This window comes from Onychostruthus taczanowskii, unplaced genomic scaffold, assembly GCF_017590055.1.
Source record: "Onychostruthus taczanowskii isolate IOZ18803 unplaced genomic scaffold, ASM1759005v1 scaffold21, whole genome shotgun sequence".
Lineage (NCBI taxonomy): Eukaryota > Metazoa > Chordata > Aves > Passeriformes > Passeridae > Onychostruthus > Onychostruthus taczanowskii.
Genome location: NW_024499351.1, coordinates 6819704 through 6941599, shown reverse-complemented (window position 1 = coordinate 6941599; position 121896 = coordinate 6819704). Strand labels below are relative to the sequence as shown.

General features: G+C 40.6%; 2 protein-coding genes across 7 annotated transcripts; one reads left to right on the top strand and one right to left on the bottom strand.

The window, feature by feature from the left end:
• The first annotated feature begins 3089 nt into the window (after window positions 1-3089).
• LOC121335862 (cytochrome P450 1B1) lies at window positions 3090-10441 on the top strand. The gene is made up of 3 exons (XM_041404408.1): window positions 3090-4103; window positions 4864-5880; window positions 7551-10441. Exons 1-3 carry the CDS (start codon window positions 4084-4086, stop codon window positions 8161-8163), a joined length of 1650 nt encoding a protein of 549 aa, XP_041260342.1. The 5' UTR covers window positions 3090-4083; the 3' UTR covers window positions 8164-10441.
• Window positions 10442-31400: 20959 nt separating this feature from the next.
• On the bottom strand, window positions 31401-81816 carry RMDN2 (regulator of microtubule dynamics 2). 6 transcript variants are annotated; one of them, XM_041404433.1, is made up of 13 exons: window positions 81744-81816; window positions 76866-77332; window positions 70371-70566; window positions 69307-69409; window positions 65407-65467; window positions 54148-54223; window positions 52413-52490; window positions 43862-43960; window positions 42075-42128; window positions 41906-41986; window positions 34381-34419; window positions 32611-32758; window positions 31401-32116 (listed from the first exon to the last, which is right to left on the bottom strand). In XM_041404433.1, exons 2-13 carry the CDS (start codon window positions 77318-77320, stop codon window positions 32112-32114), a joined length of 1395 nt encoding a protein of 464 aa, XP_041260367.1. In that variant the 5' UTR covers window positions 77321-77332; window positions 81744-81816; the 3' UTR covers window positions 31401-32111. The 6 variants fall into 6 exon arrangements, with proteins under 6 accessions (XP_041260367.1, XP_041260366.1, XP_041260365.1 ...); XM_041404432.1 differs by lacking the exon at window positions 81744-81816 and adding an exon at window positions 77820-77940; XM_041404431.1 differs by lacking the exon at window positions 81744-81816 and adding an exon at window positions 77824-77909.
• Between the last annotated feature and the right edge of the window lie 40080 nt (window positions 81817-121896).

The following is a 121896-nucleotide window of genomic DNA, read 5'->3' as shown; positions in this document are numbered from 1 at the left end:
TGAGTGGCCTAAATAAATAATCCTGAATTATGGAGCTGCAGCTGGCTCCTATGTATGCCTGGTGCTCTGGGTAGCACTGAGGATGTGGCTCCTTCTATTTTGCTTACATCTCAAGCTTGGCACGACCAGAAATCTGACAAACTGAGCCAAACCAAGAGCCTGCAACAGAAATGATCTCGCTACCATCCACACTTGTGGTGCTGCTGTCTCAGGCTGGCTTGAACACTGAGCACTCAGCACACTGTGGTGCCCACGGAGCCAGCAGCCATGAGGCTGTGGCTGGACTGAACACAGATCTTTTGCTCCAGACCTGAAACTACTCAAATCATAATGGTAACCCTGCATCACAAGGGATCACCACATAAACGTAGTCTGAGTGAGCTGTTGCAAACACAGAGGTGTACAGGTTCTTATTCTGATTGTAGTCTGGCTGTTGCAGTGGTGATTTGAGACTAGAGTTGAACACTAGAGGTATGTAAGTACATCTGTACCATTTTAAGCAGCCTGAAACAATAGGATATTGCACTTAGTTATGTTTCCAAGAGATTTGTGTTTTACAGTTATGCTACTTGTTTATTCATCTTATATTGCACATACTTATATAGTATTGTGCAACACTCAGAATCAGACAATCAGAAACAACATTGCCAAGGACTGTTTAACAAAAAATTGCTTGGATCACCCTACAAATGGTAAACAATTTGTACAAGCTCTATGCTGAAGCAATCCCAGGATAAAACATTGCTCAACTAATCCACCTTGGGATTTTGTAAAATTTAGAGAGAGGAGGAAAAGACCCATAGTCCCAGGCTTGGGAAAGAGAGAAATCTAGTGTGGGAGGGCTCTCCATGGAAAGATGCAAAAGGAAGAGGTAAGAAAAGAAAACAGAGCAAGGTCAAGTCCATGAGAAATTCCAGCTGATGCTTATGAGGATTTATGAGCAGCCTACCAGTATTCATAAGCAAAGACAAGGGCTGCCATGGTTAGAAGTAAAACTAAGAATTGAGTCTTCAATACCTGGTTTAGGTAAGTAATTCTTAACACTTGTAAAAATCTCTTAGGGGTTAAGGAGTTTTCTTGGAAGAGGGAGAATGTGGCAGACATAAAATTTTGCTCTCTGCTCTCAAAGGGCACATGAAGAAGTTGTGCAATTCCTCCTCCTTTATCAAATTTTTACCTCCACAACAAGGATGCTCATCCACATACTTAAACAACATTATTCAGAGTCACAGAGGTACTGATATCCCCCATAAACCCTGCATCTGGCATTCCTATCACATCAATCAAGCTTTTTAAGAGATTAGGTCTGAATTCCTCTCCCTTAATCCCAAACCAACTCACTTCAAGCCCTTGAACTCCTTTTCTTTTCCATATATTATATAAAATAGGATTTCCTAGACCTCGGAAATAATTCCTTTTACTTGGCATGTATTTTCAGTGATTCAGTCTTCACTGCCTAACAAAACTAACAAACTCAGAACCTGGGACTGGTTTCAGTAGGACCTGCATCTGAATTAAGTCCCTAGAATGGGAAAAAAAAGAGCATACATTCTATAAGAGCAATTCTGAACTCCTATGCTTCTACAAACAAAATAGGTGAGAAGAATAAATAAAGAGGTGGGCAGGAGGGCAATTTGTAGAATGTAACAGAGACCAAGGGACTAATCAAAGCCACACAGAATCAGAGCCTAAAAACTTGGGTGAATGTTCAGTGTATACAGTCAAAAAGACTGTAATAAATGCAATAGGGACCCAAAGCTGTAAACAGTACAGGGGGACCATGTGGTAATATCACCACAGAAGAAAATATCTAAAATAGGTTTTCCTTCTTTCCTAATGGTGACAGAACTCCTGAAGACCAAAGAGAAATGAAATAAGAAATAATTAATGTTTCCTTAGAGCATAAAAAAGAGTACCAGGATTTATAACTCCTAGGCTCCTGCCTTAAATTTTGTGTTTGCAAGTCATGATAGTGGAAATGTAGTCTTTTCTCTGTATTTCCTGCAAGCAGCCAGAAGCAATCCAATACGAATAATTTAGTTGCTGATCCAAAGAAAGAGTTTAGGGACTAACTAATGAGACTGGAATGCCTGGAGTTTAGGCAACTTTTTAACACAGTCACCAAGAAAAGGGCAAATTTATCTGCTGGCAATAAAAAACGCCCAGCATTATAATATAAAGCTCAGGTAACTGATCCAAGCTAGTCCTTACCACCCAGATCCAGTGCCTGGAACAGATTATCTGTTCAGTGGCAAAAGATCAGTGCCATCCAGATCTTTTTCTGGAACTTTGCCAGAAGACAATGTCCATGTCTCTTCTTTGACATGAGACAGATGAAGGAGGGAGCAGTGACAACTTTTCCATAGCTGAGTGGTTATAGCATGTGAAATTTGGGTTCAGTCTTCTGATAGTGATGAACTAACCTTGGTCCCACAGGGATGGAGCTATCTTTGCTTTTTTTTGAGGCTGGTGTATGTACGCAGGACCCTTCAAGTTCACCCTAGAAGTGGGGCTGGGAAAGGGAAGCTCACTTTTCCCAGCACTGCTCAGAAAAAGTGGTTTTGACACCTCTGTTACTTGGCAATGACGGGAAGAAGCTCCAAGCCAACAGATGATCCGAGGCTGATGCTAGTCTGAGCAAGAAGGAGCATCACCATCTGGAAGAGCCTGGGACAGTGACAACAGGCAAGATTACAATTTTTACCAAAGACAGAAGCCGTAGCAGCCTGGCCAGGACCGGGCTCACACCCTGAGCTGGGCTGACTCCCAGCATCTTATTTTGTCTAATCCCTCAGTGCTACCAAAACATTGTATTTTCTTCTCATGACGTGACTGTAAAGAATCTGAAATAAATGTTGTGTTTTCATATTTTTCTTGTTACTGCAAAAATGACAAGAACAAAGCAAAGTCGTTCTGTTTTCTTGGGGAAGGATTTCCTCCGTATCTGGGGGTTTTGCCGTCCCAGTTCCCCCGGGGCGCCGGAAAGCCCGGGGGTGCTCGGAGCGCCGTACCCACACGCCTCTCGCCAGCTCTCCCAGTGCGGGTGGAGGCGCCAGATTTAAGAGTAAAAAGGAGCCGTAAACGGGAGAGAAGCGAGCGCAGGGCTGAGGCGAGACCGGAGGGCACCGGAGCCGGCCGGGGTGCGAGCTGCCCGGGGCTTCCCAGCCTCATTCTCCCCGGAGCTGGTGTCAGGTATTGCGAGGAGGGGTAGGGGCCCGGGAAGGAGATGGCTGGAGGCTTTCCAGCCCCGGCTCACGCAATGCTAACTCCGCACGCAACGGGGAGGCGACAGGCGGAGGAGGGGAAGCTCTTCGGCTTCCTCAGCCCCTAAGATGCAGGCGAGACTTCGCCTCCCGACAGCGAGAGCTGCGAGCCCGCCCGCCACCCCTCTCCCCTCCCGGCACCTCCTCCGCTAAAACTTTTGGCCCCGGCCATAAAAGCGTCCGCGGCTCAGCCGCTCCGCTTGGCGAGGGCCCAAGGGCAGCTGGCAAATAACTGCGACCCCTCAAGCCAGAGGACGGGCCAGGCAACGGCGATTTGCCAGCGGGGCCGTCCGCGTCCCGCCCGCACCGCGCCGCGCACCGCGGATGCCGGCGGGTTTAAAGCCGGGAGTGGCAATGCCAGGCGCCCAGAGGTGGCGGCTCCGGTTCCGGCTGAGCCTGCGAGCAGCGGGCCGTCCCCTCCGCGCCCTCTGAGCCGCTCGCCTTCGCTCCCTGCGGCGGGCTGGGCTGGCCCCGTCCCGTCCCCGCAGCCCAGCAGGCGGGTGGGAGGGAGAGAGAGAGGGAGGGGGCGCAGCAGCCCGCTCGCTCCCGGACCGCGGAGCTGCTCGGGGCAGGTGGCTGCTAGGGAGAGCTCCGAAGGGTTAAAGAGCCGGGAAGGTGATAACTGCGCTGGGATCGGGCGCAACTGGCATTTGCCTGCACATGACCTGCCAAGCTCCGGGTGACAGGTACCGGGACTCTTAATGAGTTTCCCAAAGGCTTGGATCTGAACGCCGCCGTCGCCGCTCTCCTCGGAGCCGCGGCTGTCCTTTAGAGCTGCCGCCGGCTGCACAGCTCCTCTCCATCCTCCTCGAGGTCTCGGATGGAAGCAGCGTGCAACAGGTCAGTTCTGCTACAGGAGCCCGCCGCTTTTTCACCCCTTCATCCTCTCGCTGCTTCTGAAAGGGTGGTCCCCGGGCACGGGGATGGGAAGCGGGACCAGCTAGCGCTGCCACGCAGAGTCCTCAGGCATCCTCCGCAGCCCAACCCCGGCGCGGCAGACCGCCAGCCTGCGATGCCGAGACGGGCCCGAAGGTGCGGGGAGGAGGGAAAGGCTCGGGACGGAGAAGGCTCCGCGGCCGCGTGCGGAGGTTTCTCCGGAGCAGCGGGGAATTCCGACAGTGGGGCGGGGAACCCGTTTCTCGAAGGGGCTTTTTCGCCGGGGGGTGCGATGTGCAGCGCCGGAATTAACCTGTCTCCGACGCACGGCAGTTGCCTGCATCTGCGGAGGCTCGACAGGCGAGAGCATCCTCCTGCTTTTCTGTGCGCCTCTCTCAGCCGTGACCTGTTGGATCTCCCGCTGAGAACTTTCCCTACCGGCGGAGAGCAGCGGCTTCCCCGCCAAATACGACTTCGATCTCTTATTAGGAGCTTACCACTTGATTATTGATTATCCCCTGTTTTTCGCATAGGATTCGGGGGGCTTTAGGCACACGAAGAGCGCATAGCAAGGACTTGCGCGGACTCCGAGCGCTGGACGGCTGCCGGGGCTCCCGTCCGCCACACCTGCGGGCCCCGCCCGGGCTTCCTCTTGCCCGCGGGACCTGCAGGTCCCCCCACCCCGCGGGGACGCTGCCCGCTGACCCTTCTCTTTGCCTTGCAGCATGGCCCTCGAGAGGCTCGGGGAAGCGCTGCGCGGCGTCCCCCCGTTGCAAAGCTCCCTCCTACTCCTCCTCTGCCTGCTCGCCGCCATCCACCTGGGCAAGCTTCTCCTGCAGCATCAGCAGCGCCGACGGCAGAGCCAGCGCCGGGAGCCGCCGGGCCCTTTCCCCTGGCCCCTGATCGGCAACGCGGCGCAGCTGGGCAGCGCCCCGCACCTCTCCTTCGCCCGGCTGGCCAGCACCTACGGCGCCGTGTTCCAGCTGCGCCTGGGGCGCTGGCCCGTGGTGGTGCTGAACGGGGAGCGCGCCATCCGCCAGGCCCTCGTCCGCCAGGGGGCCGCCTTCGCGGGCCGCCCGCCCTTCCCGTCCTTCCAGCTGGTGTCGGGCGGGCTCAGCCTGGCCTTCGGCGGATACTCGGAGCTCTGGAAGCTGCACCGGCGGGCGGCGCACGCCACGGTGCGCGCCTTCTCCACGGGCAGCCCCGCCACCCGCCGCCTGCTCGAGCGGCACCTGGTGGGCGAGGCGCGGGCGCTGGTGGCGCTGCTGGTGCGCGGCAGCGCCGGCGGCGCCTTCCTCGACCCCTCGCGCGTCCTGGTGGTGGCCGTGGCCAACGTGATGAGCGCCCTGTGCTTCGGCCGCCGCTACAGCCACGGCGACGGCGAGTTCCTGCGCATCGTGGGGCGCAACGAGCAGTTCGGGCGGGCGGTGGGCGCCGGCAGCCTGGTGGATGCGCTGCCCTGGCTCCAGCGCTTCCCCAGCCCCGTCCGCGCCGCCTACCGCGCCTTCCGCGACCTCAACCGCGACTTCTACGGCTTCGTCCGCGGCAAGTTCTTGCAGCACCAGCGCAGCCTGCGCCCCGGGGCCGCCCCCCGCGACATGATGGACGCCTTCATCCGCCTGCAGCGGGAGCAGCCGTGGCTGCAGCTCGAGCACGTGCCCGCCACCGTCACCGACATCTTCGGCGCCAGCCAGGACACCCTCTCCACCGCCCTGCAGTGGCTCCTCATCTTCCTCATCAGGTATGTGCCGGCGGAGGCCGCAGCGCACCGGAACGCCTCGCCGGCCCGTGGTGGGAGGGATATGCGAGCCCGCCCGGGGTGCGAACGCCTACCAGCCCCGGAGCGGCCCCGTTTAAACTGCGCCGAATGGGCAAAGGCGCTGCTGGGAGGACACCTGAGGCGGGAGCAGCCGGCCCGAGCCAGCGCATGGAGCTCCGGTCCGGGCATAGGCGGGGGCGCGGCGCCGGCAGGGACCCGCCGTCGGGTCGCGGGTCTGCGAGACCGGGCAGCGCCAGCCCGAGCAGCGCCGGGTGCCTCAGCGGCCTCCGATTAACTAACACGGAAGCTCTGGGAAACCTGCCAGAAAGAGATAAGGAAGTATAAAAGAAAATAAATCCCACCCTACTCAGGCGGTCGGGTTATGGTGTATAAGGAGAGGCTGGCAGAAAGGCAGCCGAGTAAAACCTGAAAGTAACAGATTTTAGCAGGTCAAGATCAAGGAGATCATAGGAGCAGGATAACAACCGCTTAAGCACGGTAAAGAGTTCGTGCACCGCTTTACAAACCCGCTATTATGCCGAGCTGCCGTTGTGTGTGCCTTCCTTGCCATTGCGTGACTGGGCAAGGCAGACCCCTTGGGCAGCCGGCGGGAGCGCCGCCCTGGCACCGGCCTGTCCGCCGGGGACACTCAGAGAGGGGAGGTGGTTTAAGAGAAAGTGCCATTACACCGACTCGCTTGCCTATCCTGGCTTTTCCTTTCATCGCCTGCTTAATTTGTAGGCATATGCAAACATTACGTACTCAGTCGCTTCTTGAAAAACAGGCAAATATTTAACACTCCAGCAAAGGGTGTGATGCCCCAGTGTTCGCATAACTTTTGGGTTTCTCCCCATTTCTCATGTTTGCCCAGCATTTGACATGTGAGTCTGCTGCAGGAGGAAAAAGCAAGGATGCAGAAGAGAAACTTGAATACTTAAAGCAAATGAAGGCTCCTGGGCAAAGACAAGGAAAAGATGTATTAACATTTTGATCTCGTTTGGTTACTGTGTAGACTTCCAAAGTGTCCAGACTTCAAGACAGTCAACTTTAAATACATTATTGAGAAAACATAATTTGACATTAATTAGAAAGTGTTTTCTCAAAATAAAAGTGGGAACCTCATAAAGCCATTCTGACAATTTAATAATTGGGATTTTTTTTTTTCCTAGCTTAGAAACCTCCAGGCTTTCAAAGGTATGAAATATGTCTAGTGATAACAAACTCCATGCTAGTTTTTAAAAGTCGCATACAGAGTTGGAAAATCAAATTCTTGTTCCCATGGAATGTGCAATACTTGGAAGAGACAAGTAATTCTAGTTTTAGAATTAATTTTCAAAGTTGGATCAGAATATTCACTTTCAGCACACTTTAGGTTATTGCTATTTTTTATGTTGAGAATCAGTTACATGGGATATAAAAGAAAAACTGAGCAAATCTAAAATTACACCAGTGCACAGGAAGTTTTGGGGTTTTTTTCCTCTAAGTTTTCAACTGAGTTCTACACAGTCCTGCAATACATTTAAACTCTGCTCAAACTGCATCATTTAGGATAGCGCTGAGATTCTGTGAGAAATGTTTGCAGCAAGGATTATTTGTAAGAAAAATTCTTTGAAAGTGTTATGTACCCACACACATCTTGTTTTAAATGACAGGTATCCAAAAGTCCAGGCTAAAATGCAAGAAGAAGTGGATAGGATTGTTGGAAGAGACCGTCTGCCGTGTGTTGAAGATCAGCCTCACCTGCCCTACATCATGGCTTTCCTGTACGAATCCATGCGTTTCAGCAGCTTTGTGCCTGTGACGATCCCACATGCCACCACAACCAACACCTTCATCATGGGCTACCTCATTCCCAAGGACACCGTCATCTTTGTCAATCAGTGGTCAGTGAATCATGACCCAGCAAAATGGTCCAACCCCGAGGATTTTGATCCAACAAGATTCCTGGATGAGAATGGGTTCATCAATAAAGATCTTACTAGCAGCGTGATGATTTTCTCATTGGGAAAGCGTCGGTGTATTGGAGAGGAGTTGTCCAAGGTGCAGCTCTTTCTCTTTACCTCCATACTGGTGCATCAGTGCAATTTTACTGCTAATCCAAATGAGGACCCTAAAATGGACTTTACCTATGGGCTGACCATTAAACCTAAGCCATTCACCTTGAATGTTACGCTTAGAGATACGATGGATTTGCTGGATCAGGCTGTCCAAAGACTGCAAGCAGAGAAAGCAGCCAGTGAAAGTCAGCTGTCAGCAAACGCCTAAGCAATAAACCTTGCATCTACAGATAATCCCCCTCTCTCTTTTTAGACTTATATAACTCATATCTTATTCTGGTGATATTTTTGGTACATAGCCAATACTACACTTTACAAAAGCAGGAAGAAAAGTTGCACAAGGTATAATTCAAGTAATCTTTTTAATTCTAGAAGGAGAGCCAGGGGAACAATATAGTAAATGATAAAACATAGGCAATTTGAAAGTAAGCCTTTTCTTTTCTAGCTTGTTCACAGAAGTTGTCAATGTAAAGTGCTTTTTATCTACTGACTGGTTGGAGCATCTCCAGGAACCGTCTCTATAATCCTTTCCATGTCTCCATGCGCTATGCCTTAACTCTAAGTTTGCCTTCAGTGACTCCACATTCAGAAATGAAATCTCTTATTAAAAAACATACAAAAGCAGTTGCTCAGAACATTGCAGTCTGCTTCTGAATTTACTCTGCTGGAAACTGCCATAGGCTCATGGCAGCTCTGCTGTTCTGGCTGCTGGCATGTATGTTAATGCCTCAATACTATATGTTCACATGATTTTTGGTAAAATGGCAATGTAACGTCTTGCCTTCAGCATTCCAAAATGTTTACATAAATGCCTAAAACAATAAAAGTCTTGCTTGTGAGCATGTTTGAAACTAAAATTCGTGTCTTATATGAAAATTAGCAGACTGTCCTGATATAGTAACTTTCCACAATTTTGAAATATCAGAATTTCTGTCACTAGGTGGCAAGGGTGATACAAATCATATGCTAATCTCTTCATTAGCATGTTTACGAACAAAGTAAGTATTTGAATTAGATTTATAAAGGTACAGCTGAACTTTTTGTTTCTTTACAAAGGAGTTAATATGGTTGTCCCTAAGCACATGGGTAAGTCTAGTAAAATCCACATTTGCCAAGGTAGGTAGAAGTGAGATTGGGGGGGTTTATATTAAAATGTTAATGCCACAAGCCTCAAGTAAAGCATACAGCAAATAATATTTCTACTCACTAGTCATTCTGTTAGGTTGAGTTAAATAGTGTATCTGAAAATCAACTATTTACTTTTAGTACAATTTGGAACAAAGTCTCAGAAGGAAAATTAACATTACATGTCCTAATTAAAGTACCCATTAAGTGAAAAAAAAGTATTTTTACAATATTTGTGAGGCAAAGTTCATAAATTATTTTTTAAAAACACCTCTTATTTTAAAGTAAAACACACATGAAACTTTATGATGTTGAACCTCCAGCTAATGTTTGTTTCACAAAGCTGAATATTTCTCTAGAAGGCAAACAGCCCTACACAAATGCCTGATTTGAAAAGTGTTGGGCACTTCTTTGGAGCTGCAGATCACCTTCAATTACACATGAAATCCATCAGACGTGAGAGTACCTCACATGACTTGCTGTGCTCAACCGAGTACCAGATAAGGTATTAACAGAGCTAGAAAAACAAGGTTACAGTGCTACACAGTGAAGTAGCTCTGCTGAGACCTAGGCAGGTGAGGATTTGCACTGTGACTTCTGATAGATGGCCAGTCTTAGTCACGCTGGCAGCAGGGACAGAGCTCCTACTGGCACTGGGAAGAGCTGGCTTAACAATGCAACCCCGATCTTACAAGCTTTGCTGCTGATTTCAGAAACCTGAATCCAGCCTACAAGCACTGCTCTATAACCCCACACAGTAATAATGGTACCTGCTTAAAGTCTCTGCCTTCATATGGCATCTATCATCTGTTTTAGAGCTAAAAACAGCTTTCTGCTGCATACACATGAAGTAACCTCAGGTGTTTTTCTGAGTTATGTACCAGTTTGTGATATCCCAGAACTTAGCCTATATCTGTGAAAAGCTTTATAAGATACTCAGCATTTTCATATGGAGATCTACATTAGATCAAATGCTAGCAAGACAATTTTTCTTGTACCTTTGTAACTGCTGTTATTAAAACAAATAAACTATGTAACCTACAGCTGAATAGCTATTTTAAAGCACGGATCATCAATTCATATTTTAATAAAAAGTGTCTTTTGCAATTTTTTACCCTTCCAAAAGCTTTAACTATGCATTGGCTACTAGTGCAAAATCCATCCATACTGCTCATGTCAGTCAGGGGGTTACACACCACATAGATGTTGGTCACATAAAGCCACATGTATTCTGTGAAGTTATTCAAATTTAGTAGCACCTATTTAGAATGTATGCAGTCATTTAGCAATGTAAATTCTATGGTAATTCTGAGATGTATCATTGTGTTACCAAAATATTAAATAAAATTATTCTTACACTACCATTGCTTAGTTTATATACAGCTTTCTAACATCAAGATAAAGAAAATTATTATTTCTGATTTGGAAAGTATTATTATTTTAGGTCTTTGTTGATATACTTTACACCTTCTTCCCATTCCTGGACTTTAAGGTTTTTCCTCCATGCTGCCCTTACAGCTTCTCAGGTCTGTCTGCCTTTCATATCTTGCCATCTGTGTTCAACTTCCTAATGCTCCTTGCTAAGAACATTCCCTGCTGCTTGCCTCAGCACTGATCTGAATTCTCCCCTGTCTTTTGCTTTTTTCTAATACCTGTTAATCTCTCCTCAGCCTGCTCAATCTCCTCTGCTATGTCCTTTCCTCTGGCATTTCATTTTACTTCCACCTTCCCTATTTTCAAGCCCACAGACTGGTTTTTCTTTCTCTGTTTCCCTCCTATATAGAGTGCTGGCATCTATATACTCCTGACACTGGGGACCAATTCGTGCTCTTTTGGCCTGGGTACATAGTCAGGAGTGCCAGGAATGGAAATCTCACAGCCAAACAGGCCTTGACGTGCCCTTGCAGAGCAACCTCACAAAATGAAGGCAATCCCCTGGTGAAGGGTGGCTGTTACTGCAAATGTAAAGCATTTCTTCACGATGAAACATCTTCTTCACCCTTTGGTCTTCTTTTGCTCAGTCTGCTACACAAGCCTGCTTACTTCAGAGCTGTCTTAGAAATGACCACATTTTCCCTAACCCCAAGGGAGTGGAACAAGATCTGGGTGGGACAGGAGGCTGGGCAGACTGATAAGCAGTAGTTTCCTTCTGATTTGAGATATTTTTATCTGGAGTTTCCCCCTGTAGGGGCAGGATCTAAGCTCAGGCTGAGTTGGTGAAATCAGGAGCACAAATTGAAGACAACTTACAAAGTCCTCCTGGGAAGAGCCAAGGGCCTGTGGTGTAGGTGTAGGGCCCAGACATATCCCGTGCGGTGTGTACATGGCAGGGACTGGCCACTGGGACAATGCTGGTTCAGAGCAGCTGTCCCTGGGCAAAAGCCAAGAGTACCTCCCTCAGCAGCCTGTGACTGGGTCACCACAGCAGTACCAGACAAATACAGGTTGCTCTTTCTTCATGAACAAAAGCAGGAGGAATCTAGGCAGCTATATTCGAGGCAAGAGTTCTCCTTTAAAAGTCTTCTTGCTCAGGTTATAGTGATTTCAAGGGTTAGGAAAGCCAAATGTCATCCAATGTTTGCTTTCTCTGCGTATGTGTGTGCACACACACTCAGCCTATCTCCCAGAATTCTACTAACATCCTTTATTCAGATTGAGATAAGGTATTAAAAAACCAAAACATGCACCATAAGAAGCAAAATAGCCCATAAACCCCCCAAGCAGGAAGCCTGGACTTAAGCATACATTTCTTGCAGAGCCAGTAGCTGTCAGACCACTCCACTACATAACAAGGAAGGGGGGCAAGTAGGAGCTATTAGTAGCTAGCAGAGTTGATACGGGATATATTTATACCAGTCAGACCATTACAGTCCCTATGAAACCAATGGAAACTTGCTAGTTTTGGCAGGAGTTGGTTCAGAGGTGCTGAAATCCATACCAATAATACAACAATAAGGAAAAAGACTCATCAGAGCCTGAGCAACAAGCACTGCTGTAAAGGTGTGTGGGGGAGGTCCAGGATCTATACAACTGCTGGTAGTACCAGCACAGTCATGGCACAACGCAACTAAATGCCATGCCAGTTAGTTTTGCCTCAGACCCAGTGGGTTTTGTGAGTTTCAGGGACTGTCTGTAGGAAATTGTTTCAGAACATCCAATCAGAGTAATCAGAGACTAGGCAATTGGGAACTCACATTTTACCTGATAAAAGTTGAGGAATTAGCCTTGGAAAGTAAACAGTAAACACTTGTCTTTGCTGCATCTTTAATTTGGTTAAACATTACTCAGATCTTTCATTTGCCAATGTAACTAATTCAGCTTGGGATGACACTGAAGGTGGATCTGGCTTTCTTCATGAATGAAGGGAAGGGCTGAACTCTGAATGGTGCTGTTATTTTGGTAAACAGTACAACACGGACACAGTGATTCAAGTTTCAACAACTTCTTTGCTGTTTACCACCCTGTATTTCTGCAGCTGAACTTTTTCCATGTTTCAGTCACTTGTACTCACACCAGGCCAACTCACTTAACTGTCAGGTGAAAACAAGCTCAGTGTTAAGCACAGACAGTCTGGAGCATTTAAGACAGCTGTAGTTGATGCTTTGACAGCCCTACTTTTGGGCTTTTTGCCAACCTTTCAGACAGCTTCATGACCCAAAAAAAATTGTTGCTCAGTTAGTGTTGCCCTGTCCTTCATTACTTAGAGCAGATCTTGCTCCAGCTCGAAAACACAGAGCTAGGGATACCCAAACTAGAAAAGAGGGTTTCAAGTCCCTGTGCTCTGGGTCTGTGCTGGATGTCTGGGGACAGCGATCCATCAGAATAGTTAACTCAGGGTAGGATGCTCAGGCATTTCAAGTGCACGTGGGTGGAGGCAGAGAAGCAGCAGATTCAGAGGGGACTCATTAATGGTGCATAAATCAGCTGCTGAGTGATGTAGGAGTCAATTGCTGGAGTGGCTGAGAGCTGGCAGAGGAAAATATATGTCTGGACTGCAACAAGATTTCAGCTGGGAAGGAAGTGTGCACAGGGTCTCTGAGTTCCAGGAAAAGAGAGATGGTGATTTCACATTGTAAATACACATACAGACACAATACGCCAGCGTTAGGGTGGTAAGAATCCATAAGGTATTTAAAGATATTCACATCAGCAGCAGGAGCATCAAACTGAGAGCATCCGGACCCAACCTTACCAGCCTGAAGCCAGGATGACTGATTGTTTTTCTGAAAGATTTGGCAAAAAAAGGATGTCTAAAAAGTAAGTCCTGGCTGCCTGTTAAGTCAAATAATAGATCTGGAGGCAGCAAACACAGAAACGAGAGCTGAGGAACTAAACACGAGGGATCAGCAGCAGGATTTGAGAACAAAACAGGTCTACAACAAAAAGGTCATGGACAGTCTGTCATTCACCTCACCTTGGCATCCCCAGTACCTGAGAACAACAGGAGGAAGAGACAGCTCAGCTGCAACAGTCTGAACACCTTTGGGGGAACCTTCCACTTGACATTCAGACACAGCAGTAGAAGAAGCTGGCACTACACTAGAGAGAAACATTTCTGATCTAGAGGGTCTGTTCAGAGCAGTTCAGTGTCATTTATTTGAGCAAGATGAGCAGGAAGAGTTTGGTATCAGTAGGTTATTCTCATGCTATAATTTTGTCTTCAGCTGTACCTAGGCTCGCTCAATACCCCCAAGGAAAACATGGCATATATATTGTGGCATGCTCCAGAACTAGGCTTAATGTCTGTATTATTAGTATGTTTCCAGTGGTGGCTCAGACTAGGCTTTATTTCCACAATCTCCCTTCTCCCAACCTGACCTCTGGTAAGAGCATAACTGTTATCATGCAGAAACAGGCTTCTAAACCTCTCCTGATAACAAATGGGATTTCACATAATCACATTTTCTCTGCTAAAAATAACAGAACACCCTCCACTTATCTAGACTGTTCTGCTCATCATAACAGAAGTGGACACGTGGAGTGAGCCACCTTGCTCCTAGTACAAAAGCAAGATTACCCGAGCAAGACAAAGTTTGACTTCACAAAGCAAGTATGGCTTGCAATTGCCTGCCATGCAACAATACCCCATGCTTCTTTTATGCTTTGTATTCTGTGAAGTATTTTCAAGCTGCAGTTCAAAAATTTAATTCAGCTGTATATCTTCTTTTTAATTACACTTTTTCACTCTACAGAGGAAAAGCATAAATTGTGAGGCTATTAATATTCTGTGATTCGGGAAACTTAGATAATTCAAGTTTTAAGAAGTGCTACCAGAAAGTTAACTTAAACTTCACAATAATTACCCTAATGAAAAAATGAGACTAATAAATTAAAAAAAAACTTTTGTTCCATTATAAAAAAGCTCATTTTCCTTCCCTTCATTTATGTGTGCTGCTGCTGGGACACAGCATTGTGCTTCAACTTATTCCAAGACATAACTCAGTTCATCTCTCTGTTTCTGGCGGAACGCAGGAAGAGCAGAACCTACACTCTAGAACAATATGCCCTGCAGGGAAGCTTTCTGAGCAACCCTTCCAGGTGGCACAGAAACAAAAGAGAGGTGTTTCCCACCAGTTTTCTTCAGAAAAGAATCCTTTCTCTCATGTGCCTAACATCCTGCCCAGCCAGCATCTTTGCAGTATGTGAGGAGCACCAGTGCCACAGCAAGCTGATAGCAGATCAGCCAGTGGGGCTTTGGTCAGAAACTACACAAATAGTCTTTAAAAAAATCAAACAAGGAAGAATTCCCATAAAGAAGGAAAATTTTAAAAAAATCCAGAATAAATGAATATTTAAATTGACAAGGTTCTCCACAGAATTACAAGGCAGATGCTCCAGTGACATCATACCTGAACTGAAACTTTGTACAAAAGAACCCCTATTCCTGGTGGCATTAAGACTGAGATATTTAGCACCTGTGTGTGCAGCCTTACAGCACGCTGACAATCCTGTTCTCTGCATTTGAAGGTTAAGGTAATTTCCTTGAAGTCATCAGCAGAGACAGAGTACAAAACATTTGTCTCACAATGTATTCACTACACAACACTGTTAAAATATCTTCACGCCTTACTTAAAGACAGCAAGATTCCTTTCCTATCTTCACAGGGGATCTTTCACCCTAATACAATACTTTTCTGCTTGAGTAAATAGCTCTTGAGCAAATAGCCTGTTCCCAGAGTTAAGTGTACACAGTAGTTTTTATTGGGTATAAAGCCATAAAACTGTTCAGCAGAACAGAAAGGAAAGTTTCTGGAATAAATAGATGCTCCATCAATTGTCTGAATGACTGAAACAGTGAAATCAGAAGAAATGCATGAGGCTTGCATACTAAGCTTTTGCTCTCAAGAGGACAGATTGATTTTCCTAGGATTTATGAGGAGTCAGTTAATGAAGTGACTGGACTTCTTTAGCTATTTTATAGCCCCCAGACTGTGTTGCTGTTAGCATATAACATTTTCCCTAGCGAAGATCCAGTTAGCACCGCTTCCTGCATCCTTAAATTCATATACAGCCAAGGTCTTAATGTAATTATGAACAAGTTCCTCCCTGAGGATTTGTCATACCTCTCTTGTCTTCAGAAATTTCCTGGAAATACACACATCTCTAGGTGGCAAAAGTCAATTATCTCACTTAACCCAAGCCAAAGATACTAATTTTTATTTTTCTGATAAAGGCACTCTCTGCCTTCTGGGAAAATCCAGCTAAGCTTGATCATATGCTAATAGAAGCAGTTGTTCTTCAGGGTAAATAGCAAAGAAGATTCTCTGTGGTCAGAGGAATAAGTATAGGGAAAATTGGGACAGTTGAGAACTGAGAAGGAGAACACATCAGAGGAGGAGAAATAACAGGCCAAAGAGAATTGAAAGAAATATTTTATCCCATGGAGGAGAATGAAAGTGAGGAGAGAGAATGTGAGCAGCTGCTAATGGTAATTAGCCCCATCTCCACTACAACAACTCCCCAGGGTACCCTAGGGACGACAGGTTGTGACTGTGACAAACACACACCCCTGAAAAGGGCAATTCGTGCCATCTGCCCCTCAGCCAGCCTGCTCATACCACACACATGCTGGTTACTGACGTGCCAAGTCCTGCTTTTACTGCTTCCACACCAAATGCTAGAGAACCGTATTTTGTTCTGCCCTGCTTAGAAATGGAAGTGTTAAGCTACAGAACATCATTGGTGGTGCAGTTAGATTAGGAAAAAAGCAATACTCTTATCCTGGTGGGACACCAGGATAAGAGTATTGGGATTGAGGAAATAAGCCACACTGGTTTAGCTAGGCTGTGTAGCACAGTCTAACCCAAATGCCTGGTGTCACAGAATCACAGAACGGTGGAGATGAGAAGGAATCTCTGGAAGTCATCTGACCTGAAACCCTGATGAAGCAGGGCCTCCTGGAGCTGGTCTAGTTGTTCTATTTTCATGTTAGTAACAACTATCCACAGTGCTATAACATTTTCCTTCAGATTTTTTATAGTAAACACATAGCAAATTTATTTACCACTGGTTCACTTTCCTTTCTTCTTAAAGTTAAGCCCATATGGGCACAACCCTGGGAAACACATTGCTGTCCCTAGGAATTGTTCTTCCACAGCATCCTTCCCCACTCCTACTGGATGAGAAAATCCTTCCCTTCACTTTCTTTAGGAGGCATCCCCACAGGCAGGAAGAGAGAAAGGCCATACGAGACAGCATGAGTGCCCATCTCCTGCTGTTTTGAACTGGATTTTATGTGATTTTACGTGCATTTGCTCCCTGCTTCAACACATAATAGAGAGGATCTCTCTGTCCAGAATGAACTGTCAGAGACTTTCCTCCTGCTGAACTGAGCCAGTAAGTCATTCACATCTTCCCCAGATGTTTCTGTTTTCTGAGCTAACAGGAACCACATGTACTCCCGGCTCTCCCTGAAGGTCTGGGCCAGCACAAACAGAGGAGGGGGGAATTCCCCACTTGACTTCAGGAACCAGGCGCCTGCAGGAGCAGGGTTGGTCCAGGATGCTTCCCAAGTGAGGGCTCTAACAAAGAACCACTCCCAAACCACTGGGAAGAGGGCACCAGGTGAAACCAACTGGTGAAAATGCCCCTCACCTTCAAAAGATTTGAATCCTTTTACACTTCTAAATAGCACTTCAGTGTCTTTGATCCTTGTAGTATGGAGTAAGCACTACATGCAGCAAACTCACCTATGGCAGTAGGTGAAGCAGCCACGCAATTTAAGACGTGGAAAATAAACAGCAGTGCCCTGTTTGCTCACTGAGTTTTAGTGTAGAAGTCTGTGTTTATTGTAATGGTCATCATGTAACCAAAGAATCTAAGCTTTCCCCTTAGTTTTTAAATAACAAATACCTTGTAAAATACTCATATTCTCATGTTTCCAAATATCAATGCAATTATGGTCAATGCACAGCATGCCTTCAGTCAAACTTTGTGGTCAGGCTTGAAGAGAGGAAAACCTACAGAGCAACACACTTGCAAACACCTAAGACCCTAATCTGGCCATTACCTTCCACTAACAATTTTATTTTTTAAAAAAAATTTACTGCATACTGAAAGTTAAATTTTAAATATAGGAAACAAATTACAATTTATGCCAATACAAATCTGAGCAAGGGAATTCAGGCCACTGAATACACTTCAAAAATAACTAGAAATTAGAAATATACCTTTTCCTTTCCAGTGTTTGGTTTGTGGGTTGGAAATTTTTCCTTTGCTCTCTCATTCTTGCACAGATATTGATCAAAATCTCTTGCAGAATGCATGCTTTCCCAGGCTCCAAAAAGATTCTATTTACTTATCAAAAACAGGTATCAAAACTCTACTTCAAATTTTTAGAGTCTTTTATCCAACACACAAAAACAAATGTTTACAGATGCTCACCAAACTCAGCATACTTAAACTGTCACAGAAGTGGTCTCCAAATTTATTAGGAGATACATCATGTTTTCAGCTTAAAAGCATGTGGTTTATTGCCTTTTAGTTCTGACTGCTAAATAGCAGCACTATTTGAAAAGACAGGTTTCAGAGACATCTGACTCTCGGGTAAGTGAATTTCAGTAGCAGCACAGGCTTACACAGTAAGGCTGGAAAGTAGCCCAGTGTTTTTCTAGGATATTTCTTTTCCTTTGTCTAGCTTTGGCCAGACTATATATATATTTTAGTGTTGCTTCTTGCGAGGTACTGGCCCCCAACCTGTGCTCAGTAAAAGGCTTGGACTTCTGCAGATGTCCTATGAATTCCTCCACTGAAACTCAAACTCCCAAGTCAGTTTGAGTTCCTTCTTCACAAAGGCACTCAGACATGAGTAAAGAACAAATTAGAGAGAATCACCACATCCCTATGCTGGTTTAAGAGGAAAAAAAAAAGTCAGACCACCCTAATTGTAATTCTGCACTTGCAATTTTCAACTTTTGACATACAGCCCCATGATCCTTTCATACACACTATCAGAGGACTTCTCTGCCAGTAGCCTGCAAGGCAGGACAAAGCCAATTTTTTGTCCAGGAATACACTAAAACATGGGGTTAAAGTTCGTAATTAACTACAGCTCCATTCAAAGTCCAGTGAACTTAATGAATATCAGTAAATTTCAAAGACTATCAGGTTACTTTCTTCTCCCAGATGAGCAAAGCAGATTCCAGGAGACAAAAAGAGCTTGATTTCTGCCTCCATGCCTCCAAGAATTATTATTATTTTTAATGAAACACATTGAGGGTCCACACTGCTGTCTGCAACTTGGTTTATTTTTAGCTGGTAATGTAGTTAATAAAAACCAGGTACAAACATCATCCTGCTTTAGAAGCACATTTTGGAAATTAGACAGCTCTGCTAAAGTCATTATAAAACAAGATTTTAAGATATATCTAAAAAGCCATAAACCAAACTGTTCTTAATATGTCATAAAAGAACTGTTTATCTATGTGCATGCATTGAAACATTTGATGTTGCACTTTTCCATTTATAGGGAAAGGCAACCCTGTCAGAGAGACCACACACTATGTCACATTTAGTACCTGTTAGGAAAATTTCAGCATGATTTTAATTATTTCCAAGCTTGGTAAATCCCCTTCTGCCTCCTTGCTGGAAGGGTTTACATCAATTAAAATGGACTATCCTGTAAACTGTTTAAATGCCTAGAAAACTTCAATTTGCATCCTAGTTAGCAAATTCTTCTCCTTCTAATTGTCCAGCTACAGCTTTGGCCAGACAACATAAAATGCAGTTTGACAGCTAGCACAGTACCTGGAATGCCATCCAGATGCCCTGTATTGCTCTCAATACCTGTGATGACTTGTTTGTGCTACCTACAGAGCTATCCTGCACTGCCAGAAACACCAAGAGAAAACAGATGGGCCACTTGGCTGCAGTGACAGCAGACTCAGCTCCTTCAGCCATTTGTATCTAAAGGGTAAACTTCTAGAAAAGCTGGGGCCATGAACCTGCTATCCTACATCTATGGCTGTGAATCTGTTGAGAAATTTGCATATGCAAAACCAAACACATTCATTCATCTTAGGACACCACCTTCAGGAGGCAAGACTATCTGGGATCCTGCCCACCTGAACCCCAGGGAAGAGCTCAAACAAGGAAAGACAGGTACAGAGACTACACAAGAGGAAGCAACACCTTTGCTGGAAATGGCACGGGCACATGGGCCAGGAAGAGAGGCCTCACCCTCCATCTTTGGATCCAAGTCTGGTGCACCTGGACGTACAGTGATGCATCATAGCCTTGATAATCAAGGGCCAAGGCTGAGCTGAAATATCTCCCTCACGCTGGGCTACTCACAGCATTAGAGCCTACAAGCTCTTTTTTTCAGAGCAGAAATATACAGCCAAGTGCAAAGCAATTACCCTGTAGTCATGTTGGGACTTGCAGCTTCAAGAAGCCCAGCATCAGAGGTTTCCACACACAGTTATCCTGGCAGAGGGAAAAATTGAGTTATGACCAGCAGAAGAAATTCTGCTGTTAAAAGCAAAGCTGGGGCTGGTATTCACTGACCTGCCCCTTGTATCTTGGTCTGCAATGCAGAGGGGACAGCAAAAGGTAATTACAGGAATATATAAGAAAGAAAGAGACCTCAGCATCTCCTAGCAAAGAGCAATCTTTACCTGCAGCCAGATATCTCCCTGCTCTTTAGTCTCACCAGCAAGATGAAACCTGAGAGCTTAATCCATGGTAAATTAAAGAACCAGTATGTGTTTTAGTTATTAATAAGAACATTCCAGGGAGTAGCAGAGTTTGTTCGTATATGCTGGCTAGGAGAAAAAACTTGAACATTCTTGCATGTCCTAGTTCACAGCTGGGATGCCCACCTCTTCTGGCAGAACTTGTTCTGGTAGCACAAGCTTTGTTCTTATTTCTCAATGAAAAAAACATAGGAATAATGAGATCACCATACTCTTTTATACATGTTTCTCTTTGCAGAAATAAAAGGCCAGATTTATGTTTTCTTTCATACTTCACTCCTATTTGGAAAAAGACACACATATTCTATTAAGCAGCCTCGTGCTGCAGTAGGGCTGAACACTGCTCTCCCAGCGTGAACACCTCACACAGAGATTTTGATATCACAGAAATAGGTCATCTGGAGTTTCCTTTGTAAGTGGAAGCTTTCTGGGAGGAGAAGGAAGGGTGTTTGTTACCAAGGAAATTCAGCTGGTCCTTACAGTAACAGAAGATGGATTACATGAGCAGAACAAAACTTCTGGTTATGCTTAACCACAATAAATACCAGATGCTTCCAATACATTTCTGCTTCACCTCAGGGTGGAGTTCCCAAGTTTTCAGGACAATATGTCCTAATAGTCCTTTAGACACCTAACTCCCATGTAAAAGGACGACAATAGCCTGCCCATAATCTTTCTGTGAAAGCTTTCATGTAAGGAGATACAAGTACCCCAGCTGAGTTTCATATTTTTGCAGGAGGAAAACAAAATTTTTACATAGCCCTTACAATAATTAATCATTGAATAATGAGTCATTTCCATAGAAAAATGTTATATTGCCAAACATCTTCCACACAGATGAACGTTAGAATTGCTTCTCCCTTGCATTTCAGGAATTAGTAAATAATGCTGGGGCCAATTCCCAAACACAAGGTGATTTTAGTAGATCACCTTGTTTGGGACCAACCCAGAGTCACCAACAGTTAAATGTAATCCCTTAAATTATACACCACTGGTAATGTCTGACAAAATGCAAGTGTAGAACAAACTCAAGGTAGCACTTACACACCAAAGGCAAGGGCAATCATAGGATTCAGGGGCAGAAAGGTGTCTTCATTCCCAAATGGCAGACACATCACTTTCTCCAATAAGGGGGTTGATAGCCAGGTTTAGAGCATGGACTAAGAACACATCACAGGATGCAGACACACATCCTGTGTCAGGCATTTGAACAGGGAAGGCTGCACACCCTGAGGGGTACAACACCATGAACTACACTGTGAGATACCTTAATTCTTTCTGTTCCTTGCATGGCCTGGGATCCCAAGCAGGCTTATGAATTTCAGTCCACAATCTAGAAACAAAAGAGATAAGTGTAACACTAGCACATCAACGCAGCCAAGCCCATCACCAAACCTCTCTCTGGGACTTCCTGTAACCACAAAACTTTGTGTGTATTTCAATTCATAGCCCTCACAGCAAGACCATCCCTTCCCTAGGGAAAGAGATGAGTGTTAAGGAGGAGATCCTAGGGAAGTGCTTTGCTAATCACACTTTCAGCTCCAGGAAAGTGTTCACGTCCCCGGGCAATCTTTTCAACAACATTGCATCTGAATGCCAAAAATTAAGGAAATGAAAAATGAGTAAAGAGCAAATTAAAATCCCACAGCATTTAATTGTGGAATCAACAAAACCTCGTGTTCCTGGAACAAGCACTGTGCCCCAGGCACCTCAGCAGCTGCAGCTCTGCACTGAGAGAGGCTGAGTCTGCTCAGCGTCCCACTGTCCCAGCCAAATGACAACGGGGAACACACGAGACTCAAAGCAAAAATCCTGGTACATGCCAGGGTTTCTCCTCCCTTTCCTTTTTAAGGTTTGCAGCACTGCCTTGAACGTGACTAACGAGCACAACTGAAACAATGGATGTGGCTTCTGCAAAGCAGCACATTGTCAGAGAGGGGATCACAGGGCTGGTGACTCAGTGGCTGCCCAGCATCACTGTTTCCCCCGCACGTGTCCTTGCAGGCTGATCTGCTTATTAGGATACAGCTACAGGCTGCCATGTGATCTCTGTTTGATGGAAGCATCGTCATGGTGCATTCGTACCTTTCTTTCAAAATTTAATTGATGGACACACCTCCTTGCAAATAGATGTCAAGAAAATATTAAATCTACTTTCACAAGGGAAAAAAGGGGTTAATTAATAAGAAAAACATAAGTCAAAGTTAACACATTCATTCTGGTATTAATATGATTTTTTCTTAACTTCTTACTGTATTATCACTATGATAACATTGTGCTGAAAACTTTTCTTTTCTACACCAGAAAATCTGTTGGCCCCTCCCATCCCTTAAGTTTACAACAGTTTAGAAACAGCAGCTTTTGTGATGAGAAAAATCTAACAGCAAACTCCATCTGTGCTAAAAGACCACGAGTCTCTCTAAGGTTGCCATAATGCCTGCATTATCAAGAATTACTCAACCTGTCTAAATATGAGATATATCCTTCTGAAATCTGTCAATAACAACTGGAAAAATCTATTATGTCATTGGAAAAAAAATAAAATGTGGACGTGAGCAATGGGATTGCTTTGTACCCAAGTTTCCACATCACCTGTATTTTATTTTAATTACATTGAGCAACTGACTGCAATTTCCCACATCTGTAGTGCAAAAAAAAATATTTTCGTAGCTTTTGTAAGATTCTGAAAAAAGAGATGCTCCACTCAGTTGCAAAAGCTGATCCTAGAGATGAGAAGGGACTCTATCTGATAAAACAGGTAAGTAATTGCAAGTATGACCAAGCAACTCAGTAAACACAGCATTACCCCTCCTCAGTTGTACATACTGCATGCACTAAGCATTAGATATATTGGAGGCTGTACATAGTAATGAAGATACCAGTGCAGAAATAAAATGCTGAACTAAGATTCTAAATTCCTCTGTTTCTGACTGCCAAGTGTCAGAAAAATCATAATAAAAATCAAAGCCAGCTCCACAGAGGAAGAGTCAGAGAAAATCAACATCATAAAAAAATGTGTCAAAACCCATGGAAACTGAAGTCCTGGAGATGTACAGAGCTCTGCTGCAGACTTAAGTTTTATGGAGACTTTCCTTTCTGGCCACAGGGCCCCAACTGTCTCAGGTCAAACCCACTGACAGGCCTGTGCTTCCTGCTGGAAGTTCTGCCCATACGCTTGGCAGAAGAACACTTCACGGCCCCTGCAAAGCTGCCTCTAAAGCTCACTGGTTTAAGGTTACATTTTGACTTCTCCTTACTTGGAATCTGACTGAAAATACCACTCATTTTGGCAAGAAAACTGGAAGAGATTCAGTGTAACAGGGGTGAGCAGACCAGTTATTAGCATCTCAGCAGGAGCCGCTCAGGGATGCGCTTCAGTCTCCACATACTTAAGAGCTAAGACAGCTTCAGTCTTGCCTGAAATTTCTCTGCCCTTTCCACTCCCACAGGATTTACTTCACTCTTTGGTGAACAAGTACTGAGTTCAGGAAGCCAAAGAAAGTCAAACATACCATAGATGGGTACTAAGCAATCCTCCTTGAGGGTTTTTCTGCAAACCATAATCCCTGCTTACAAAAAAAGCACTCTCAAAAGACAATACCCCACCTCAACACATAGAGCTCTCCCCTCCTCCTCATCCTCCCTGTCAGCCACAGATGGCCTGGAAGCAGATATGATGTTTTGGGAACCGTCACACAGACGACAGAGAAAGGATTGATGGACTATGTGTTGATTCCCACTGACTCAGTAACCCCTTCGTGGAGGTCACAAGCTCACACTTGGAGAAGGCAAGGCAAAGGAAGCTAATACATTCATTTACAGCTTCTTTTACCTTTTTTCTTTACAATCTGCCTGCTCCAAATTGAACACATAAGAGACTTCCATTAGGAGCTGACAGCTCTATATAAAGCTTATCAGGTTATCATCTAGCATTTCCTCTCCAGCACACAAGGTATCCTGCGTTCAACAGATATTTTTCCTGTCTTTCCTCTCAGAGGGAGGTCCAACTGTGTGTTGTGGCAATTCCCTTTCATCTTTTAACCCTGCAGTTGGAAGTTATGATATAAAAGGATGTGCAGGCAGAGTCTTTGTCAAGTTTTCACTTCACACATGGATAGAAATTTCAAAAAGTTCACAAAGTAATCAAGTTTCTTATTGAAACTCCAAAACACAGCAAGTTATATCTACTTTAACTCCTCTATTAAACTTATGGATATATCTATCCACACAAATATTTTTGCATGCATATACACCCAAACACAAACGCTGTGGTCTCCAAACAATTTCTGCTCATGCAATTACAGTTCTGCATTCAAAACCAGACAGGATCCATAGCAATCCTGCCAGAGTAAATCCAGTGCAACAGAAATGAGAAGGTTGCAGTGCAGGTGAACCCAGTCAGCCTGTTTGCCCTGAGTACCACTGTGGACACTCTAAACATCTGCTTCTGTTCTGCTGCTCGTGGTTTGACACAAGAAAATCTCCTTCATATAAGTTCCTTCTCCGGCCTGAATTTAAGGATTAAATAACCCCCCGGCCATTCGGGAAAGCCACGGCACCCCTTTGCTTTCCTTTAAGGCTGCCAGCTGATGAAGCGGCTCTCAGCCGGGGGAAGGGGCGTGCGCTGCCCCGCGGAGGGCCGCGGCGGAGCCTGCCCGCCGGCAGAGCTGGCCCTGCCTCACACCCAGCCCGGCCTGCCTGCAGCGCCGTCGGGGCGTTTTAACTGAGCCCTGTAACCGGTTATGGAAGAAATGGAATGGACTACTGGCAGCTAAACACATCGTGTTCCACAAACCCGAGCTAAGCAGTGTTTTCACACTGGTGTCCTGGCTTTATTTGAGCGCACGTTTAGCTCTTACCACAGGAAAACACGAGCTAAGCAGTGTTTTCACACTGGTGTCCTGGCTTTATTAGAGCGCACGTTTAACAGTAACAAGCTCTTACCACAGGAAAACGGCAGCTCATAGGCAATGCATTTGAACTGTCTTTTCTGCTCTGCCTTGTATTTTTCCATATAAATTTAGGTAGGTAAACAAGAATAAACACATCTTTTGAAGCAAGGAAAGTAGAAAACGACCATTTTCGCTTCACTGTCACTTGCCGCATGTAGCAGTGCCCCACAGCACAAGGCAATGACAGAGCCCTGGAGCATCCCCTCAGGTGTCGTGGCAGGCCTGAGGGGAGTCAAAGCCCAGCACAGAAGAAAGCCTTTCACGTAAGCAGTCACAGCCTCAAGACTTAACATGCCTTCCCACAGGAGTTACCAAATCCTGTCCACCTTTGGTTAGCTCTCCAAGCATCACCTTCCAGATTTGCTCTTTTAACTTAATGTCGGCCTGTGCCACAGACATGCAGGCTTGTGAAACACCCACCATTACAATACCCTCCACAAGTATCCCACACACACTCCTCCTGACACAGCCACGGCAGGGTGCAGCTGGATACCCCACAGAGCACGTACTCACCCCTCCTTTGCCTCCAGCCCAGCAGCCCCCACAGGCCCAGCCGCCATCCCGCAGCCTCCTGCAGCACCACAGCTCCCGAGGAACCATGGCACATCCGCAAGGACGCTCAGCCACTGCTCACACGCACCAAACGCGCCGATTCCCCCTGCCAGGGCCCACCTGAACCTCCTCAGGGGTCGCCGTGCTCCTTGCCCAGCCAGGCGTGCTGCCTCTCCTGCCTGGCTGCTGCTCACCAGCTGGGGCACTTGCTCACACACCTATGGCTTTGTGCCCGCAGACAGAGCTTTCCACATGCTCCAAACCAGCCTGGAACCAGCACAAATGCTTCCCTAGGCTTCATCTTCCCTGACAGCATTTTGGGGGCTGATCGAAAGAGTAAAAGAGGCCTAAAAAGTGCAGGTTACTTTACCACTTACTGCTCTCTGTGTGTTCTTCAGGTGTTTTTCTTACATGCTTTATTTCAAACCATCCTCATGGGTGAAAGAAGCCTTGTCAGCCCCATTTTTTCAGATGGGGAAATAAGGTGGAGGGAGGAAAAACTCTGTGGCATGCAATAGGCTAGAGTAATCACAAAGCTGCCCCTCTAGAGAAAATAAACTAATGACCTTTAGAGAAATCTTGCATGGTGGACAACTAATTAAAAGTATTGCTCAAATGACCATACAGGTCCAGATCCAGTAGTTTGGGTATTTTTTTCCCTCTTGATCTATTGTTCTGAATTTCTCCCATGACATCTGAAAATACCTGCCTTCTCATTTCCTGAATGAACCTGTTTGGACATGTAGGACTGGCTGTGAAAGGGCATGAAAGCAGTGCACCGCTGAACAAGCTGGATTGAGCACTAGGATGTACAGAAGCAAACGTCATACAAGGTCATGCAGGTACTTTTAACAATCTCATCCTGGCACAATGCCTGGGACTCACTGATGTCCAGAGGCTGTATTGCCATGCTCTCAACGGCGCCAAAATATCACAGGACAAATCACGTGAAACTACTCTTCAGAAACAAAAACACTTCTAAAGCAAAGAAGATGTCAAATGACTGTGGGATCACACACTCAATTATGGTTTTTTGAGCCAGTGTGCACTGGTAATTCTTGGTCAGGGATTCATGGTGAAGGCAGCAGGAATACTGCTGTGCTTGAAACTGCCAATAACCATACACTGGTGGCATCAAAATCAACACACATTCTAGCAGTGCTTTTGTATTAACCCCTCACTGGACTTAAAAGTGTTGCATTAGATATATTCTGCTGTTCTAATTTGAAAAACATGTATTTTATTACCATTTAAAGACTTTCTATATCATTTTATAGGGCACTATGTAAGCTGGCCTAACATTTTGCAAAAGAGGAATCCTTAAGCCAGAACCACAGTCAGCTTTACAAATGAATTTTCATTTCTTCATAAATTATTCTCTTCCAAGATTAGGAACACACAAGTAAATCACGGAGTCCACTCTGCTGATTTGACACATTTTTCTGAACAGCAAACAAAACCATTTCTCTCTGGAGTCTGAAATATCAACATCCATGCTGGTTACCTTTATCCATGAATCAGAAACCTGAACTTAGTTTGGAAAAAGCACATCCATATTCATGTCTATATCCTTAACACACGTTTAGGTTACAATATTCCCTGTAAATATTGTGTGGCTCTATTTTTAGCTTATACACGTAGGCAATTCAAACTAGCTCATAATTAATCTTAATAAACAAAACATATGAAGAGTGGACAGACTGTGTTTGCGTGTGTGTAACTTGGGTATGTAGCTAAGGAGCTTAACCCCACAGTCACATCATGGGTCAGCAGCACAGAGCTCAGATTGTTCATATTCGAGTTCGCACTGGATCCCACAGATACTTCTAGAATAATTGGTTGTTTATTTAAATGAGTAAAATATTTCCTAAAAAAAATTATTAATGTTTCACATTCTTAGTTCCAGTGCTTCATTTCCCAGCATCACACATGCATGGGTTACACAAACATAGACAGGGCCAGAAAAGCTTACTTCTTTTTGTATTGTCAAGACAGTTTGATTTGTTTCTTCTCCAAGGAACTTGGAAGCCTGTAAGAAGGAAAAGTGCTGGAAAATAAGAATATAACCTTATATGCAGAAGGAAAAAAGAGCAAATAATAATGTTGGCCCTTCAGAGTCACTCCTTCTTGAGTTTGCACTGGATGAATGCTGCAATACAATTTCATCACATTACCACAAGATTTTCTGATTTGGAGTAGGTGTAATGCACTACTGTGCCCACTGAAAAACACTAAAGACTAGCCTCCAGAATGTCCAGGAAAATTCCAGAAAACCCACCAATCTTGCTGCAATTCATAACACCTCCCTACAGTTCTAGGTACTTCAAGTAAAATGTGATCAGGTAGTAATGGCTGAAGATAATTAGATCCAAATAAACTGCTATATTTGGGTTCAACATGGCTGGATCTCTAGGCAGCCATTCCTTCATTGCATTTCTTTTGTTGTTGCTTTGTTTCAGTGTTGCTTTTTGCTTTTGGGGGTATTTTGTTTGGTTGGTTTTTTAGTTCAGACTTTAATTACTATAATAACAGAGTTGTAGGCAAGGATTTATGTGAGGGGTTTTTTTTAAACTTGAACTGGTCAGAGGATTTGTCACTTTCTTTTCTACATCATCAGCTACTCACCACCGGTGGACAGCTTTCTAACTGATTGCAGAAGTCAGTGTATTGATGTCACTACACAGAAATGGTTATCTCACCACGACTCTGCAGAAGGAAAACAGTGCTCTAGACAAAGTAGTATGAGAGCGTATCTCTGTTATCATTTCCACAATGTGTCCGTGCCATTGCTACAAAAAAAAATGATCACATGCTTTGTGTGTTACGAGGGACAACTGCAAAGGGATTAGGATTTGGTGACAGAAGCCTCAGCTTCACCACAAGAAATAAAACTTACCTCAGTCATCACAGACGGCAGAACTAGTAGTTTTAACTAGTTTAACATTTATGTAATGAAGCACATACATACATACATACATCCTGGTACCAGGTCAAGGCCCCCTGAGCTCACTTTTTTCCAAGTATGTAAAGAGACAAATTACCACAGAGGATTTACAGTGTATGTACTGGAGCAGAGACCAAACAAGAGATGCCACAGTGGAACTGAAGGAGCTACCATGGCTTCAGGAAGCCTGCAGCCCCATCTGCTCCATATGGCTTCAAACCCGCAGGGGGTTAATACAAAATCACAGACTCTAGCTCCTCCACAGAGACAAAACTACGGAAGTGACTGTCTGCTCGTGGATATTTTAAACAAAAAAGAAAACATATGGCCTCTGGAGCTATGCTTGCTTTTTCTCCAGCTGGTATGACACAGAGAACAGATAGCCTAGGCCTACAACTAAATGCAAAAGCTTTATTCCAAGGAGCAATTAGGGAACAATTTAGGGAACATGCTTCAATTTTAAAAGTTCTCATATTAGCAAATCAGAGACAAAAACACTGAGAATGCTCATGTATACTAATTAGTAAAAACCTTTAAAAGCACAAAATGTCTTAGCCATTTCTTACCTGTGTGACTAATATTTCTGCAAACTACTAAAGACAATTTAGAATTAAATAATTAAGCCCAGCCTCTTCTGTCACAGATGTTAATTTGTAATTTTACACATACACTAGTAATGAGCAAAAACTGAAACTGAATAATGGGCTTAATTCAGAAGGCTGAAAAGAAAGATCAGTAATTTCATTTATAAAACCATACATTTCTTTAAAAATGTTGCCATGTCAATTAAAGCCACAGTTATAATAAACAGTCAATGGCAGTCATGATGCACGTCTTTAAATTCAAGTCTTGAAACATGCTGATAAATACTTCAGAGTACAAACTCATTTGGTAGTCTGGGCCCAAATGCTGAGCCATCTAGTGTGTGTGCAGACACAGCCCAGTGACTTCTGAACCCCTGCAGGAGTGCCTATGGCTTGTAGGGAGCTGGAGCTGTGCACTGCCCAGGGACAGCAAGGCCAGGAGGGATCTTAAGAAGTCCTCTAGCCCAACCTCTGCCAGAGGATGAACGTGCCTTAAACACTGCCAGTGTATGAAATCTGATTTAACTTTTATATTAAAACTTAAGGAAATTATTTTATAATGTTCTCAGGAAATGTATTGAAGGGCTTTGCAAAGTTACCATCAGGATTATTTTCTCCTAATGCCTAATCTGAAGGTCTTGTCCTATGAATAGGGAATTTGGACAACAAGGTTTGGGGTTCCTTTTTTACTGTCTTCTCTGCAAAAGCTTTTTACAAATGTGAATAGTCCTTTAGTCCTTGCTCCTGCAGACTAAACACACCAAATTCTTTCATGTTTTACACGCAAAATAATGTTGTCTAGCGCTCTCATCATTCTTGTCTCTCTCTCCACCACTGGACTCCTTCCAGTTAGACCCTATCCTCCCTCAAGTGTGGTGCCTGAAACTAGATACAGTACACCAGCTCAGACCTCATTAGAACTTATTAGGCCTAATTAGAGTAAAAGGTTATTTCATGTGAATTTAATGGGGAATGTTTATTTATTCAGTCTAGTATGAAATTTGCTTTTTCACAAAAACATAACATTATTGACCCATGATGAACTTGCCACTCACTGGAATCTGCATGTCCTTTTCTATAGAATTACAACTAGCCTGGTCTCCTCCAATCTCCTTCTGTTAATTACTTCAATTCAAGACTTTATATTTGCCCTTAATGAAGTAAATCCTACTTACGTCATGTAATTTCAGTAATTAATGTAAGTAACTTCTTGTTCTAATCTATTTCTCCAATACAATTTCAGCTTTTATCAGCAATAATTAAAATTAAGTATCTATTGCATAATCCAATTTATTTTATAAAGGATATAAATTAGCATAAAATTGATTTCAGGAAAGGCCTTCTTATTACATCTTCCTAGGTGACAGTGAATTGTTAACAACAACCCTAAGTACAAATCACTCTTGTAGATTATTTTAAACAATGCTTCCTGCATTGGCTATGCAAACACCAAAAGCAGACTTTACCAACAGCCCCTTACCAAAATCACGATGTGTCACCTTTCCAGCTTCCCCATTCACAAGCCAATCACTCTGTGTGAATCACAACACTCTGTCATAGAAGGAACTGTTAGGATTAATCTTTCATTTTCCCTTTTCTCTGATATTATGTGTTAAAAAAAAAAGAACTATTGAATTGAGAAAGACATATACAAACTATTTCTTATACAGGATGAACATTCAAAAAAAAAAAAAAGGCATATTTAACAGAAATGCCTACTTCTTCAAGATACACTCTCTGCATCTAGATTAAGATCCTGAATTAAAATCCAATCACAACTGGCCTCTCTTCTTCTACAGACTGGTGTATTCTGGATCACTCCACTGGTGAATAGAAATTCTTTCCCTATCTGCTACATTTTATTGAAAACACTGCTGTCCAACACACTCAAAGTAGTAGGTCTTTAGCAGTCTATTTTTATGTACAGGTCATGTTATATAGATGATAGAAAAGATTAGTGATGGACACATGCTGGACTAGGTTCTTCAAAGACACTCTGACAAAACCACATTAGGAAACTCTTCAAAGACAGAGAGCCAGACTTCACAAACTTGATGGAGGTCCTGATACAAATCCATTAAATATCACAGCTGTAATAGATTAATCTAAACCACTTTATTTAATTTGTCTTATCTTTAATATTGTACTTGATGTTACAAATAATTTATAATATTTAATTTATAAAATGTTCACATTTCTTTGTAAAACCAACAACAGGTTTAAAGTAAAAAGAGCTTTGTTGCGGCAACAGCTTTGTTTAACTTCAACAAGACTGTAATTTTTTTAAGAGTAGAGAAATGTGTAAACATAAATATTCATTATTTTTTTCTGTACACATCTGTGTAAATTAGTTGATATAAATATAATTTACTATAGAAACATTTTTTTGTTTGTTTATGCTACACACATTTCTATGCTGGCATCACATCCTAGTTGATTCATCTTTCAAAGAGTGAGATTTATTCCTTTTGCATTCAAACCCCCAGTATGTCCATTGCCAGCAGTAGACTTCATGTTCCGAGAATCAGACTCACAGTGTCAGAAATTTAAAATTAAACTTCAGTACAAGTTTATAAATAATCAATAATGAATGTATTATTTTAATACCATAATCTCCAGACACTTAAAGGCCATGATCCAAGCCAACCAAAATCAATGACTGTTTTTTCATTGACTTAGCTGAAATTTACCCGCAGTTTCCAGTCTCATTTTAGTTTTACAATTTTATTACAGCATGAAGAGTTAAAAGTACGTAGTATCAGAGCTTCAGTGTAAGAAGTAAAGCCTCTAAGTCTTTCTGGGCCTCTTTATCCTGAAAGAAACAGACAACCATGCATCAATTTAGAGAGGATAAATCCCTTCATTTGCCTAATACGTGCCTATCCACATTTCTTTACTAACAACAGACATAACACACAACTGCAACAGCCACAAAATGTAAAGACTGGATAGTAAGTTAATTTATCAGTGAATACAAAAATAAAGTTTGAAGTGAAAACAAGAGCCAGATGGCGGCCCTCCCTTTACAGCTTGGTTAAAGCACTTAAAATGTTAGCCCACAAATAGCCTTCTAAGCAGACCAGTAAGCCCTTCAGCTTGGGATATAATTTTCATTGATGTACTTTGCATAAAGTATTGCCTTGCCTTATACCTGATGTAATCTTGCATCCTGACCACATGCAGTTTCTCTAAAGATGTTCTGTGATGTTTGCTAATGATTTATTATGCAACTAAGAAGAAAACATTGGGAAATGTAATTAATGACATAGGTTAGATGGTGGTTTCAGAGCATACAGCCATACCTACCTGTGACAGCCGCCATGGGCTGACTGCACCCTTGGTATCTTCCAGACTGAGCTCTCCCTGTGCTACTGGGCTCATGGCAGAGTGGGGCCAATGTGGGAGCAAGAGGCAGGTGACCTGCTGTGCTCAGAGCCAACACTACATTGTACTCCTAGGGCAGCAGGAAAAGGCTCCTTTTAGGCCAATGTTTTAAGTGCACAGCTTTATGGGGCTTCAAACCTAAGCCAAGCCTAAGATTGTCTCACAGGTACCCAGTGACATATGTTTTGGCTATTCCATGTATAATCTCCTTGGAAAGGGGCACATGTATATAAGCATGTAACCACAGTACAAAAACTCCATTACTCTACTTATTTTTAAGTGTCCTCTGGATATAATCTGCTTCCTTTAGTTGCTGCTGTAAAACCTCTAGCTTGCAAAATACACCTTGGTTGAAAACAACATTTCTAAAATGTCACCACCTCATGCCTGAAGGCTCATAAGGTCCAAACACCCAACACATGCACCCATGGATATTTAACAGTGCAAGTGAAAAGTGCCTGCACGTCACAGATTTTGTGTAAGTATTTCTAATGACAGGGTCCAGTAATGATAATGCCATGGTATATTCTCAAGGAAAATACTGCAGACAGTGAAGTAATCACTAGATTTCAGGATCACTTCATTACTCAATCAACCAAAGAGCTGGAACAAAATACAGAACATTTTAGAATATATTTCATGGGTGAAGAAATTCCTGCCTCTCTTTATTTTGGTTAGTTGTCTATAATGTCATGGAGGAACAGAGAAGAATATTGAGATGATAAAAACCATATGCCAGACATGTCAAACTACATCATATTATTGGTCTGGATTAAGGCATTAATACATTAGCTGAACACTTCTCTTGGAGTTACTGCCTTACTCCTACTGGCAACAATAGGCTAAACTATCTGCCTAATCATTTATCAGAGGCCTTTAAAGGCACACACTGCAAAGCCTGTAAGCTCTTGCCAAAATACTCTAACAGAAGGAAATGTCATACAGCACTGAGCACCCCTTAAACTCCACTTCAATACAGGCTGTCTGGAGCACCATGCCGTTGCTTTCACCAAAAACTGAAAACTTCAAAATTTTCCCTTAATTCAGGGAAAATACACTCTTTTCTGTACTGACTGTGGTCAAATTGTGAAAACAATTCTAAACTCCATTAAATAAAAAAGTAAAAAGCCAGATATTGTCCCATGCTAATAAGAAATGGAAAAGCTTAATTGTATCTGGTTATACTTATGACATTTTTCTAAGTTGAAAATTATAAAGGTGCAGGTTTTCTCATATCTGAATAGTGTTCAGCATTTCTACTCATTTTGCAGGATACAGCATTTTAAAAATATATCTCCAAATGACTTTGGATAATAGTCTCTTTAGAAGTAAAGGATTATATTGGGCAATGAGCTTTACAAGTTGCAAAGGTCCAGAAAACATTGGGCAATCTTCCCTGAATCTTCCTCTGGGCTTAGGAAAAAGAATGGAACAAAACCCAAGATTGTTCTAAGAACTGTCTGGAGAAGAAACTGCAATTGTGCAAAGCATTCCACCTCTGGTTTGCCAGTTCTAAACAGGACTACATCAGTTAAAGCAGGAATTATTGTTGCAGACTGCTTAACGGGTTGCATTAATTGAGCCAGCAGCTTCCAGTCAATTAGAACTCGTACGGCAAAAGCATTGAAAAAAATAAGTCATGGCATTAAAAACAAAGCTGAGAATGGTCAGTGAAGGGAACTGTTATGTCACCTTTGGAGAGAGTCCTTCCAGACCAAGAGGTGTGTCATGCTAAAAGGAGAGAGAAGCCATAACTCTGTTCAGTGTACTAGTTTCTGGTTTTAAGAGTGAAAACTTCATTATTGCCCACAGCTTGACAGCTTGGCTGCTAATGGAAAGAAAAAGCCATAAATCCTGCCTTGGGCCAACTCTCTTCCTTATTGATTTCTGGGTTTGTGGCTTTCTGAAAATGAACAATAAGGTCAGCTATTTTTTTTTCCTTTTTTTTTTCTTTTTTTCCCCAGACAGCAGGGTTTCTCTTTAGAGTGTGGCAAGCAGAAGAAGAGGTGCAAGTTGTAGGAGGAATGCAATATACTTGTGTCAGTCCCATTTGTTCACCCTGAGACTTAGTTCAGCACTGAATACACAGCCATTTTCAACCTCATCTTTCTACTGTCAAGGCTTATATTTATTAAACACTCCCTATATCATTTTCAGAGTTGAATATGAGTTCAAAATGTTCTGCAAACTGCTACACAAAATGTATTCAAATTACAGGGTCAGGGACTGTATTTTGCCTCATTCCTATTTTGTTGCTTTACTTTTGTGTTTCATTATTCACAGGGGATATGCACAGGAAAAAAAGACCTGGGAGGCCAGGGACTGAACAAGGGGAGAGAGGGAGTTGAAAACAAGAGCAAGAAGGAAGAGACAGCTGGTGGGAAAAAGGGAATGTTGGCTTATCTGGAAGTAGTCCACATTTTGACAATTCATTTTTACTGAAAAAAAAAATTACTGATACATATACATGGAGAGTTACACATATAAATGTGAATGTAAAAATTAAATGGCAATTAAAGCCAGGACAGAAAGATAATGATTTTACCTTCCATCTCTGCTAATTATTTCCTTATGTGCTAATACACTCAACCCAGGCACTGCACATGTGTGCACTTGTTGACAAAGTCCCAACTGTCAACAGAGAATGATACAACCCCATGACCACAACCAAAATGGTTACACCAGCCAACGAAAACATAATTGTGTGCAACCACTGCCAAATCCCAAGCTGACATGCATCCTGTAGGGTTTCACTGAAGTCAGCAGGGCAGCATGGTATATTAAATAAGCTGGGCTGCAAGGGTGGTCCAAAGCTGTACTCTGATACGCAGTAACAGCAATGAGGTGCTGAGAGACACTCCTGCTTTTGGGTACAGCTGTATGGTTCCCTCACAGCTCCAGGAGAAATCCTGGGCTGTAGCAGAAGAGACTCCCAAGCATGCACAAGGGTTGTTAGAGAGCAATAGCTCTTGTAGACAGTATAAATCACATTTAGCAAAGCTAAATGCTATCCTATCCCTTCTTGGTTTCCTGACAGACTCTCACAGATGGTGTGACTGTAGTCACTGTTAGTGACTGTGCACTAACAAGTGTATAACACCATGACTTTTCTCCTTTGTTATTGCAACACACCAATGTAATCATCCACGTGCCACCTTCTACGCGTCTGCTGTATGTCACAAGCTGGTGCATTCTATGTTCTTTCATATTATCACTATCTTCTCTGGGGATTAACTGTAACTTCACAAGGCTTTTAGGATCTAGGCAAGCACAGCTTTAAAATATGCAGCAAATAATTACAGATTTTTGGATATTACTTCAAGTAGAGGGAAAATACCCTTTCTCACCCAGAAGAATACAAATAAACAGTTCAGCTCGTTTCAAGGACTACTGTTGAAAAATTACAAAACAGCAGAATACAATTCAGAATAGTTAGTAGTCACGTAAAATTTTAATTGGCTAGTTCTTTCCTGATTTGAAAGACTAAATTTCACCTATGTTCTGGTTTTCTTTACTACTGTATACAATGTGGAGCTTTTGGTGTTAAAGACATTCTCCTCTTTGTGTTCAGCTGTTGCCTCTCCCATGATGGGACCTACAGCTTTTCTTTCTGCACAGTCATTGCTGAAACAGCCTGAACACAATCACACCCAGTTAAAGCCCTCTCAGAAAGGTGCCTGTCAAGGCTTTCCTTCACCCTGTATATTGCCTCCAAGACAACATATTTCAAAATCCCAGGAGTTTGACTTGGCCCAGATACTCTACAAAAATTCAAAAAGGGTTTTTGCCAATTGATTTTGTAATCCTGGATTGTACCACCACCTCTGTGAATATGTCTTCCACTCTGCCCCTGCATGATCAGAATGCCAATGGAGACACACTACATGGAGGAGACAGAGACACACTCCATACTTTGGGGAACTGGCTGCTGACCAGTCTTGCTGGACTAAGAACTGTGCTAAAACTGTGTTAGCTTTGATAGGATGTTGAAACAAATACTGTGTGATAGTCAGTTTCATCATAAATATAATAATCTTGATGTTTATCAGGATAAACTTCATCCTTGTATGAAACTGTGACACCACAAAGATGATCTTCATCACTTTTTGGAATAATTTTCAGAGGAAGAAAAGAAATAAGTTCACAATGCAAACAAGCCTTTTTTCAAGGACTTCAAAAACATGCAGATAGAAAATTGATCTGATCACTAAGAGAAAAATAGACTATTCTTTGAAGTGCAAAATAATGTAAAATATTGGCAGTCTCAAATTATTTTAGCAACTCTTTAACTCTTACTTTCCCCTAGAATTTTAATTTGAAATTTGATTTCTTCATAATGAGTTTTAAAAAAGTGTATTCTCTGAAACACTCACATTTATTGTACACAAAACCACTAATTAAGGAATAGTTTTTTTAAGCACACTCAAAAAATGTTTTAGCTTTGAGTTGGTGGTAGCTATTAGGAAATTCTCGTTCAACTCCACAAACAGTACTAGCAGGAAAACAATAGCCTAGAATTCAAAATTAACACAAATCTGAACACTTCCATTATTTTTCAATTGAAACATCACTGATTTTTGCTGGCCATTTGGAGGACAAATCTTCTCTGAAAAACATGACATTTTGTATTGAGCTGAAGACGTGAAAAGAAAATATTCTGGTTGATGAGAAAACAAAAACACTTGTATAAGGTTAGCCCAAATTACTCTGTTTCAATTGGTAGTTTTTTTTCAAAAACAAGTCATAATTTGTAACCTTCACTTTAAAAGCAACTACTTTTTTCTCCTCAAAATCTTAGAATGACAAATTACAATAGCAGCTTCAAATAAGATCTGTTGGAAATACCACAACAAGGTCTGCTCATATGACCAATCCATGGCTGCTGGAGTGGGTATTTCTTGTAAAAACTTGAAAATTCAGATGCACAAATAGTCTGTTGGAATGGAACAGCTGATGGGTGCTGAAATTTATACTCTGACCTCTCTTCCATCCCTCTGCAACTCCCACTTTTGACCTTATAGACAGTATTAAAAATTAAATTAATAGCCAGGGAAATCAATTATGGTGTTGTACAAAAAAGTGGAAGAAAATTGTATGAGCACAAGTTCCCCTCAGCAGCTGCATTCTTGTGTAAAAATCCAGCCATTGTTGTTGCCTATTATTACATTTATCACCTCCTCCACATGAGTTTCATATGTCACTGAGGCTGAAGGCAGAGTCTTTAACAAGTCTCTGCTTCCTGCCACTCTACACCTGTAAGAAGTGAACGTCATAATCGTGAATTTCTGTATGATCTAAATCTGTCTTTGTTATTTTCAACTCTGAATTGCCATAATTTCTAATTGCTGGGAAGGATGGAGTGCACAAAATCACCAAAAATTTTGTAAAACACTTTCTTACCTTTAGGGAAGTTTTTATCTACATTTTAAAGTAAGACTTTCAGCAACTCACTGCAAATAAATTTCCTTTGCATTTTTCCTGCTTTCCTGTTTTCATTTCTTCAAAGACTACACTTTTTTGTAATGCTACTGCTGCTTTCAGATTAACTTTTTTTATTTAAATGTAATAGAGACTAGAACCTTGAAATTTCAATCTCTTTCTCTGTTAGGCTGTTAACTCCTTTGTGGTGAGCTTACTGGTCCTACAAGCACAGAATTCATTGTCATGCTCATGCTTGCCTCCAGACAGAAGAAAAACCAATTCTGTGACAATTATACTTTATAATCCTACACTGAGACTTGAAATTCTACGAGTTCCAGCCTTGAAAACTTCCAACAGTCTTTATTAAAAACAAGAAATTAGGGTCTTATTCCCCTTACAAGCAAAGGACCATGTGTTTAACGCCCCACCCCAAACACACCCCTACCTGTTCTTTCTGTATGTGAGACAGATACTCATGATTTCAAAATTAAATTACATTTTTCTCTTCAAATTAAAAAAAAAGTACTTTTGTTCCACCACAATAGTCCACCACATCTGGTTTCAAGAGCCCTTGACGCAGTCACACTCAGCAAGGCTTTGAGCACACTACAAAGTAATGAGTCTCAGTAAGGGTAATGCAACATCCTCTAGATGAACAGAGCAGCTGTTAAGCACTTAACAATAACTCACAGCAGCCCTGAAGACTGGGATCTCTTTTACTGAAGGGGCAAATATTTCCCAGGACCCTGAGGTTATCCACCTGGGTAGCAACCAGAGAAAAACTGGACAATTTAATGTCCCATGCACCTCCAGCAGTGAAGTACCACTCTACACTATTTATGGCCAAGGAAGGACTGCATGATTTATTGGAGGTTTTTTGTTTAGAGAGGATAGAGAAAGGTCTTTAAAGTTGCACTGTAATATCTGCTTTGTTTTTCCAGATGTAATTTTACCAAATCTCACATATTTCCTTTAAAAAAAAAATGCATAGACTGATAAGTTAAAAATGTGCCAAACTATTTTTAAAAACTGTCCTATTTTTAAAAATCCTCCTGTAACTCTTATTTTACAGGACTCATTCAATCAGAACTTGTTTCTTTTGATATAATTCTGTGTATCCTTTTTTTGAGATTTAGAATAGGTTTAAAACAGGCCATCTGATTTTTTTTCCTTTAACAAGAATTAGCTATGTTTGGAAGCCCCTTTACCCCTTGAATTAAAACAAACTCTGTAAATGGTAGAACAGATGCACAGAAGGGAAATTTGGATGTGACATAACATTCAAGACAAAAATAATATCACTTAACTCAAAATGTTACATGAAATGAATCCTAGAAAAAGTGTGCAAGAAGTGTCCTGAGTTACAGCAGCTGAGAATTTGACCTGAGGATTAAAATGAGCTATGGGCTACTTTACTGATGTGAAGCACCTCTGGTTCCCAGAAGTCACTGGAAACTGTGGATGCTCAGAAGCAATAAGAAGTAAAACAGTGTCTGATAATTTTTCTGCAGGATGATTTTTATAATGAAATACTATACATTTCCTCAACGTGGCACCTTTCCAGCAACTTCGTCTCTCAGCCTGCTCCTAATTTTATGCCTTTATACAAATACATGTCTCTCACTAGAAGCCAACACTTAAAAACAATAAAGGAGTTCCCCTGCTTGAAGAAAGAGAAAACTCATATGAGAAACTATGATTACACTTGGGAATGATGGGTTTCACATGACTGTGACAAAACACCACACTGCTGACAACCTTGAGATCCTGAGCTGTGGCAAATGGAAAGAAATCCTCACACTGCTGCTGACCTGTGCTTTTTTCTAGATCACGAACCCCATCTTCTACAGGGCTGCAGTCAATTCAGGCACTAATAAAGTGCTTATTAGCATCTCCCCAATGCCTCTTCAGTCTTATTACAGTCTCTTCCCCTTCTTAAACTAATCTCACTAAATGTTATTCCTACATACAGCTCCAAGCCCTGAACCACTTCACTTCCAACACATTTTCCCAAAAATCAGTAACAGTCTTTCTGTAACACAATAACCAAAACAACATGTAATATTCAAATTCAGATGGGATTTGAGGTAACAGTCAGACACAGCAGAGTTCATGTTCCAGATCTCCATTTCACAGCAATTTCTTTCAGCGTGCACTTGGTTTTTTTTACCCTGTGCTGAGTGCTTGGTTGGTTTTTTTTTAATTGAATTACATACTACTGCCCTAATGCCATATTCTTCTGGACTCTTTTTTCTAACTCTAACTCAAAACACACCACAAGTAAACAAGACAAAGGACACTAATCTGTGATATCTACAGAACTCATCAAAACAGGAGAGGTCAAATCACCTTGTCCTCTTCAGACAGACAAAAGGTTTTTGGGGCCCATTTGACACTCACCCTTCTGATTACACAAATCAGTGTAATTCTTGTTCTCATCACCACCCTGCTTGCCAGAATACATACACCTATCCCTCAGACTCCTTTTGAATTCCTGCTCTCACCTCAGGGCTCCTTCTCTTTCTCAGGTCTGCTGATACTTCACAAATGTGATGGGATATTAAACAGATAATTTATAGCAGCCTTTCCTATGTTCTGTAATAGGCAAGCTGAAGGAATATTTTATCAGTAAGTAAAGAATAAAGAGAATTAAATCATTGTCAATGTCATATCAGTATCAATACATATTTAAAGAAACACTGAACTTAAGCAAAGATTAATTTATGATTGGTACATACTATAACTGGGGCCAAAAATTAGGCCACCCAGGAGCAGAGGCATGCAGGGGTCTTTCTTCCCAGCAGGAACACTTGACATAAACATGTTAGTGCTCCACACACAGCATTTATTGTCAATCAACTTAAAGAGTTGTTTAATGGTCTTTTCCCTTAACTTCAAAGAATTAAATGGGATGGGGCCAATTCCTCTCAGGAATCACCTCTCTTTCTCCATACCACATCTGCTGTGCTCGGAGGGGGTCCCTTAGGCTGAAAAAGCTCAGGTTTGAACTCGTCATGCTCTAGGATGGTAAGATGTTTCCAGTCATAGGTCAGTTATGGAACTTGCTTTTACACGAGATCAGACAGAGTGCACCTTCTTGCCATGACTTGGTTTATATTTGAGAAATTAAACAACTTAAAATCTCCAAAATATTTGTAGAAATTTTGTGTCCAAAAATGTACCAAAATGTACCAAATGTACCAAAAATGCTCTAATGGGCCTAAAATACTGTAATGGGCCTCAAGAGGAATCTAGTAACCTCTTAGAACAAACTCTAGGCCAGCAGATATGACTTGAAGAACTGTGCCTCCTTAACTGCCCTGTGGTTGAAGACAAAACCAATCTTAATAACTCATCTGTCTCTGCTGTAGTTAACATACTGCCCTTAACAAGAATCACAAACCAGAGGCTTTCAGGAGCAGAGACAGAGACTGTAGGACAAAAATCCAGGGTGCTTTCCACTGAGGAAAACATAGGTCTGGGGCAAAATTTCAGCACAGCTAGAGTGACACCTTCAACTGCTTCTGCTCAAGATGATCTAATGAAGTGGGTTGAATTACAAAGAGTACAATTCAATTTCTGATACAAACGAGTCCCTGACAGTTTTCCAAACAAAGATTTTTTTAAAGCTGTTGATAGAAACAACTGTTATGAGGCAACCTAGAGTGGAGGGAAAAGGAATGTTCTGTGCTGGGAGGAAAAACTGAAACATTATGTTGTTACCGGCAGTGCAATAATGGATGCCAAAGACAAGAGAGCAGTCACAAGGGAACAAGTTATCACCCTCAATACCCACCTCATTAGTAACTGAGAGAATTGACAGTGCAGAATCACAGCACTTCAGTGCATTGTTTTTCTGGCCAAGATCTTTATAGCACTGAAAAGAAAAAACATTTTGTTTCCAATCAGACCACTGTAAGAACACCAGAGTCTACAAATCATTATTTTTAAAAGAACTTGGTTACCTTTGCCAAATACACATAATTGCATTTGGAATATCCTGGATGCATTTCTTCCGCCTAAATAATAAAAAACAGGAAAGAAAATAGACATAAAACTTGCATGATGAGATTTATGCGATCTGCATAGCATTTTTAGTAATGCACTACATTTCCTCGAATCATCCCTACTCTGTGTAATGCAATCTGTTTAGTAGCACTTCAAAAAAAAATCAAGAAAACAAAAAACCACAAAAACCCTAAAGCAGGCACTTTGAGATGCTGACAGTGAACACAGAAAATGTTCTGTACTGCTTGCTCTCCTCTCTCCCTAAGCACTCTGTAAAGATCTAGGGTCATTCTGTACAAGATCTATTGGATTCACTCACTTACAGGAAAGGCTTAAAGATACCACTGTCTATAGATTATTAACATTTATTTCCTCATCAAAGAAATAAGAAAGCAACCAACCATTCACACTTCGTGTAATGAGTAAAGAACTGTGTTTATCAATTTTACAATTATTTCCCTTCCACAGTCTCTTATCTTCTAGCCTTGGGTTCACCTTTCTTTTCAAATTATTATCTTCTGAAAAGTCCAGGTAATTAAAAAAGTTTAATAATGTCTTTTTTTTTTTAACAAATCGAGGCTATAGAAGCTTACAAGATGAGTAAGACTCTTACTAATTATCTACTAACAAAGAATCAGCTTTTAATCAAAGAACAGATATTGAGAGGAAAAAATTACATCAGTGAAATTTATAGTAGCTGTAATCTTTGGACCAAAACAATGCTGCTTTACTACAACTATGTAGAATCAAACAACTGAAAAAGAAACCTAAACAGTTGTCTTTTGGAAAGTAATTTGATTTTTGTTGCTGAAGATGACTTAAAACCACAGTCACTCTGCAGCCCACCACAAAATGCCCTGAAGCTAAAGTGAATGTTTCAAATTATTTCTACCACTTTTGGAATTTGACCTTCAAGATAAAATCTCTTAAACTGGGAAGACGGTAATGTATTGTACTGTCCAAAATTCAGGAGATCATTAAATCTTTAAATAGACTAAGAACACAGAAAATAAGCATTTTTAATAGCGAGGAAAAGATGCCTGTCCAATTTATTTGAAAAACTTTGATAGCAATTGTAATGATAGAAGTTTATGCTTTGAATCTAGTCATGTGAAAAACCTGTATGCTTTTGAGCTCCAGAAGCAAAAATTATACATATAGAAAGCAATAAAAGATAGATTTATTTTATTCATGTGCTGTTTTCTTGTGTTCAAATACAATGCCCAGGAATATGGACCTGTATGACAGAGCTTTCTTGCTACTTCACTACAAAAGCCACTTCATCTCCACAAATAAGAAACACTTCTACTGAAATTCAATGGAAAATAGTTTCAGATCAGAAAAAAGAGAAGCATGACAATGTCAAAGTTTTCCTTGCATATGTCAACTCTCTCGCAGAAACAGGCAAATCAGCAATTATCACTATCATAATGGTTCATCTGTTTCAGCAGCATATGTAACTAATCTATATTCATATCACATTAAATTCAATAACTATTAACCATGGCAATTAATTGGAGAATTTCCTGAAACTAAATACAGAAAAGAAAGGTGCTAACCACTCATGTCCAAACTAACTTTAAAACTGAAAAGAAAAAAAAAATTTAATAGAAAGCTCAGTGGTGTTTAGAAGAGCCCTGAATTTATAGCTACTGAACACAGTCTGTTGAACAGACATCCTGACAATACTCACATATAACAGCTGGCAAACAGCAACACAGGAAAACCCCTGGCTAGGACTTACCTTAAGGAAATTCTGCAATGCTTCTTCTACTGTTGAAGTTGGTGGAGTCCCAAAGAGAGCTGCAGCTACTTTCTTTTCAAGCCAAGACAACTGAGCTACCTAGAATTAAAAAACAAACAAACAAAAAATTAAAAAGTGAGATTTCTTAAGAGCTGCTTCTCAGTTTTGCAGTAAATACTGTCTTTCATATTGTACTACCTATACAACATATTTTGGAAAAGAACCTGTAAAGGAATGATTTATAGTGTCAGTTTGGCCAGCGCACAGAAGTCTTTTGGATTTTAGAGTCATGTGATCAAACACCAACATCCTCAATATATGGTTACTTCCATGTTCAAAGCTTAAAGTACATTTTAGGTTTCGTAGCATCTTATCTTTTTAAAAAACCTAAGGCTAGAAATAGTACTTGAAACTTGTTAAGGTTTTCATGAGATAGACAGCTTTGCAAGATAATCTATGCACTTGACTACTTTCCTACATCATGAAAAGGTGTTGCTGCAGTAAAAATGTGAGTGTTTTTGGAGCTTGTATAACAAGTTCATTTATTACACAGAAGCTGGTGACAACCACTGTTAAGAAATAGGCTTCATTTTTAGCTCTTCCAGTCTGACAAATAACACTTGCCAATGACCTCTTCTCATTTCAGGAAGATCAGCTGCTATAAAAGGACTTTAGGGAACTGTCATATTGCCACACAATGCATATGACTTACATACACTGACACCTGACAGAAACTGCTTTGGTCACTGCCATAAGGCATTTGGCTCCATCACCCAACCCTCATATCTCTAGCAAAGGATGGAGTTGCTGAGAAACGCAGTGTGAAAGAAGAGTCTGTTTAAGCGGAGGAGTGAAGCCACCTTCCTTTGAACACTTCTACCACATATGTAAAGAAAAGCCGGGAGTTTTTTCCTTCACATCAGTATTTGAAGCACAGCACTGATAGCTCCTGTCACAGAGCAGATGAGTCAAAAAATAGTAAAAACCAAGGTTCTGTATTTTCTGGCCTATCTATGAAGAGGCAACACAGAGAAGAGGCACACACAGGGCAAAGAAAGAGCCTCTCATCAGAGACTTGGAGATGAGATATGAATCACATAGGGACATCTCTTTTTCAAAAGGAGCTGCAATTCAAATAACAGAGTTCAGCCTTGAAGTCAAGTCTCTCCTACTGTTATAAAATTTAAAAAGGTTTTGCTTTGTTTTAGATTATTCCTGCCTCATTCCCTGGGTTCTCAATATCTGCAGGGCTGTGCTGCTCCCCCTACCAGCTCCACCTATATCCAGGAGATGTCAGTTAATAATTGTAAAATACAAGAATCCACTCTCCCATAACTATCCACAGCTACCAACCAGACTGCTTCTCCTTTGAACAGACATCAAGTTCTGCCTACTTCTTGTTGCAAATGAAAAGTACCATTGCAAAGACGAGAAACACAGGTCAGCATGAAAACGCACAGGGTCATGGTTTCTCATCTGGCCCCAGTGTCTCTAGCTGCATAAGAGCAGCATTGCATGGAGACAGAAGGCATCCTGTACAAGTCATGCTAGCTGCTCAGCAGGGTCCCAAGGCCTTATTTGTTACATGTTGTCAGTAAGTGGCTCACACCAAAGCACTAAATTACAACCCAGAGAGAAACGATATTACAAAAATAAAGTTTTGTTTTCATTCTCTTTCACATACCTCGCCTTTGAAGCTTCTTCTGAGAACATAAAATGTTTTTTACAAAACCTCTCCAGCAATCATGGAGTTCTTACTCATTGGAGCAACAAGATGTTGCCACTGCAGCGCTTTCCCACTGAGCTACAAACTGCAACATGCTGCTTAAAACTTCTAATTCTAGGTATAGATACAATTTCCTTCCCCATTTAATTTCTCTCACTGTTGTATAGTTTGTGAGACATATTCTACAAGAGTTATTAAAAGAATTTTTGCCAGAGTGCTGTTTTTTTCACGTCAATGTACTGTTGCCTTGTTCTCTCTTCTCTTGGAAGAGGAAGGGGGTTTCTGTATTTCTAGGTCCATCAAATGAAGAAAGAGGAAGAGAGGGGGGTAAAAATAAAGGGAATATGTTACACTGTTCTCTGCAAAAGCACACAACACCCTGGAGATACACACTGCACAGATACAATTACCACACTCATGTCTGCTGTTATGCAATCATGAGGAAACAAAATTACAGTTTTTCCATGTGGAATTATAATTAACCATTGAAAACACAAGCTCTTCCTGGCAGTTACTTTATTTTCTTATGAGATTTAATCAGAATGAGGCTTTAGTTTTTATTTTGTCTGGCTTGGGTGCTGTTTTGCACTACTCAAATTTCTAAAAAGCCCAAACATACATGCAGTTGGCCATTTTTATTTCACCATTCCCATCAAGCTAAAACAATGTTTAAAAGTGAAATGCATGTAAACACATGCACATTTCACACAAAACCACCCACACTGAAAGGAGGTTGTAGCGAGGTAGGTGTCAGTCTCTCCTCCCAGGTAACAAGTGATGGAACCAGATGAAATAGCACCAAGGGGAGGTTTGGATTGCATCTTAGGAAAATTTCCTTTACTGAAAAGGTGGTGGAGCATTGGAATAGGTTGCCAAGGTAGTGATATAATCACCTCCCTGGAAGTGTTTAAAGACCTGTGGGGGTGGCACTTGGGGACATGGGTTAGTGGTGAGCAGGACAGTGCTGGGTTAACAGTTGGACTTGATTTTAAGAGATCTTCTCCAACCTTGATGATTACATAATTCTATGGCAACAGTGAGGTTTTGTTTTTTTAATGTGCACTGTCTCCAGCATTATACTTTGTGACTATTCCAGAGACAATCTGAGAATTCTGTGATGTTTCAGCAGTGAGACTTATATGCTGCTGGCTTTATGAATTTGTCACAGCAAGCCTAGCCCTCCATATATGAAGTACCTAGTTCACACAAGTTGTCCAGGTTCCTTGCATGGTCAATACAGAGAGGCACTACCATTAGGCAATTCCTCTTCACCTACATTAGCCTGAGATGAACACTCCTATCTTTCTTTTCTTTCTACAAAAAGGAGCACAGACCCTAGGGATAGCTACAGGCAGCTGAGGTGAATCCCATCACAACGGCTTAACTGTGCCCGAGTCTGTCTCCACCCCACTACGACTGAAGGGGGACAAATGGAAAAGACCTGTTATATGCAATACACAAAATTGTGTCCCAGAGCAATAACGATGAACAGGAACTTATACTCTTCCCCCAAACACACATAAGCAAAGTCTTTAATTTGAAATAACTTTATTTGAGTAACTCTTACACCATGTTCAATGAAATGGAAACATCATTCCTACTATACAAAGTTATTAATGATTCTCTGTGAGCAAGCACAGGGAATGCAACCCCTGGTGTAACATGTGTATTCTGCCCTAGTGTAGTGCAGAATTGACTGCTACACTCAAGGTTACTCCAACAGTGCAAAATGTATCTGGAGGTCCATACAAAATCAAGTATAAAGAGAGGGTAACTGTCATCAACTACAACAGAACCATGATTTCACTTAGGGAGTGCTCCGAGTGGTAGAGTGAAGCAGGTAATAAGGCAAACAACTACTGTTGCAAGTAATAGCTACAATAACAACAACAAAATTAAGGAATGAAGACTGGTTTTTCCCTACAGATGATTTCCAAATGTTAAGTGAGTTTTGGTTTTTTAGGTCACCTAAATCCTGATGTCAGTCCTGCCAGAAGCCTGAAAATTCAGAGAAGCACTGCAAGGAACACTGTGTTTCCACAGAATATCAGGTTTTAATGTACTGGGTCACTCACGGAACATCACTCCCCAGCTGCCAAACATAAGGAGAGCTACTCCCACTCACTCAAGAGCAACAAACAAAGGCCTGAGGAACCATCAGCCAACTCCTGATCTCCCTTAGAGCTGAAGGGTAGTGGGTCATCCTGACAGCCTGGCCTTTGCCAAGGACAGGAGGCCACTCTACATTATCCCAAAGCAAATAGAGATGCTTGTTTCAATGAACCTCTCCTACAGATCCATCAACAAACTGTCATCCATTTATCCTATACCAAAATCTCTGTTATATCCAGAGATGGAAGAAAGGCACTCCCAGAGTTAAACTGCAGCTGAACGCTAAGTTCATAGTCAGCACTCTTCCATCAGGCCTCTTGTACCTCTGAGGGCCAAAAAATGTGGTTCTTTCCTAAATACTGGGGAAATGAATTTCAAAAATATCCCTTTCTCTTCCTTAGCCTAGGATCAACATATAAATATATATATACATACACTGTAACACTGGCTGGATTTTTGTCTTCTGTTTGTTTTTTATGAGAAGCAAACCCAGCTCATTGACAGCTCGTTTCACATTCCAGGATGTTGGTATGAAGGAAACTAACCCACCTGAATTGAAAAAGAATCCACGATTGACTTTCAGTCCTAAAAGACATCCTCTTCTAATGCTTCTTTGCTAATAGCTCACTGAACACATATCACACAATTGTCTTCCATAAAGGCAAATCACAGCATTGATCCAGCTTCAGTAAAATATTAATGGCACCTAATTAAATATCCTCAGAGAATTTCTTTTTCTTTTTCATTACAATGTATTAATGTAAAATTGTACTAAATAATTTTGCAATGTTTTGACTTCTGGAACAGATTAAGTAACTGGACACCAATTTTGGAATATTGGCTTCCAACAAAAACATTCTCTTTCTTGCCAGCTGAGGAACCTGGACAATCTGTACAGGCATTTAGGTATTTATCCAACTTGAATTAGGCTTTTCAATTTCCAGTAAGGGAAGCCCACTTAGAGAGCACACAAAAGAACTGTATCAATTTATTCCCTGATGTAACCCAAACAGATACTGGGATACACCAGAGACAAATCCAAAACATGGCATATAACCTGCAGAAGGAAAATCCCAGGAGATCTAATTTTCAACACACTACTAGCATTTACCAGGGACTCTGATCCAGTTTCACAAGTACATGCTAGCTGTTCTGTGCCTGTCCTGTAATGGCAAGTAGACATAAGTCTTAACTAGAAAGTTTTATAAGCTATTTGAAACACTAAAACACTTAACTCCCCTCTCCGCCCAACCATACAATTATAAAGAATTATCAGATAATTGTGCCCAAAACTTTAAGGAAATAATTCTTATATACCATGCACCATAGATCCATTTACTTCTTGTATACACAGCAAGTCTCATAGGCAAAATTTTGCCCACCATGACATCTGTGAAATGACTGGTGAAAATCTTGCCTACCTGTTTGTGATAGCAGAAGTAATCTTCTAGCAGAGCTGAGAGGATTCTACAAGCGTCCTCTTTTGTACAGCTCTACTGACTTTAAATGGTAAGAGAAACAAGAAACAGCAAAAACTGATTTTTAGACAAGGTGGTGCACAACTCCCACTGGCTCTGCATCACAGACAAACTCCAGTTGATGTGAGGCAGTGAAAACCCAGCTCATCCTTTCTGCTGGAAGGTGCTATGACATCTTGCATCAGCTTCATTTCTGGCCCAGCAAGAATAACTGCTGAGTAAGAAACTCAGCAGCGCTGTACCACTGCCTCTTCCAAAGGACTGCACTACACTGAGGAAGGTGGGAAATGGCAGTCAGGCCAGATTGAACTCCACTAATTAAACAGCTTTTACTAGTACAGCATGCAGTCTTTGCATACAGATTTCAGTCTTCAGTAAATCTTCTGCATCTGCTTCCACTGGTTGAGGCGTGACATGACTGACAGTTGGACTTGAGGATCTTGAAGGTCTCTTCTAACATCGATGAGTCTACGATTCTATACTTTTTACCTCAACATTTTTTCAATGGATTTTCATTTGTGAAAATGAACTGTAGCCCTGAGTTGCACTTGAAGCATCCCCATTTACAGTATCTTATGCAATTCCTGTTTGTCATCCAAAAAATATAGTAATAAGATCCCCTAACATTAAATTGGGAGTGAATGGGAAATATCTGACTATTCTAGGAAGACTTAAGTACATCAGATTTCGCAAAACTGCTATTAAAACCTATAAAATATCAAAAACGTGGGGTTTTGTTTAACTACACTGCTTCAGTAAAAGAATATGTGACCAAAATTACACAAAAATACCATGGGAAGCCATACCTATGAAAGAACAAACATTCAATGGTCAATCCTAACTTGATCCCAAAGTCAGCTAGGCTAAATGTAAAAACTAACCTTCTTGCCTGACTCATCTCTCTTCTGCTTTAATTATCTCACACTGGACAACACCTTCCCAGCCTCAACAACAGTGAGACTGAACATTAAAAACAGAACATCTAAGAGGAGCATTATCACTCCATCTACAGGTACCAGAATAGATGAGTGACAAAGGAATTTTTCAACACTCCATCATAATCCTTACCCTGACAAAGTATTTGGAATCAATGCCACAGCCAACATTTTTCTTTTGGGATAATTACTACAGCATAATTACTACAGAAACTTCACAGTCTGCAGAACAGGAGCAAGTAATTTGGCATACCTTCCACAAGCTCCTATGACTAACACGCACGGCCAAAACCTGGGTTAGTGGATCAGCACAGAAACAATTCACTCTGCTAAATCTAGTGAGGATATTACCAATCTCACTGGGGTAGGGTTAAGACTAGTAATGCCTCAAAACTAATGTTTCCAAATGACCTCATCTTGCTACTGAAAGTGTGCAAAGACAGTAAGTTTTTAGGAGCTGACAACCCCAGAAGTTGAACAAGATGTTATTCAGTCCTATACTTGCATTTGTTTAGAGTACAAAAATCTGTTCTGTGTGTTTCAGGTTACTATTTTGTCATGGCAGTCACAGAAGGCAAGAATTAAAAAAAAAAAAGAACAACAGAAATCTGAATTCAATCCTTACATATTTCAGTGGCTACATCTGTTTAGGTAGATTGTTTCACTCAAATAAATGCAGGTCAGGTCACAGCCTAAAGCAAATGCTAATCTGTGGTTTCAATGTTTAGTAAGGAAGTCCTGCATAGATGTTGTGAGTGTGGGATGTGAATTTGTAATGATACAGTACAACAAGCCACATGTATTACTCAGTCAGGAAGTGGTGATTGTAATGAAAATGAAACGAGTAAAAAACAAAGTGCAATAAGAACTAAGTGAGGTATACTGAGATTGTGTGTTTCCAAAAAGCAGCAGCTCACATGAGAAATAAGCCATGAAAAACATCTGGGAGTATTTGGCTTAAATGGAAGCTGCAGTTAGCTGTTGGGCACAGCACAGTACAAAAGTGCTTAAGGAATCATTGATCAGAGAGATGCTTCTCAGAGGCAGGACAGCAGCATACTACAGAACCATCTTCAGCAACTTATTTTTGCATAGCTAATGCTGATATTCAAGAGTACACTGTGACAAAAAGCAAAAAGCCAAAATTCCTTGAAAAAGCTGGTGTCATTCCTTACCCTTATTCAAATCAACAGAGAAAAAACATGGTTGCTGAAAGCTCTTTGGAAGTTAAATATATGAACTGAAAAACTGCTGAAAGATTACTTTGCATTAAGTCTTGTTGCAGATAAAGACAAAGTCTGTAATGTGTCACAGCAAATCCTTCTTTCCAGTTTGCCGGCACTTTGTAGTGACTTGCATTGGAAGTATCCAAAAGACAAAAGCTTGGCTGGAATTCACTGTGCATTAGCAGTCATTATTCTGAGAAGACTCACAGTGATTTTTTACAGCATAGACAATGCAAGAATGTTTTCTTCCAACAAAAGATTCTTCAAAGTACTAGAGAGGAACCAGTATGGACTGCCAGCTGAGCCCTCAAAGATGTGGATTACCAAAAAGACAACTCTCTTATTAAAGCACAAGCACAATTTTTCTGAAAAACTTATTAACAGTTAATCTTGTTAACCAATTATTCTATTTTTTCATATATGAGTACTTATCACTACAGAATCTACTACAATCTAATATAATCTTTATAAAATATAAATTAAAATATATAGCTAAAACAATCTTTAAAAGCAGCTGTTGTACCAGTATGACACAAATTGCATTTCTTGCAAAACTCATTGGTGAATTACAGATTTTTATGCATGAATATTATTTGGACATTCCCTTGGAATTTACCAAGCCAGTATGGTAGCCTTGCTGCCACAGGCATAATCCCACAGCATTTAAATGCATTTAACTTAAGTTATGGATGGGAAATAAAGTCACCACAAGGCTATGTTACCAGCCCAGGTCCACCCAGAAAATTTATGGCAGAACAAAGAAATAAACTCAAGAGGTCATCCTTCCTCCCTTCCAAAAATCAGTTACTTTTTATTAATTCATTCATTCAGATAAAAAAACCTGAACACAACAATGAGGGTCATGCAAGCACAGCTTACCTAATTACATTGCAGGAATGGTCAGCTGTGAGCATCATGCATCTGGTAGTGAACTCAGGAAGTGTAAATGCCTGCTTCACTTAGCTCAAAAAACATCTACTTAAATAAATACCTGCTTTATCTTAAGTCCTACTATTTAATTGTAATTTTCTATTATACTCAATTCATACTTCAGATAAATAAAACGCAACTTACTGAATAGCACCATCTTCCATTTAGGTAATATAAAAAGGGATCTTGAGGCTTAAGTTCAATTGCCTTGTCTAGGTGCTCCTATTGGAAAGAAAATTAGTATCACTTTAGATATTCATTTGGCAAGTGTGTTTACATTCTAAGTAGTTTGCTGCAAGTCAGGAACAAATTTAGAAATTCTCTTCTGCTGCAATTGTCTTCTAACAACCTAAAACTTTAACTAGCAAATCCCTTCCTCATGGAGGGAAACCACAAAATTATTTAGCAACGTTGCACGCAATGCAAGAAGGCATGCTGTATTTGGAACATGACTAAATAGCTCTAAAGTTCAGGCAAATAATTCAAGAACTTTTGTCTTAAAAAGGCAACAACTTCAATTAAATTAATTTCATTTATAGTTAGTATTAGGAAACTATCACAGATCAAATCAGTGAGGAAGTTACTACTCTTGAACAGATCTTACATGCCAGCACCCATAACTGAAGCATAGTTCCTTCCACCTTGGAATGTGACAACCTCAATGAAATGGTACTTGACACAACCAACTGTTATTATAATGTGAAATTCAGAAAATAAAATGGTTCTGTTTATAGTGAAACTATAAAATCTATAAAGTATCTAATGAGGTCCTTTCAAAATCATTTCCATTTCAGGTCATGAGTACCTTTATTTCTCTCTTTAATTTATCAAAGAAAGCTCTTATTGCTCAACCTTAGCTGGAAGAAAAAATAAATATTTCAGCCCTACTATTTGCCTCTCAAAATAAATTTCATTCAAACATTTCTTTTTCCCCCCCCACATACGTGTCTTCCTAATTAAGCCAGTCACAAAAGTATTTGACTTACACATATATAAGAGACTATTATCATATCCACAACTATTCAGATAGGAGCTATGTTTTCATACTACTATCCTCACTAATCAACAGATTTCAGGATTATTTGTGAGGAGCAAAACTTCCCTGAAACAGCTACTGCTCACACCACAGTGACTCTTTAAAAAACTCCATCCTTGAACAGCTGCAGCACTTGTGTTATTTGTCATTTTCCCTTTGTTCCCAGTTTATCCCAGTGCTCAGGGCTTAGCTTGCTTGGCACAGCTCAGATGTAATTAATGCTCTCTCAAAGGAAAGCTCTGCCACACTCCAAGTCCTAACACGGACATGATGTGAGAGGAGCCCATCCCAGGCATTCCCCAGGGACTGGAACATGTCTGTTGTCTTTCACTGTCACCCAGAAAGGGGGGACGCCAGCTTGGAGGGCAAGGGATGGATGGAAAGTGTCTAAGCAATGCTGAGGACACGGAGGGGGGGAGTAGCACATATAACACAAACAGCTAACTCTAAAAAACACAATTACCTTTGCAAGGACAGAGTTTAAACAAACATTACTTAAGGGCAACATGAAGGATGACTGCAGAACTGTGTTAGTTCATTGCTTGCTGTTTCATATGTTTTGGTTATCTAACAGAGTCATTAATGCCTTTCCTCCCCCCTTTGACTACAAAGGAAATCAGAAATCTTAATGCTGTTCCCAGAATCCTACCTCAATTTTTATATTTTGCAAGCATATAATTTATTTTCATACATAATAATAACCTTTTCAATTTAACTTCAGCACCAAAATAGACCTGTGAGGCTGAATTACTGTGTTGGAAAAACCTTTCTTTGACACTATATAAGGAAATAACTTAAAGAAATAGCTTAAAAAAACCAACCACAAATCCTACAAAAACATACCTTAAAGAGATAACCATTCCTGATTTTGTTTTGTACACTTTCAAACTGAGACATATAGCCACACATAATTGCAAACCTGAGAGGGGAAAAGAAAAACACACACACATACTTTTTGTGATTTAAATAAAACTTTGAATCACATTACAAAATATTTCAATACCTAATGTACACATTTACACCTTTTTTTTTCCAATCTCAGTGGCTGGATGGAAGTTTGGCATGAGCTATAAATATTCAGGAACAGACAAAAACACAAACCAAAACAAAACAATGGAAACAAGGAGAAGTTTAAATGACAATATTTGGGTTGTCAGTTAAGTGAAAAAACCAGATTTCTCCTCCAAAATTTCAGCCATTTAGTTCAGAGTGCAACACTTCCAGACTGGCTCTACTATTGACAATAGTTTACCTTGACACATTGTGCTCTGCGCTTCACTGGGAACGTGAGCACCACCAGCTGCAGAAACACCCAGGAAGGCAAATGCTTGGGGTGTGCCCAGAAGGAAGCTGTACACACCTCAGAAACATTCACAGTTGCCTTCCACCTTTCTCAAATACCCCAGTGCACTCCTGCACTTCTGACATTCTTCTAGTGTCTTTAAAATTTGAAAACATATGCATACATTCTGCTCTAACAGGATCACTACTGCCATTGCTAGATGTCTATTGCTAAGATCATTATTATTTCTATTATTATTATTATGATTATCATAAATGAGTGGTAAAAGAAACGTGAGATAATTTCTATAAAATATTTGTTAAACACTTATAAGTGAAAATATTTTCAGAGGTAAACCTAGATTGAGATCTCCTAAGCAGCACTATTATTGACACTCCACCTAAATTTCTATTGCTTTCTTCTTATTTCTTCAACAGTTATAGGACCTCTATGCATAAGGAATCTCTTGCACAGATATCAATTACATTTTCCTTGGACCTATTTTCATTGGTATTAAGACAACTTTGCATCTCTGTATAAAACTAAAAGAACCACCAAAGAAATAGTTAAGCAGCAAAAACTCATGTAGATTATTTTTCTAATATTTTTCAGAATTTCGCTTTTTTATCAAACATTTTACAATGCAACACCAAACAAAAATAAAAATTAATCCTAAAAGAAGGAAATCAAGTTGAAGTCCAGAGGAAAACATGCGTTATGCAAGAAGCTTATTGAGTTAATTATGGTAACACAACCACAATCTGCATGACACACACAGTTTGTAAGCACTATTAAACATCAGCTTTCTTGAATTTCTTTATCTAATGTAATTATTCAAGCTCCAGTGAATCCTCATTATGCTAACACAACCCAAGAAATTATTTTACTGCTTACAGTTATACCTAATGGTTTTAACTCAGAAATGCTCATCCTACAGGTTGTTTTGGTCAGTAGTGTTTTGGTTAGTACATGTTCCCAGGTAAGGCACGGAGTCAACAAAACAGCAGCTGAGCATGTAAGAGCTCCAGACAGCCTGTCAAACACTGTTGAGCAGGGTGTTTGTTGTGACCAACGTGCACTGGACAAAATCCAGCTAATGGCAGCACTAGCGCTGACAGAGCTGCAGCCGGAGTGCATTTCCTATGGGAACGAGCTGCAGTTGAGGGAAAAAGCAAGGGATGGGGGTGAGGAAAGTTCAGGTATTTAGAGAGAGGGGGGAGGTAGTGAAAACTTTATTAGGGTTAAGTAACTCAGGCAACATTGCCCCTATTCCCTTCACTCATTAAGTGCTAATCAGATAAACTCAGCATACCATAGCTAAACGGATTGCTGCTACAAAAGAAAACAATGAAAAGCGAACAAGCTAATCCAGCATCTTGCAGTATTTCCCTGTCTGTGCGTGACAAGAAAGAGGGCCTTAGTTTAAACTAGTTCAAAGAAAAACTTCTACTTACAGCTAAAATCTCTTGGGAGGGAAATCCCAATGAAATTTTCACTGAATTAAAAGTAAGCTAACCTATTAACTTTAAATACCCATTATTTTTCCAAAGAAAAAATAAAAATGTCTTTCATATCTTTATTGGTTTTTTAAAATTTGGTTTGGTTTTTTAAATTTTGTACTTTTGAAGTGGACTAGACAGCCAATTGATAAAAAGTAATTATTTAATTTTTGAAATTCTATGGCATTTTGGATATTCATTTCATTTCTAAACAAATCCCCCAAACAAAACAAAAAAATATGTCCTTTCTTTCCTGAGAAGAATTTTTAAACATTTTAAATAATTTTCAAAGAGTTTAAAACACCAGACAAACTTTTATTTTCAATGGTGCAAAGGGTAATGTTAATCATTGAATGGTCTATATTGTCAGGAACCTTAAGGACTGAGTTTCAACTGTCCTGCCACAGGCAGGGACCTCTTCCACTAGACCAGGTTGCTCAAAGCCCCATCCAGCCTGGCCTTGAACATCTCCAGGGATGCCCATTCTCTGAGCAATCTGTTCCAGCGCCTCACCACTCTCATGGCGAAGAAAATGACCAAAGAAAAAGAGGCAGGGAGTAACTAGAAACGCTTCCATCTGGTTCTTTGTCGTTCTTTCTACAGCCCCGGTGCTCCGTGGTCACCTGCCCCATCTCGTGGTGACAGGGGGAATACTGAAAAGATGAACATACGACAACGTGCAAATGCCTAATGACATGGGTAAAAAGCACGTCTGTTAGAAGCAAGCGATAGTGCTTCTCTGCACAGCCACTACCTCCCTCACACCCTCTGAATATCAGAGTACTGCTTACAGAACTTTCATGGACAAAAATAAAGAGGAACTCGTTCAGCAAAGAGCTGCCAGGAATGACTTCTTTGCTGGGCTGATGTTACTCCTGGGCAATGTAAAAAAAACAGCCCCAGACACATTAATCCAAATAAACACAACCATAATTACCTCATCAAAACCAACACACAGTTGGTATAAAAAAATGTAATTCCCAGATGAAAGAAAAATTACTGAATACAGTGTAGCAGCATATGATTAATCCCCACAATTAACAAACCTTTATTGAACATAAACACAATCAAACAAACTCAGTATACAGGTCACCACCATGTTCCTCCATTAGAAATGATGTCCTGAAACCCAGACTTGCAAGAAATTCTTGCTGACAGAGATGGATGCCAAATACCTATGTACCCATCATGCAGAAGGTCCTGATCAAAGGGAATTAACATTTTGCCTTCTGGTGCTACATGTGTATTACAGGAAAAACTGTAAGGGGCATATCTTACCAATTGCCAAAAAAAAAGAGAAGCAGGTTGATCCAATGATTTTATCAAGCCAATTTGAATTCTAATACCAAAAATGATACCTACACTTAAGACTTTGTCATCCACAGCTTAATCCACATGAGACAGATTTACAGAAAAGATTTTGAAGTCTCAATTGAAGATTAAGCCACACTAGGGCATTTAAATATAGCATTATTTATATTTTCCCTGATAAAATTCACATGGCCAAAACCAGAAATAATATGCACCTTTCCAGACTTGTTCCTTCCTCTCCTATATACCCAAATCTAAAAAAACCTTTTATGCCACAGACTTTGGAAATGTGTGGGTACAGGTTACATTTAGAAATCTAGATCTCCATTTTAGCATCTCAGTATCAATAGGAAAGGAAAACATCAATTTTTTAAATTGTATCCGACAAGACTTTGCAAATGGGAGGAGAATTTGTGATATTTACCACCACCAAAGATTAATTCATGTGTTTCATAACTGTTTTTCACTCCCTCCTCCTTCTCTGAGAAATATTTAACATGTAAAGTAGTGTGAGCAAAGGCTAATGCGTGGGCAGCACACAAGAGGCCCAGTGAAAAGAAAGCTCATTTCCGCTCCAGTTCTAAATGTGTTCTTGCATCTCCCCACCTCGGCATGGATCAGTTCTGTGCATGCCTTCTTATATTTTGGCCCCCAACTCCCTCACTCACACCAGTTTTGCCCACTTATATATTCCGACAGTCTCTGCAATGTAGTGAGATCCACAGTATTTCCTTCTGATATTATTTCAATGAGATACCAATTTCTAAGTAGGGGAGATTTTGCAACTGAAATTACTGATTATGATCCCTGTTGCATTGCCCTGCCTGAGATCCCAGTTTTGCACACATCATATTGTATCACTTTGCTACCAAGATATTTAATCTACAAAAATCCATCTGACACAAAGTTTCTATGGAAAGGTAAAGTACTGGTTTGTATTGGTATATGATGATCCTCATGCGGATATGGAAGCAGTGCTGAGAACGTCTAAGATTGCCAACACACCAAGTAAGATGTGCCAAGGTGCAAAGTGAAGTGTTTAGGTGATTTTTTGTTTGCAGAGATTTTTTTGTTAATGGGAATTTCATTTCCCTTTCCTTTTTCTGGGAATATAACTGAGTCTACACTGTAGAAATTGGCAGAAATACAATTTTCATATTAAAAATTCACCAGAGCATTGAAGCTGAGCTCCAGGGAAACATCAGATGTAGCACACACTCGTGTAGGTAACGCTTGCAAAAAAGAAACAAACCCCTACTTTGGTTTAAAAAATCTCAAAGGTAAGGACATTAAGAATTCTGGGTTTATTTATTGCAACACATGTGGTATACCAAATCAAGGGAAAATGCTGCTGTTAATGTGTATTCACAGAAGTTCACCAGTAGAACATGTGGATGCCATGTTCAGCATTCCTTAGGCTGTGAAACCCACAACTGTGTTAAATTCCTGTTTGCAGAAATTTAACTTTTATTTTTCTAAAAGACAGTTGTTACAGATGGAAATACAGTCTTGAAGAAATTAGCAGGATAGTCTTCACAAGTGTAGAAACAGAGTGAAACAAGAGAGAGACAGTAACACAACAATTCTCCTTGACAGAAATGTAATAGGCATCATTAGGTTGTCAGAATTATTTCCTCTGTGATCATTCTGGCAAAAAAACTCGTAGTAAACAGATCTTTTCACATGTCAAACCTTCCTCCTTTGCACTTGAATGAGTACGCTGCAGTGTTTCACTGATCCACTTACTTCAGTACAATCTACAGCTTTTGAGAAATGGCTTCTGAATTTGAAATTTTCAATTATTTAAAAAAAACCCCAATTATGTAATTCAAATATTATTGACTAAGATTACACATAATTAGGAACAAATATTGCTGTAAAATTTCTTTGGTCTTTCCATGAATCAAATATAGGACAAACAACTACTAGCTGGAAAACTTGTATTTCTGTACAAACTACCAACTCCTGAAAAATCTGACTGCATCATAGAAACAGATGCTTGTCACTTGCAAGTTATCTGCCTCATCTAAATTTAAGTAAGGGACAATTAAGGGCAGCAGGTAACAACCATTTCATTAGAAAGAGCTGAGGGTTTAGTTTTAAAAGTTCTTGGTAAGTATGACCATATCCTACAACATATGCCAAAATTTTGAAGTTTTGTTTCACTGGAAAATTATTTTTATGCATTTACACCTTACAGACCTGAAAAATTATCTGTTAGAATTCTATTACTAAGATGGAATGTTCATTTTATTTGTGGGAAGTTTGTGTAAAATCACCAAAATGCCCAAATGACAGTAATTATTCATGTGCATGATGGAACCAACCTATACTACTCTTCTGTAGCGTTGCCTGCCAGTGAGAGACCATCCCTAAGCTCTGGAACTCACTTCCATGGAAACCCAGGGTTTGTGAGAATATCTGTGCTTCTGATGAACACTCATACACATGACAGAGAAATCTCTTGGGGGGAGGTGTGTTCAGAAAGGGTCTTCACTTACAGCTACTGGGTTTTCACTTGCTAACTTCACTTGCACCTAAATGAGAGGTGCTGTATGGCTCCCACCAACAGGTGAGTTCTAGACAGTAACACAAACTCAAGAGCAGCACCAACTTTGTTTGTGGCAAACAAACCAAAGCTCAATGCAAAGAATGACCTTTTTAAGTAATTGTCCTGAAAATCTGCCATAACAATAACCTTTTTGTTCTTTGCACAGCCTGTAACAAGTTCTCCTCAAAAAAAAGGAAGTGTGGGGATCTGCGCAACAGCAGAGAAACCTTCCAGAGCTCTTCTCCAAACTCACGAAGCGAAACCAGCAACAAACCTCACAGAAATACAAACATTCACTGGTTTTGCAGAAGAATTTAAAAGTTACTGTTTAGTTTTAAATAAAAGCACTGTTCTTATACATCTACATTATGTTTTCTGTAACTGTAAAATTGTAAAGCAGCGTGACTATAAAGCAACTGCAGCACCAAATTGTTCACACAGCACTTCTAATTAAAATCTGGGTGATAAAAATGCTCCATGATCCAAGATGAGCTGCAAGGATTCACAGCCGTCCTTTGGGAATCACTGGCCAACAAAATGAATTTGTTTGAGGCTTGGAAAAAAGAGGACCTGCAACGACAGCTGATGATAACTTTTGCATGTGAGTTCCTCCATAACTTGAAAAATTGACACTGCCTGAACAAAGCCACAAATCACTTAGAATATTTACTCTGTCTTTAGGGTGTTCATACAAATAATAAAGCTATGCTTTTCCTTTCCAGTGTTGTCATTTACTTCAGTTATTTAGAGGTCAACATTCAAAAAGTCTGAAGGTTTTTGATCTCATTGGCAACTATGAGATTAAGTATTATCACATGTTTTCAAAAATCTAGACTCAGATATGAAAATTAATTGCAGCTGCAACTCGTTACCAAAACCAACTAACTACTTCAAGATCTTTTGCTTTCTTTATTCTGCATATGTTTCCTCAAATTTAATTTGAGGCTGAATACTGTTAGTATTCTAATCAGTAAGCTGAACAGTTGGAGTGTTGATCATGTTATCATACAATTTTACAGAAAAAATAGGTGATATCAGTAAGAGGATATATGGCATCTTTTTGTTCTTAACTGAAGTAAATATCAAAAGTAAGACAATACAGCTGAACTCTAAGCCTATATTAGCAAGTTTGCTCATGGAACCATTCCACTAAATTCCATTGGGGGACACAAAAAATGTGTTCTGTCTTGCAGATACCTTACAGCAGTTCCACAACAAGAAAAATACCTGCTCTGGAAAAGGGATGTTTTTGCTAGTATAATTCTGTCTACACTAGGACAACTATGTGTGTCCAGGTGTCACAAGAACTTGTTTATTTGGTAAATAGAGCTTTCAAGCAGCAGGGATAAGCTTCCAAAAGAAACTTCCAAACAGGTCCATAGACCTAACCACTGCATGACAGGCACAGTGCACATTTTTAATTAAAAAAAAGAAATCTTTAAGAAATGCCTTTTTCTAATATTTCTAAATATTAGAAAAAAGTTCTACAGAAGATTTAGTAAGAGACAATATTCAACAGCACAACTGCAAATGACCCTTTAGTCATAGCAGGGAATATTTTTAGATCAATTCAGCTCCAGTGAGGAATTCTCAACTACCTTAAAACCCAAAAGAAATTTACTCTAAAAATGAAAATAAGAGTATACCTCTAAGCTAGGGATATTGGTAAGACAATAAGAAGAGGTTTCTATAAATACACCAGAAGGAAAAAAAAAAAAAAAAAACAGAAATGAAAGCGCAGAACAATGAGGAAATAACGGCAAAAGATGAAACCAATGTTGCTGAATTCAATTTATTCCTCACTTATATCCCCCCTGCTCCACAAGGGTTAACTGTAAGTAGAGAGCAAGGTACAGGACCAGGAAAAGAATAGGCTATCATTTAATCCTCACTCACTTAGTAAGCCATAATATATTAAACAGTTTAAGAGAACACTAGAAATAATGTATGAGTGGACAACATAGATAGCAGCTACACCAAACATGAGTGAAAACCTCAGTTGTGCTGATTTGAAATATCAAACCCCTTCAGAAATTAGTAAGAAATCGACAAAACCTTTCTAAAACTTTCTTCAGTCAAGGTCAGAAAACCAGCTTGGTCATCAATAGGTGATAAAGACTGACATTGCCTTACATGCAACAAACAGATGGGCTCATCTTACATAGGCTAGGATTATTTACCTCATCCAGCTTTAGAAAACGTTATGCTGGCAGTGAGATGAAAAGGAAGGATTTTGGTCTGAGACAGCATTGCTTTCACACTGACCTTGCACTCACGCTGACCTTCTCATTTGTGTATCTAATCTCCTACTACAGCCAGCAGAGACCCTGTTCAATTCACAGGATCCCTGCCTGGACACAGGTGCCTGCTGCCACTGGAGATGTCCTAGGGTTTCTCACCATTTCTGTATGATAGCCTGGAAGTGTAGAGATCCCAAAGGTCCTGCGTGATATCTGTCATGCCATACAAACACCCTGGCACATAAAATGGCACATGCTGCCTTTCAACTCTCCATCCCCCATAAGTGCAGGAGCAGGCCCTTGCCCACATGCAGGCACATATGACAGAGACAGAACATCCAGCTGTCCATCTGGAGCTGGGTACTGCCCTTCAGCTCTGATCCTGACCACCCACTAGTGATCCTAGCATCTTTTTGTATAAATATTTGTTCTGTTTTTTTTTTTTAATGTTGTTTTCTCTCTTATAAATATTCTTATTAACTATGGATTTTGTATTACTTTCACATACAATTTATTCATAACTTAATTGTATTGCATCATTACCTGGTTATACACAGTCTTTCCTATTTATAACCTCAGGTAAAATTCTGTTTGTGTACAACTTTGAGAGCACATTTTTTAGAGGGAAGACTCCCTGAAGTCTTATTTCTTGTTCACGGGGATTAACATGTGAAATAATGTTTAGATAAACTGGAAAAATTTGCATTAGACCAGATTTGAACAATATAGATCTGACACAGAGCTGACTACAGAAGTCTTGTAAGTAATGCAGAAAGCCTCAACAGCAAGCAAAAAGGCAAACATAGCTGCTATCAGGGAGAAGTGTTACAGGCAAACCAGCCTAACCTGAAAACAATACAGGATAAATTACTCTGGAAGTGCATAAGCAAACCAGCCTAACCTGAAAACAATACAGGATAAATTACTCTGATAAAATACAAAACAGTTAACACCAGATTTTTGTGAAAAAACATGATAAAAGAAGAATTCTGGCAAAATAAAAAAGCCTGGGTAAGAGGAATACAACAAATAAGATACACCTTGTTTATGTGGCCTTTGACTTTGTCCTACCTGATGTTCCTCAAAACATAACCGTGGAAATATTTAGATTAAATCACCTGTAGAGATGGTTGCAGAACCAGGTTCATGTGAACCTGAGCATGACTACAGGTGTCACTCAAAGTTTAGTGCTGGATCCATTATCTTCCGGTAATTTCATTAATTAAGTTAATGATTTTAAAAAGCCTATACAACAAAAGCCACTTTTAAAATAAAATGTTAATCCATGAGGGGGTGCATTTACAAACTTAAATGGCTTCAAAACTCAGAAATGGTAAGAAATAAACACGAAATCAATTAAATGTGTGTAAAATACTTTATAAAGAATAAAATAGAATAAAACAATTTTCAAAAATAAGTTACAAAACAAGTCCAACTGGTTAAGTAGCAGCACAGTACAAAAATACCTACTAGGACCACAGAATGACCAACTATTGTTATGCAAAACAAAAAGATACCAATGTTCCTCTGGAGCATGGAAGTCCATTCTGCCCAGTATTTAGAGCCTCAGTTTCATTGGCACAACCATTACACTTACATCACACTTTAAAAATCATGCAGTAAGTCAGAAAGATGTCAGAAAATAAAGACAAGCAGATAATATATTCAGATAAAAATGACAGTGAACTATTTTAATATATAATGTCTATCTATACCTCTAGAAAGACATCAGTTGAACAATAATTATAAAAACCTCATGTTCACTTGCAACCCAGATAGATGAAGGATGAAAACTGCAAACCATATAGAAATCCATTGCCTGTTACAAGAAGCAGTAGCTTAAAGAATGTAAGATTTTCCTCTTAAACCTCTCAAATCAGCTTTCTGAGCTAACCTCTGGAACACATCTCCTTACACTCATAATTCTTCCCCTGCTAGATGTTCCTGCCAGGACAGGATCTCACATGTGAAGTCCAGCAGACCACCTACATCTCCCTGCACAATATGTAAGGGTTTATCAGCATAGTTTCTGCCAGTGAAGCTGTATTTATACTAGAATATTTTGTCAGTCTTGTGGGCTGAGGAGGAAGGGAGAGGCAGGATTCGTACTTGAATGTGATTTTGTGGTTGTTTATACACAAAGTTCTAGCTGAGAAGGGTACACCAGCATTACCCTGAGGAAGTGGTCATGACTGTGGTGAAGCAAAGAGCAGAAATGGCTTTAAATTGCTTTCAGAAAGAGAGAAAGCAAGACAGAGAATTAACTACTTAAATGACAATGTCTGTGTCTAATCAAGTATCTAAACCTGAGATAGCTGACATGTGCTCCCTTTGTTGGCAATGGAGATGCTGTCAACTGAGCCCCAGGAGAAATTCATCTCACCCTCATGCAAGACTAAATGAGCAAAACTGACTCCAGTGAACTGCATTCCAGAAGTGACTGCTTTCTTTAGATTGTGAAAGGAGCCTGGGGTAAAAGTATTTGTTTTAGATGTGCAGAAGTTTGGTGAAATCCCATCCCACAAGTGCAAAGAAAATTAATGAAGAATGCAGAAACCAAAATGGAAAGGAAAAGCTAATAATATTAGAAAAGAAATCAGGAGTGCAGTAAAATTTACTAATAAAATACTAAGGTGAGGAACTATCAGATAGAACTCAGCAGAATTATCTTTTACCTGATAGTGTTGATTTGATAAAAAAATATTTACATTTGCAGAGTTTGTTAGTTCTGGCAAGGTCTACAAAACTGAACTAAGAGTCAAGCTTGGAGAAAAACTGTATGATAAAACAAAAATTGAGAAGTTAATTCAAATTTCCATAGTCCTCTATGTCTGTTTTTAATTATCACAATTTAGACTATTACAAGAAAAGGAAAGGACAAAATTCAAGGTCAAATGACATTATTTTGTGAATTATTGAATGGGAAGGTAAATGGAAAATTACGGCTTCTCTGAGAAACAAAATAGTGGCTTAAGCAAATACTCTTATGTACATTTCTTGGTACTTATTGAAGTATGGTTATTGAGTTGTTTCACATGCTATAGTAAATGCTTCACAGAATATTTCAATGTAATTCTTAGCAACAACTGATGACAGTTGAATTTCATAAAACTATGAAAAAATAGTAATGACTAATTTATGAAACTGATGTCAGACTGGAGTTTTTTTCCTTGAATTTAATAAATGTACACAACTTTGTAAAAACTTTCTTAAACTTACCACTGGTGACTCTCAGCACTCCCAGCATCCAGCTGAATAGCCTGTTCAGCTTTAATCTTTCCTGTAAATGGAACACAATATAGGATTTGATTTATAGTACTCTTCCATGTTTTAGGTGATGCCCAAGAACAAAGCAATCTGATTTACTCCAGCAGCAAAGAAATTGCTTCCTGTTCTTAGAAACATTAGATGAACAACACAACATCCTGGCTTTACTTCATTTACATAGTCATACACATACATATAAGTATATATCAACTATACATGCAGTTTTAGTATTTTCCTTTAAAATCCAGTTCAGATGCAGTTAAATCAGGGAAGGATTGGACAAGACTGTCAAAGGAGGCGGTCATGTCTGTAAGACTGAAGAGCCTTAAAAGCAGGTCAGACAAGCATCTGTCAGAAGAACCAGCAAAGCCGTTTCAATGCCCTGGATACAGGAATAAACCAGTTGAAGTTCCACTTCCCTTAAGTTCCACTTTTAACTGAATAAAGATGACAGTAGGTGATTTGATCAAACCCACGCCCCCAGTAAGAAGTTCAGTTGAGATGCTTGCTGTTTGCAGAGTCTCAGCTGCAACCAATTAAACTGCACTGACATTTCTGTATTGTAAGTTAACTTCATAAAAACAAAGAATAGCATACACAGTCCTCCTACCCAGTGGAATGAAAAATAACCATGAAACTACTGCCAGCTCTCCTGCAGTCTCAAGCCCTCTGCAGCACTTCCAAAAACTGAGATGAAAAAGGTTGCCGCCACCCCCACTTCATGAGAATGAGCCAAACTAGGCTGGTTACTCAACACCTAAGACTCACTTTCATTCCATCATTCTTTATCTCTCCCTGGTTTTTGCTATCATTCATCAGCTGTGGTTACATGCAGTTACAGAATCACAGAATCTGCTGAGTTGGAAAGGACTGACAAAGATCATTGAATCCAATTCCTAGCTTGCACAGGACCACCCCAAAGAGTCACACTATGTGCCTGACAACATTGTCCAAATTCTTCTTGAACTCTGTCAGGCTGGTGCTGTGACCACTTTCCTGGGGAGTCTCTTCCATTGCTCAGTCACACTCCGGTGAATAACCTTTTCCTAATTTTCCTAATTCCAATTTAAACCGCCCCTAACACGACTTCAATCCATTCCCTTGGGTCCTGTCACTGGCACCACCAAGATCAGTCTGCCCCTCCTCTTCCCCTCACAAGGAAGTTGTAGCTGCAATGAGGTCCCCTCAGTCTTCTCTTCTTCAAGCTGAACAGACCAAGTGACCTCAGTTGCTCCTCATGTGGCTTCCCAACAAGGCCTTTCACCATCCTCATGCTCCTTTGAATGCCCCCCAATAGTTCAATGTCTTTTTTACATTGTGTCACCCAAAACTGCACCCCAGCCCAGAGCAGAGCAGGACAATTCCCGCCCTTCCCTGGCTGTTGATGCTGTGCCTGATGCCCCCCAGGACAGGGTTGGCCCTCCTGGCTGCCAGGGCACTGCAGACTCAGGTTCGACTTGCCAGGGACCAGGATTCATGGTGCTACTCTCCAGCATCTCATTGCCCAGCCTGTCCACACATCCAGGGTTGTCCTATCCCAGGTAGAGAATCTGACACTTTCCCTTGTTGAACTTCATACAGCTGGTGGTTGCCCAGTTCTGTGACTTGTTGAGGTCTCTCTGCAGGTTCTCTCTGCCCTCAAGGGACTCAACAGCTCCTCCCAGTTCTGTATCCTCTGTGAACTTGCTCTGTATATCTTCCTTTCCTGTGTCCAAGTCCTTTATGAAGATGTTGAAGAGCACAGGGCCAAGAATGGAGCCCAGTGGAACCCTTCTAGTGACAGGTCCCCAGCCTGATGTCACCCCATTCACTGTAACCCTTTGTGCCTGACTTGTGAGCCACATTATCCCATGATGTGTTTAACCAGCTGTGTGTGGGACATTTTGTCCAGAAAGATCCTGTGAGAGACAGTATCCAAAGCTTTACTGATATTCAAAAATATTGTACCAACTGGTTTCCCTTGATCAGCTAGGTGGGGCACTTTGTTATAAAAGGAAATCATGTTTCATTAGCAGGACCTTCCTCTCATGAAGCTGTGCTGGCTGTGACCAGATGGATTGTCCTCCAGATGTTTTTCTATACCTCCCAGAATAATATTCTCCATAACTTTACCAGGCATTGAAGTAAGACTGACAGACCTGTAGTTGCCAGGGTCTTCCTTCCTACCCTCTTTGAAAATCAGGACAATGTCAGCCAGCTTCCAGTCAGCTGGACCTCTCCAGATTCCCAAGACTGCCCCAAAATCACCAGAAGAGGTTTTGAGATTACACCAACTAGTTCTTTGAGGATTGTTGGATGAATCCCATCAGTCCCCATGGATTTTTAGGAATCCAGATGAAGCAGCAGATCCTACATGATTTCCAGGTTGACTGGGAATTGATAATTCTTGCAGCCATGGTACTCCAGCTCAGGGCACTGATAACCCGTTACTCCATCATCCGTGTTAAAGACAGAGGCAAAGAATACATTAAACATCTGTGCCTTGTCCATATCTCCCTTTGTGAAGTGACCACCCTCATCCTGTAATGAGCTAATGATATTTTTACACCACCTATTGCCATTAATACATTTGAAAAAAACTCTTTATTGTCCCCCACAGTCCTGGCCAGCTTCAAGTCCAGTCACTGGTAAAAGCAAAGGATCCTGCAACAGAATTTACTGTTTTCATTTACTTTGTGTCATATTCCTCACTGCACTGTAGGATTTATGTACAAAGCCAAGTCTCTACTAAAGCAAAGACAGTATCAATTAAGTTGCTAAGACAGTGCAAGTCTTCAGGAGTATTTAGATGACAAAAGGCTTGGAAAAAGGAAGGACCTTGAACAAACTGAGGTTGACAGTGGAATATGTTACAACAGCGTGAAGGCATCACACTGCCTTAAAGGATGACAAAGGACAGCTGAAACTGCTTTGTCAGTGACACTGTCATTGCCAACACAACAAAAAGTCAATGAGAGGTGTCACAGAAGACAAAATAACCCAAACTTGGGTTACACTTACAAAACCTGATTTGGTGCAGCAAGGAAGGGGCAATGGAGAGACAAAAGAAAGAGAGAAATACTCTGAGATAAAGGCAAAAAAGATTATTTTAAAAACAGTGCCTTGACTGGACGAGAGTGGCACAGTATACAGATGTAGGTTTTAATGTAATAAAAAGAAGACCCAAAATAAAAGGGGAAACAAACTGTTCCTCTAGCCAATATCCATCCAGACAGTGAAAGAAAGGGCAATGATTTTAAAAGCAACCAAAAAAAAGGTGCTATGATGAAGAAAATTAAAATCTTGTAGAGATTAAATTGTTAAACAGGACACATGGGGAGAGATGTCTGGAAGCAACATCAATTGTCAACACACCACTTCTGTTTCTGGTCAACAGTTCCTCCAGATTCACAGTTTCATCCCCACCATCACCACAAAAGAGACTGCTGATATGCAGGAGTGCTCCTTGACCACAGGAAAGCAGAAAAAAAACCCCTGACCCAGCCTCAGCATTTATTTATTCCTCTTGCTCTCCCAAAGATGTAATTAAGAAACTGTGCTAACAACATCTGAGAGTTTTCACATTCTGTATCCATCTGTTTCTCAACAAAATACAGGATTTTAAGGCAATCTGCAGAGACAACAGCCTCTAATTATGACCCATTATACTTCTCTGCCACTGGTTTTGGATCTCATTGAGGAAAGAATGAACTGAAGTTGCAAACTGTGGTGGTTTACTGCACAAAGCATTATCATTACAGTACAAATGCAAATTTGGATTGCAAATTCCTTATATTGGAAAACTTAACCAAAGTTCAAAGCATGTTTCACTACATTCATATGGCACTCTTCATAAACATTTTTTCCTCTTACCATCAGTTACATATTTCCTCTTCTCCTCAGCATCAGTAGTCATCTCAAACAGATCTCCATAAGCACGTGCAAGCCTCCAAAGAAAGTCCACACAGTCTTTGTACTGGAAGTAGAGGATAGCTACATAATTAAACTGATCAGAATGTGATTTAAACAGTTTACGTTCACAATGTTTAAAATTAATAACATGCTTAAAGCAAGTATTTAGAAGATGGCATAATTTTTTGTTAATTTTCCATCCTTCTACATGCTACTTTTAGTTCATGTGAGAACCAATTGACCAATCTTCCATGGACAAAAGAGAATACAGTTTTGGAAACACCTGAGACTGTCTAAAAAGTTATTTTATAAATCAGTTTAAACTTCTTTTAATATAAACATTTACAAGGTAATCCAGCAAAGCACAACAAATTCCTGAACAAAGTATGTGTATTTTCTTCAGGGAAGCCATAAGCACCACACTCACTCACAATATCTCATTTACCTTCCTTGGTATTCCAATATTCAGAAGAAAATACAGTCAGAACTAATGCTTGCCAAACCAGAATAAAATGGTAAAATGAATTCAGCACTGCACATGAAACCACCTTTAAATTTTATCTGGAGTTATATATGGGCCCAGTAAAGCCAAGGGAAAAATTCACATGGATGGTATTAGAAAGGTATGAGCAGACTAGATGCTCACAGTTTGAGAACAGTAGGTCTGGTTACTACTTAATTCTACAGGATTTTTCTCACACAGACTATTCCAAAACCAGCAGAAGTAAGTGTAATTTACATTGAAAAAAGCCCATGATTTTTCTTCATTTTATGGAAGAATTCCTATGTCAAACAAAGCCTCAAAGTTATTGAATTGGAATGGGGTATAAAATAGTAGAACTCCTATGTCCACACAACATGAATATTAACACCACTTTGAAATACTGCTTTTTGACTGTATTTTAAAAATATGCTTGAAATTTCGTAGTCCATTTCTAAGTGCATTTTAAAGCTTGTATTTAGTTCTCAAAAGCAGTGTAAAGTATAAGTTAATAGCAACACAATATTAAGTTTACTCACAATACCTTGTCATCTTTCTCAGTCAGCAGTCTGAAGCCCTCCTTTTTATCATCCTCTGAACCCTTGTGCAAGTTGTCCACCTGCTGTAAAAAATTAAGTAAGTCTTCATCTTCTTCTGATTTCAGCAAGTCATCAGGTGATTTCATACATCTCTTTTCTTCCTCAGAGTCTCCTTCAGAATCAGTATGAGCGGTAAGGTAACTAGAATCACAGAAAATAATAACCATTTTTTTCTTAAAAAAAAAAGGGCATTGTTAAATTAAAAAGCAAAAATTTCAGAGTACAGCTTATCCCAGTTGTCCAACTTTAAAGGATTTTTTATTAATATCAAGCTTATTGTTATTATTACAAAACCTTTATCTTCAAAGGGATAGCACAGTCATATTCCAAACATAACAGGTAAGTAATTATACTGCTGCCTAATACTCCATTAAAAAAATGCAGATACATATTAGAAACACATGTAGCCTTGTGTTTCAAATGCAGAACACTTGAAATCATTAATGTGTTTTAAGACATGCTCAGTAACCCTGAATAGGCCTCTTCAACTCTTTACCTCAATTTCCCTATTTTTTGAAAAAGGAATGAGCTTACTAATCAAAATATAAGTGCTATAACAATAATTTATACAGTATTTTCTTAGCACTTTTAAGATCTAAATACAAGCCAATAAAAATAACACCATTGTTATAAATTCCTTATTTCTTCTGAGCATTCTGAAGTTCAGAGTATCTGAACTTCAGAAAAGAGCTTATATTGATTCATGATGCTTAGTGCACAAGTACTCAGCACAAGGCAGTCAAGGGCAAAGAAATATTTATAAAAGCATAAATATCACACAGAGATAAGCAGGTGGCCTTACTGTCCAAAGTGCTGAGAATACATTATGGTACTCTGATTTCAAAGAGGAGCAGCTGATGGCACTGTTTTTAAAAAGCAGCCTTTTACTTATGTACTAAAAATGGACAGAGAAGCCTCATCTTCTGCATTTCCACTTTTGAAAATACTGTTCTGGGGAGAAGTAATAATGTAAACCTATCAGCTGCCAGGTTCAAAGATCTTCTAAATGGTTACTCTGAGTACAAATAGCATGGAATGTACTACACACATTAAGTAACTGAATAATCGAAATAGACCATGACAGTTGGAATATAAAAAAAATCTATTTCTTTTTTCAGAAATATAACTAGGACAGAATGTTAGCAGTCAAAATGAAGGTTATTAATCATGGCTTTCAAATATTCTGTTTTCAATATGTTGCTTTCAGAACAGATGAGTGTATCAGAGCAGATAGACTTCCAGCCTGTAAATGAACAAGTACAAATGCTTATGAAGCTACAGAAGTGCCAGATGTGGCATGACAGTTTTGCTGCAAAATTAACACAGTGACACCAGAAAGAGGAGTCAAAAATACATTTGCATAAAACAATACATACACAGACCATGTGTACATGTTCAAACTGAAAAACTTCATTGAGCAGAACAGAGACGGAAAACTTCATATGTTTCTACAGATTTGTTTTACATAATCTTGATGATGCTGAACTTGATGACATCCTATGCTGTGTCTTGCAGAGACTATATATTATATATATATCTTTGTGAATATATATATTCAGTCATTGAACATCTATTTTCATTTTCTGAAGCATGCTTAAAACACAGCATATCGTTCTTTCATAGTTACTTTGAAGTGGGCACAGATATATATCGTGGCTGCATTTTTAAGAGCCCCAACTTAATCAAATGTATAAGGGAGTTCCCGGGGAATGGGACAATCTTTTAGCTCCAATACAAAACTCTGTGATGTGAAGTATGCTTGGAAAGTATCTTTCCTCACATGATTTAGATGCTCCATTCCCCCTAATTAAAAGATAAATGCACTGAGGATCTGGGCAATTCCCAACCTAAAATAAGGTCACTAGATAATGTGAAAGAGCAGCAACTAAGCAGTAAAGACAATATCCTTAGTTACAGGAATTTGGGCACTGCATCTAATGCTACCTAATCAGGTAGATATGAAAGCGAGGGACCAGTGTTTGGAAGTCAGTGTTGGTGTTGTATTCTTTACCTCTGCTGCATAAACATCTGCTAAAATTTCTATGATCACTACTGTTCCTGTGTTAGATAACAGATAAAAATGATTATTAGAAAATGCTATTCTCCCAGCAAAAATATAATAGCCAGATGACAAATACAAGGTTGGGCTGACGCCCAAGCCCATCGGGCTGTCTGTCAGTCCAAACATGCCCAGCAGAGATTTCCAGCAGCACTACATCAAATGTCATGACAAAACATCAAATTGAGGCCAAACATCAAATTCACATGACATCAGGTAAATCATATATTTATTGGGAGACTCATAGAAAAAGTGTGAAGTAGGTCACTATCTAAAAGACCATGTGAACCCATAAGGAGTTAATTATAAAACAGCAGAGACAGCAGGCTCATGCCTTACCTATTCCCTCTCATCTCCACTGTACTTGCAAATTCTCTCTTACCTCATCTATTTACCTGCTTTATGAACCCTGAAAGTATTTAAATGTGGAACAGACCCTCTTAAACATCGAATAGAATGTCATAAATTTCAATTTACTTGTTGGGCAATATCTGCCTTCAACAAAGCAGCTAACAGTCTTATACACCTATGCATTCTAAAGCACTGAAATAACAAACAGAAGTGGAGATTCTTCTTAACACAGTTTAAAAACTCCAGGACTTTAAGGACTGATAACATTACTCCAAAAAGGAAATAAACAGAAAACAAGGAATAGTCATTATTGTTTGTTTTACAAATATTCCATATAACAGAAAGCTGCAATTTTAGGTGGTATTTTCCTGCAAGAGGTTTTATCAGATGATAAAAAGAAAAGGGATTTACAAGTGATAAACACATTGATAAATATTTGAAAAAAATGGAAAAAATGTCCAGAGTCAGTGCCAACTTGTTTTCACCTTTATTACCAATAGATTTTAAATAAAAGAGAAAAACAGTGATAAGAATGTGAGGAGCAACGATCAACCAACAGGACTCAGTTGTATCACAATGGACTGTTCAAAGTTCAAAGAACAAATGGAAACTGTGCTGGAGACTCACCCCACCGTGGCTAAGCAATAAATCCCAGCACCTAGTACCAGATTAAAACAAGCTACATGGTATAAAACACCCCTGTGGTATAAACACAGTTGGGTTGTTCAAAAACTGTGTTGGGGTGTCTGTAAATTAGCAGACACTGTGCCTAACCAGGTATCATTTGTTCACAACACTTCAGCTTTTAGACAGATCAAATATCATCTCTCATCTCCCTGCCAACTTCTAAGAAAAACACAAGCTGATACAAACACCCTCTCATCTGCTCTGGCTAATTCCACAGAAAGGTGATTTTATGTCACAGATGGATCTGGATCAAATTTGCACTGTATGATTCAGCAAAGTGCACATCCATCAGTAATGATAAGTGGCTTTCAAGGAAAGGTTTGGCAAACTGGATTCTTAAGCCAACTGAAGGTTGCATTTCAAATAAATGAACAGCAAAATAAATTAGAAAATGCTAAGTGAAATGATACTCAGAAGCAGGCAAGGGAAATTTCTTTTCCTGTTGACTAAACTATTTCAAGGAAAAATTATAAATAGAGCATCTGTCAGAAAAGAATTTACTGCAGTGAATCTTTCTGGTGTCTGATGCCAAATGCAATTTGAAGAGCTTGGATGCTGGGCCAGCTGAAGACGGGTTCCAAAATGACACTGATGTTCAGAGTTCATCACTGCCATATCAGGGAGGAAACAGCTTGAAAATCACAAAGAGGAGAATTCGGTGACACGTTCCATTCCAGGTGATCATCTAGGCACAATTTATTGTATTTGTAAATAACTGAGAGCTTGTTACACATTCTCAAACGTTAAACATCGAAGTTTTCACTAGGACATTATTGGAACTGAAACAAACTTAAAAAACAGTAGAATACAGAGAAGCATAGATTAGAAACCACAGACTCTTTATCATTTAATGTCTCATCCATTCAGGGCACCTTCCATTCTGACTGTCATTATGTAAAAATATAGCTCATTTATTAAAACACATGTGACATTTCTCCTCTTACAGAAATACATAATTTTTGAAAGGCAAAACAGAAAACTTCTCTTCCCAAGGTGTTGAATACCAACAGTGACATTGAGAATATGCCCAGAGCAGATCAAAGCAGTGAGAGTCTTATCAGAGACTGTCAGCTCGCCATATTTAATGAAAAAAACTAGGGTAGTACTAAAAGCTTTTCTGGAAGAAGTTTACAAACCTGAAACCAATGTAGTCATCCAGCACAAATCCATACAACTCTTCAGATTAGTTTATCTGTCAATTCCCAGTGTCTACCCATTTGTCAATTAAAAACAGAAGTGCTTAACTCAAGCAAAATCCTATCTTCCAGATCATGAAATTACTGCTGAGGCAGTAAAACACAATGCACTTTAGATGGGAGTATAGAAAGGTGAAAAAATGTTTTATCACTAACAAAGAGCAATTTTTTTTTCCTGTAGTGCAAAACAAGCACCTGAATGCACTATTGTGTGTGGAATTAGCCACAGAAGAGTATAAAACAGTGCACATGGTGCAATGCCTACAGCATATGAAGCAGTGATGTAGAGTAACTGGAAAAAACCCATGTGTTGCTATTGACCCTCCAGGCCATGCACCAGTCATTAAAGTTACAGAAAACCTCAGAAAAAGCTATATATTGCAACTCTACACATTAGGATTTACAATCTATTTGCAAAAGGAAGCAAAAAAAATACTATTTACTTAAAGAAAATCAAATTATCTCAAATTTAGAGAAGATAAGAAAAACAAACATATCAAGTCCAATGTGTTAATAGGAAAAAAGCCCACCTCTTTCCATAAGGGATTGAAAAACAGCATTGGGAAAGAACATAGCCAAATGATTAATGCTAACTATAACCTTGAATTATCTTCCTTGTTTCTGACTGTACACAAATACTTGTCAGAGAAGGCCTCTCTTAAGGACACACTCAATGCTCTTGCACACTCTAATCACTTGTATTGGAGCACCGCATCAGCTTCTTCGTCACACGGAAGAACTTGAGCACACAAGTTTCCTTGGCTTGTTTTCAAACAGCAACACATCACTCCTGATCAGGAAACAGGATTTTCTCAAATGCTACCTGTGGAATAACCCCTGCATTGCATCTGTGGACCTAGTAATTTGTAAACTGGTCCCTTTGCCTCATCTGCAGCTCTGAATATTTTATTCATAACATGAAGGCCTATGCAAACAAACCAATGGATGAAATTATCTAAGAAACTAAGAGAACCAAGATGTTTCCACACCAGACGAAGGAGGACTGTCATTGAATACTTATGCCAACCCTGAATACTCAAAATAAAGAACTGGTTCATAATAGAACTGACAAGTCTTAAAATATGGTATCAAAATATAAGACTTGTGAACTCTGTGGGCTGGGATGTAACATAGAAAGAAAGTCTGCTCACAGTAACTGAAAATGGATGTGGAGAAAATGTTAAATATAGAATTCCATTAATATGCAGCATGTTAGCTGTCTCCAGAATATTACAGTTAGTTAAAATACTTTAAAGAGAAAAGGTGACATAAGATGGGCAATTAACAGACATAATGCTGCCTACACGGGCGTGTAAGACATGCTGAGAAGTAGCTCAAAAAACTCAGTTGCTATAAACATAGTATTAGTAAATTGCATGTAAGTATCTAATCTGATTATACCAAAACAAAGTTGTAATTACAGGAGATTAATGTCAAGACAAAAATATAGTGCCTCTCCTGGAACACATCATTCCCCAGCATGTTCCTCAACTCATGAGAATAAAAGACCCCATTAACTATAACGTGACTACAAGATGTGATCAAAACCAGGAACTTTCTACCTGAGTCAGCATCCTAAATTCCTCATGGTCACTTTTTGAGCCACCAAAAAGTGTATACAATAGCTCATACACATAAACATTGCCACTTGTACAGAGGTGCTGCTCAGATGTAGCTTCCACAGTATGCAATGCCTCTAGGCAGAACTCAGTAATAACTAATCTGTGAGGCTGATAAAAAACAATTATCAGGAAAAGCACGTGAGCATACATACAGTCTGAACAAACTCTGTCGAAGAGCCTTTGCACTAGAAGAACTTTTAAAATTACACCATTATTCTGAACTTTGCCTCTCATTGCACAGCTATGTAGCAATACTGCATCAGTGTTACCAAACACACTCTTAAAACGAATCTGTATTATGCTTGGCATTAAGCCAACTTCAGCCATAGTGCAGATTTCAGATGATCACTAAGAGTCTTCTCTGATCTAAAAACTGTTCATCTGAATGTTTGTAATTATATTTCCAGAAGTATAAAATTTAAAGGGCTCCTTACCAACTTTTAAAGGGCTCCTGTTTACAGTTTCATATAGGTAACGATGCAACTTGCACTGCATGTGTACAGTAGAGGATACAAATTAACTCACCCTCCTTCACTTTCTGCCTCTTCAGAGCTGGTAGTTTCTCTTGCACTAGAAGTTGTCTCTGCTTTTCTCCGCCTTGCTGCTCTGTGTGATGGGCTAACTCTCTGAACGTCACCCTTTCCTTGAAGCTCATTTCGAACAAGCTCTTCAAGTTTTGGAATTGCTTCTTTCAGAAATTCCACCTCTCTCTTCAGTTCGTCCACGCTTAGTAGCAGGCCATTCAATTTTTCTAGTATTTGCAGTTGCCTTCCATGTAAAACCATTACTGCTGCTTGCTCATTAGGAACCTCATTTGGCAAGCCCACTGAATTAACTCTGTTACCTATATCCCGGAACGCACGAATACGCACAGCTGCACCAGGCTTTCGGATCTTGCGGTAGCAAACCAACACCAGGCTTAATCCAGCGGTCCCTGCCATTATGCCCAGTATTAGTCCTTTATTTTCGAAGGGAGACATTTCTGCACGTTCCTAGAATTGTGAGACAACAATAACAGTTTAAGATGTTTCCCCCTGCTCTACACAAGCGACTTGCTCTGCTCTGAAATCACGAAAACATAAAGCAGGAAGAACTGCTGACACAAAGTTACACTTTTTGCAGATTCCGCAATACGAGTCGGCAAAAACATGACCAAAGTGGGTTTGGGGATGTGAGGGGCTCTGGCACGTGGGCAGGACCGCAGCCTTCACTCTTAACCGTCCCGGCATCCTGGGATTTGTTTCTTTTAATGCGAGAAACTCATATAATCGGATTTTCCGCCACCGCAGAGAGGCGGAAACCCAGCTGTCAGGCCGGAGCGCCGCCCGGAGGGGCGTCACGCCGGTCCCCCAGCCCCACCGCGCCGAGGGCTGCCGGAGCCCCGCGCTCGCCCCCTGCCCGCCCCGCAGCCGCCCCAGCCCCGGGCCCAGCCGCCCCGGCAGCGCCGGCCCCGAGCCCAGCGCCGCCCCCGGTACGTACGTACGGCCGGGCCGGGCCGAGCCGAGCCGGGAGCAGCAGCGAGTCCGGCCCAGGAGCCCGCAGCTCTCCCGCCGCGGCACAGGGGGCGGCGGCGGAGCCGCCCCGGGGCGGCGATACCCGGATCGAGGGGGCCGGGCCTGGGCCGCACCGCCGGCCGGGCCGCCCGGGTGACGCGCGCTGCCCGGGGGAGGAGGGATTCCCGCAGCGCTGGGAATCCCGGCGCGCCGTGCTGCTGCGGGACTCCGGCTGCACCTGCCACGGACATGGCTCGAAACACGCCGTTCTAGAGCAAATGTACCTGTTCGTGTGTCTGTCCTCAGTCTGGTGGCCCCTCGATTTCACCGATTTAACCTTTTGCTACTTCAAGGCTACAGAGAAATTGTGTTTCCACTGCATTGGTGGAGACCTGAAGCTGCAAAATCACGGAGAAACCCCGCCCAGTTGCCAGGAAGACGGGCAGTCCCGGCACAAAAGGTTCATTGCAATCTGAGCCATCTAAGGACCCTAAGCTGATTTCACCGAAGTCCATTATAGATTGCCCAAAGTCTGGAGGAATTTACCACAGAACCATAGAATGGTTTGGGGTGGAAGGGAACCTTAAAGGCCATCTAGTTCCAGTCCCCCTGCCATAGGCAGACACACTTCCCACTAGAACAGGTTGCTCCAAGCCCCCTCCAACTTGGCCATAAACACTTCCAGGGTTGGGTATCCACAGCTTCCCTGGGCAATCTGTCCCAGTGCCTCACCACCCTCACAGTAAAGCATTTTTTACTAGTGTCTAATCTAAACCTATTGTCTTTCAATCTGAACCCACTTCCCCTTGTCCTGTCACTCCATGCTCTTGTAAATGCTATTGCCCCATCTTTCCTCTAAGTTCCTTTCGGGTCCCAGGCCACAATTAGGTCACAACAAAGTCTTCTCTTTTCCAGGCTGAACAATCCCAGTTCTCTCAGCATTTTTCACAGGAGAGGGGCTCCATCCCTCTGATTAACCTGGTTTTCCTCATTTGGACTCATCCCAACAGATGTGTCCTGTGTTGGCGACCCCAGAGCTGGATGCAGCAATGGAGGTGGAATCTCACCAGAGCAGAGTAGAGGGGCAGAACTTGGATTTATCAGAGTGTGGGAAGTATTGCTCCTGTGCCCCATCTGAGATCACTTTTACTGGTGACTCTCACAAGACTCTCCTTTGCCCTTTATGACAAAATGATCTGGCTCTTGTTTCTCGCTTGGGATGGAAGAAGGATCACCACAGACAACCTGCTCTGACCATTTGTCTTCCTGAAGGCTTGTGGAGAGCCTGTGCACAACATCCTGTCAAAATTTACAAGCATAAAACTCGTGTTGTTCTGTGTGGGGGCTTGAGGAAACCATAATGGAAATCACTGTGTCTGTGCAATGGAAGAAGCTCTTCAGCAGCTGAAATTGTCCTCGACCATATCAATCAGAAACAAAGGAACACAATTCTTAAAAAACATACTAATTGCCTTTAAAAAGTGAGCAGAGTGCTGTTCAAAACAAAAAAAGTACCTCAAACAGGTACCAAGAACTCAAGATTTTTCAGTCTTAGTACAAATTAGCAATTGTAAATCAGTCTAATGTCTATTTATCATCAAAGAATTTAGTTTAAACCAAATACAGCTCTAAAATAATTCTTCATTAAGATCCTGAGGATGAAATTACCCTTATGAGACCAAGCTACAATCTGAGACAAAGGTAGAAATTTGTTAGAACGAAGAAATGAATACTGTTTTAGTATTATGCAGGTTTCCCAGTTACAATATAATAACAAAATGTATAATCTGTTCATATGTTTGTAATTTGAAATTTTTAAACAAAGGATGGAAATCTCTTCAATTTTATAGAAACCTCACTAAACTCAATTATTTTAACAAATTTCACTATAAGTAATGGTTTTAAGATACAAAATCCCTCAGTGTTTTAAAGGATGGAAATCTCTTCAATTTTATAGAAACCTCACTAAACTCAATTATTTTAACAAATTTCACTATAAGTAGTGGTTTTAAGATGGAACAAGAAAACATAAATCTCCATATGCTGATAGTGTTTCAAGTATTCAGGAATGGTAATATAAATTTGTTGGAAAACCTTTAATTTTTGTTTACCCTTTTTTCAGTATATTATGCCAAAATCTTTCCATGAGCCAATTATAACAGGAAAGGATTTTAAAAAGATAATTAATTTGAGGGCAAACATAGCACAGAGCTGAAACAAAATATTATGGATGCAAAAGGCTAAGTGAGTATTTTTGAAGATTTTCCAAAGTGACTGTCTCAGGCTGCAGGCCTTAGACAAGGAGAACTGTTTTCAAAAATAAAGGCCCAGGAGAACTACCATCTACAGCTGCCTGGATATGTAGCAACTATGAAAATCAGGTCACCTGTCTGGTTCAAAGATGTTATTGCTTATATTTAGAAACTCACTGGAACACAGCAGCTTTCCAAGCTGGAGAACTAAACATCAATTTACCTAGATTTGACACAATTCAATTGGCCTAAATATGACATATGTTCTAAAAAACTGAAATAAATGTTTTTAGTAAAGTACTATTCTTCTGCATATGAATTTTTCCTAGTTGAAAAAAAAAGTTGTACCTGAAGTCATAAAAAACAAGTCCAGACAACCATCTCTTATAAAATGGTTAGCCCCAAATATTTTTAGTGTATTTTCAGCCCTATTTCCTAAGAACACAAAGTTTATGCCCCCAGGTTGTCTGTGTGTTGTCCTTCAAGCCATACCATGACACTTTCTCCACCCACTAGCTGCTGAACATGGAGCTTAATTTCAGCCAATTGTGACAGAATATGTCAAGATCATAGAATTGTAGAATCATAGAGTGGTTTGGGTAGGAAGGCATGTTCATGATCATCAAATTCCAGCTGTCCTGTGATGGGAAGGGACACCTTTCACTAGAACAGGTTGTACAGGCTGCATCCAACATGGCCTTGAACACTTCCAGGGATGGGGCATCCACAGCTTCTCTGGGCACCCTGTTCCAGTGCCTCGCTTCCTTCTAAGTAAAGAATTGTTTCCTAACATCTAATTGAAATCTCTCTTCTTTTAATCTAAACCTACTTGTTCTATCATTATTTGCCCAAGTAAAAAGCCACTTTCCCTATTTTTTGTAGACTCTTTGAAGTATTGAAGGGCCACTCCAGGTAGTTTCAAGGCCAGCACTTTGGAGTGGCAAGACCTTGTGATCATCCTGCCTCCCTCCACCCCTGGCCCCAGGCAGACACACAGGAATGAACTTAGCACACCAGTGCTGCAACACTGACATGCCTGCACAGGGCACCAGCCTTCTTACAGCACTATTTTTGTAAAACCAGGACAGGCAGTTTACTGGTCTTTTGGGAAATTTTGAACTTGGACAAGATTTTTGTGTCATATTCGAAAAGTTAGGACATTGTTGAGGGATTGTGTTCAATGGATCAGAGAGCCATTATATAGTAAGTAATGGATGCATTCTGTTTCCAGACAAGGGAAGCATAATCTACTGGTGCTTTCACTTCTGTTTGGAAGGCATTTGTATTTTACTATTTTCATACTTTTCTTTAGCTGTAATTCTTCTGTCCATTTTCTTTCATGATATGCTGTTCTTTCTGAAATGCCCCTCCCTCCCCCACTCCCAAGAGATTAATCTATTGCTTGTAACAGATACAGAAACCTTTAATGAACTAGTAGCACTTCATACTTATTACTTCACCAGTTGTCTTGTAGGCGTAAAGTCAAATATTGTTAATGTGTCACCAAACATTGTGAAAGCTTAAATACCTTTGACCAGACTTGCAACCAGCCTGCCAGAAATCCTGTCTGGATGTCAGAACAGTCAGAAATCACTGTTCTGTCAAGTTTGGTTAAATTCTTCTGAATTTTTTGCTATAAAAATAAAGTTATATCTTACCTCAAAGGGAAGCACTCACTGTCAGACTTGTCAGTATTCTCTGCTGCTTTTGGCCTGAACAGTTGTCCAGTGCCCCTAGTGAGAAATTAATCAGTTGAAGTTAAAAGGAGATGGGTAATAGCACACTGATATTTTCTGTTTTCTTGAAATAAAGATATACTGCTTAGCACAGTTCCCTGGGGAGATGAGGCTGCCTCTGCCTTTGTCTCCATGCATGCAAATGTAACTGTACCTCTCCCTCCTCCCCAGTATTTTTGAATCTTTGGCCAGTCTCAGTCAAATTCAACAGAGAAACTCTAACAAATTTCATTGAGTTAGTTGATCTTTTAAAGAAGAAATTTCTGAATTAGAGTCACTGCTATGGGGAAGATTGCTTATCCTTTGGTGCAAAACTGAGAATCCACACAGGAGAAAAGCATTTTGCAAGGACAGGAAAAGCTAAAGCAGAGCTCACATTTTATCAGATGTGAGCAAACAGAATTACAAGTTATAACCCCATAGGAAACCTGGCTTCGTTAGTTCAACTGCACTCACAATCATATGTTTATTTATTTATTGTGTTGATAGGATCCAGTGCTGCAATTTCAGCTAAGTACAAATGGTCACTGATGGCATGGCTTTTCAAACAGCAAAAGAAAAAATGGACGTACTGTTCTTGCTTCTTTGTGTCTTCAGGAATCTCAAGGACATTATCAAAATATATTTATACAAGCTCTGTTAATTTTTGTAGGCCAAGGTAGATGATTCAGTTTCCTTGATGTAAGAGATGAGAGTTGGCAGCCCAAAAGAGTTTGCATACGTTGTGTTGACAACAATAGGAAAAAATAAGCAAGGCTACATCCCATGTAATTTCACAGCACTGCCTGATTTCTTCACAAAGAGAAACTGTCTTTGGAGTGCCTGGGTAAAAAGAGGAAAAATATATGAATAGTCATAAATAATATGTGTGTATAAAAATATATTTTACGTGTATATGTTCCTTGGGAGTTAAAATTCAAAAAGAATCAAAGTCTTTATAAAGATGTGCACTGTATTCTACATCACCCACCGTATTTTCTTTTACTGAATGAGAAGTGTCCCTTTTTTCAGCTTCTCTACAAATACACTATTTCAGAACATACTGAAGTATTTTAAAGAGCTTTACTGTTTCCACCTGCAAATGGCAGCATGCCCCTTCCTGTATTCCAGTAAATATTGCCTGATGGCCCTGGGATGTCTACAATTTCACATTAAAAAAAAAAAATCTTTCAGGTGATGTGGTCTGTTCTTCCATCATTTCTGTCCCTCTTCTCTGCTACCACTTGTGAGTTTATAAAACATTTTCCTTTCTGATTTCAAGTTTCCATCTAGGCCACTAAGGCCTTGTGTACATTAGCAAGCAGTGGGGTCTGACAGGAGTGAGTCTCTGGGCCAAACGGCTGGTGCTGATGCCATGACATCCATGCTGTGCCCTGGGTTAACTTTTGCCAGCTCCAGCCTGATCACTGGGGTTGTGTGCCCGTTTGTGGCTGCAGTGCCTCTGCTGTGCTTCTGCAATGGATATTCCCAAAGTGCAGCCAGGTGTTCTATGCCTGGTACGTGGCAAGCAAGGCTTGCCAAGCTGGGACAGTTGGGAGATTTGCCTGCGAGGTGCACGCCTGAGCCAACCCAAAGCATTACTGTCTACATACATATTTACACTGGGAGAGTTTGATGCGGGTTACACAACCATTCAGGGCGGAGTGAACACAGCGGGGAGTTCACCTCCTGCTGGCGATTGCTGAGTGCTGGCAGAGGGGCTCCTCCTCCATCGTGGGGGCACTTTTGAACAGTGACAGTCAGTAAGTGCAGCTAAAAGCACGAGGAAAAGTGGTGAAAGCAGGTGAGTTAAGGGGAAGCATAAACAAGCACCTAACCACTTAAAAGAGTTTTGCTGTATACAGTAACAAGATTATTACTGTATGCAATGCACCCACACATACACACTCAGTCAAATATATTTATGTACACAGCATTTTAGTTTTGCAGATGGTTTCAAGACACCTGATGGGCTTTTTCATAGAGATAGGTGTTAAAGTAAAATGTAAATGTAGATTTCATTCTTTTAATTGGTGTTTGCAGTCCATCCTGGTGTGTAAGAAATCTTCCTTGTGATTCTGAGCTGCAGAATCCTAAAGAGTAAATAAACCAGGTGGGCTTTCTGAATTTTGGTGAGATGGGCTCACAAGTGCTTTGCTCATTCATAGTTACAGTGCTGCTATCTTGTGGGAAAAAAGGCAGCAGCAACTGCAACACTTGCAAAAGTTGAGATATTGAGTCATTGTCAAGAATTGCAATGATAGCCTTTCAAATGTTTGCACATTTCTTTCTAATTTAGAAAAAACTGTGTTTGTGTGATTAATCCACTAGGTTAACCATCCAATGGTTCCAATGGGGAACCATTATTCAGTGTGGTTCAGAATTCTGAACTGCATTTTAGCAGAAGTAACAAAACTCCTCCCAGGACATTCTGGAGTATAAGCAGTACTGCTGTCCCTGAAAGCAGTGAAACTGTTTCTTCTATTGCCACTTCTCAGAGACACTATTGAAAGCTACTGCATGGCTGTGCAATATGCAATTTCAAAATTCCATATCTAATGAAAACATAGAAAAGTATCTTGGGCAACATTACAGTATTTCTATGAAACAGTCAGATTTTTGGCCAGAGTAGTTGTTTTGGAAGCATTTTCATTGGCAAATGTTTTGATAGTCAAACTGAAACACCAGGAGAAAAGCATTTGTTGTTGTTGTTGTGGGGTTTTTTTTGTTTGTTTGTTTTTGGTTTTTGTTTTTTTTTTTCTGAGAATAACAGAGTAAGATTCCAGAGCTAGGAAGAAATTGTACGAACAACTGAAACATGTTTTTATTTGGTTTGTTTGTTTGTTTTCCAGTTTGCAAAAGCACATGGAAACACAGATTTGTATGTCAACAGGTACATAGAATTTTTGACAGACTTCTATTGCATACTGTTATAATCCACTTTACCAAGTTACTAAGCAGCTTTTCAAGATCATCTGTTTTCATAAAATAAATATTTTATATTTTACTCAATAGTCTTGGATTGTGAAAGCAGGACTGAAGCAACCAAAACACCTAGAAGAGCAAACACAGCTCTGTGCTTCCAAAGGGCGGGAAAAAAATTTCTAAAAGTATTATGATATATTTGATATATACTAAAATATGGTTTATCTTCCAGATGTGAAACAATCCTTTTTTTCAAATTCCTATTTTTTAAAAACCATTTTTTAAATTTAAAACACTTTTAAAGGAGTCTATAGATCTGTATTCCTCACACAGCTACAAGTCCTACTGAGCAAGAAATTTGAAACATGCATAAAATTTAGCACTACACCCTGAACAAGTCTGATATTAATCAAGAGTTACTCTGAAGAGCCAACAGCATGTGAGGCATCAAATGATGTAGATAAGGTATCCATCGCACTATTTTGCATCAGAACCTGAATCCAAAATACAGAAAGAATGCTAAAAAATGTACTTATTTTAATTTACTGCAGCATTATCCCAAATGAGGGTGCAAATGGCATTTGTAAATGTGCAGAGCAGGAAATCCGTTTCATCTCTGGGTACAGTCTACTCATTGTGTAGGGCTGCAAACCAGTGTTGAGCAACAACACTTAAAAATTCTTTGATATTTTCACAAAAAAACCAAAATCATGCCAGTGTCATGATGCAGTTATGCCTCCAGGCCATGATGTTTGGAACTGCTTTTGCGGGCTTGCAAGTGGGAGTTTGGAGGGCATGGTGGGACTGTGCACATCGAGCAACACCGGGTTAGGGAGGTCAGGGCAAAAGCTGCCTCCAAGGCCACGCGTGGATCATGTGGCTCCCTACGAGCAGCCTGGCTCCCTCCCAGCGGCAGAGCTTTCGCAGGGCTGGTTTGAGGCGTACGCGGCCCAAGGATTTCCCCGAGGCCACACACCGTCCTGAGGACAGCACCTGCCCCACGGCCACACCGCCCCGCCCTTCGCCACCGTCTCCTCGGCCCAAAGCGGCAACAGCCACCTCCTGAGCAACCCCAAAGCCACCTCCTGCCGAGGGTCGGGGTTTGGGCAACCCCAAAGCCACCTCCTGCCGAGGGTCGGGGTTCGGGCAACCCCAAAGCCACCTCCTGCCGAGGGTCGGGGTTTGGGCAACCCCAAAGCCACCTCCTGCCGAGGAGTGCTGCCGCCGGAGCTCGGGGCGGGGCAGCCGGGCTCACACGCGGCGGGGGAGGCAGGGAGAAGGCGTACCCGTGCCAAAGCACACACCTGGCACAAAAGCAAGGCGGTCCGTGCTAGGCATGGGCAGGCACAGCCTGCAGACTCGAGCTGTCAGAACCGGGTTACGCAACCGCCTGGCAACGGAGCGTGAGAAACAGCCTCGCTGCCTAGTTTCAGCAGGGCCGTGAGGGGACGGTTTGCCCCGGGACAGCAGGGGACAGGAGCCACACCGTGCACTGCGCCATACACGGCGTGCATGCTTCTGGGGCAGGAGGGGCGCGGAGCCCACCATGTCCCCGAGTATCTCCCCACATACCACAGGCTCTCGAGGCGCCCGGCAGCCACACGGGTCACTGTGCCTGAGGGAACGCCATCCCGTCCCCCGCCTCTCCCGGGCGCCCTCAGACGCGGCCGCACCCAGCGGCACCACTGGGTGGCGCCCGAGCGCCGCGGCCGCCAGGGGCGGGTCGATGTCTCGCCTTCGCTCCCTGTCGCTGTGCCGGAGCCGGCGGCGCCCTTGGATACGCCCCTGGATACGAGGGAAGGAAGGAAACGTCCTGAAGCACGCCCATGCCCGGTGTTCCTCGCCTCTCCGGTGCTTCGCGGGTGCATTTGGAGAGATCGGATGGCAGCGGCCTGCCGCGGGTCCTGCAGCCATCCAAAGCAGTACTTTTACATCCTTCCTTGCGCTGAATCCAGCATTAATTAGATAGCTCAGCTCACTGCCTTGGCTGAGAAAACCGCGGTTTTGTTGTCACTGTTCTGCCAGGTTGGTGGATTGAATCAGCTCAAGGCAAAGCCCTTTGTGAGAAAAAAGGCAGGAGCGCAAGGCCAGGAGCTGAAGGAGAAAAGTGGCTCATTTGGTTCATCTCATGGAAGTGCATCGCTAATTGCAATTGTTGTAGGAGAAAGGGTGCAAGAGATACAAATTAAAAAAGGAAAGGCAACACCTGGTATCCTATACCTGTACCAGAGGCAGACTATCAGATCTCAAGAGAGCATATATTTCAAGTATATGCTCTTGGTTCTAGTGTAGATCCGAATGACAGTGAATTATCATGGTGTGGCTCTGTGTAAGACGTCCCTTAACAAGAAAAATTCAGCTCAGAGTGGTGTGTCCTTCAAGTCTTAAAAAAAAAAAAATCCCAAAACAAAACAAAACAAAACAAAAACCAAAACAAACAAACAAACAAAAAAACCCAAAAAAAAAAAAAGAAAAAAACAAACAAAAAAAAAAAAACCCAAAGAGAAATGGAAGCAGTGGAACAGATGCTCAGAGTAGAATCACCACAAATGAAAAGTAAAGGTAGAAACAAAGAAGGTGGAGAAAGTCTGTAAAATTTTAAATGCCCAGAGATCTTGTTTCTGTCACAAAGGTGGTCATGACCTGCATTCCTACCTCCTGAATTTACATGTACATAGCTATAGGTTTTCTGTAACATCTCTGGGGAGAAAGGCCCCTTGAAAAGGGAACAACTCTTCAAGTTCAGTGTCAGTAATTGTCCAACTGCTTCAGGCTGTAGACTTCAGTCTTGCTCTTTATGTGCCTAGGGTATACTGACCTCTGCCACTTGCAAGACATCCTTGTCATGGAAATTATTTGAGGCACGTATTGGATTGCGTTATATGGGAGGCCAGCCCATGTGATACTCATTATCTCTTTGGTGGTAAAAAGGGTGACTTTATTTACAACCTTTGGCAAAATGTCCTGCAATCTATTTTGAACTGAAACAGGAGGACGAGCAGAATATCACGAAGCTGTGGCGACTTCCCTGCTTATCTTGGCTGCCTTCTCCTCTAGAGTTGTACTGAACAGCAGTCTGGTGCAGCAGCAAGCTTGGCCATTATTTATAAACAAACATGGGTTTCTCAATGCATTTTTGCTTATCTGCATCTTTTTGTCCTTTTTTTTTCTAATACTTTAATTGCTCTGAGGCAATGGTCATCTTTATCTGTGATGGTTCTAAGGCCACAATCACTGTTCAGCTGTAATGCATAATAAAAATTAGTTCAAACTGAGCTAGAAAACAGCATCATTATAGGCACTTTAGTTAACCAGTCAAATTACTACTTAACTCCTACTTTATTTAATAATATCTACTTCTAAATACCTTGTAAAGGTAAAAAACTGAGTGCACTAAGCAGATTTTTCATCATGTTTCACTTTCTAATATATGGAAAAAGGTAGTACATGGAGAGTTATTATTTAAGAAAACAACATAACTGATTTGTATAAGCTGAGCCAGCCAGTCATAGTAACGCTTCTACTATATTACCCATCAGGAGCACTGTCCCAATTCATTTGAAGAACCCAGCTTCAGTGGTAATAGTTTTGGACCCTGTAATTTTTGTAGTTCTGTGTATTTCAGATAGACACCATTGTCCAGCTTGGCTATTTCAGACAGGCAAGGTAAAAAAATGCAAGTTATTAATGTAAAGAGGCATATCCTTCTTTATGCCAAAAAGAAAAAAAAATCAGAAGAATTCACTTTCCTCTTAAATTCAAAGAATATTGACCAGGACTAGGACTCTAATAAGAAGCAGAACTTTTTATCAGAGGATTACAGTGTTGTAGAAAAGCCTTTGAAGTCCCTGGCAAGGCACATGCACTGTTTTGGCGGTCACACTAGAGTGAATGTACATACGTAATTCTGGAGGGAACATCTGACATTTCGGAAGTGCATTCGTGCTTGGGTTGTGGCAGCCAGGGCTGCAGACCTGCTGTCATCCCAAGGCCCTGCACCTTCCCTGTGTGAGGCCCTCTGGGCCATTTTGGCTTTCTCATTTGGAGCAGCAGTAGCAGCACAGAGCAGAGCTGGCTGGAAATTTCTGACAGCAAATTTCTCCACTGGGAAAAAAAATAACCCAAACTGTAATTGACAGGTTTCTGAGCAGCACATTGGCTCTGAGAGAAGCCAGGCAGGATCCCAAGCTGCCTGCTTCTCCTGCAGGCTTACTTGGCTTTCTCTCTCGGCAGCTCACATGCTTTCTGCGCTTCTTGACAGCTCAATAGGCAAAGTGAGGGAACCTGTGAACGTGAGAGGTGGGAGTATGTTCAAGTTCCCATGGCCACTTTGGATGGGTAGTCTTTTCTAGAAATGTGGGAGACAAATTCCAGTTCTCCAGAGCTCTTTGCTCCAATAAAGCAGACAGCAGTCGGTCTCCTATTCCAGAGCACCTCAGGCAATGCCAGCAGCCAAAAGACCATCCATCCTTCTCCAACCCCGAAGAAGCAGCAGGGATAAGGTACTGTAAGGAAATAAAGCATCCTGTCTTCCTTTTCTGAGATGCCTGGGCAGAAGGGACCCATCGACTTTTAATCATTCCATCAGCTACATGGGACTCCTGTGCTTTTCCACTCCTGGCACATAACATTTTCCATGGGGATATAGTTAAGGACATTAAACCTCCACCAGGGAGTGAGGGGAAGAAACACAGAGAGTGATTCATAGTTCCAAATTACTGTTCTCAGGCTGAGAAAGGCGTTAGTGCATTCTGGCTGCTAGTTCAGCTGTGCTTGCAGTCTGTTTGAAACTCTTCTTTAAAATTGCTGGGCATCTACAGGTTATTTCAGCAAGCAGTGAAATATAGCACGTATATTTCCTTTACCATAAATGCAACACAACAGATTAGCCAGACAACACAGCGTGATTCTGCTTCTCTTCAGCAGAGGTTAGAAACTGCTCTACAGGGAACTTAACTTAAGCACAGGAACACCCGCTCTCACGTAGCCTTCAGAACAGCTCAAACCCTAAAGTCTTTTTTCAGGCCCTGATTAAACAAACTGAACAAGCATAAATCAAACTAACATCATGGCTTTGCTGAATTCATATGCCAAGACTTGCTCAAGTAACCTATTCAGGGAAGTTAAAACTGGGCTTTAACTTTCAATTTGCTGTTTCAAATTAGATTCCTTACACCTGTAAATGAAGCATATGACCATTTTTTTCTTCTCTTAACTTTAAGTTGTCTTCATTTTTTCACAGTCATCTGTAATTGATTTTCCCAGTTAGAGGTATTTGTTGGAGAAAATAGACAGATATCTTGTAAGATATCTGATCAAGAAGTGGAATTAAACTTGTCACAACTAAGCAATTTGACAGAAAATAGTGAAAACCACATAAATCTTTCACTGGTTCAATTTTATTTTGTAAGAAGAGAGGTGAATATTTTTTAAAATATGTCTTCTGTACACAGCAACAAAAGGTTATACTTGTATTTTCTTCTTTATAAGCAAGTCCGTGCTTCTGGCTAAAGTCCAGCAGACATTTTTCTTTGTCCATTAAGGCAATCTCCTACACAGTTTACCAGGGGAGGATGAAATTCCTCAAGCTGTGTTATAAACATTTATCAATGAAATCGTGTTCCTACTAACAAGAAGAGCAGACAAAATTTAAGACAGTGCTACACTGAGTGTGCTTTACAGATGGAGACTATAGAATCAGGAGTGAACCAGCAAAGCCAAAGACCAAGTAAGCCACTGTGAAAAGATTAAGCAAGACAATTTTCCATCACAGAGAGATTTGATGTTCAGGGAAAGTAGAAAAACCTGGTTCTGTCACTCCAAATATAAGACAAAGGGATATTTAGATGCCAAAGGAAATAGTCTGAGAAAGGATTTTTTTGCTCTGTTGAAAACCCTTGATCCTTCCCTGTAGCAGTACTTTACAGAGACAGCCTACAAGTAATTTAAAGTCACACAGCCTGTAATTTCTTCTGGATGAACTTTTTGAGAATTCTATGGAATGTTCCTATTGTGCCTCTGTCTTTGTATTGCTCAAGTTCATTCCTGTTGAATAAAGTCTCTAGAGATGACAGCTGAAACAAGAGTCCTGTTGAGACCATGACACGCAACGGGCAGCGCTGATTTTAACTTGGTAGTTCAGCATGGGACAGAAAACAGGCAGTGTTGACAGCAGTGCTTGCAAGCTGCTAGTCAGGGAGACTTTTTATCAGTTCACCTTCCTGTCTTCCTTTTAAGCTGCAATTTACCCCCTCCTCTGCCAGCCTCCCTAATTAGTGCAGAGGATTTGTTTGTGCATAGCCCTAATAAATTGTAATCACCTTCAATGTAGGGCTTCCGCAGGCTCTGACCTTTTGCTCTCTGACCACGTCCATGCCAAGTTCTGGGTGGGAGGATTGGGCAAGGATTTCCTATGTACTGCCATCACCAGTAACAGGGAACCCAGATTTCCGCATTTAGGCCTGTGCTAAAGGCTACTGCCATTAGTGAATTATTTCCTTTATGAAAGCATTTCACAAAATTAGATAAGCATAAAGCCAGAAAGTGACCTGAACAAATTACTGCAGAACTTCTAAAGCATTTTAAAACAAAATGAAAACTTCTCAGGGTCTTATATTTTGTGACAAAACCTATCCAACTTCATGAAAGGCATATTGTTCCAGAAAAATAATAATTTATAGGAGACTCTGGAAATGTTTCTTAAAATGCTGATGACAAGAGGTTGATGAGGCGAGATTTTCTGGACACAGTGTGAGAATATCAATACCAGCCTTTCTACTGCTGCAGGCTGGATCTGGTTTTCAAAGAGTTACATTTTTTGCAGCATTGCTCGCAGGTTTCTGGTGTGTGAGTCTAGTGAATCTGGGAGCCCCGTTGGGCTGTAACTTATGCGGAAGGCTGCACTGAGTCCTGGCAAGTGCAGGCCTCTGGAATTTAGCAGTGCAAGAGAAGGAAACATGCCAAACCATCTACCTGAACTGCTACTCCCTCAACACATTCCTCTGTGGTGTTTCTTGGCTGGCTGCTTGATCCCTCAGCTCTAGGACTGAAAAAACCCTAGTGCTTGAAGTTATATTTCTCACAGTCCTTTACATAGCATATGTAGCAAAAATATCCTATTATACTATCAAACAAAAAAAAAAAATACTGAGAAAAACAAAAAAATTTCCAAAACAAAAAAATCCTGAGAAATAATTGTCTTTTCCTAATATCATTATTTCTTTTTGGTTAATAGTCAAGAGTAGCAGATGGGTGCTCATGAATTAAGATTCAAATATGTGAAAATCAGAAGTGCATGTTTAGATATTTAGGTTTCCAATTTTGTTTTGAGTAAGATATTGCAAAATTAAAACTTTGAATTGTTGATGATCACCATTAGAGAAAGGTTTTTAGACTAATACTACAAATCCAGACCCACAAATTTATCCTGTTCTGTCATAACCACACACAATTCTTTCCTCATTGTGGATGATTTGGTCAAAATCCCATCAACTGCATCCCCTCCTCTCCTCCTCAGAGGATGTCTATTTATATGGCTGTTTAAAGCAGATACACAACTGGTGTGAAATTGTGGTCCTATAGAAACAGAGAAGCTTAGCACAGGAAAAGACCCAATATATAGCAAGAAAAATATTAAAGAGCTTACTTAATTTGTGTTTCCGTATTTTACATATGTAGATGACTACAATCTTTGCTACAGAGAGCTGAGAGGTTCTGTGTTTGTCACAAGAAAACAGTGTGGGTTAGATGGAAATGAAAGTCATTCATGTCAGCCACTGGGAAAAAGCAGGGCAGATTTCCTGGAAATTATGAAACTAATAGTTTTGTAAATTGAGTACTTCAGATTCAAAGTGTATGGAATTGTTGCAGATTTGTAATTCTTTTGGTGACTGTCACACCAAAAGAAGGTTGTTTCCAACAGCAGTAGTGTTTAGTATAAATATTTCTTACCTGCATGGCAGCTACATAGTGAACAGCACGTTTCAACAGGGTAGCAGTCTCAACACAGTGGTTGTGTGCACAACATGCTGCTGTACCTGCTCCACACGCCATACAAGCACCCACTCAGCAAGGAGAGACAGGAATTTGGAAGTAGTTTTGCCCTATGTATTTGTGGGCTCTTTCTGTTTGTGTTGATGAGACAAACTAAAGCAAGGATTCCTATTACTGTTCAAGCAACAATTGCCACTGGCAGCTTCTGCTACACCACAAACTTACGTCAAGATAGTCTCACATGTATAAAATTGAAGTTCTTTGTTGTTCTCTTCCATAAAGTAGATAGTCCTCCCAAATGTGCTCTGTCCAAATGACCATAATATGCCATAACATTTGGGTCACAGTTCCCTATTTCATGGTACTATTGGATGTCGCAGAGTCCTTAGATTCATGTCCAACTGAAAAGAGTCCTTTCAGTGCCTTCAGCAAGCTGTGATCCAACCTTGGCTTGCTTAGCACATTGTTTTGGGAAGTCATTTACTCTCCTAGACTTCACCCTCTCTTCATTCTGGAAAGCTTATTAATTTATAGGTCTTTAGGATCTCAACTATTGTCTTAGTTAGATTTTGGAGATTTTTGTTTGTTTGTTTTAGATCTTGGCATTGGAATATGAGTTGTTGGTAGACTAAGATGACCCTCATGTTTATAGGCCTCTGGAGGAAATAGAATCACAAGTCTTCAATAAAATCTAATCAGCATTTTAAATAACTCACAGATATGAGAGTTTAACTAAACAGAGAAAATACCCTGGTGTCCCACCCCACAGGGTCTTATCATGGTCAGCTTGGCTTCTGTACTACAAAAACATCCTCAGTTCTTCAAATACGCCAATAAACTTCCCCTGAGAGGCAGACTTCAGCAAATAAAGCCCTCCCTTCATGCTACATGACCAACATTTTCTTGATAGACTTCAGATGAAAGAGTCAAAAATTTCTCCACTGACCTAACAAGCTGCCAGAGGAGCTTAAACTGCTGGAAGTATGGGAAAGCAGAGCAGTTTAAACCAGAAAAATAGGATTTGGGACAAGGTGATGTCACAGCCCAGCATCCAACAGGAAAACATTCAAACTCTGGAATCCTTTTAGCAGCCAAGCAGTTCTGTGCTAACGTGGATGCCACAGGGGAGTTTTTTAATAGATTTGCTATACTGAGCCAAACTGAGGTCTTCAGAGAGTTATGGGAGAAGCAGATTATGCACATCTGGGAACCAAACCAAACCTGCTTTGATACTTTAATTGCACAAGGTTTTCACTTGCTATCACCTATAAAGGAGCTTGTACAGTGTTTTAATTATTTTTAAAAGTTCACACTGATATTCCAGACAATTGAATTATACATGGATATATACAGAATAAAAGGCTTCATTGATGGATATCAGATGATAACATCAACAGCCAGAATAAAAAAAAGAGAAAAATATATTGGGTCCCTATAGTAACATATTATTTTTCTTTGAATAAAAGTAAGCTAGAGAAAATAGTATGTTACTAGCCCCTCTTTCTGAGTTGGTAAAAAGGTGATTGAATACATCCAGAGTGTAATGATGTTCAGATGGGATACTGGGAAACAGAACTGGTCAGGAATGAGCAATTAGTGTGAAGGAAGGAAACATAAAAATGAGGTTAGAAACATAGAGAACATTTTCAAAATGGCATTTGTTTTTTCTTTAAAAATAATCTTGCAAAAAGGATATTTTCTTTTTTAAGGCAATTTATTTGGAATTGCCTCATAAAGCAATAGTTCAGTCTAAGAACAGCAGAGATTATATTTCCAACAAAGGTGCAATAGCAAATGCATAACTGCTTTTAGATGCTAAAAATTATAAATACTTTACAATAACAGCAAACTAATTCAAACTAATTAATGCTTTATGGGAAGGAGAACTCTGGGGACCCTCTCAAGACTCGGAGAGCTTCTGAGGTAGAACTGTGCTGTGCCCAGCCATCTCTTCTTTCCCCTCATATGCTGGCCATGACACAAATGCCATTCTGCCATCATTTCTTGTTCATAAATAATAAAAAAATTATTTTTAAATAGTATTAATTTTTCCTTTGGTTTAAAACTGCAGAAATGTTTAGAACTGCAGATATGTTTGCTACTTATCTCCAGAGAAGGTGATTTGACGAATTAGTGAGCATATGGCCTATGGCATTTGGCTTTCAAATGTAAGTCCTTTTACTCAGTCTTTGAATGTCCTAATCAACCTAAGTCTTTATCTAATTCTGTGAAAATTTATAATTCTAAATAAAATCCAGGGGATGTCTGTATAACTTATTAATGGTCATTGCATTTACAAAGATGCTGAATTGTGGAAGATCTCAGGATGTGTGTTATTCTGCATATGTTAGTAGGGCCTCTACTCTGTGTCCCTGGACTTGCTGGATCTGTGTGTACCCAAACCAAAGTGCTGCACCATCTTGTGGGCTCCTTCTTCAGCCTAAGGCTGACTTAGTACTCAGGTCTGGACCACAGCCCAGGCAGGCAGCACTTGCCTGGACACCCAGACTGAGTCAGTTCAGCCCCAGGCAAACCTGGGTCCCTCACATTGTGCAAAAATGCTCAGTCAGCAGAATTTAGTGGTAGCTTATTTAAGTGGCAATTTTTAGCAGAAGTCTTTCTACCTTGCTACTTTCCAGGTGGGGGGTCTGGTGTTGACAGATGGAAAATAATCCAGCAAATTCAGAACAAAAAAATATAACGCATGGTTTCTTCTGGTGCTGGCTTTTACAAACCAGAGCCAAAGACTGCCACAGTGATGAGAAATATGGGTCAGGAAAATACATCTAGAGTTGGATATTTGAGGGCTAGCTGGAGTCTGAATGTGCTCCATGTTACTGTGTAAGCACTGGGGAGCTCACACTCAATGGAGGGCAGTGGCAGAGCTCCATAAGTCTGACTCTAAAGGTTGTGCTGGGATACAGCTGCCTGGGCTTGTGGCAAGGTCTTCCTTGCAGAAATCACAAAGACTTGTAGCAGTCTGGGGTTTTTTACTAACAGCACAATTTCTCTTTCAGTAATGCAGGAAAATTTCGGTTTCCTACTCTGTATTTAGCAAACCACTGGAGGATCAGGACCCAGAGGGGCTGAGGCACCCGCCTGCCACTTCAGCTACCTGAATTCAGCCCTCAAATCTCCAAGCAGCTTTTCCAACACACCTGCCTAGGGAGACAATGGAGCTGTCTGCCTGCCTAAATTACTGCCTCTCAGCATGTCATAACTACTGAAGTGTGGGTATGTCCATGCTGTTACCTGTTTAAGCCCTTCTTAAACAAGCTATTAGCAGATCTACATTGCCTACAGGTCTGCTTCTCTATGCATTTTCTGTTCATGCTTTCACAGGGTCTGACACACCGTGTTCCTGGCAGAGGTGTTTCCTCATGATTCATCTAACAAGTGAAACCTGTGGAAAACACAAGACTCTGCCCTCCACCTTTCCCAAAAGGGACATTCAGTATATGTGGAAGAAATAATAACACTACTTTCTTCTGAAAAGGGTCTGACATCGTTTTAGGACCTCTGTTGAGGATAAGGCCCATACTGATGAATACTGAGAGGTAAATGCGTGCAGCCAACAGAGTTAAGTCTCACGTCCCCAGAGCCTTGCTCTGTCTCCCAGCACATTTCACTGGCTTCACAATCAACATTTCAGCTTCCAGAAAACCCAAGGACTTCATACACAGTGTCAGAAAAGGTATCCAGGTACTAAAAGGGAGTAGTGGATCCCCTCTGCTGTTAGTGCAGGACATGAGAGAAAATATGGTCAGGGAGAGCTGGGTGCACACAGAGCACCACCCCTGGCAGCCTGAGTTAGAAATCTGAAACGCATGCTCTGCAAGAGACTGGTTTCCATCCTGAAACACTGGAATAAAGGCCTTAGCAAAGGATTGTGTTTAATGTAGGTACATTGCTCAGGCTCTGGTGCATACACCATAATAAGGTAATGCAGCCTTTTGTGTGTACATGTGTGTGACTGTTCCCTCAGTGCACAGTGGCCAAGCCTTAAAAAAGACCTGTAGCAATTATTTTAACCCAGGTGAAGTTATGAAAGTGTTAATAGAAAATTTCCCTGCATTTTTCCCAGGGAGGAAAAGACAGAGGTAGCATATCACAAATTTTATATCTGGGAAGAAATTATTCCTTCTTTTCCAAATCAAAATCAGGAATTTCTTTTCCCCTCCTTTATTTTCTTTAGGAAGAGGCCCATGCAAAGAAGTTTGTGAGATATTTGGGTTTTGGAGGCTGGTTCAGGCCCATTATGGGGCCTCTTGAGAGGAGTTTCTCTTAAGCATCTCATAAAAATCTTGTCAAGTTTTTGGTATGTAGGTGAGTTTCCTGTCTCAGCTGAGTTCCTTTCTTTGCTCTTCTCCGTTCTGGGTTTCTAGGATATTACCTAAAAAGGTGCTGTTTGCTTTACTTTTATAATGGTCTGCATCATGTGTGACATGAGTGTGCACAGCACTCAGGAGTAAACTGCAAATTAGGTGCCCTCAGGTAGTTGTGCAAGTAATGAAGGCATTCACACCTGGAGAATATTTTTCATGCTGAAGACAGGTGCATGTTTCTGGAAAGACTGACCATTTATCTTTTCCAAACTATTGATAATAGTTTAACCTATGTTTACTGAGCTACCATCCCACAGACTACTTGTAGGTTAGTATATGTACTGTCCATACAATCTTAGGGCTATCTGGATGGAAGGAATCCTGGCCTTGCCCATGGGTGTTATATGACTTGATGTGTTTGTGATGTTGGGTTAACCTTCAAAGAAACTGGACTAAAATCTTGGAATTGTTTTCATTACAGCTTTCACCTGGACTGACATCACAGTCACACGTAATAAACAAGAGCCTCACCCACTAAACCTGTTCAGGCTTTATGTTTTAATGAAGTTTTGAGTTTATGCACTAGTTTTGGTGAAAATCTACTTTGAAAAAATTACATGGTAAGTGTCTTTATGTTTGTGGGTTTCCCCTTCCCTTGATCGTATTTTATTTTGTTCTGTTTTCTTTACTCATTTTGCCAAAACTAACTTACGCAGACTTTGCTTTGTTTTACTCCCAGGTTTCTACTTCTAACATGATTTTTAAAGGTTTTTAAATTTGGACTCAAGAATAAATGTCTCAAGTTTTCAGAGCCAGAGTAATTTGCTTTAGTGAGCTGGTGTATTGCACCTGTATCAGCTTAGTGGCACAAAAATATCTGTCAGGAATTTTTCATTAGAGTTTTTAATTTTATTTTCATTCAGACAGCAGAATGAGAGCCTAGCCAAGAACTTAAAAGACCAATTAAACTTTAAATAGTTTTACTAATAATACTGAGAAGAAATGGACTGCATAAAGGACTAGCTTGCTGTGAACTTGGACAGTGTGAGTGCTCAACCATTATTACCAATAATCCTTCATACTTGTGCTCAACAAAAAAATTGAGTGTCAGAACTTTTATCTGAATCAGGCATGGGCTCAAACTATGACCTGAAGAAAAATGCAGCACTTTATTAAAGCTGTAGATCTGGCTCATATGTCTGCGAATCATAATTTACTAGCATTTTAAATCACAGACATATTTGGTGATACATGCTGATATCCTTATGTTTTCTAAAGATGAACCTTGCGCAGTATTTTGGATGCTCAGAGTCAGAGATGTCCTCCTCACCACACTTGGTATTTCTGTTCATGACCTAAGCATGGTCTCATGTAGGCAAAACTTGTGGTTTCTCCTGTTCCTACCATTTTAGCAGGGATGAGTCCCTTTAATACACAAATTAAGTGAAATCAGTTTAATTACATTTTCTTTTCCCAGTCTGACTGAGCCCTTTGCCTAATTAAATGATTTGACGTAGGCAGGGCTGTCCATTCTGAATCTCTTATTTCTCCCCACATGCTGTTCTGCCAAATCTTTTACTTGTATTGGGAAGGCAAAACCAGACAACAGAGACTGCAATGGTGTGAAAAACTAATGAACGGGGTCTGCATTTGACAGCTTAAATGAGCTGATGGCAGTGAACACCTAAATTACCTTCTGATGCCAGTTAAAGGCACGTCTGAAGCTGGGGCATTTGCAGAGAAGATGCAAACCTACAAAATGTGCTCACAGCCTGTCAGAGTCAGGCTTCTGGCACAGCAGTGAAGCAGTTCATTCATCCTGACCATGAGCAAAGCAAGCACATGTGTCTCCCTGATGGAGTAATATAGCTGTAGGCACAGCCTGCTGCTAAAGCTGCAAATACCTTGGTCTCTGATGGGGTGCTATCTCACTCCTACCTTTAAGCTACCCCATGGGAAGGTCATCAATGTTGTGTGTGTCAGCCCTGGTTAGTCTCTTTTCTCCAGACCTCTAAGGTGCTATTTTCTGGCACAAGGACCCAAAAGAGCCCAGGGAAATGGATATGCTTCAGCCTATCCTTCTGCCATCCTTATGTTGGGTAGTACTTTCCAAAGAGCTGCTTGAGGAGTATCTAAGTAATTATGCCATGATTGGTAGGCATTGGATGATCAGCGGAAGCCAGTTGGGAGGAAAAGTGAGAGAAGCAGGTGATGACCAGAGCTGAATGAGCAATCACTCATGCCACACCCAAGCAGCTTAGCATCCATTTGGGCTGGACACAACCCTGTATTCATTCAGGAAAGGTAAGAGGACTGAGGCACACAGTAGAAGCCAGCCATATCTCCACAGCCACTGTGCCAGCATGTAAACATTCTCCAAACAGCCTGCTGAGACTCCACCTGCACTTCTTTTCTCTCATTACAGAACCCATGATTTGCCTCACCCACTGCCTCCTGGTTCTGCCATCTGTGGTGTCTGGTGGAGGAAGGCTCAGAGTGCTCCTTCAACTGCTTAGCCCCTTCTGATGTCAACTGTCCAGTCACCGGTACCTCCAGAGCACTGTTCAGCAGCATCTCCTTGCTTTTTGGGTATCTTCAGAAGTGAGGCAGCCAGAGATGCTCTGCAAAATGTTCCCCTTCTTGTCTTTCACTGTGAATCGACAATCATTCATCTTCAGCCTGCCATTGTTGTGGCGGGTTTTATTTAATTTTACACCATCACAAAGCAGTTAACACTGGGAGGGACCTCTCATGATCATCAAGGCCAAACCCCCCGCTCCTCCTTTGCTCAAAGCAGGGTCAGCTAAAGTAGGTTGCTCAGTCACTTTCTGAATACCACCACAGATAGAAACTCCACAACCAATTTGAAAAACCCGTGCCAATGTATGATCACCCCTACGGCAATATTTTTTTTCTTATGGTTAAATAGAATTTCTTATATTTTAATGTCTGCCCATTGCTTCTTGTCTTTTTAATGGGTGCAACCACAGTGCCTGCTTGTGGCCTAAGTACCTTAGGATCCCCATTTCCTTTTTAGAATTTCCTAAATTTCTTGTTGTCTGATTTCTTCAGCAGGTCAAAGTTTCCCAGAATGACACCAAAACCATATGGTGCATCAACCACTCCTCCTTGTATTGTACAAACTTGCTGATGGTGCAGTCTGCTTCATTATCTGGATCATTAATGAAGAAGAGTCATGCTTTTATCCACTGGAAGCTCATTTTCTCCTTTGAGATTTCTATTTATGAACATCCTACTTGCAGAAAGTATATCTAAATGATTCTTCATTATTCACCTGTTTGTTTTAGGTGGAACAAGAACCCATGGAATTAAGTGAACCATATACCAATCAAATTTGTAACATAATATTTCCAAGAAAGTAGTCTTGTTTTCAGAATTAACCTCATGGAAAAACATCCAGAGGAACACTTGGACTTATTTTTAACTAAAGTTTCTCCACAGAAACAGTCTGTTTTCTAAAGAAGTTTCTGTGGCTAAAGCACAGAACAAACATATGAAAAAAGAACAGAGAATACATTAGAGGATACTCCCTAGCCCTGAAGTAAAACCTAGAAATGCTGGAAATAGGATGTTCCTGCACAAAGAAATGCATGTTTATTTGTGTCTCTGTGAGTGTATATATATATATATATATATATATATATATATATATATATATATATATATATGTATATCCACATATATATAAAAAATGTATGTATAAACAGTGAAAAAAGATTGTATTTTCACTTTCCATCCAGCATGAACACAGCCTAGCTCTGGTGACTGCTGGGTATTGAACATGTTTTCATGCTAAATAGCTTCATTCTGTTGATGCAAATTTGTGCTAAAGACAAGAGACCGATCTGAGGTGAGGTAGTTACAGTTTCATACATGGACGCAGATACGCTTCTAAAACTTCTGGTGTAAGAGGTACTACAGCAGCTACAGCTTGCATCAAGAGCTCCCATCCTCTTTCCTAGCAGGAAACAAGGCCCAAAATGTCTCCGAGAATGTTGGTTTTCATTTCTGTCCTGCCACAAGTGCCTCTCTTTTGTCCTGTGTTTTGTCATTCTTGTTACTGCTCTCAGTCCTGAGTGAGAATTGGGCAAAACATAACTCTTGTTTGTTCCTTTTTCGTGTTCCCAGGCTGTGTTCCTGTTTGATTAGTGGTGTTTCCTTTTTCCTGTCCTTTGTTTATTACTATAACACATTTCCTGTTTATTGGTTTATAGTAACCAGACAAAAATAATGTTGTTTAGAGCTCTGTCTTGGAAGTGCTGGAGGTTCAATGACACATACCATTTGAGTCTTACATGCATTCCCAATATCTCAGCTTCCTCTTCTTCTTCATTTCTCCCCACACTTCCCAGTTCTGCTCCCTTTGTCATCACACACCCCATCTTTGCTTTTCACACACCTCATAACCCTTCACTCACCCCATCTTCTTATTTCTGGCAGGGAAACCCAAGTATTTGGCAAGAAGGAGGGAAAGAACCACAAAAATGAGCCATGATGCAGCCAGCATAAACAGAAGCTCACAGTGGCAAACCCTCTTGCTCCAGCAGCACTGGTAAGAGAAGTGACATTGGACACTGTGTTCCAGTGGCAGAACACGTGCAGGGAAAGCCAAACAACTTGTTGAAACTGAGACCATTTCTGGGCATCCACCAAAAGTTGGATTAAAAATTCTAGTTCTAAGTAAACTAGAAGTATTGACTTTGCTGCCTTCTGGTTTGAGGTCATTTAAGGTTTGCAATTTCAAACTTCTTGCTGTCATATTGAAGACTTGCTTTTAAATTACTATTTTCCTTTTTAACAAAAGCCCACATTCACAGGTATCAGCCTAACAGCATCTGGAGCTTTAAAATAGCAGGACAATGCAGATGTTGCCCCAAATACTAGAGGACCCCACAAGCAGAGTACTCAGCTTGCCTTTAGCACAGGGGGATGCCACTGTTTATTCTGTGCCTGAAATTGCCATAAAATTGCTAAAAGTTTGGAAGCAAGTCTTGATTTCTTCTTCTATCAGGTTCTTCATTTGCCAGTCATACCAGCACCCCCAAAATGTACACAGGCAGAGAAACTGGAAATCTTTAGCCCTGCCAGAGACATTTCTTACAAATATTCAGGTCACAGTTGCCTTAGTAATTCATGTAAATATACAGATTGTGCCTCCATACCTAGCCTTGACAGGATAGTGTATTATATAAATTAATATCTTCAGGCCAAACATAAAGGTTATTCCTCCCATTCACAGACAGTCACACTGTGGACTGCAAAGCCAGAGACCAGCAAGTTGTGGCCTTGTGTCATTAGGAGCCTTTTGGTGACCACTGGCAAGTTGCTGATTGCTACTGCTCTTATGGCCTTGGACACCACAGGCAGCTTCCCACTGCTGCAGAGTCCCAGAGGGCTGCCTCCACTATAGCCTGCTGCTCCTCTTTCACTCCAGGCTTCAACCTGACAGCAGAGTCCTGTCTGGTCTGGAGACTGTAATGAAGGACTTTGCAGCCTGGAGATTAGAACTGGAGAGAAGCATAATGTCTAGCAATGAACCTGACATTTTATTTCAAGAAATGAGACCTCATAACCTGAAGGCTTAGTTTCTAAAGTGATGTCAGGAGCATGATTTTCATTTTTAATGGCTGTAAAAATAGCTTTCCTTCTTGCTAATCACTTACAGTCTGTATAAACAAACCTATTAGTGGTTTAGAGCATATAGAAATAGTTATGTCTGACCAAAAGGTGAAGAAGATGCCCAAAAGACAGAATTTAGATCAGATGAGACAAAGAAGGACCATACCAAGGAACCCTTCTGTGAAAGAGTCTGTTATTCAAACATTCAAGGAAACACTTGAAAGGGCCTGGGGAAGCTAACTGCTTGGAACCAAAGCATGCTACAGGTCCTTTTGGAGTATAAGTCACATCAGAGTGCCAAAAAATATTTCTTAATTAATAACCTGACTCCAGCATATGGAGTTTTACAGTGACAAAAACCAGCTGCAGCATAAAATGTCACGTAACAATTCCTCCAACTAAGGTAACTGAAGGTGCTGGAAAGCTCTCGACACCATTGTCAAACTTTTGTACTTGCAAGTCACCTAAATTAGCATTTTCAGTTAACTTTTCTAAAAAAGTTTTCTGTTCATGTGCTTATTCACTAAGAAAAGGATGCTAACTATTTAGATGCCTAATTACAAATAAAGTGTCTAACATAGGCATAAAATGTTTTACTAAGTTCCTTGGCAGAGCTTACAGTCAGGCACTGGAAGAAGGGTGACTGGATCCCAGAGCAATGCATTCCTATCACTTGGCTGGATATTTGAGAATACAATAAAAAATAAAATCGTAGGGTAATAAATTCTTGCCTTGACTGTTTTCATTTTCATAAGCATTCTTGTCTTGAGTGTTTTCACAGGCACTGATTTCCCTCAGGTAAAAATATATGCATCAGAGTCACATTTACATTGTTGTGGAAGTGTTGCCACCCTCTGTTTTCCAATAAGTTTTTATGCCTTTGTTTAATGATATGTAATTTGTAGCAAGTTTTATGCTTCAAAGGAGACACATAAAATTCTGTTTATTATCCCATTCTTTATTTGTCACTGAGTTCAGTTTGCCCCACCATGGCACTGAATAGCCATTTGCTAACAGCTTAGAAGATAATCACCAGTTTCATCTCCAGGACTTAAAATAGTTCAGGGTGGTGCTTGTGAGTTTTTGCATACACATGCATACCCCTCTCCTGCCCCCCAACAAGCCACACTTAACCACAGACAAATCTCCACATAAGTAAATACTATTTGTCCTTGCACAACAGCGGGAATATGTCCTGAGTCACCCCAGCATGCTCTTTTCCTTTTTTTCTGGAACCATACAATTAGCATCTGTTTTTAGTACTTAGCATTCGGACTGAAGGGGACACAGAGAAGTCCCTGTTGTTAGCTGTTGCTATGCACTAGTTGGTAGTAGTGTGTAAAATTGCAGAAAGAACTACAGGGCTCGCTCTTCCAAATACATCCCCACATTTTTAACCTATTAGCCCCTTTTTCCCTGGGCAGAAATAAAGCCTTTTAGAGACAGAGAGTTAGGAGCCCCAGAAGGGGCCAAGCAGTGCTCTGTCTGTAAGCCATGGATGATGGGAGAACAGAGAAGGTGTAGGAAGACACAATATTTGTATGTTTTATCCCCTCACAGTTAGATGCTATTAACTCAGGGCTTGGGTCCACCAAGGGAGAAAGGAACACGTCACCTCCACCCCCACACAGAGGAACACACTTCACAGAAATATTTGGGTTTATTTCTTAGAAATTTTCTCTTCATTCCCACTTGTAATGCACCTGAGCATCACTGCAGGCAGGGTGCCACAGGCACTCTGAGCTGATAATGTTTTTGCTACAGTTTACAGGGCTGCACAAAAGACATGAATGAGGATGAGGAGAAAAGTATAATAGGAAATGGACATATATTAACCCATTTTAAGGTAAATAATTTGACATTATCTGCAAAGGACTCAAAAGTAAGATATAGCTCTGGCATTGCATCCAATTATCACCTAAAACTCAACTCTGTTCATGTTAGTTATGAATTGCAAAATTCAGATTAAAGAACTCCTACCACCATTTGCTGGTTTTCAGTTAGGTTCTTTGAACAAGTATGTCTCAGGTGGCTGGGGCATTCATGCACCTCATTTCTTAATCAAATCAAGCACGTTATGTAAATGTTTCAGTGTGGGGACACAGTCAAAAACATTCTGCAATCCAGTGAGCCCCAGCTCAATGAGAGGTTCTTCCTGAGAGAGGGGGGCAGTGAGTCATGCCCAGAAGTAATGTGTGCATAGAGTGTGGCTGTGAAAGGGAAGAAACAGTAGCAGAGTGGGGAGCACAGAGCCAGACACTGTGCTTTGACATGGTTCCTTGGTGCTTCAATCAGCCACAGAGACATTAGCCTTTCTGCCTTGGAACTGACAGGTCCTGGAGAACAAGCTGGATGTATGAATTGGTGAAGACCTGCTGAAATCTGAAGGCCAGTTTGCTTACTTAAAACAGGACATAATCTTATGATTCTGCAGTGTGTGCTAAGGAACAGGAAGGATTAGTCTTAACAGTACCACATCTTTCCCTTCATGACATCCAGTGAAATACTTCTCAACTATGCAACCACTGCGACCTTAACTATGAACCAGTGGCAGAGGAGTTTACATTTTTTTCTGCTGTCTAGTCCGATACAGGAGGAAGTGTTTGTGTATTTGACTACATATCCTTTTTCAGAGGATGTGTTATTTGCTTCAAACTACATTAGCAGTTAGATAAGATGGCATGCCCATGATTCTCTGAACATTTGACCACGGAAATTGTAGAAGATGAATTCTTAAGTTAAGAATTCTTAATTCTTAAGACTTTGGACCAACTGTGCTTGTCTCAAACATAGGTGCAAATTCACATGGACTAATCTCCTTCATGTCTTGTGACAGGAGAGACATAATCACAGACTCTGAACTTCTCATCTCTAAATAGGAGAAACCAAGGTCATTTTCCATTCCTTCAGTAGACTCCCTCCATACATGTTGCTATGACTTTCATTGAAAAGATATTGTACCATGTCAACGAGAAAGATGTTGCCTGTAAGTTTTATGACCCACAATTAAATTGCAGGTGTAACTTTTTCAATTCGCTGCTGAATTTCAAAGTGGAATCAGAAACTGCATGCTGGAGACTAGTCAGACCCCACTCTGGAATATATTTTGTGTTCAGGATTTTACACTTTCCATGTGGTTTGCTGCTAGGCTTTAGGATTTGACTGTTCTGGATTTGATACCAGCCTCTGCGTTTGATACTGCACTCTGTTATGGGTCCAATCACGTGGGCATTAGTAGGATTCTGCAGTTTATCCAATGCATTCAAAGAAAATTTTCCCAACCAGTAGTGCAAAATGGAAATGCAGCTTAACAGGAGTGTTTCAGCAACCTTAGAGTCCATAACGTGGTGACTTTTATGTTGCAGATGGAACCTGGCACAGCAGGTAGTTATTCATGTCAAGCAGTGATTGCAATCTCAGTAGCAATTACCTGCCATTTCAGTATGATTGGAACTAATTTCATACATGATTTCAAAGGATTCAGGATTGGCTACCAATAAAATGTATCCTCTATCTACTGCAAATGTGACCTAACTTCAGAACTGTTTATATTAAGGTAATTTTGTTATCCCATTTATCTGAAGAATCCTTCCCAAGAAGCTTAGCATAGCAAAGCTACAAGCAACTATCTATTATTTGGGCGGTTCAGAAGATCATTGTTACCAAGAAAAATCTTAGTGTTGACCCTGCTAATTAATAGCCATCTTTTTAAAGATCAAAGAATGGAACCGGATCAGGAACAGCTGCTGTTATGTATGGTTATTTACATTTTCCTGTCTGATGTCCTAACATGCTTTTAATGATTTATCTTCCTTTTGCAGAGGGTAATTCCATTGTTTTATGAAACAAAATCAGTGTCTGTTCCTGGCAGACGACTGCATACCTAAGATTGTGCAGCCATTGATCTGTACATGGAATTTTCCCCAGTGTGAATAGGCATTTCACACGAAGTGTATGACCACAGTCCAAGAAAAGAAAAATCTTGCTGCCCTAAGAGATCTGTTCTTGGAAATGATGGGACACCAGTGGTACTCCACTGGGCAAAAGGGCTAAAGGACTCAGGCATAAAGACTGGAGAGCACTCATAAGAGGTTTCCATGTTTCCACTCCTGCAAGGGTTGGAAACATTTGTATTACATGTCCCTACTCTCCCCATTTGAGTGTCTCCAGAAACATCTGATATTCCAGATGCTTCAGGACAGTAGGTGCTGTTGGTAAGTCAGACTGGATAGACGACATGCCCAAGCAGTGAGACACTTATCACTCTGTTTATGCCAGTAATCCAAGTTCAGACACCCAACTCCATTAAGGAAAAGTAAATGGTACTTAAATGGACACTGGACAAAGAATCTGTGTTGGTGAGATCTAAGCTCAGTTTCCATTTAAAGGAATTGAAAATAATGTCCACAAACTTAGTTTAAAAAAATACAGTAGTTGATACAGCTCAGTGAGAAGGCAGAAAGATGACAGAAATTATGGCAAGGGAGTAGGTGGGAGAGAACAGATGGGGAGAGGAAAACTCTCTTACTGTAAGCTAGATTTTGTGTGCATGCATATCCTGCATATAGGCCACCCACCTATGACACATGGGTTTTGGAAGGGTGTTATTCTACCCCTTATACATAGAACTGGCTTTCCCTGTAACTAGGAAAACATTTATTTTAAAAATTGAATCAACCCTGAGTAAAACATGGGTTTCAGTTACAGGAAGAATAGGTTCATGAACTCCAGCTAGATTTCTGAACCCTACCATCTTAAAAAAAAAAAAATAAAAATCGCCTGTCTAAAACTTTTAGACTCCAGGAAACTTACCTCTCTCTGGATCACCATGCAAGCTACCCATAAGATGTTTCAAACTGCACATGAGGCAGAATAGCTCCTAATATGAATTATATAGAGATAAAAGAAAGAAAAGGAATAAAGAAATAAAAAAATTTAAAAACTAAATAAGATTTTAAAAAAAAAGGAAAATGGTTACTCTGACAGACCCAAGTAATAGAGTTACAGCATTCTTCTACACTAAGGCAGAGGTAGTTCTAAGCATGGCATCCAAAAATATATGGTATTCTAGAGAACTATTAATGCTAACCTAGGACATGTTCAAGTCTTACAAAGAGGAATTAAGAAAGTTCTTCCATTTTTTTTCCTGTTCCTTTGAAATCCCTTATAGTCAAGATTTGCAGTCCCAATGTAGTTACCTCTCCCTCACTCCCCATAAATAAAAGATTATGCCAACCAATGCAACCTGTTGGCTGCTGCTGAACCTCTGAGCAGCTGGAACATGGTGTGAATTCATGGGATACTTAGGGAAGACTTCAGCATCTTCAAGAGCAATTGGTGGTCCTGTCCTGGCAGGGCAAACAATGGTAACAAAATAATCTCCAGATAAGCAAGTGGGCAAGATGTCTTCCTCGTGGGCATCTGACCTTCACAGTATTCCTTTCTATACTGTTGATTGCAGGTGCAGTTCATGTTTTCCCTGTTGAGTGAGACTATTTCTGTGGCATGCTCTGGCTTCCATATGCCTGCATGGCAGTTCTCAGACTGGGGCAGTCACTGATTCATAAGGGTTTAGTTCATAGATGTATTTTACCTCTGCTGAAGGTTTTGCATCTTACTGAAGACCCATGTCTACATTCCCAACTGCTATTAAACGTGGTATGTGTTAAGTTTCAATATAAACCAAAAATAAACATAATTTTAATCTCCTATGACTATTAAATTATTGCAGCCTCACAAATTCAAAGCCTTGAGTGACTTGAACTGTTGCTTCAAGTCTATATAAAGACAGATTTAATAACTGATTTTCATTAAATTAATCTGGATTGCACCTGAGAATAAGAAAGAAGAAGAAGTCTTGCCCACTACATATGGAACTTTCATTTAGGGGTTTTTTAGCTTTCCCCCAAACCCTGAGATATGACTTTCAACAAATTCACTTCTTCCACGTCTTACCTGCCCAGATGCAGGGCACACATAGCTTGACAATACATTGGTTTGACTTGGGCATGAGCAAGCAATTGTTCAGCTGGTCATATCTGAGAATGTCCAGCACTTTTAGTATAATTGTGTCTGTGAATTCAAACTGCAGCTGTGAATTCAGCAGCTGTGGCTTCCCTGCATAGTGAGACCCATCTCCTGTGTATATAGAGGGACCTCAGGAGGTCTGCCACGTTCAAGAACAAGGCTGTTCTGTTTGTTGTGGATGTTTACGTGACTAGATATACTCTGCTGAAATGCGCTTGAAAAATATCCGTGGCATGTGCTTCATCCCAACCACTCATTCCCTTTCCTTGACCTGCCCTTTGTGGAGAGCATGGAATGTTAAACATTTCTTGTTGGTCTGCCCAGCCTCTGCTTTATTTACACTTACTCTCCCATTCCCTTATGCTGGGGCACCTTTCAGGATATTTTCTTTCCTGCTCAATGCAATGGAGTGCCAGTAGGGCCTGCCTGATTCTTCAGCAGTAAGGAAGTGGATTTTGGCCGTTAAGTCTGGAGCCTGCACCCACTGAAGCTGCATGCAGAGCCAGAAGTAAGAAATAGTAAAGAAAATTAAGGACTAAATAATGCTTTGTGGCTTGCTGAGCAACACATCCCTTTTTCTGCTGCTCTGAGAAGAAGTATTTTTAAAACAGTAGGTAAAAATAACTTCTGCTAAAACATTTCTTCTCAATATAAACAAATTTTGGGCTTCCGAAACCCACTACTTCAGTAGTCACAGAGCCATCTCTGCTGCATTTAGCAGAGATTACATAGCAAAGAACAATCCTTACAGCAGAACAGCCAAGAGCCTACACTTTCAGTCAAACTAGTTTACAGATTTTATTTTCAACTATTATATATAGCTAATCCAAACTACCTGGAAACTTACATAAAAATCAGCCAAGTTTATTTCAGTTTCAGCAAGACCATCAGAAGGTACTTTAAAATAAAATTAAGCAAAATAAAATGCTGGGCCCCTTTTTCTTATCAAATTGCTCTGTAGATAATCTTGTTGATATGTGAGACAGGTAAAGAATCAGGTGGAAGCTTTTGGACAGGAAACAGGACAATGTCCATCACTGAGAAATTCCCAGTTAAACAAGAATTTGAGTCTTTCCACAGACTTCAGCTATTGCCTCTGAATTCAGTTACTTTCACAGCTCTGTCACCTTATGTCATCTCTTTGAGAGGTGACACTCATACTTGTCATTCATATCTGTAATGCCAGAGCTGCCATATATTTTGTTTATCTCCAGTTTCAAATGCTGTGTATTTTAAAATCAGATACCATCTTTCTTTCTTCTGAGTTATCCTTCGTATTAATAGCAAATGAAAGAGGGCTGCTGTTTTCAGTAATGAAGTTTCAATAGAACAACAATTTTATAGAGGAATCCGTAGGAAAGTGTGGAGAAGCTTACAAAACTTTTAAAAAGCACTTTTCTCAATGGAAGTCCTGTTAGATGTAACTCCAGTAAGCCCGCCATAATGGTCTCACATATAGAATGTACAAGATGAAAAATGTTGAGGCTGTATAGATTGTAGTCACACCTGAATTGCATTTGAAAATTCATACTCAAGCCTAGAACATTGTTAATAGACTGCTGGTAGTGGACTAGGTTGTTATCCGTATTTATTTTTAATAGAGACAACGTGCAGATCAGAGCCCTCCTGTTGCAAGTAAATAGCCAGCTGACATCAGAGCAGGGGTAGAAATGGCCCTCATTTTGTCTCTGCGGTGTTGAAATTAAGTACTTTATATATTTAGAAATCTCCAGCCTAGCCCCTTCTCTGTATTAATTGTTCTGTGTGCCACTGATTTTACAGTAGATCAAAAACTACTTTTTCAAAGTAATATCCTGGCCCTGATTTTGAAAAGCGTATAGTAAGTTCAAATGCCTCCGAATGACCTGATTTACAGAACATGTTGAAAATACTAACATTCAACCTTCCAGCCACAACCAGGAGACTAATTCAGCACTTCTGCAAATGTAGTGTTTGGCTGTGGAATTCAAGATCCTGCTCAAGATCTAAGACTTGCAATTGTGTTTATTAGCTTGATAAAATGGATCAAAAAGAGGCACACATGCTAGTGTCACAGTAGCTTAGTATGTTCAGGTCTGGAATATTGCCTGTCTTCCTCAAGTGGTCATGAGGTTTAGATCCAGCTGGCAACAGCCTGCTGAGCTCTGACCTGAGCCTGAACACAGCAAAGCTGTACTTAAAATCCTAACCAAGCCTTGGTGAGTTTCTTGGTGATAACAGGGACATTTGCCTGCAGTGAGAGATGCAAAGCAGATACATAGATTCCTCATCTTTTCATCTACAAAGCAGGATAAGAAGGAACTTGGCAATGGTAAAGGGCTGCACAGTTAATTCATTCATGTGTGCCAAACTCTGAAGGGAAGGAAAAAAATGTAGGAAAGATCTGGCTGAAAAATATGTGCCATCATATTTTTTATTGCTGCTGAACAGGCAATTAACTACATTTCTTACTAATAAAGCTATCAGTCATGATCTCAGCAATCTGTTGAAAATATTCTTTGGGGACATCTGAAAATAACTTTGATTCCAAGTGTTTATCAGGAGAGATGGTAGGAATTCCATGCAAAGCCTGTGTTCAAAGCACTCAGATTCCTTGTGGTTTCTCATCTTCCTGGAGGTAAGCTCATAAGAGAAAAAATGCGTGCCAACTTCTGTGCTGTTGCACAAGCGTACTGTAAGATGATCAGAGAGGTTTACTCGCTGCATGCCACGAAGTTTATTTAAGGTAAGACTCTGCCCTGCATGGGGGTACCTGAGGCAATGGTGAGGTTGCAGGGCACAGCACCCATTGCAGGAGTAAGGCACAAGGGCAGCCCCAGCACTGCTTCCTTTCCAGCGCTAACACAGGTGAGGAGAAATAACCAAGTAAGTTATGGAAGCAACTTAGGATGTGGGAACTGGGGCTAAAGCCCCCACTGTGCTTCTATGGTGACCTGGAATCATTCAGCCATTTTGTATATTGGTTCCAAGCTGACCCCAAGTGCACAGCATTTACTGTGGGAATTGGGAGAATTGTGAATGCTGTGCACTAATCAAGGCTAGTGCTGGAATTAAAGGTAATTCCACCACCACACTCAAAAGAGTGGGCAAATGAGATAGGAGTGCAAAGGCAGACCCAATGAGAGGAGCAGGAGAACAGAGCTGAATGGCAACACAGAAAGCAATGCTGAGTGGAAAAAAGCAAAGTCACTCACTGACCACCTCAGGCATGAGGAGGTGTCCCCCATGGCAGGGTGACTCCAGTCACTGTCCTCAGACAAGGACTGGGGCCATTAATGGGGCAGGTTTGTGCAGCAAGACAATGTCTTTTGAACAAAGAGCCAATAGGGAAAGAGCAGCTTCAAGTTGGACATAGTAACAATACAGGATAGAGATTTAATTGGCATTATCATGTGTTATGACTCTCACACCTCCTGTTGTCCATGCTGAGAGCCTGGAAGAAGACTGTTTTCAACTGCACAGCTGATGAAAGAAACTGAAATAAGAACTGGAGGGTGAAGAAGAAATATTGAGACAGACCCAGTTCTCCTCACTCCTGTATAAATCAGGAAAGACATGTAGGCTGGTGTGAAAGGGGAAACCCTGCTGTTTATATCATGGTCTCTCTCTTTTTATTATCTGCAGACTGAAGCTTTTGGAAGCCAGTGATTAGGAAGCCTCCGTGACAAGAATGCAACAGTCACCTTAGCTGGAAGCAAATACAGCTTTTGCAGCTGATTTGATAACAAGCCTTGGAAAAGGACCCTGAATGACAAATAAAAATGACAAAGTGTCCATATAATCCACAAGAAATTCACATTATGAATACAGCATTAAAAGAAATTTAAAAATTGAAAGAAATAAAGCAAAATAAACCTGTAGCCCTGGTTTTATATTTGTTTGATAAACAGTTCTTGAAATGTGACCTGTGTCTTCCATACTAACAGAGTTTGTGCTTTAATTGAAAGGCCATGTCTGAAGCAGTCATTGTGAAATCCGAGATATGCAACTTTGTTTACAGAATGATACAATTCTGATAAGCCCCTTACATGTCACCACATGCCTTTGAGCTAATAGTTTTCCAGTATTTGCCTTAATAACTACCTTCAAGTAATGGGTTCAATCACTACTGTGTACTGTTATTATTCTTTTTCTCCCAATAGCAACAAACTGTATGAACACACCAATTTCTAGTTCAACACTTACCCCTTAGAACCCACAAATTGTTCTCCAGACCTTTTATGGCTAAGTTTATCTGCTGGTGTAGGCTTCTGAGATATTTCCTTCCACTTTGTTTACTTGTACAGCTGCATTTGCACAAGCAGCCTGTCATTCTGCATTATATAAACTTAAGCTTCACAGCAAAAATAGCAATACCTGCTCTTTGTCTTTGCAGATCTGGCATTTTCCCTAGAACATTTGCAAAGATATATATCCAAATATGAATGTACAAAGGAGGAGGTAAGGAGAGAACACATAAATCTAGTCCTTCCTTTAGGACTGATAGATGATTGGCCTCAAGACAAAAGCTTATCTGGGCTATCCACACCAGGGAAGAATCAAACTGATTTAATTTTAACTGGTTTTGTTTAAAAACTCCTATTAATTTGCAGCTAAAATAAAGCAACACTTATATTTCACTTAAAAAGAAAAAGATTTGCAAGCCATTCAAAACTAAGAACAATATCAAAACTGCTGTAATTAAATGCATTGTAAATCAAACCACTGTGAAGTGATAATAGAAACATTCTTGCCATTGTCATTTTGAGGTGAACAAGAACAAGGATTATAAAATTCTGATCACTTTGGAACATTTAAAATTCAAGGACCAGTGACTGCGCTACAGCTGTTTCACATTAATTAATTTCATTTTGTGATTAGTCATTTCACTATGTCTTGTAAGTGTTTTACAATAGTCAGACGCCAGATAGATGTGAACAGTCCAGTGAGGTAATTTCTTTGCACTTCTATACACAGAATAAACAGAGTCATACCTGTCTTCTTGTGCTTACTGAAATTAAGAAAAAAAAGGAAACCAGAATATTATTTCAAATAAGCATTTAGGAAGAAAAGATTAAGTAATTAGATTTTTAGTTTTACAGTTTCTCTGATCTTGTGCATCAGTCAGATTGGCAGGCATTCACTCCAGGGAAGTGTGTTCTAAAACTGTGGAAATACACTGCAAATCATTCATACAAAAATCAAGCGATTTAATCTGATTCAGAGTACACAGTTCAATGTGGGTTTTTTTCAGAGCTGATGGCTTATTAATTGTTCTCAACAGTTGAAAACCACATCAGTAAGACAGATTAAATGTTCCCTTTTTGCCTCTCAAACCTTCACTTTTTTCATTTATAAAGTATATAACTTTGTAAAATATGAAAATACAAAATCTTGATAGCAGCCTATTGAAAGACAGACTTTTTGTTCAGGGAATGGTGTCCCATCAAAAGGTGAAACAAGAACTGCCTCTGAAGAAGGGAATTTGTTATTGAACACATTTGAACTTAATTTCCAACATTAACAGACTTTTCCCTGCATAAACAGAATCAGGAGTTAATCAAAGAATTTCCAAGTTAAATTCTCAGTTTTCCACATCAATAAAATAAATTCTTCCAAACCCACAATCTCCATATTCACTTTGCGTTGAAAGAGTGAAACTGGTAGCCAAACCTCAATATGCTACATATTCAACAGAATAGCATCCGTTACATGGGTAATAAATTGCCTCTGGAGGAAGAATTTTCCAGCTCAAATGAGCTTCCAACAGCAAAGCACAGGTGTTCCAAAACACTCCTTGGTTTAGATGTGGTGAGAGAATTTTACACATGATAAATCTTAATTATTACTTTTGAACAACTACCTAGCTTTTACTTCTGAATTACCCATTTGCATTACCACCTCCTCATCTCTGTGTACTCACTCTGAAATGCTGCTTTCATTTGCCAGCATCTCTGGCCACCCAGGTGACAGAGCGTGTTCTGAGTCAGAGAGAGACACCAGGAGAGTGTGGGAGTGCACAGCTGCCCTTCGCCAGAATGAGCACCCGTGATACATTCTCCAGAGTATGGCAGCAAGTTCAGATACCATCAGAATGAAATGTAAATCAATTTCCCTCTTTAGATATGTAAATCTACAGATCTCAGTATTTCCACTGTGCTACTAGCATCACAGGAAAATGAGGGAAGGTGTTTACAGCTGCATCAGCCAAGAAGAATCGGTGACCTGGCCTTTGGGACACGCTAAAAAGTAAACTAACATGGTCAGGATTCTTGGAAAGTTATTAGTGTAGTTACTGGCGTGTGCTAGTATATTGGAGTTTTGAGTCTTAATTATTATTTTCACACATGCTACTGGATTTTGCCAGCAAGGTAGGCCAATCCATATAACAATGCTTTTCTTTTCCTGCATAGACATACCAGGAACTGTCATCACCAGAGCTAGAAGTAGAACTCAGAATCTTGCTTTGAACATCTCAATCACATTCTTTAACTTTTGTGAAGTTTCCTGGCATTAACAAATGCCACAATGTTTGGAAAGAAATTTTTGTGGCACCTTGTTACTGAGTCGGCATTTCAAGCCAGGTTATGCTCTTAATTTTTTTTTTGCTGCAAGAAAATGAGCCTCTATCTGTATTTCTACTACCTTGGATTCCACATGTCTTGTCAAATTACCTTCAAATTCACACACTGGAACCATTCAGGTCTCTAAGGTGTAATAATAGCTCGGTCAAAAGCAAAAATTTGTTCAGATGACTGCCCTTTGAGTTCCCAGATCAGAAACAAAAATAGTTAAAATCAGCACTTTCTAAATGTACACAAATGTATATTTAGTTTAAAGAGAAAATAAGTTCACGCTGCATTAAATGTTTCAACATGCAAGTTTGAAATGAACTTTTCCTCCTCTCTAGCACATCTGAAGTTCACCACATGCAGACACACAACATAGCTTTTTTGTTGAAACAGAAAAATGCTGTGAAAGAATATGACAGAAATCATAGCCACAAATAGCTTTTGTGGGGTCAGCAGAGCTCTTTGAAAATAGCCCTTCACCATATTTTCTTCTAGGCAAGTTCTGTAGTCTCCCACAAAGACGGCTGCCAAATACCCCACACGCAACAAGCTGCGCTCATCAGAAATCCAAGCTCCTGTTTGATGTACCAGCCCTTCTCTGGGTAATCTTAATCTGGTTTGACATGTTTGTTGATGAACACTTCACAGATAATTTTTTTGTTTTGTTGTTCCCTGGTTTACACCTCTTCCAAGACCTTGTGTGACTCCAAGCCACCATCAGATAGAACTCGACTTTTACCTCCTCTGGATACTTGTGCATTGGCCCAGGGTCAACCAAGCACCACGCTCTTTGCACCCTGCTGTGCAAATGGGCTCACAAAATTTGGCAGGGGAGGCTTACAAATTTTGTGAGTCAGGGGCTCACAAAATTTGCTAATCTAGCTACAGACCTGATCAGCAGGAGAAGCAACATGCATTGTTAAGCAGGTGGAATTACACTCCGATCTTCTGCCTTATGTATTTGAAACCATCAGTGGCTACATTGCACAGAACAACCTTCTATGGTACCCTTGCTTTTCTTCTCACAGTTCTTTACTGCTCCTTGAATGAGTCAAACCACTCCCAGCCTCTGAATAGGGGAGAGACTCTCTGAAAGCCCTCATCTCCAACAGCATCTTATTCTCCCAGCTTTTCCCTTTCCTTTAATAGAAACCCATTTTCTCCAGTTACTACTGTGTGCACCACTGCATAATCCCTGCCTTTGCAGAGATTTGCCAAGCCCCTCTTCGTAATTGCTGTCACCAGGTGCACCATGCTGCTCAGGAAGCAACAGAAAGCCCTTTGAAGGACTGAATTGTGATTTTGCCTGTAAGACTCTTTGTCCAAAAGCATTTTCCAAAAGCAAAGCTTTGAAAGAAAAGAGAGTCAGGGCATCTGCTTAGGATGCAGTAATGACTGCTGTAGCGATGATGTACCAGATGAGGATGCCTTCAGGTAAAGAGCTGCTATCACAGATGGAAACTTGCCTGTGCCCTTCTGGTTTGGAGTATATGTCCAACCCTCACAGTTTATATAAGTCAACCTCACCAGTGATATTCCTAGCAAAAATGCAACTGCTCAGGTTTCTTTGTTTCCTCTGCCAGCCTTTTAAGTGGCTCTCAGCTCTCCAGTCTGCATTTGAAATGCATGGACGATATCAGAAGTTATTTTTTCAGATGAAGTAAGGATATGCATGGAAGCAGCCAAAGGCTGACTGACTTCTTCTCTTCACAATTTAAAAATAGTTTTTTTCTGACTGCATTTTTCAACCATTACCATTTTTGCTACAAGGAGACTCTTGTTATTATTTTGCAGACTGACCATATACATGTTACTTTGCCTAATAGTCAAGAGCATATTCTTGGCTAATAACCAGTCAAGAGCATATTTTATCCACATATTCCATAAGTTTTTAATTAAATTACCTCAGTATGCCCACTCTTTGAAGTTGACTATCCAACATCATAAAACTTGCTCACATGCTCTTACTTTGTTATTAAATTCTACTGAATACCTATGAAAGTCATTCTTCACTCTTTGCAAGAATTGTAATTACCTTGCTATAACAAGCAGAATAATTAACAACTTAGTCTGCCAAAATTTGTTTACTTACACATCCCAGCAGGGTAGCTTCCAGTATTAGGCATATTTTCCCAGTTGTCTAGAAATTAAAAAAAAAAAAAAGAAAAGAAAAGTTATATTCTTGAAAATGATCAACAGAACTAGGTAATTAATAAGATTTTTTTTTTCCTTCTTACAATTCAGATACCACTTTTTTGAATAAGCGATTTTGGACTTTCCAGTAAAGTTGTTAAACACTGCATGCTAGTTTTATTGGGTTTTTTCCTGAGGATGGTAATTTAAATTTATTTTAATGCTGCATTGTTGTCCCTTTGAGACTTAAAGTTCTGATTCATAGCTAGTGAAGCATAGTCAAAAGCAAGGCAAAAAGACAGTGTTTACAGGGAGCTAGGAAATAAAAGCAAATCAAAGCATTCTCTGCATTCAGAATTCTCTGAAATTACTTTGACCACTTGTTATGATACACTAGTGCCAGTGAGCCCTAGCTGTACAGTGGATGGTGTGCTTGAATGCTTAAGCAAAAAGTCAGATGAGTTGGTGTTTTTAAGCATAGGTTCAGATGCTTCATCTAGGCCCACAGGCTGAGTTTACATAAGGCTCCAATAACTCCCAGGTATTATTAGACAGAAACAGGCTCAAATATCCATTCTAGGAGTTAAAAGTAGCATTTAAGTATAATAACCTGTACTCTTCATTTCCACAAATGGATGATGCCTTTTGAATGACTCCTCTGTTCCCACAAATATTGTCCTAAAAAAGTGAAATTATTTCAGGTAAGACAAAACTTCCATTAAGTAAATTCTTTTATATTTCTATTGTAAATGCCATATGCAGGAGAGATATCATTGAGTATTCTGGCTAAATTATCTATTACAGCACAGTTGCAGTGACTGTAAGAAACTCAATTTTCTTTGTGACTGTGAACAGTCCTCTAGAGTAAAATGATCAGTTCATTAAAATGTTAATTGGCAATGCTATTGAATATTCTTCTACTTCCTAAAATCCCACTTGATACCAGTGTTGACTGAAGTAGGCATTATGTACACTTTTTGTTGTATCCCTGCTCCCTGTAGAATCACAGACAGTATTCCTGTGTGCTCCTTTGCCTTGGAGTGGGAGTGCATGGGAGCCTGTTGAAAGCTGACACACGGATCTTCAGAATGACAGAAGGATATGTTGCCATGCTGAGCAACAAAATTTCCAGTTAAAAGTCGATGAATACTACCTTATTAAATTCCATCAAATTAAAATTATAGAATACTTCACAAGTGGTCCAGCCCTAACCCTTTACCAGTCACACAAAAGAGAAATTTCCAACTTTGCTTTCTTTCCAAAGGCAGTGTTTTTCATGCTTTCCCAACAGAATCTTAACCACTCTCTGATTAATGCCGTTTACTAGAAAAATGTTTCAGGTGCTCTTATATCCTGCCTATCTCCAACAACATGGAGCTGTCACTGGGACATAGCTGTAATTACCCTGCCTCATTTAACAGTGTTCAGGTTCCCGGCAGCAAGACAGTGTAGCTGAATTACCCAGAAATTTGGACTTGGCTGGAAGTCTGAAAATAAGAGACTGGGTGCTTGGTTCTTTGTGTTTTCTCTGGAGAGTCATCCACTATTTGACATTTAAACCAGAGGGGAAGTGATACAGAATACATCTACTAGAATAGCTACTTGCCTTCTACAATGATGTGATTTGTTTACTGAGCTGTAGGACCCTACCTCTCAGTAGAATCTTCTTTCAGGGTTCCCTGTCTGTCTATCCTGTGACCACTTCAGCAATGGAAGTGACTTTCACTAGAGCTGGCAGTACATGAATTCCTCTGAAAGAGTGCATGAAGCAGACTCTGGACCAGGGCCTGGGACAGCAACCTGCTTGTGAACCACAGCTAATACCTTGTAGGTGTGGGTTGGGACAGGAGGGCCAACACCTTCTTGCAGGCATTACTGCAGAGCAGCTGAGGACACTCTGGGCTGGCTGGGCTCGTGGCATGGAGTGAGGACTCACTAGGAGTCCTTCCCCTTCTGCTTATACATCCTCCAGGTGCACAGATGTCCCGATACTAACCAAAGGTAGGAGTGTCAGCTTTGGATTATTTATAAATATTCCTTGCCACGAGTTTTTGGCTTTATTAACAGGAAGCTACATTCCTTTCATTGTAATTCTTGGATGATTTTGTTGATACGATGGGATGGAAAAATCCCATCCGTCATGTGTTCATGTAGGAGGCATGTTTTACTCTTCCTTAATCTTACTCTGGGCTCTGCTACTTGCATACAGAACATATTATGCTAGTATTAGCAAAAGATATGTATGATGTGTAAAAACACTGAACGGGAGGGGAATAGGAGCTAAAATCTGTTACTACCACAGGCCATCTGCTCAGGTATTGACTCTCAGAATCTTTAGATCTCTTTGATTACACTCAGACCCAGGAATAGCACCTTCATTTAAGGTCACGTTTTGACTTGTCCCTGGAGGACGGAAGACATGGTAGCTTGAAACAGCACTTTGAACTGCACTTGAAGACCAAATTGTAACACTGACTGACACACTGAATTGCGGCCCTTAAAAGAAGACGATTATCATTACATCTGCAAGTCCTGGCCAAATTCCAGCTTTAGCACACCAGCTGTGGGGTTTCTTTGTTTTATGTTTTCACACAAAGTTCTAGGATTTGTTCTACCTCAGTGATAGATGCTACTAGGAAATTCTTTGGTGCACATTTCACTCTCTGTCATCCAAGACAAACACTTATCAATGCTTTCATTTCTTATAAATGGGAACAAGTAGTTTGTCTTTTGCCAGAAATGTGATGCTATCAATGTATCACAAAATCTACAAGCAATTCACTCGCCCATATGTTCACCAAACACTTTTCAGCTCTCTCTGGGCATGCTGGATCTGTCTTAAAGCCATCTGGAATCATATGTTGCCAAGTTCTGATCTTCAGTTAAGTACAGTAGCAACTTTCTAAGCTTGTAGTTGCTAAAATGACTAAATTTGGAAGTGTGGTAAAACTGTGCTGCAATGGAAGAGCCTGATGAATGAATTGAATGTTTCAGAACCCCAAAATCATACTCCAGTGTTTTCTTTTAGTATTTTTAAAGAAGTACATAAATAGTAAACAGCTTGATCTGTATCAATTCCAGAATAACTTCTGAGCAAAATTTTTCCACAGTTTTAATTATTTCTAAATCTTCCTTTGCCCATTCTTTATGAATTGCTTTTTCAAAGAATGTTATTGGCTCTTTTAATTTCAATCCTTTGTCTCCCTAACCTCACTTCTCATCCAGTCTTGCTTTACTCATGGTCTGTTCATCCACTGACATCTGTATTAAACTGCTGGCCACACATATGTCCATTTCTATCAATTGGAGCTACAGTCATTAAATTTGGAAGATGTCTCAGATACTTGTATTCCCTTTGGAAATAACATCTTCAGAAGCCTGTACATGTAATGAGGAAGTACATCTTGCTAGATTCCCCATTTACAACCAATAACTGAGTTATCCTATCTTTAGCATTTGTGTTTGCCACAACAGAGTAAGCAAGGACTGATGCTAAATGATATTTTGCTTAAATTTTGTTCTCATAAGACCAAGCTGAAAACTTTGAAATACCTTTTAAAAGGTGTTGCCATCAAGAAGAGACACTGCAAATTTACGCTGCAAAATATTCATTTTGTCAACATTTTGCTGATGCTACAATCAAGTACAATGTTATTTAGAAAGTTTTTAAGAGGCAACATCTGTGAGTAGGAAGATGTGTATAGAAGCGTTTTATCAATGGATTTTTATTAGAATAGATTTCTTTGATATCAAGTTCTATGGTGAAGAGACTATACCTTTCTTTCTGTATTGATTTTGTCAATAGATAGTGTTGTAGACATGCAAACAAAAAAACAAACAAGATTAACAAATATTTACCCAATTTTATCAGTAGCACATTATGTTATATAATTTTACTCTACTCTCTTTTCATATTCTGAAACACTGGGAAAACCTCATTCCTGACTGTCTGGAATACCTTTGGCACACTACCACTTGTCAATTAAACGAATGCTGAAAATTGGCAATGAAGATTATTGAGCTTGTTGAATATATTTCAGGGCTCACTCAGTGGTTGTGCTTGAATTTGGGTTTACTCCACTGGCAGAAAAGGCATCAAAGAGAGTGGAATGTTCCTCCACTGTAGCAAATCAGGAAGTGCTTTTAATGTCAGTGAGTTGCACTAATTTACAGTGTCTGCAAGTTTTGCTCCAGATTTTCTTTTCCATTTTGTTTTTTTTGTCAGAGTTCTGAGGACAATAGAGCAAATAAACTCAGCCCCAGATTTGTCTCACTGAAGGAGTGCATAGAGCTGCTCTAGTCAGAGAGGTACAAACTTATTTACCTAAAGACTTTTTCAAAAACAGTCACACCTTCTCTTAATCAGTTTTATATTTTAAAAAGCATATTGCAGAATTAGAGAATAACAGTCCAAGCTTGTCCAAGCTTATTCAGGAATATAATTTTTAAGGCACAGATCTCAGGAAATACATCCTGTCTCAGCTTCCAAAAGCTCTTTTCTAT

Excerpts from the sequence above, each read along its gene's own strand:
- LOC121335862 (XM_041404408.1), top strand. The coding sequence starts at position 4,084 with ATGGAAGCAGCGTGCAACAG. Across the intron at positions 4,104-4,863 it reads ATGGAAGCAGCGTGCAACAG|CATGGCCCTCGAGAGGCTCG; the intron begins GTCAGTTCTGCT and ends TTTGCCTTGCAG. Across the intron at positions 5,881-7,550 it reads CTCCTCATCTTCCTCATCAG|GTATCCAAAAGTCCAGGCTA; the intron begins GTATGTGCCGGC and ends TTTAAATGACAG.
- RMDN2 (XM_041404433.1), bottom strand. The coding sequence starts at position 77,320 with ATGTCTCCCTTCGAAAATAAAGGACTAATACTGGGCATAATGGCAGGG. Across the intron at positions 41,987-42,074 it reads ATTATGTGTATTTGGCAAAG|TGCTATAAAGATCTTGGCCA; the intron begins GTAACCAAGTTC and ends TTTTCTTTTCAG. Across the intron at positions 34,420-41,905 it reads TTCTCTCAGTTACTAATGAG|CATGACACACCTCTTGGTCT; the intron begins GTGGGTATTGAG and ends CTCTCCTTTTAG.